The sequence below is a fragment of the Castor canadensis genome, chromosome 1, assembly GCF_047511655.1.
Source record: "Castor canadensis chromosome 1, mCasCan1.hap1v2, whole genome shotgun sequence".
Lineage (NCBI taxonomy): Eukaryota > Metazoa > Chordata > Mammalia > Rodentia > Castoridae > Castor > Castor canadensis.
The window spans coordinates 15,916,501-16,060,679 of record NC_133386.1 but is presented as its reverse complement, the minus strand read 5'-3'; the positions used below and the strand labels follow the sequence as shown (position 1 = coordinate 16,060,679).

The 144,179-nt window shown below is 42.4% G+C and overlaps 1 protein-coding gene and 1 non-coding gene across 4 annotated transcripts; one reads left to right on the top strand and one right to left on the bottom strand.

Annotated features, from left to right (window-relative positions):
- The first annotated feature begins 37,579 nt into the window (after positions 1–37,579).
- On the top strand, positions 37,580–138,274 carry Ppp1r14c (protein phosphatase 1 regulatory inhibitor subunit 14C). 3 transcript variants are annotated; one of them, XR_012447694.1, is made up of 5 exons: positions 37,580–37,976; positions 99,362–99,445; positions 102,389–102,421; positions 109,330–109,458; positions 136,690–138,274. XR_012447694.1 is itself a non-coding variant. In XM_020176002.2 (4 exons), the coding sequence occupies exons 1-4, from the start codon at positions 37,680–37,682 to the stop codon at positions 136,762–136,764; spliced, it is 489 nt and encodes a 162-aa protein (XP_020031591.1). In that variant the 5' UTR covers positions 37,581–37,679; the 3' UTR covers positions 136,765–138,273. The 3 variants fall into 3 exon arrangements, 2 of the variants coding, with proteins under 2 accessions (XP_073928443.1, XP_020031591.1); XM_020176002.2 differs by lacking the exon at positions 109,330–109,458 and having other exon boundaries at positions 37,581–37,976; positions 136,690–138,273; XM_074072342.1 differs by lacking the exons at positions 102,389–102,421; positions 109,330–109,458.
- On the bottom strand, positions 86,092–86,198 carry LOC141415992 (U6 spliceosomal RNA). Its single transcript, XR_012440935.1, has one exon. It is a non-coding gene; the product is annotated as a U6 spliceosomal RNA (small nuclear RNA).
- Positions 138,275–144,179: the final 5,905 nt, after the last annotated feature.

Here is a 144,179-nt window from a genome sequence, read left to right as displayed (position 1 = left end):
GCTGGTGGGAATGTAAACTAGTACAACCACTCTGGAAAAAAATTTGGAGGCTACTTAAAAAGCTAGACATCGATCTACCATTTGATCCAGCAATACCACTCTTGCGGATATACCCAAAAGACTGTGACACAGGTTACTCCAGAGGCACCTGCACACCCATGTTTATTGCGGCACTATTCACAATAGCCAAGTTATGGAAACAGCCAAGATGCCCCACCACTGACGAATGGATCAAGAAAATGTGGTATCTATACACAATGGAATTCTATGCAGCCATGAAGAAGAATGAAATGTTATCATTCGCTGGTAAATGGATGGAATTGGAGAACATCATTCTGAGTGAGGTTAGCCTGGCCCAAAAGACCAAAAATCGTATGTTCTCCCTCATATGCGGACGTTAGATCAAGGGCAAACACAACAAGGGGATTGGACTTTGAGCACATCATAAAAGCGAGAGCACACAAGGGAGGGGTGAGGATAGGTAAGACACCTAAAAAATTAGCTAGCATTTGTTGCCCTTAACGCAGAGAAACTAAAGCAGATACCTTAAAGCAACTGAGGCCAATAGGAGAAGGGGACCAGGAACTAGAGAAAAGGTGAGATCAAAAAGAATTAACCTAGAAGGTAACAAACACGTTCAGGAAATTAATGTGAGTCAACTCCCTGTATAGCTATCCTTATCTCAACCAGCAAAAACCCTTGTTCCTTCCTATTATGGCTTATACTCTCTCTTCAACAAAATTAGAAATAAGGGCAAAATAGTTTCTGCTGGGTATTGAGGGGGTGGAGGGGAGAGGGAGGGAGCAGAGTGGGTGGTAAGGGAGGGGGTGGGGGCAGGGGGGAGAAATGACCCAAGCGTTGTATGCACATATGAATAATAAAACAATAAAAATAAAATTAAAAAAAAAGGAGGCCTGATATGGATGGAATGGAAGAAAATGGTGTTGGAATGCAGTTCAGAGCTCAGATGTGGAGGCTTTTGAACTCCTTTATTTTAATGTCATGGGAAGACTGTTTTTTTTTTTTTTTCTTCATGGGAAGACTTTGGAAGCTGTTGGAGGTTGACAGATGGCTGGAAGAAGAGGTGTGCCAGCTGTGGGCAAGGCTCTGGAATGAAGGTGATTGCAAATACCCACTTACTCCTGCTTACCGAAAGTGACGAACTGTTACTTGTGCAGTTATCAGCAAACCAGCTACTGTAGTTTGATCTGGAATGCCCCACAAAGGAACGTGTGTTAAAGGCCTGTTCCTCACATGGTGCTATTTGGAGGTGGTGGAAACTTTAGGAGGTGGGGCCTAGTAGGATGTCATACCTTATTGGAGGGGGGGTGCACATTCAAAGGGGTTGTGGGACCTCTGTCTCTTCTGCTTTCTTCTTTTGCTTCCTGGATGCCATGACTTCCCTGTGTACTCTCTGCCATGATGGGCTGCCTTAACATGGGCCCCAAAGCAAGGAGTCAGTTGACCATGGACTGAAATCTCCAGACTGTGAGCCAAAATGAACCTTTCCTCTTTTTAAGTTTATTTGTCTTGAGTATTAATTACAGTAACAGAAACCTAACACACCAGCTGCCATTCATCTGCTTCTGGCTGTAGAGCAACTGTTTGTGGGGGTGGGGGAGAAGGTATGAAGGTCAAAGACATTCCCAAGCAACTCTGTGTGAAAATAAGTGAGGAGTCCTTTTGACTCTATTCACGGTTGTAATTTTCTATGAATGCTGCTGACCATGGCTCATGTGTTGCTTCCTTTTTTTGAGACACAAGGTGATCTGGAATCCCCTGAGGGCTGGGGTTGCAGACATTCACCATCATCATGTCCCACTTTTGTTACCTTATTACTTGGAAGCTGAACAGCTTGTTTTTTGGGGGAGCTCATACACATGCTGTATGGAATTGCCTGCTGCCCACATTCTTCCAACATGCAAAAGTAGCCTCTGTTCTTGGGGTGGCACCTTTGCCTTCTGAATCATACTGACCTTCTACACCGTGAAATCCTAAAAAAGACAAGTGATTTTGAGAAATTTCGTGAAAAGATACAATCCCAGATCATCCTGACAAATCATCCATGTTCCTGTTTTTTTCCTAAGGTGAATAATCCTGTAGTTACCATAAAAGGTAGTCTAGAAATTGAATTCTTGTATGCCTTAGTGGCATTTCAGCCCATGATCATCCTATACTCATTGAAAGGGGACAGACAGGCAACATTGTATTTAAATCAGTGGTCAAAATATGGCAAAGTCTAGGTCGCTGCCAGATGGCACCAGTTGAACCCCCCATCAGCAGTCAGTTCCCACTGCTCTTACTCTGTTATCTAGAATTCTTCATAGAAATTCCCAGAAGTCTGATGGCCTCTGGCATATATGCATCATAGGGGAAAACCCCACAACTCATTTTCCTTTGATAATGCTCCAGCTATGTAGACTTTGCCTTGTAAGGGCCCCTCCCTCCTTTGCCTCTTATCTCATTCTTCTTCCTGGTTATTTACTCATGAGTAAATAACCTCCTCTCATGAGAAGGAAAGCCTCCAGCAGGGAGGGAAGGACTTTGTCTGTCTAGTTCACTGCTGTGCACTTGCCTGGAACAGTGATGAAGCTACAATTTCCTTCCTTCCATTTGTTGGGTTCGTTCTCTGCATGCCTTTCCATGGAGTCTGACCTCCAGCCCCCTTAGTCTTCATCTTATGGTAAGCATTTAATAGTACAGAAACTAGAAGTAGGACCTGTTTAAGTAGGTGTTCTTTACAATTTGTGGTTGTAGGCAAAAGCACTTTACTTTTCACTGATGACTTTTGACATTGTTTTATGTTAAAGAACGAAATAAGTTTCATACTGAAATATTTTCCATCTCATTTTCTGATTCAATATAATTCTCGATTAAATACACTTCTCAGTGATATAGGGACTGGAAGGCAGGTACCCGATGACATTACTCTTTAGGAAAAGGCCACCAGGACCACACTTGTACTTGAACAGATCGGGTTGGATTTTTTTATATACTGTAGCAAGGGAGAACATACGCCATGTCTCAGCTAGATGGTGTGAGAAAGGACTTATAGGATTCGAGCTTGTGTCCAGGACTTTCAGGAAGGTGGGGGAGACCAGCTTTGTTTTGCATTAGATGCTGTCAGAAAATGGGCAAATTATGTGAGTGATATCTTGGTAATCTTATCTAGAAAGTAAAAAGGACAGATGGGATGAGGGCTATATTTATAAAGAAGCAGTAGCCGCTCACATTAGCCACGATGGGGGAATGTTGATCATTTTGCGTAAGCAATTTTTTTTTAATGGTACTGTGGTTTGATCTCAAGGTCTTAGGCTTTCTAGGCAGACACTATACCACTTGAGCCACACACCTAGCCTTTTTTTGCTGTAGTTATTTTTGTAGATAGGGCCTCACAATTTTTTGCCTAGGCTGTCCTTGAAAGGTGATTGTCCCTATCTCTGCCTCCTGAGTAGCTAGGATTACAGACATGTGCCACCATGCCTGGCCTAGTGCTCTCACTTTTATCTGTGTTCAGGAATGATTATGAAGTAATCTTATTATGTCCTGGTCCACAGTGATCACAGAATGGCTATGTGGTGTTGAGACTGTTAAGCTCAGCAGAACATCAGGGTTGAACTGTGAATGCCTGGCTAGTGCATGGCTGTGAAGAGCTTTCTCTTCCTCACCAGCCTGGAATTGGGTATGCCATAGGAGGTAGGTAAATGATATTTGAACTTCAAGTTGGAAAGGTCTGTTTCAAAATACTTGGTCCTGAAGTATAGGTTGAATTGCTAGCTAGCACAAATCATTTTGTTATGAAGGTGAAGTTTACATGTAAAACCTTTATTTGCCCTGCCTACATGGAAGTAGAGAATAACCTGTCTCTAATTTTGCACAGACAAACAGGTCTAAGTTTATTTAAATGTTGATAGCAGCTTTCACTCCTTAAGTTCCTCTTCCTCCCCACCCCATCAGCATCTGTGTGGTACATCACAAGGCATTTCCTTTCCTGGGATTGGAATAGCACAGGTGTGACAAGATAGCAGTTATGACAAGGTAGCAGTTACGACCACAGGTTGAAGGGCAGGGACTCAACAAACAGGTCTGGGATGGGACACAGTTGTGTACACTTAAGAAAAATCGTTTTCTGTTAAGACTTAATAGAGGAAGCAGAAACATTACTGTTGAAACACACAGACTTTGAAGTCTGATGGCCTGGGTTTGAATCACCCCTAGCTTCCTGCTTACTTGTGTATGGTCTTGGGCCAGTTATCTAATCTCTCTGAGCCTCAGTTATGGCAAATGTAGAAGAGGGACAGATATCTTCTCCATAAGTTTTTTGAGGGGGAATAAACCAAGTGTGACAAGTGTGCTTGCATGTACCATGTGGTATGTGTGACATCCTTGTTGATTATTAGAGACAGCTACCACCCATTAGGAATTCCTCTAAGTAGGGAGAATGAAGGGGACATCCCAGTGAGAATCTTCCTGGAAATCTTTCTAGGGAAGTGGGTAGTGGGTGACTGGTGTGGAAGAATTACTGGCTTTGAATTTAGGAGAGAAGACTGCTAGTCCTGACTTGGTCATTAATCCGTTTTATAACTTTAAGTGTGTCTTTTAAACTTTTTGAGTATAAAAGCTTAGTTTGTTTGTGTATAGAATCATTGTAATGGTGTCTAACTCTGAAGTACCAGAGTTACTTTAAAACAATTTTTTTCATGGTGCTGAGATTTGAACTCGGGGGCTCACACTTGCTAGGCAAGTGTTCTATCATTTGAGCCATGACCCAGTGCAGCATCAGAGTTATTTTGAGAATGAACTGATAGCAAGTAATAACCCACAAATATTTATGTGATGGAACCATATGCAAAGACTTCTTGCAAAGATACACAGCATTAAAACTGTAAAACTCAGTCAAAGAAGCTTAAGAGTAGATCATAGGTTCACTCGTAAAAAACTGCCTTTACAGTGGATATCTACAGAGAATATTCTTTTTATTTCTTTTTTTGAGCTATAACATGAAAAGTACAATTTTTATTTATGTTTGTAACATAAATAAATGTAACCAGCACACAGAGCAAAATCAGTGTTTCCAAGGAAGAAATTAAATTGTTTGTTTGCAGATGACATGATCTTATATATAGACTATAAAAATGTCACCAAAAAAACTGTTAGAACTCAGTCAGTAAAGTTGCAGTATATAAAATCAACACAAAAAACAGTAGTGTTTCTATACACTAACAACAAAGTATCCAAAAAGAAATTGAGAAAACAATCCCATTTAAAATGGTACTAGCTTGTGGAGTGGCTCAAATGGTAGAGTGACTACCTCACAAATGCAGTGCCCTAAGTTCAAAACCCCAGTACTGCCAAAAAACAAACAAACAAACTAAAAACACTTAGAAATAAATATAACCAAGTAAGTGAAAGATCTATCCACTTAAAACTATAAAACATTGGTGAAAGCAACTGAAGAAGATACACATAAATGCAAAGATATTCTGTGTACTTTGGAACAATTAGAAGAATTGACATTGTTAAAATGTCCATAGTATCAAAAGCAATCCCTGCTAAGGTTTCAAAGTATTTTTTACAAAATAGAAAAAATTCCTAAAATTCACATGGAATGCCAAAAGATCCCAAGCAGTCAAAACAATCTTGAGCAAAAATAATAAGGCTAGAGTTATCATACTACATAGTCTCAAAATCTGCTACAAAGCTCTAGTAATCAAAACAGCATGGTACTGACATAAAACAGACATACAGACAAAGGGAACAAAATAGAGAACCTAGAAATCATACATTTAAGATCAACTTATATTCAACACACAATGGAGAAAGAATTATTATGGTTTGGATATGAAGTGTGCCCCTAAAAGCTTGATCCCCAGCTGGTAGCACTATGGAGATGTGATTGAATCAGGAGAATAGTAACTTCATCAATGGATTAACCCACTCATGAGTTTGTAGTTGAATTGGTTACTAGGAAAGAGGGCCTAGTTGGAAGAAGTAGGTCACTGGGGGCATGACTTTGGATGGTATACCTTGTTCTTGGCCCCTTCCTCTTTGTCTCTCTCTGCTTCCTGGCTGCCATGATGTGTGCACCCTCCACTGGAACTCACTCCCCTAATCACGATATTGTGTCTGTCCCCAGGTCCAAAACAGGCCAAGATCAGACAGCTCATCTTGGAATGAAACATCTGAAACCATGAGCCAAAATAAACTTTTCCTCCTTGAAGTTCTTTTTCCCAGGTATTTTGTTACAGTGATGTAAGGTTGACTAACACAATGGCATTGGGAAAATTGGATACCCACATACAGAAGGACAAAATTGGATCCTTACCTCACACTGTGTACAAAATTCACTCAAAATAGATTATAAAGAGCTAAATGTAAGGCCTAAAACTCTAAAAGTACTAAAAGAAAACATAGGGAAGAATCTTCTTGATGTTAGTCTTAACAAAGAGTTTTTGGATATGACCCCAAAAGCCCAAGTAATAAAAATGAAATAGACAAATGGGATTTTATCAAACTAAAATGCTTCTCCCAGCAAAGGAGACAATCAACAAAATGAAGAGACAGCCTAAGGAATGGGAGAAAATATGTGCAAGCCACATAACTGATAAAGGCTTAATCTCCAAAATATACAAGGAACTCAATTCAATAGGAAGAAACCCATTAAACAAGGAGAAGAGCACCTAAACAGACCTTTTGCAAAATAAGACACATAAACAGTCAACAGGCATATGAATGACTGCTCAATATCACTAATCTGGGAAATGCATATCAAAACCACAACAAGATATCATCACACATGTGTTAGTTATATTAGAAAGATGAAAGGTAACAAGCGGTGACAAGGATGTGGTAAAAGGGAACTCTTGTACACTGTTAGTGGAAACGCAAATTAGCAAAGAGTCTGGGGGTTCCTCAAAGGATTAAAAGTCAAATTTTACATGGTCCAGCAATTCTGCTACTGGGTAGATATCCAAGGGAAATTAGGTCAGTATATGGAAAAGCTATTTGACTCCCATGTTCATTGTGGCATTGTTCACAATAGCCAAGATATGGAATTAAACTACATGCCTATCATCAGATGAATGGACAAAGAAAATGTGTGTGTGTGTGTGCGTGAGTGTGTGCAAGAAAATTCTGTCACTAGCAGCATGGTTAATTCTGGAAACATTATGCTAAGTGGAATAAACCAAGCACAAAAAGACAAATGTTGTTTGATCTCTCTTACACATGGAATCTAAAAAGGTTGACCTCAAAGAAGTCAAAAGTAGAATAGTGACTAATCAGAGATGGAGGGAGGGAGGGTATGGGGAGATGTGGGTTAAAAGGCCCAAAATTTCAGTCAGACAGGGAGACTAAGACCTGTAAAGCATGGTGATTGTAATTAATAATAAGATACTTGAAATTGCTAAGGCAGATGATCTACCAATGTTCTCACCATCAAAAATGAGAAGCAAGTGATGGTATGGAGATTTCAGTTCACATAACTCAATCATTTCACAACACATTCATACTTCAAAACATTCCATTGTACACTATAAATATAACACTTTTTCATTGTTAATGAAACTTTAACAAAGTTGAAAATAAACAAATTTAAAAAAACAGTTCCCTAGCATCCAGAATGCTTAATTCTGCCCATTTACAACCAACCAACAACCCTTCCCTTCAGAGGTAACCACTATTCTGACTTCTCTCACCATTGCTTTTATTTTTCCTGGTATTTACTTTCATATAAGTAGAATCATATTGTACAATGTTATTCATGTTTAGCTTTTCATCATCGTTGTGAGGGTTGTCCTTGTTTTTGTATCACAAGTTTGCTCTTTTTAAAAATGAGAGTAGTATTTCTTTGAGTGACCCCGTTCTCTGTACTAACCATTTTCCTGCAGGTGGACATTTAGGCTGTTTCTGGTTGTCAAGTGTTATAAGAAAGCTGCCATAAAACTTTCTCATCTTAAACATTGGTTTCTATTATAAAATTTCAGATGTGTTTCATAGAAAACACTTGACCTTGACAAATAATATGAAACATCAAACATATAAGCTAAAGCCTCCAAATTTAAAGATAACAATAAACTTAAATAGCATTATTCTGATAAGAAAATTATAATATTTTAAAGCAAATCCCCATATTGGTGGCTTGTACCGGTAATCCTAGCTACTTGGGAGGCTGAGATCAGAAACAAAACAGCTCATAAGATCCCCATCTCAACAGGCATGCACCTGTCATCCAATTACAGGGGAAGTATAAAATAGGAGGACTGTGGCCCAGGCCAGTCTGAAAAAAAAAATCAAGACCCCCATCTCCAAAGTAACCAGATAGAAAAGGGCTATAGATTACCTGCCTAGCAAGTGCAACCCTGAGTTCAAATTCCACTTAACTATATTTATTTTAAAGTAAGCCTCTGGCATTATTTTTACCTTTGGCACACATGCAGAAGAACCTACATCAATGTTTTTGTTTTTTCATACTGCAAATTGGGAACTGTCGCTATGTTCTAATTTAAATTTTTTTTAAGAAATAGAAAATAAGAGGAAAGAATCAATCTTTTTGGACATGTTAAGAATAAATATGATTTCTTACAACTTCTTTTTCATTGACACAAACATATGTTTTCTAGTTGCATGTATAAACGGAAAATTACTCAAAATTTTACCTGAGATAGAAGCCTTAATGCGTTGTAATTCACAATCTCTTTCTGGGAAAAAATTAGCATTCCTGTGAAAACATTGAAGCAATTTTCTGGTACACTTATTTTAATGGGATTAAGACTTGCTCAAGGAAGCTGGTTCCCTACCCACTCAGTTGACTGTAAGCTGAGTATCAGTCAAGTATCTGATAACCTTTAATGAAATAGTCTTCTTCTACTGTCACTTAGATTTGTATCAGCCATCTTCTTTTTTTGTGAAATGGGCCCATCACAAATAAATCTTTGAAATGATGTGCTGCAAGTTTTTGCTTTGCATTAAATTTATAAAAGTAACTTTGAAAAGTGTTCATGATTATTTTCATAAAAAGTTCTTTTAAATACAGTGTAGAGTGTATTTCTTCCTGTATATCAAAGTTTTTAACAAGTCTAAAAGCCACCGATTTAAGGGAAAAGGACAGTGATGGGCTGACCCTACCTCTTTGCAGCTGTTAGAAGCAGCCTGGGCTATACAAACTGACTTTTACAATGAGTTAGTACATATATGATATCTGCAAAGGGATGTCATCTTCCTTCCTTTTCATATACAGTTGAATAATTCAAAGCAAGTTGACTGTTTTGGGTCTTAACTTGCTCATCTCCATTGTGTCTTGACCTAGATTCTGCAGAGAGCAGAGGCTGAGCACAAAGCAATTCGCGAGGATCTGTGTGCTGAGTGTGATCTCAGGGAGAGAAGGAAGGCGCTATGTCAAGTTGCCTGCAGCAGTAGTCAAAACTTGGGGCTCACCTGAGGAACCATATGAAATGCATTTCAGGACTTTCCATCAGGGGATGTAAGGGGAAAGGACTGTCTACCAGCTTCTGTCCCCACAGACCATGGCTGTGTTGTAGAAGGTGTTAACTTCTCCATTTTCCAGGTTGGGCATGCATGGGTCCAAAGTAGGTGGTATCATCTGACAGGCGCTGGTTTGGGTGGTAAGAGGCTTGAGGTATAGGTCTGACACTGCCCAGGTGACACTAACCAGAGCTTTCCCAGAGCTGGTGCCACCATGGGGGAAGCTGAGGCTTTGAGGCCCCAAAGAGGTTTGTAAGAGATGTCTAATACAGACGGTGGTGAAAGAACACCACACAGTTTTTTTCTTGGACTATATTAGTTTTAGCCTTGGGTTTTGTTTTCTCAGCAGTGATTCAGTAAGATCTTCTTAATATATCTGCTCAAAACTTGACAAGAGAAGATAGGATTCAGTGTGTGAAGAATTACCAACAGAACTGTCTTCTGGATGTTATCCAGAATGGATGAATAGAACTTGGCAAATCACGTCTTCCCTGGCTTCAGTCACTGTATAGTTCCTGGCTCTAAACTTTTAGCTCAGACTTACTCCATTTGCTTTATTGTCTTTAAGAATAAGTTTCCTGTGGGGCACAGTGGCACACACTGTGCAAGCAATCCCAGTTCTAAGGAAGTTAAGGTAGGAGGATTAGCCAGTTCAAGGCCAGTCTGGGCTACAGAAAGAATTCGGGGCAAACCTGGGCTATATAGTGAGACCCTTACTCAAAAAACTATAAGCAAACAAACAAACAAAATAAAGAAGAGATTCCAATTTAACCAAAATGTTCTGCTCTTGCCCTCCCAGTCTTACATATGGAACCCCCAGGCTAGAAAATTGAGTAGAGTCATTGTGATTCTTCCTCTCTTCTTCACCTGCCTCCTCAAAACCAATCAGATGTGAAATTCTGTCAGTTCCACCACCTTGTTATCTTCAAGTCTGTCTTCTTGTTCACTGTAGTAGCTTAGTTCAGGCCCTCATCTCCTCTTGCCTGGGTTGTGGCTACAAATGGCCTCCTAACCAGCTCTTTGCCTTTAGTCTTGTCTTCTGCCACGGCTCTGGGAAGCCTTCCCTGACTGTCCAGAAAGTAGGGGATGATGTGAGAACTCTCATGGTCTGGGGATTCTCAACCAAGAAGATAAAGAAGTCATCTAGGTGGCACCTGAGGTTTTTATAACAGTTACCAAGTATTGGCTGTGTTTGTTGTCTTCCTAGAAGGTGGGCTCTTGGACACTGTGTACTAGTCTCAGTTCCCCATAAGCAAATGTTTATGACATGCTGCAGCTGTGAGTGTTTTTATGTATTTGGTGGTTGTTGGGGGAGCCGGTGGTGATATTATCTCTATAACAGAGAACACCTCCACAAATACCACAGGCAAATTCCAAGATGACAGGAATGTTTGACAGGCTTTCTGGATCTTAGCCTGGTCTTGATTTTCTGTCTTGCTTATTGGTTAAGGGAAAAAAGATGATTTTGGCCAAACTCTCTTGGAAGGGGAGGGAAGGGAAAATTTAATTGGGTGACTGGTGGAAAGTACAGTAGACTCTCTTACCTGCCAGGGATATGTTTCAGGGCCCACAGTGAATACCTGAAACCAGAGATAGTACTGAACCCTATATTTACTGTTTTTCCTATACACCTGGCAGTGCTGCCACAGGGTACCAGAGTTAATGTATTCTCCCTTGTTTTATGCCCTGGAGCGTTTATCAGGTCACTACCCTTGCACTTTGGGGCTGTTATTAAGTAAAATAAGGGTTACTTGAACACAGTCACTATGATAATGAAATAGTCAATCTGATGACTGAAATGGCTACTAAGTGACTAACAGGCAGGTAATGTACACAGTGTGGATACACTGGGCAAAGCGATGATTCTTGTTATGGGACAGCTGTTTTGCACCGCTCAGAACAGCATACAATTTAAAACATGCATTATTTATTTCTAGAATAGTTTTGAACCATAGTTGGCTGCAGGTAACTGAAACCTTGGAAAGTAAAGCCATAAGTAAAAGGAAGGCTATAGTGTTTGAAGACTTGAGAGCTACTGACTCCAATTGCCTGTTATTACTACCCTAAATGTAGTAATAAGGGTTTTCCTAGGCAAACTATGTCCCTCCTTGTGACGGGCATTGTGAGAGATACAAAACATGTCAGATTACTTCCAAAATGGGGGAGGCAAATTATAAACATGGACCACTGACGCAAGGTTAGGAAGCCAAGCACTGAGCTAGATGGGGCAGAACAAGAGGCTCTCAGGGAGGGTTTTATGCAGTTTTGGGAACCTGTTGTGGAAAAAACCAACAGGGAGCCCAACTTCACTCTGTATTGTAGAGCTGATACAATGTGTCTAACATATTATTATATTAACATATTAATATTAACATATTGAAGTACAATGGTACTTCAGGAAATATTTTACCTGATTGGAGTTTCACTGAGAATTCAAGAGGTACCTTTTCTTATAATTCCAGATATGGCTATTTTTCTGGATGCTAAGACATGTGAACAAACAATAAATCTGGGTTTTGCTTCCTTTCATGACTGAATTTTAACTTGTTCTTCCAAATGCTGACAGCATATAAACTGAGCATGGCAAATAGTGGTGAGTCTCATCCAGGGTTCATGGACGCTATAAGAAAATAATCATGGACAGGCTGCCTCCTGCCAGTGTTTACTGGATGATACTGAGATTAATTTTATTTTAATTAGTGCTAGCACTGTTGCCTTAATGTCTGTAATGAGTGCCAGGCTAAATCTATTACTTATTTCACAGCTGTGAATGGATTTTATTCTTGTTAACATTTGTATCTTTCACATGCCAGACTGTCTTTCCATAGAGGAATTTTTCCTTTTTGCTTCCTGTTAGGAAATTTAACTTGTTGGTTCTGTCAAAAACTGAATAAAATTAACACTCAGGATCACTGTTGCCTAGGTTGGAAGGACTCATTTGATTTAGGACAAAACTTTGCAGCATTTAACAATCATGATTTGTTTTGAAGATGAATTACGGATGCTCCTTCAGTTAGGTCAAGCTCAACACATCTGTGATAGATTGAATGGGTCTGGCCTCCTCATTCATCTGCTGAAGCTTTAGCCCCTAGTGCCTAAGAATGTGACTGTGTATGTTAATGAGTGACTTAGTTCAAATGAGGCCGTTAGGGTGGACCCTAACCCCAGCTGACTGATCTCTTTAGAAGAAGAGGAAGTTTGGACACACAGAGACAGCAGGTAATGAACACAGTGCATTGTACACAATGTCTGTGCATAAATGTTAAATGCAATTAATTAAAAGGAAAGTTTCCTCAAATACTTATCTTCTTAACAGAAGATAAGAATGTCACCCCATCTCACTTCAGCCACCATGGCTTAGAATTCCCAGTCCTCCTGTGTGAAAGTGACTTTGTTAATATCAGAACACTGTTTTTCTGCCTCCTTTTATTTGCTCTCACTTCTCTGAAGTTGATGCTATCATTCCTCATCTGTGTCATGTTAGCAAATTGCTCCTTTGGTCTTTATATTAGAGCTGAATTTCACTGAATTTCAATTAACTCTTAGCTTTGATTTATTGATTAAGAACAGTCTTTTATCCTGGTAGTACTTTCAAGCATGAGGTAATATATGGTCCAGTGAGTTGAAAGAAAGAGAAAGACATAGTTTCTGCCTCTTTTTTTCCTCTACAGTCTCATCTTTGAGCGTATCCTGAAGCTTTGTTGACGGGGGTGGGCAGAAAGCAAAAGGAAGGTAGAGTTCAGTCCCTTCTGTTGTATTTCTGGTGCAAACACAGGATGAAGGATTTGAAGCTTGAACAAGATTGGACTTTCTGAGGATTTCAGTTGGTCACCCATCCTAAAATTGTATTGTGTTAATTATGTTCCTGCATAATTATGTGCGGTTTTCATGGTATTGCAGTCATTCTCCAAGATCTGTCCCCTCCCACACTAAACAGGGGAACCAGCGCTGTGTAAATATCAGGGCATTGCAGAAGTGATGGAGTGTGACTTATTCCAAGCTAGATGATAAAACACATTGTGGCTCCCAGTTTGCTCTATTGGATCACTTGTTCATAGGAAAGGCAGCCCCTGAGTGGGTTGTGAGGACCTGAAGCAACCTAGATAGAGATAGAGAAGGAAGTTGATTAGTATGTGTGACAGACAAGAGCCAGCACCACCTTGGCATCCATGTAAGTGAACCATCCTGGATGCACACCCTCCAGCCCCAGTGAAGCCTTCTGTTTGTCATGGCTCTAACTGACTTGTGTTGGTTCCCTGGTACTCACTGTACTCCTAGAGACCAGGACCCAAGTCAGCACAGCCAAACTGCTTCCAGATTCCTGACCTACAGAACCCATGTGAGATGAGAAATGTTTATATTTGTTTGAAACCATTAGGTTTTGGAGTAATTTGATGTGTGGCAATAAGAAACTGACATGTGGCACATGAAGTCTGCTTTTATTGATTCTTTGTAAATCCATAGTTTGGTGTTTCGGTTCTACTGGTATTTTTGGCAATATGGAGAGTAGGCTTCTTTATGGTGGAAGCAGAAGTCAAAGATATAAAATGGAACTTACCATGACTTGGTCACAAGCCCAGAACAGAGTGCCTTGGTTTTCTGCTTCAGTTGGAACCCACCTGCTACATCTGAAGCCCCCTTTTTTTTATTTTACAAAGTGGGTTTCATTATGAAATTTTCATACATGTATACAATGTACTTCAATCATATTTATACCCCATCTTGTCCTTGTCCCCTTCCCACTGGTCTTCCAGCTCAGTAGTCTCCCTTGTGTGTCCATGTCTTCCTGTTTGTTTGTTTTCAGGTCTAGATTCCACATACGAGAGGAAACGTGAAATTTGTGTTCCTGAGCCAGGTATATCACTTAAAATGATCATCTCTGGTTCCATTCATTTTCCTGCAAATGATGAAATTTCCTTCTTTATTTCTAGCCTTCTTTTCCTCCCTCGTCTCAGCTCCCTTCAGGACATCAGCACCCCTCATGTAGGTACACTAGAAGGATCACCAGATCTCAGAGGTGCCCACCCGTGTCCAGCTTCTCACGCTTACCCTCATGTACTAACATCTACCTCTGCACTGCTTACGCCTACCTCAGAGCAGTCATGGGAAGCCATGACTTTGAAGAACTTGGTGAGGTATTTTTTTTCATCAGTCCCAGCAGAAGAAACTGGTATAAAATCCTAGAAAAGAGGCCAACTCTTCTTCTAGGACTTTGAGGCATCAGAACCTGGTGATTGAAAGCCAGGGCTGAAGCTGTGAGGTCTTCATGACACGGTGGGAGAGAATGTGGGACATCTGTCTTGCGACAGCTCAAGCTAGCTCCAGACACAGATGATGGACCTGAGAGAGGTCTCCTTGGCGTCTGTGCCTGGAATGTGCAGGTGAGTCACTAAAGCTACCTGGCACCAGATGGGGCCTCAGGTGGTGACACAGCAGAGTATCTCTGACGAGTAGCTGGTGACAGTCACAATTAGAGTTAAGTTGTTGGGCTGCTTCCTTCCAGCCTTGAAAAAGGTGGCCATGCATGCCCAACAACTGTCTGAGATGCCAACTTTTTCTCCTTCAGACTCCCTTCCCTCTCCCCTCCTCTCCACTCTGTACCTTTACAAACTGGCACAATTAAACATAATTAGTAAAATTACTCTTTACAACTCTTGAGTAGTGCATTTAGAGCTACCTTAGTTAATTTGTAGAAATTTGCATTGCTTCATAGGCAAAGAGTATGGAAAATATCATGTAAAAACCTCTGTAAATATTCTTTTACTTTAAAAAGTTTTTTTAAAAAAACAAAATAAAACAAATATATCAAGTGTACACTTTTTTTCTATAAAATGTTTAAGAATACAAGGAAATATCTTTAAGGAAAATATTTGCCACGGATCCATATCATTCAGAGACAATGAAAGGTAAATTCTGGATGAGTATTGCGCTCAGTATTCAAAACCAAATTGGGTTATTTAGGAAAAAAACTACTTCATCTACCTAGATTAAATTACAAGATACCAGGGTTGCCGAGTTTTCACTAGGCTCCATATTACACAGATAGATTTTTAAAAGGATATTTTCAATAATTCAAGTTATAATGATACACACACCAGTCATTTTACACCCTAGATCATTTAGAGTTTACTGACACATATTCATTTGAAGAGGTTAAACTTGGAACACTGACCATCGCAATGGCCTTATGTGGTCTGAAGAAATCCTGGTAACTTATCTGGGACCTGAGGTCAAAGAAATGATAAGAGAAGTTAAGCTCTTTTTAGCCTTCTCCAAAGCTCAGGTGCTCTGAGGCTCACAGTCAACATCGGGCCTGCCTGGGCATGGATGGCTCTGCCCTGATGTCTTACTTCACAAGGTCTTGGGTAGGTAGCATGCCACCTGGGGCCTGGGGGCAGGGTCAGCTCTTTGTTCCTCCACCTCTGCCCTTTCCAGAAGCTGTCAGGGCTGGTCGGCTCAGATTGGCTCCAGGTAACAGTGCCATTCTAGAAAGGAATGGTGTCCAACTGCCTGTTCTTATTCATGGTGTCAATCAGGCGCTTTAGAAGGTGGCCCCTCACCCTACCCCACCCACAACCCAACAAGAGCTATTGTGTTAAGAAACTGCTGAGAGCATTTCCTGGGAACGTGGAATTCACCAAACAGAAACCTACAATGAGAGGTATGAGCAAATTCTACAAGTGTTTGCTCCTCTCAGGAGTTCATGGGCGGCCAACCTGCAAACTCTGTTGGGTCTACCAAGGCAAGAGACTGCCTGGTACTGCATGCCCTGGAGAGCAGTGGGGGCTGCCCAGCTGTTGGCTCCCAATCACATTTTAAGTAACTCTCTGCTCCACTGGGAATGTACTCTTTTTTCCTGTTAATCTGTCTTATGTCTGTTCCAGCTGGAAACCCTCAGAGGTAGAGGAAAATTTTCCCTCCTCCACAAAAGGAGGCTGGTGGGAATGGTGCTTGCAGACGGAGTAGGTACTGCAGAGGGAACTTCGTTGTCTGCTTTCTGTTATTATTATAAAATGCCTGAAACTAAGTACTTACAAAGAAAAGAGGGTTATTTTGGCTCACAGTTCTGGTCAAAGGGACCACACACAAGAAGGTGGTGGCCTTCTTGCTGGCATAGTTTCAAGGTGACACAGGGCATCATTTGGTAAGAGATGGGGAGTACATGAGTATATGTCTTCTGGTCTCTCTCCCTTTTCTTGTTAAGCTACCATGATTCAATCATGAGGGGCTCCCTCCGCCTTATCTACTTTTCTCTTGACCTTATCTGCTCATAAACATCTCCCAAAGACTCCATAGTCAGATTAATTTTCTGCCCTCTTAATGTTTCACCCTGGGACTTAAATTCAGCACACCAAGCCATGGGGGACACCCTCAACCGTAACAGAACTCTTTAGAGGAGACAAAGTGGGCACACCGCCTTCACAACAACCCGGACTCTCAGGCATCTTTTGTGTTGCTGGCAGTTCTCTTTTTAAGCTTTTGCTTAGTGTCAACATTTTAAAATTAGGAGATTTCACATCAAAACCTGGATTTGTCCCGGAAACCTGAAATGCAGTTCCTGCATAGCACCCTGTGCCGCCTGCGTGAAGGCTGGAGAAGGCACTGCTGGGGAAATGAGGAGTCACCGGGCTGATGGTAACTGGTGCCCTGCACAAGTTTGGAGGAAGCCACAGCCAGAATTCTCTGCTCAGAACTTTCGTGTCTGGACTCAAAAGCAAGTGACCAACTCACACTTCAATAAACATGGTTTCACAATGAAGCTGTGTTGACACTTGAACCACTCAGACTGTACAGCTCAGGAAGTTCCTCAGAGGTCAAGGACAAATGAGTGCTGGAGTGGGGAGCTGGGGGCCAGCCTCAAGGGCTGAATCTCCTGAAGGAAAGGAGACTCAGGCTTGGTTTAATGTTGCCTTGATGCTGGCTGGAGATCAATGATCATTTTCTAAGGGCCTCCCTTACACAGTGTAGCAAAGCATACCCCCTGCCTCCTCGAGGAGGTAGTTTTGAGATTGGATCTTTGAAGAGACTTAAAATGTTGATAGATGCCCTAAGCAGAGAATGATCCCATGAAATACTGGGCTCTGCAGTAGAATAAGGGAACTCACCGAAGGGCTGCCAGTGCTCCCAGAAGGGGGCGGGAAGAACTTAACCCACTCCTTGTTAAGCAATCAGGAAGTTATTATTGCCCCACAGAGTGAAGCTAGCGCATCTCTTCTCTTCTGTAAGAGTCTTTGCAGGTGTGGGATGGGCAGATCACAGCCAGTTAGGACCACACATGGAATAGCACTGGTGAGAGGCTGCAGGTCCCAGCCAATTTTCTGGATGCCTCTGGAGACAAGTCTGCTAGGGTTACTTCTTTCCTTCCAAATGCTACACTAGATATATCTGGCTACCACACCAGGAACTCAGATGTTTTGAGGACTGAACCAAAAACGTGTAATATTCTGCAAGAGGGTCATGTTGGAGTCTTTGACTAAATTTTCTCCTTCATATGTGGTCTTTATAGTAACTAAACTAAAAAAAATGAATTTCTTACAAATACTTTTCAATTGATAAATAAAAGCTATATATTTTGCATATATTTATGATTTACATATATTGTAAATATTTACGGTTTAGATTTGCCACATGACGTTTTAAATATGTATCCATTGTAGAAGGGCTAGATCACGCTAATGAACCCATGAGTTATTTCACATATTTACCATTTTTTTTATGGTGAAAGAAAAAAAAAAATCTAGCCAGGCACTGATGGCTCATATCCTAGCTACTTGGGAGGCTGAGATTGGGAGGGTCATGGTTTGAGGCCAATCTGAGAAGATAGTTTGGGAGATTCCATCTCCAAAATAACCAGAGCAAAATGAAGTGGGGGTGTGGCTCAAGCCATCAGCACCTGCTTTGCAAGCGTGAAGCTCTGAATTCAAACCCCAGTCCCTTCTCCCAAAAATCTATTCTGTCAAGTATACTATATATTAACTATAGCCACACAGATATCTTGAAATCATTCCTTCTATCTAACTGATGTCTAGACCTTTGACCAACATCTCCCCAAAGTCTCCCCTACCCAGGCCTGGTAATCACAATTCTACTGTCAGCTTCTACGCATTCAGTTTTTTCAAATTCCTTACATAGGTGAAATCAGGAAGCATTTGTCTATCTGTGCCTGTCTTATTTCGCTTAACAAAAAAGCTCTAGTTCCATCCATGTTGTCACAAATGACATGATTTCCTTCCTTTTAAAGACTGAATACTATTCCATTGGGAACATATCCTACATTTTCATTATGTATTCATGTCTGGATGGACATTTAGGTTGATTTTTTTAGTCCTGATGATTGTGAATGAAGCTGCAATGATCACAGGAGTACAGGTGTCTCTCTGACATATAAATTTCCTTTCCTTTGGATTTATACTTAGAGTGGGATTGCTGGTTCATTTGATAATTCCATTTTAATTAATTATTATTATTTTTTTGCATTACTGGGGTTTGAACTTAGGGCTTTGTGCTTGCTAGGCAGGTGCTCTACTACTTGAGCCACACCTGCAGCCCTTTTTGCTCTGGTTGTTTTTGAGACAGGGTCTTGCTTTTTGCCCAGGCCAGCTGCAATCCCCTTGTTTTATACTTCCCACTGTCTTTGGGATAACAGGTGTACACCATCAGGACCACCTTTTTTCTGTTGGGATGGGATTTCACTAACCTTTTTGCCTAGGCTGGCCTTTAACCATGATCCTCCTGATCTCAGTCTCCCAAGTAGCTAGAATTACAGGTATAGGCTACTGTACCCAGTCATAATTTTTTGAGGAAACTTCACACTGTTTTCCATAATGACTATACTAATTTACATTTCCACAACAGTGTGCAGTGGTTCCCCTTTTTCTATGTCCTTGAAAAAACTTACCTTCTGTTTTTCTGATCATAGCTATTTTGAGAAACATCTACATAAGGTGCTTTCCCCATTACTCAGTGGGCTCCTGTTATTGAGCTCCTGATATAACTTAGTTACGAATCTCTCAGCCTCCCACATAGCCTGGGTTGGCCGAGCATACCACCACACCCAGCTGTTGCTTTGAAATGCAATCTCACGAACTTTTAGCACAGGCTGCCTTGAACTGTGTTCCTCCCTATTTCAGCCTCCCACATAGCTAGGATTACAGGTGTGAGCCACCAGTGCCTGCCTAGTATTTTTTGTTTTATATTGGCATATAATAATTGTACAAAATGATGGGTTCAGTAAGGACATTTTCATACATGTATATAATGTGTTTTGATCATATTTGCCCTCATTTTACTCTCTCTTTCCCCTCTCCCCTTGCCACTGGTACCCTTCTTCTTCCCAATATTCCCCGTTATATTTTTGAGTCTTTCTGGATTTTATTTTTGGTGGTACTGGGGTTTGAACTCATGATCTTGTGCTTGCTAGGCAATGGTTCTACTCCTTACACAGTCTATAGCCCATATGTCTTTTTTTAAAAAACTGTAGATTCCACATATGAGAGAAAAAACATGCAATATTTGTCTTTTGGGGTGTGGCTCATTTCAGTTAACATGAACATTTACAGTTCCATCTATTTTCCTGCAAATAACATAATTTAATCCTTCTCCATGGCTGAAAAATGCCATATGTATATATATATACACATATATATATACATATATATATATATATGTGTGTGTATATATATATACCACATTTTCTTTGTCCATTTATCTGGTAATGGGCATCTAGGCTGATTGCATAACTTGGCTATTGTAAACATATTTGGCTTCTATCACCATAGGGGTGCAGGTGTCTATTGTAGGCTGCCTTACATTCCTTCAAGTATATGCCCAAGACTGGTATAGCAAGACCATATGATAGTTCTGTTTTTGTTTTTTTTGAGAAACTTTCCATAGTGACTGGATTAATTTACATTCCCACCAACAGTGTATAAGGACTCCTTTTCCACTGCAAGCTCACCAGCATTTGAAATTCTGTTGTCTTGATGATAGCCATTCTAACGGGTGAAATGGACTCCCAGTATGGCATTGATTTGCATGTCCCCTGGTGGCTACAGATGTTGAATGTTTTTTTGTATTTATCAGCTATTTGTATTTCTTCTTTTGGGAACTGTGTGTTTGATTCATTTGCCCATCTATTGATTTAATTATTTATTCTTCTGGGATTTACTTTTTGAGTTTTCTATGTATTCTGTTTATTAATTCCCTGTCAGATGAATAGCAGGTAAAGATTTTCTCCCACTCTGTGGGCAGTTTCTTCTCTTTGTCAGTTGTTCCTTTGCTAGGCAGAAGCTTTTAAATTTGTGCAATCTCACTTCTCAGTTCTTGCTCTTATTTAATGAGCTACTGGAGTCCTATTCAGAAAGTCATTGCCTGTGCTGAGATCTGGAAGTGTTTCCCCTGTTTTCCTCTTTAGTTTTAAAGTTAAGGTCATTGATCCATTTTGAATCAATTTTTTTACAGGGTAGAATAGGGATCTGGTTTCCATCTTCTACATGTGGATATCCAGTTTTCTCAGCACCATTTGTTGGAGAGGTTGTCTTTTCTCCAATATAGGTTTTTGGCATCTTTGTTGACAATCTGATGGCTGTAGCTGTGTAGGTTTATTTCTGGGATCTCTTAACATGTCTCTTTTGGCAAGTATCATGCTGTTTTTGTTACTACAGCTCTGTAATATATAATTTAAAATCAGATATTGTGATACCTCCAGCACTACTCTTTTAGTTTGGGATTTCTTAGGCTATTTCGGGTCTTTTGTGCTTTCATATGAGCCTTCTGTTTCTAGTTTCTTTAGGGTTTTCACATGAAGGAATGTTGAATTTTGCCAAAGACCTTTTCTGTATTTATTGAGATGACCAAGTATTTTTTTCATCTTTAATTTTATTGATTTAGGTCTTCTCTCTTTCTTTGGATTCACTTGGCTAAGTGTTTGTGATTTGTTTTTATTTTTTCAAAGAACCAATTCTTTGTTCCATTAATCATTTGTATTATGGTTTTAGCCTCCATTTCATTAATTTTTGTCCTGATTTTATTTTTTCTTTCTATCTACTATTTTTTTGCTTTGGCTTATTCTGACTTTTTTTTTTTTAAGAGTTTGAGGTGCATCATTAAGTTATTTATTTGAGATCTCACTGATTTTTTTAAATGTAGATACTCATAAATTTTCCTCTTAGAATTGCCTTTGCTGTATCCCAAAGGTTCTGGTAAGCTGTGTTTTCATTTTCATTTTATTCTAGGAATTTTTAAATCCCCTCCCTGATTTCTTCAATGACCCATTGATTATTCAAGTGTATTGTTTAGTCCATGTGTTTGTATAGTTTCCCCTGCTACTAATTTCTGGTTTTATTCCATTATGATCTGAGAGGATATAAGAAGATACAGGGAATTAGGTTGGCACAGTGACTCATTCCTATAATTCTAACTACTTGGGTAGATTTTAGGAGTATTGTGGTTTGAGGCCAGACCTGGCAACAGGTTAGCAAGGCCACATCTCAATCAATAAGCTGAGCACAGTGGTGTACATTTGTGATCCTAACTGTGTTGGAGGTTTTAGGTAGGGTGCTAGAGGTCTGAGGCCACTCCAGGCAAAAGCATGAGAACCTACTTGAAAATAAGTAAAGCAAAAAAGGGCCAGGGGAATGACTCAAGTGGTAGAGGACCTGCCTAGCAAGTGTGAGGCCCTCATTCAAAACCCAGTACCACCAAAATAATTATTTAAATTTTCTTGTATTTGTTAAGTTTTGCTTTGTGGCCTAGAAGGTGATCTGTTTTGTAGAAAGTTCCACGGGCTGCTGAGATGTGTATTTTGAAGCCGTTTGATGGAAAAGTCTGTAGATGTCTGTTTAATCCATTTGATTGTGGTGCAGTATTACTCTTCAGTTTCTTTGTTGGTTATTTATTTGTTTTTTTGGTCCGGATGGTCTATATGTTGATGAGAATGGGGTATCGAAGTTGCACACTATTATTGCATCTGGACCTCTCTGTCCTGTTTATGAAATTGTGTGAACCAACATTTGGTGCATACATTTTTTTACTCATTATATCTTCCTGATGGATTGTTCCCAAGTACATCTGCTGACTGGACTGGTCCATGTCACTGAGTCCTGTCCAATAAAGTGTGAGCAAAAGGGGCGTGTTCCACCTCCTGCCATCCTATGAAAAGCTCACCCATGCATTGTGAAGACTTGATTTCAACACCTAGGACTACCTTGAGAGTCACTTGACTTTTAACTTGAAGAATAGAAGTTAGCAGAGCTTTCATGGAGGAGGGCTGTTCGTCTGTCCAGAACTAATATGGAAGCACAGAATGAATGTTGTAGTGGTGGAGCCATCATGTATTTTGGGTGTCTGCCATAGCAGTTAGCTTGCTCTAATGAACACACACTGTGTTACTGGTACAGCAGCAGGTGCGTAAGCTGAGCGTGAGGCTCCCCGACCAGATGGAGACGCGTGCACCATAAAACTCAGGTATGGTCTGCTGATACTGCTATTTATTTCGCAGAGAAATAAGTGTATTGATTCAAGTTTTTCTGCATAATTTTAAGATATTACTTAATGCTGATGAGGGTCAGCTAACTAGCTACAGCCTGAGGAGTATCCTGGGGGCAGTTTAAAGAACCCGTAAATAAACATGATGCATATGTTATCCTAGCACATCAGGTAAATGGGCCCCAATTAGCAAAACTCCCTAGATCCCATTCTTATTTCTTGTCTACACAGAAAATTTACTAAAAGCTCCTGGAGATTTGGCAAAAGAAAGTCCTAACTCAGGGCCTTCACCTTGAGCCACTCCACCAGCCCTATTTTTATGAAGGGTTTTTTAAGATAGGGTCTCACAAACCATGTGCCTAGGCTGGTTTCAAACTGCGATCCTCCTGATCTCTGCTTCCTGAGTAGCTAGAATTACAGGCATGAGCCACCAGTGCCTGGCAAGTCATCAGTTTTGATCCTGAAAACAGAACCATCCTGGCTATCCTCTTGCTTGTCTGTTTAACACTTCTTTCCAATCCTGGCCATTCTAACCACACCCAGTGGAAGTGGGACATCTGAAATGGTAGCTAGTGTAGCAAACACCTCCACTTTTAAACAAGCTCAATTTATTGCTGCACCCGCTTTTCCCCTGAGGAAGACAAGTCTGAACTCTGTGTTCCTCCTGACCACAGCACGTTCACACCTTGTTCATGGTGTGAATCTGAAGGGTTGCCTGTATTGCCTGACTCTAGGGAAAGAGAATTGGGTGAGGAGGACTTGCTGAGTCTGAAAATCAGATCCCTGAAGGGGGCTGTGAGGATCGGGATCCTGGGATTGGAAGAATGTGAGTAGGTCATGACCAGGAGGAACCTTGTCTGGAGAGGCTCGCAGTCACTTCCTTGTCTCAGTGTCATGGCTAGACATGGTGGTGGCACACAGTGGGTACCTTATAAGCATTTGTTGGAAGAACTAGCTAAGGAGAAGGCTATATGGCACAGGGGGCTACAGTGGCCGACCCTGCTCTTACCAGCGTGTGATTTGGGCAGGTGACTTACCATCTCCATGCCTCCCTTATCTCTCTGCAAGGCGATGGATTATTGCCAGGATGAAACAAAGCCCTGTGACCGTCGGTGGTGTTCAGCAGGGTTATGTGAGGTCACCACTGTTATTACAGACATAGTATTATATTCCCCTTGAATATTGACTTTCACAATATTTCTCTTAATAAATAGTAGAAAAACCTTATGAGATAGTTGCAGCTTATCAAGATGATATTTTTGGGTCCAAATAGCATTTGGTATTTAAATATCTTTCTTTTCAAAATTAGCATTTGTAGTCATGAATTTATTCAGTAGAACTACTGCTTGCCAAATACCATGCTGGGTTCTAGGGATACCAAGCTAATACAATAAATCAAACACATTCTCTGGTTTTCTTCTGAGATTTTACAATCTAAACTCTATTAGTCGAAAACATTTCTAGCCTCACAAAATTTCTGAGATGACTTTGACTTTGTATTTTAAATCTTTAAATATTTTAAAGCTGGTCCTTCTTTCCCTTCCCCCCCCCCAACAGAACTCTTCTCTAACATTCTTTGGCCTACTCATCTGGTCCTGGATTAATTAAAAAATCAAGTGATATTCAGTGCATTTGTCTAAGAATTAGTTATTCTACTCTTTTGTAAGATTAACTTTTAGATAATTGGCATTTGAAAAAGATTACTCCTCATTCCACGTGTGCTATTTTGGGTCTATTTCCTTCTTTCCCCATAAAGTGCAATGCCGGAAACAATTTGACATGGCAAGATAGCTGGCACTTGTGGGAATCATCTACTGAGAACATGGGCCTTGGGAGAAATCTCCAGTGAGGCTGGCACTCTCTCTTCTGGGTCCATAGCAGACAGCACAAATGCCCGATGGAACGATTCCTTGCTGAGCTTGAACACAGCCCCAGGGCTCTTCCCCACACGGAAACTAAGTGGCCCTGTGAAGCAATGTGAGTTGTCACTGGAGATGCAGCTTATTTTCCGCTCCAACTTGGTAGTAGGTCACAGTTAGTAGCCAGATTCACGTTTACCTGAGAAGGTTCTGAGTTAGTTCCTGGGGCTGGAGTAATGTGATTCCACAAATGGAGTGATTTAAAACAACAAAAGTTCATTCTCTTACCATTCTAGAGACCAGAAGCTCAAAATCACGGTCCCCATGAAGACTCTGGGCAGGGACTGTTCCTTGTCTTTCCAGGTTCTGGTGATTCCCAGCAGGCCTCAGCATTCCTTGGCTTGTAGACATATTACTTCAATCTCTGCCTTTGTCATCACTTGGTGTTCTCCATGTCATTTCATTTTGTCTTCCTCTGTGTGTGTCTGACTCTGTGTCTCTCCTCTTCTTATACCAACACCCATCATGTTGGATTAAGGACTTCCCCATCCTAACAAACGACACCTGTGGTAATCCTGTTTCCAAGTGAAGTCAAGCTCTGAAGTTCAGGAAGGTCATGGATGTGCATGTGTGTGTGGTGTCAGCACAGGGGTCTATTCAACCCAGGACAGGCTCTTTGACTTTGTCATTGTCACACAGTGATGTATTCCAGGCTGGCAGTGGGGAGGAGAGCGCATGGGGGGAGGTGCTGCAGGTGAGATTTGCAAGAAATTGTTGGAAAGGACAGCAGTGGGGGACATGGGCCCTGGGCATGAGGCATGAGTAGCCTGGGAGCTAGGAAGAGGAACACAGTTCCTCACCTCACAGTTTGGCTCCTGCTCAGGAACCAACTTGCATCTGTATTCCAGGATGGGCAACTGCAGTGGCCCAGCTTCACCTCCCCATATGTGGTGTCTGTCTTGTTCCTTGCCTTGCCTCACTGATTTTAAAACACAAAGCAGAGGATGCAGCACCACATGTAAGTGAGGTTCTCACCCTGTTCCCCTGCGCTGCCATTTCTTTGCTTACTAGAGTCCCCACTTACTAGAATTTTTATTTTCTGAAGTGATGACTCTATAACTGTTCTGGTACCACGATGTGTACAGTGGCTGTTTGGGAAGTACCTTGAGGCTTGTCTTCATTCGGTATGCTCTACTGCATTTCTGGGGTTTTCCTTCTAAAGCCTCTTTCCAAGTTCATAAAAGCTCAACAGCCAAAGGGCAGCTGTGGAATGTTATCGAATTTTCTCTTTCCATGGATTGGACAGTCAGGGCAGAGGAGGTTAATGCTATTTTTTTTAAAAAACTTATTCTCTAGCTTATTGCTTTGCTGTCTACACTGCGTAAACTTTGCATACTTTGGTTCATTTTCTAAGCTGTACCATGACACAACATGTTATAATTTGGTCTGTTTTTCAAGCGGATGTATGGACACACTGGAGCAGATTTTTCTGTTACTTTAACATGAAAACTAAAAAGATACCATTGTTTACTTTTTCAACATGTTATGATTTCCAGGATCAACATAATTCTCTGGACAAGTTTCTACCAAACCATGCTCTTCAGGTTTGCTTGTTTTTTTAATTTAAGCAACTGGCTTTCTGGGTAATAGGTTTACTTATTTATATAATTATAGGACTATATCTAAATGCCTTATAATTCTACAATTGAGGTGTTTTTGTCTGTCCATAAAGATTCACTCTTCATTTCTCAAAATTTGGCAATAGCTTTACCATTTTCAAATTGTACAATGGGATTTACATGGTAAGTGAATAGTTCATTTTTATAGATGTGGACGGACATATTTGGTAAAACATTTATGGGGGAGATGATGATGATGTTGATTGAGGTTTTGTGGAGCAAAGACAAGGAAGAGAGAGTAGTTAGGAGAGGCAAAGAGTGAAGCCAGGCCAAGAAAGAGAGCAATGTTTGGGGAATACAGTTTTCACCCATAAAATTGTCTCCAAATAATCTGGGACACTGGCCTTTAACACCAGATGCATGGTGGAGTCACCAGGAATGCTTAAACATTCCCAGCCTCCAGAGACTTTGACTTAATGGTCTGGGTGGGCTCAGCACCATATTTGCATCCCATTAGTCAGATGCCAAGGATAAGTGCCAAATGATTTTACAGGATCTCTCTTCTGAAAGCAGAGAAGAGGAAAGGAAAAACTCCTTATCTTAATAAAAACAAAACAAAACAAAACATGTTATACTCCAAATTTGGAACTTGAATAATAGTCTTTGTGGGGGGTGAGTGAGTGTTCCTCTGAGGCTGACTGCCCCTCCTCCACCCCACTCTCTCATGAGGACCCTACGCTCCACCAAGCCACGCTGGAGTGGGTGGGAGGAGATGCTACATGGTCATAATACAGTCCAGCCCTAAAGACCCTGCCCCAGAACTGAGAGGGGCTGGAACATTAGAGTTTACATCACTAGACCAGCACATTAAAAAAAAAAATAATAAGATTCCTATTTGGTTATCTGCAAAACTTCAGGGGGAGGCAGTGCGTCACTTTGCTTCTAGTAATTTGGGTTCCTTGTCTTTCCACTGAACATAATAGTTAAGTTTGCAGGTAGATTATCATCATGGTTTGAATGTATCCCCCAAAGTTCATGTGCTGGAAAGTTGGTCCCCAGTGAAGAGAGTAGGGACATTTGGGAAGTGACAGGGACATAGGGCTCTGTGCTCCTGAACGGATTAACACATTGACACATACAGCATTATTGAAGCGAGCTCTTTTCCTCTGTGATGCTCTCTGCCATGTCATGATCAGCACGAGGACCCCACCAGATGCCGAGCAGATGCTGTTGCCATACTCTTGAGCTTCCCGCCTCCAGAACATGGTCCAAGTAAACTTCTATTCTTTATAAATTACCCAGGCTGAGGTATGTTGTCATAGCAATGGAGAATAGGCTACGACATTTGTCTTGCAAGATTGTGGAAAATTATAACATTTATAATAACATGCATGAAACATAACAAGAGTCATTGATGGGTAGCTTTTAGTATTATTAGACTCAGATGCTGTAATCCCAGTTCATCTGCTTATAGACAAGACTAGCCCACTCTGGATATTGATCCGTCTCCCTGAGGTACATGTGCACAAGCACAGTGAGGTCTGAAAATCTCCCCAGGGTCTAATCACACAGCCATGGTAAAACGTCTCTCCCCACCTAGAGAAGCAGAATTTTCAGAGTTCCAGTTTCTAAAGGGACTTCTCAGTTCTCTAGATGCTTGACACTGGGAATATCAGGCCCTTCGCAGACACCTAGCACCTAGCCCTCTGGGGTGGACCCCATCATGGCATTCAGTAGCACACAATGATCCCAACAGTCCTAAAAGACCCATATAGAACAAAGATGCTGACTTCCAAAGCAAGGGCTCTTGTATCACCTTCCACAGGGGGAAAATGTGAAGATCAGAAGGTTTATATCTTTCCGGGTCAGGGTCACTCGGATCAGCCCTATTTTTCTGAAACTATTCCCAGGAGAGGAAATTAAAACTAGTGCCTCATTCTCTCTAGCTGAAGGGCAATGCCTAATTATTATTGTTATTATTATAGTTATTAAAGTTTATAAGCCATTCATAATTACAAAACGAGACCTTTAACCTGGTGCTTTTCAGGGCATATTTCTTGCAGTGGTGCTGGTTGGTGAACTGTTTGCTATTGGCCCATGGCGAGATAGGTTCAGACATGGAGAGCAGATGTTTAGAAAGCTTTTGAGGAATTTGATAATGTCATGAGAACAGTGGCACGCACTGGTGTCACAGAGCAGGCTCCAGACCAGTTTGAGTGTTGTCAGACACACTGAGTCATGGTGACAGTGCTACATGTTAGTTGTGCATTGTAGGATTTCATGTTGTTCTGTAATGAACCTGGGAAAAACGAAGTGAGGTCACAGTGGTCTTCGGTGGTGGCCTCCAGAGTTATCCCTATTTTTGCAGATGTGAAACCACTACTGGGGTTTCACAACCAGGTAAGATTAAAATTGGAATTACAACTTGATTTTACACCTGTTTTTTCAGTCACTCTCTCAGAACCACATGGCTTGATTGACAGTTACTAGAAAACTGAGGTCAATGGTGGAGGAAAAGGTGATTAAGGATTCTATGTATGGATAGACCTTAGGAAAACTTGGTGATAGTCATTGCCTTGCTCATTATGACAACATAATAAAAACCCACAGGAGTCATTCTAGAGGGAGATGTGTCACTTCCTATGATTTGAAATCACCACTTCCTGACAGGGCCTATTGTGGGGAGAGAGGAGAAAGACCTGTTTTTTTTTTTTTTCAATATTTGTACTGGCGAATCAAGAAAAATAATGTGTGCATCAGGAAGTGGAGACAGGCTCACTCCTTCACCAGGTTGGGGCACCTGCCATATGCAAAGCCACTCTTGGTCCTGAGAGTACACACAACTAGCTGCATCCTTGTCTTCAGGAGTTTGCTGTTTAGTGGGAAGGACAGATGGCCCAACTCGCCCTTTCTGAGCATTGCTGTTTGTCTCACATGGTTCTGGAAAGTAGCCCTACTGACATGAACATCAAAGTCCCTGTCCTAATGGATTTACATTCTTGTGGGACAATGAGGCAATGAACAAATACATATGTCATTTCCAGGTAAACTCTGCAGGAGAAAGAGGAAGATAAAGAATGTAGGAAGAAGCCTTCTTCAGGGGGTGACACCTGTGCAGAGACTGGGTCACCCAAAGTCTTCATGGGTGATGTTATAGAGACAGGATGGTGGCCAGGAGCAAATGTGAGAGCAATACCTTGCTAAGACTAGGGGAGACAGGAAGAGCTTTGTAGGCAGGTGGAACCTGAGCTGGTCCTGAAGGGAGGAGGGGCTCCTCCACCAGGGCAGACTGGGGGAGGAAGAAGGGGTTGTAGGCACAGGCCAAAGTAAACTGTGTTTCCTTTTTGTTTAGTAGGGTATTGACTGAGTGAGGGGCATATGTATGAAGGTAGGGAGTGTTTGAACAACAACTGGAGCAAAAAGCAAGAGTCAGCTCCAAATGAACCTGGTGTGCAAGGCCAAGTTCTTTTGGACTGTAGCCTGAAGAAATGAGAAATACAGAGGGCATTCGAAGAAAAGGATTCTAGCCAGCTTGACACAATCACATTTGCATTTATTGCTCCCTCTTGGGAGTGATGGCAATAATGGGAGAGAGGCCACGAGTACTGAAAAGCCAGAAATATTAGAGAGCAAAGGAGAAGTCCAGGTGAAAGAAACAAATGTGATATCCAGACAAAGCATGGAAACATTCAGATTTGCTTATTGATTGGGCATAGTGTGTAAGAGAGAAGTGGATATTCTCAAGTGGCCAGGTTGGATAATGAAATGAATGGTGCTAAACAGTTCTGGCAAAAGGAATGCAGGAAGTGAAGCAGGTCAGCCTGTGAAGATGGGTGTCTCAGTCAGTTTGTCCTGCTATAATAGAACAGCGGACACCGGTAACTTATGAAGTGCAAGAGTTTTTTTTTTTTTCTCACGAATCTAAGTTTTTTTCTTACAAGACTAAGTCTAAGACCAAGGTGCTGGTATTTAGTATCTGATGAGGGCTTTCTTATTGCATCCTCAACTGGCAGAAGGGATGCAAGGGCAAAAGGGGGAGACCAGCTCCCACATACCTCTTTTATAAGGCCACTAATCCATTCATAAGGACATCACCCTTATGACTCAGTCACCTCCTAAAGTCCTCACCTCTCAATACTATCACATTGGTAATTAAATTTCAACATGTGAATCTGGGGGAACACACTCAGACCACAGCAATGGTGACATCAGTTTGAGTTGCTTTAAGACATCCAGGTGGAGGTACCAACTGAGTAAGCCATTGGAGATACATGTCAATGGGAGGGGACAATAATTGAATTTGCTATGTAGGATCCCAGTGACTGACTCCCATCCCTGTGACTGTGGCTATTGTCCCCCTGGGACATTATTGGGAGGTCCATCCCATTACATTGATGGTCTCTTCACAGGTAGCCTGGATGCTTTTCCCCAGTAACTCACTTGACACTTACAGCAACCAGTGAGACAAGCACTGACGATGGTGCACAGAGAGGGAAATAACTTGCCAAGGTCACCCAGTGCCTAAGTGGCATTGGCCTGATTTGATCCAGGCAGTTGGGATCCAGGTTCATGTTGCGGACATCTATATATACTTGTTTTCAACCTGAGGGCACCACCCATCACTACCTTCTGATCTTTACCCCCCGGGCACTCCTGCCATTTCCTGTGAGAGGCTGGAGGTCCAGCCAAGGTGCAATTTCATGTCCAGAATATTCTTCCTCTTTGGTTCATTTGTGCCTGTATAGGCGGATTGTATGCATTGCCTGTATCAGTCACTTGGGGTCAAGATCACCGGAATGCTTAATAACTTAATGGTGGAAAAGAATGCTGGAGGGATCCATACCAGCCTAGAGTATGCCATTAAGGTAAAGAGAAGCTGGGATTGGCCCTCGGAGACACACTTCTGGCTGACAGCAGCACTAGGCACACTAGGCTTTTGCACTGGTGGTTTGCAATCCTTCAGTGGATTAGGAAATCAGTTCAATAGATTGTGGTCAGCATTCTTTAAATAGGAATAGGAAGAATTTCTAATTTTAATAGACTAGGGAGTGTCAAAGTGGATCATGTGTAGTACAGGTAAGTGTATATGTGTGTAGATATTTGAGTTATGACATAAAATGTATTTCTTATTGTGGTTTGTGACTTAAAAATATTTGAAAACACTGGGCTCACCATCCACATCCAAAAAGTATTACCTGTACTGTTTATTTCTCTAATCAATTGATATAAGTATGTATTCATGTACTGTTTATTTCTCTAATCAATTGATATAAGTATGTATTCATATACTTTACATATGTTTGCGTAGAACATTGACACCAATTGTGGTGTGCTGTAGAGCTGAAGCTTGGACCTGAGACCAGCTTGAGTCTTGGTTTGGGGCATCTGTGGCAGACAGGTGGTAGTTAAAGCTGCAGGAAGCTGCAGCACAGGCACAATGACAACCTTGCACAAAGACCACTTGACCTTACACAGAAATACTTCTGCAAGGACACCTGCCCTGTCTCTCCCTGCCCAACCTGAAACGTACACCACCCTTGCCATTCATTCTTGTAACCAAGAATTATTGTTGCAAAACAACTAATGCAACTCTCCTTGTCTTTCCTTCAAAGTTTCCCTTTGCCTCAACATCCTTTTTATTTTTTGTGGTACTACAATTTCAACTCAGGGCCTCATGCTTGGTAGGCAAATGCTGTATCCACATGGGCCATGCCTCTAGTCCTTTTGCTTTTAGTTATTTGGTATGGACTCACACTAACCTTGCCTGTGCTGTCCTTGGTCCTTGATCCTCCTACCTCCATCTCCTGTCTAGCTGGGATTACAGGCATGTGCTGGCAACCCCAGCTCAATCTCTTTGAGCATGCCCACATCTGTTTCCATTAACTACCTTCCTACTCTTCAACAGACTCATTATCTGTGGAGAACCTTTCTATTTGTTGTATAGGTTGATATAAGTAGCAAATGCCCATGAATGAGCAAGGAAAGGGTCATGAGTAGAATCAAAAACCACTTACCTACCTTTAAGGCAGGGATGTAAGAAGACATCCCTGGACAGAAACCACTGGAATGCAACAGACAGACTCAGAGGGTGTTGGAATAGGGAGTCAAGAGAGGAGAGAGTTTATAGAGCATGGAGAGAGGTTAAGATTGTCCAGTGTAGCAGGAGGTCACGTTACATAAGTGTTGAAATGTTAGCATGGACTTGGGCAGTGTGGAGTTGGCTGGTGACCTTGGCAAGGACACCTGCAGCCAGGGAGTGGCAGCTGGACTGTGGAGGGCTGAGAGGAGAACACACAGAGACGTGGGGAAGGGACGACCCTTTGACTCTTCTCTTCGAAAATGCTAGGTAGTGAAAGGAGGGAGGACAAGAGGCCCTTAGCTAAAAGGGACAGCTGGCTCCTCTAGAAACAAACTTGAACTTTGTTTCACAGAAAGGGGCAAAATAGCCCACAGTTAGGGTTACTGGAGAGGGCAGGGATATTTGAATTTTGTTAAAGGGGATGCAAGAAAGCTATGGGTTTCCCCCTACCTTTCATCATGTCTCAGCAATCACAGGAATTTTTGTTAATTGCTGAGGTAAAACTTTAGAAGAAAGTTTCGGGAAGATGACTGCTGTTATGTATGGAAGTAAGTTGCTAAATTCATTTTGGAATTATGACCCCAAATTATAGAGTCGAAGCTCTAGAATTAGAGGACCAAAAAGGGGGACAAACAGTAGGCAAGAGAAAAACTACACTGATACACTGTGAACAACATTGCCCTACTTGATTATTCTATAGAGGACAAAGAAATAAGGGTGCATATTCTGAAAACCAAGAGTGCTGTGCATAACTGACAGAACCCCACAGGACTGATTCAGTTTCTTCTATGTTTATGATGAAAACCAGACTTAAAACTACTTTTTATTTGTCTTTTTGTTATCAAACCTCTGAGGGAATTTGGATGTAGGCATCTTATCACTGGCATTGTTATTATCCAAGATAAGATTGTTACAGTTCAGGTTTTGGCCATGGGCTTTAATTATAACCTTCTCAAGATAGATTACCAGCTATTGCATAATTATTGTGACATCTAATCTTTAAGGAATAAGAACATTTGCACCTGAGTATAAACATTTGCATGCATGTAATTGTTTTCCCTGGGGGTCTGGAGAAGGTCCTGCAATTCCTGATTAAATCATCTTATCTAACAGCCTTTGGATATGAAGATCTTATTCAGAGATCAAAGACCTATATACTTCCAAAAAACAAAAACAATTGAAAAGCCTTCCCCCAAATGAAGTAACAAGGAAAAAAAAGCCCAAGTTAAGAAAACACAAATTTAGGAAGAAAAGGGATTGACAAATGGTACTTTTTAAGGCTGGTTTTACAGAAAGGAGGTTGCCTGAGATAAAAGCTTATCCCCTTGGAGGAGGTAAATCTAACTAAGATATATTGTAAGCACATATGTAAATATCACAATGTATCCCCCTGTACAATAATTATTTGCTAATAAAATAAAAAAAACCCCTCATCTCTTGCACTCTAGAAAATTCCTAGAGTACTCAATTCACTAAAAACTATTCCTTGTTTTTTTATTAATCAAAGATTTAAAAAAGATTATCCTTCAATATATACACATATGTCTTGAGGAAATATTGTTAGTTTTGTTGAATTTACTATTATGGGATGGAGCCTCACACATACCAGGCAAGTGCTCTTACACTGAGCTGCATCATAGCCCTGCTGAATTTAAATAGACACCTAAGGAAGTGTCTCTAGCCTGGGAATAATTCTTTTATTACCAAATACTTTGTGTTTGATTTTGGAAATTTGCAAGAGCAGTGTTTCTACTGTCTGTTGAGATTCAAACATTTGAGCATCTTCCTTCCTTCCTTCCTTCCTTCCTTCCTTCCTTCCTTCCTTCCTTCCTTCCTTCTTCTCCTCCCTCCCTCCCCCCTCCCTTTCTTTTTTCAGAGAAGTTCTCCTAGGTTGGCCTCAAATGTGATCCTCATGATGACAGGCATGTGCTGACATGTTGACCCAAAAGAGAAATATTTAATGCCAGCTCACCTTCTTGTAGGTCAAAGTGAGTCACTGGACACCTGAGGGTCAACGTGCACAGGGAAAGAGACTGACTATTCACCAACTATTTTGTCTGTAAGTTCAGATGCCTAAAACCTGGGTTCTTTAGAATCCGTCATTTAAAAAAATTTTTATTTTATTCATATGTGCATACAATGTTTGGGTCATTTCTCCCCCTTCCCCCACCCCCTCACCCCTTCTCTCTCCCCCCCACCTCCCCGATACCCGGCAGAAACTATTTTGCCCTTATGTCTAATTTTGTTGAAGTGAGAGTATAAGCAATAATAGGAAGGACCAAGGGTTTTTGCTAGTTGAGATAAGGATAGCTATACAGGGAGTTGACTCACATTAATGATCAAACCTTTTCTCTAGTTCCTGGTCCCCTTCTCCTATTGGCCTCAGTTGCTTTAAAGTATCTGATTTAGTTTCTCTGCATTGAGGGCAACAAATACTATCTAGCTTTTTAGGTGTCTTACCTATCCTCACCCCTCCCTTGTGTGCTCTCACTTTATCTTGTGATCAAAGTCCAATCTCCTTGTTGTGTTTGCCCTTGATCTAATGTCCACATATGAGGGAGAACATACGATATTTGGTCTTTTGGGCCAGGCTAACCTCATTCAGAGTCAGTAATGTTCTCCAGTTCCATCCATTTACCAGTGAATGATAACATTTTGTTCTTCTTCATGGCTGCATAAAATTCCATTGTGTATAAATACCACATTTTCTTGATCCATTCGTCAGTGGTGGGGCATCTTGGCTGTTTCCATAACTTGGCAATTGTGAATAGCGCTGCAATAAACATGGGTGTGCAGGTGTCACATAGAATCCATCATTTTTGAAGTTGTAAGTAAGCAAAAACTAGTTTTAAGCACAAAGAAAAAGGCATCCTAGCAGTGAGAAAAAAATTGACATAAGAATTCCTCGGAAAGAACTTTATGAATTTTCATAATTTCTTTGAAGCTATTCTCGAATGACTGGCTTCATTGTCCAAAGCCTCAGAGAGGAGTTGGAATTCCCCACTGTTTGCCATGAGGCTGGATCATGGGTACAGTTTTCACAATAATTGGTATTGCAGGGTCTCAGTGCCAGGCCAGGGCAGAGATTTTCTATACTTTCTCCTTACTAACTAAATTTGAGATGTTTTGCTTTCATTTAAATTCTCCTGGTTAGTGCATTTGGTTAACACTGGTGCTGGCCAACTTAGCAAAGTGCCAGATGTCTGGAGAGAGACTAGCTTGTTCTGTGTGTGTGGGGACACTGTTGTTGACTGCTATGCCCCTTCCACTTCCTCCTTCATTTTGTGTAGGCGCTCACCCTCTTGGCTATGGGTTCAGGGTTTAAGATGACCTACTCTACAAGGCAGAAGGGCTCAGGTGAAGTAGACAAGGGTTATCAGTCTCTAGAAACCAGTCATGGTCATTTGTCTTCCTTGATCATGGCTAGGTTTGCAGGAAAAATCACCTTCTAAAACAAAGGCAGGCTCTTCTTTGGGGCAGAGAGCTGATCTTTTAGCCTTGACCTTCTTCTAATTATGATAGGAGTCCAAGGCCAATGCCAGTTATCCTGTTTCACACAGACCTGTCTTACATCCTTGCTTTCCCTCCTCAAGGCCTGACCTGTCCTCATGGTGGTGGCAGGCATGGAACACTGGGAAATTCCTACTCAGGCTCTTCTGGGAAAACCCCAAACTGAAGGAACAAAGGAGACCAGAAACCTGGGTAGAAAAGACTAGATGATGGCAGAAGCCCAGCCAGCTGTTACGCCTTTGTTCTCCATGTCTTTACAGCCCTCTGTCAGAATCCCACAGGGACTCCTCTCCACAGAAAGGGTGCAGAGGAAATTGACTTGGTTGTCTATTTTACCTCTGAGAAGCTTCTCTGAGCAGTTGCAGGTAACATTTAACAGCTTTTTATTGAAAGTCTGTTCACAAAAGCTACAGACTTGTATTTGAACAGCTTTGTGGTTTCTTTAAGAAGCGGGGACAAAAATGTGTTGTTACGTGCAGCAAAAATATGCTAGTGTCTCTCTGTAATTTCACACGCACACACATGCAGTTTTCTGTTCATAACTTCCCTCCCATGGCTCTGCCCTAAACGTTATAATAAGCTCATTCATTCGAATTCTACTTTGTTGCATGATGTTTTTCAAGTCGAGTCAATGCAGCTCCTTTCCTGGGTAAAAAGAGATTGTTTAGAAATGGCATTGCAAGGCAAACTGGCTGAGCAGGGAATGCAAAACCAGAGTTGTTAGACCCAGCAAATCCTACCTGACTCTTAAAGAAACGCTGACCGTCCAGATGTGCCTAGCCCTACAGCCCCAGCGCCGATGAAGCTTTGGCCCTGTAGACACACGGATACCTTAATGCCCTGGCTAAGATTAAACAGACTCTTGGTAAGAAAAGAAAAACCGGTCTGGAAATAATTCCTCAGGCGCGGCGACTGCCTGATTGCACAAACGTCGCCTCATCAATGTTCCTCACAATCCTAGAGAGGAAGTGGCATCGTTTGGTCGGGCCATGGCGTGAATAGGAATGTGTTTGGAGCCGCGGGGTGGGGCCGGGAGGGGGGACACTCCCAGCGATCGCAGGAGACATAGGGGAGAGGAACCTCTGAGAGGAACCTTCGGCGCGGTCCCTTTCCACAACCCTGTTGCAGTGGTCCCCTGCTGGGACAGCGCAGGACGGAGACCGCGGGAGATTTCGTGCGCTCCGGGATTGCTGGACAAGCGCAATTCCCCGTCTCCAAGGCCAAATACTATGACACTCGCGCAGAGCACTGTCCTCTATCACCCAGACCCACGCCAGTCCCCTACGCTGTCTACACCCAGCCGATCGCTGGTGTCTAAGCGCACAAATTCTCCGCCTCCCCGGGCGACTCCCACGCCCGGGGCGCTCTCTCCCGCTGGCGCCAGATCCGGCTTTCTCCGGCGGGACAGAGAGGGTCCTGGGCGGCGTCTTTAAGGCTGCGGTCCCCGCCTTCCCTCCCCGCCTTCCCTCCCCGCCTTCCCTCCTCCCTCCGCGCTCCCAGAGGAGCCGGCGGCCGGGCGCGCGCGGCGCGCGGAGCAGGTGCCCGAGCCCCTCGCATGCGGCTGCGGGGCCCGCGGTGGTAGCGGCGCCGGGCGCTCCGCCCGCCCCTCCTCCCGGCTGCACTTGGGCTCCGGCGCGTGGGGACATGTCGGTGGTGACCGGCGGCAACGAGGCGGCCGGCGGGACCGGAGGCGGCGGCACGCGGGTTTTCTTCCAGAGCTCCCGTGGCGGCGCCGGCGGCAGCCCGGGCTCCTCCCGGGAGGACTCGGCGCCGGTGGCCACGGCGGCCACAGCCGGGCAGGTTCAGCAGCAGCAGCAACAACAGCAGCGGCGTCACCAGCAAGGAAAGGTGACAGTGAAGTATGATCGCAAGGAGCTTCGCAAGCGGCTGATGCTGGAGGAGTGGATCGTAGAGCAGCTGGGGCAGTTGTACGGCTGCGAGGTACCTGGGCGCATGGCCGGGAGGGTCAGGACCCCCCCCCCCCAGTCCCTCTGTGCCCTCAAGGGAATTCTCTCTCCGTGGCTCCGGGTCCCCGGTGCTCACTGCCCTGGCTCCCGGGGACCGAGCGCCAGGAGCGAGACGCGGCGCGATCTGTCTCCCAGGGGTGCCCTCGGGCGCCCAGGCGCAGGGTCCTGATGCCGCTGCCTGGGTGCAGCTGCCGGGTGACTCGAGAGCTGCGGGTCTCTTGATGGCAGGGGGTGGAAGGAGGGTTGGGTCCTGCGAAGCGCATTGCTTTCCTCTGAGCTCCAGGGGCTTCTCTGCTCCAGTTGTAGCTACACCCAGTGGGACTTGGAGGGAGTCGCCCCAGCTGTGCCCAAGCAGCGGTGGGGAAATGAGAGCAGACGGAGCAGCACTCACGGCCAGGATCCGGCAGCCCCGATTTTAAAAAATGTTTTATTTGTTTATTTATTTATTTATTTATTTATTGTGAAGGGGAGCAGGGAAGGGACCTGAAGCTGCTTAGCAGAGGAGAGGTTCTGGGAATCTCTGAACCTCATGGTTCCTGAAATTCTACATCAAAACCATAAGGTGATCGCTTTCCCTTTTCTAGCCATTCCCGCCCTCTCCCTTATAATTCATGTCTCTATAATTCGTCCTTGTATTCCCAAAGCCGCACACGTTGGGCTTTGTTGATGCAGCTTTCTTTCTGGCTCTCCAAGATCAATGAAATCCCATGGATGGGGCGCAGAATGACACCCTTGGGCCAGCAAGGAAGGGTGCCTTGGCGGGTAGATATACTGGATGTCGTGGGATCTGCCAGCGCCCAGCTCCCCTGACCACGCTGTGTGGAGTAAGGTTTTACTCGTATGATTGACATGGATACATCTGATATAGGGAGAAATATTTAAAATAAGCTGTAACATACATATCGTAAGAAAACGATGGACGCCAAAGAACTCCCAGGAGAGTCTTTCACAATAGTGATTCTGAATGAAGTATTGGGCTCTCCTAAGGGAGGGGAGTTTGGAAAGTGTGGGAAGATGAAGATTAATTATTAAGGCTATAGATTCTTGTAAGTTAAAGCCAGACTCGTGTCAGTGAAACTGTCAGCAGAAATGAAAGCCGGATGAACTCACTGGCTTTCCCATTGATTTGGGGATTCTGTAGGTCACACATTTTATGGCCTATTGTGAACGCATTTTTTTCTTTAACATTCTTATTGTGCAAGGAAACAGCATTCTCACTGCTGACTACGATGACTGATTATGATATAATGAAACTTGACTGTATAACTAATGAGCTTGTAAAAAATATAGTTTCTCCACTCCAGCTCTTACAAAAATCAATTTAATTGCATGAATAAAAACTGGCAAAAAATAGGAAGTGCTCCTGAGATTTTTTTTTTTAAATATGAAGTTGGTGAAACTCTTTAAAAAACATTGTATTTCATTTAGATGGAATTCCTGTTGGGTGAATGGATGTGTTCAGTCTTGCTTCGTAGAATCCAATTAATTTTCATTTATTTCCTACTGGCCTTTATAATTCCATTTTAGGTTTGGAGAAAATTTTAGTTAATAGAAAAATTATTGTTGGAACAAACAATGCTTCATTCGATGTAGCTTGGGAAAGTAGTAAGAGTTCTATTTGTTTTGCAGGCTGACCAATTATACATTTTAAAAATTGTTCAGAGTAATTGGGGGGGGGAAATGGAACTTTGAATGTTCACTATTGAACATGTAGGCTAGGTATACATTTTAAAGGGTAAATAAGACTTTGAATCTTTTCCTTACACTTTTTCTTCTGGGGTTTTAGACTTTCCACCCATAGCAAAAAGCTTGCTGTTTGAAAGAGAGGCTGGTGTGGTGAAATAACTCAAAATGCTCTCTACACAATACAATGTGCAAGTATTTCTTTTCAGTTTGTTGGTCCAGTCACTGTAGGCTGAAGAAAGAGAAATTGTGGAGAAGATAGCTGGCAGTTTGTGACTAGTGTACTGATGGTATATGTCTGCTTAATAATAAAGGAGCGGGTGGATGAGGAAGAGCCCAGTGAAGGACTCTGTTTTGGCTTTAGTTTCTCTCCTCCTTGTTCATTGCTTCAAGCATTTCAACCTTTGGTTTGTGAATTGAGAAGGACCTCCCTTAGCTAATAGCTCTGCATCTCATGAATACAAACCTTAGGAAGTGTTCTTTTTACATTTAAAATTGGTGATATTTTTCAAATGCCAATGACACAGAAAGCCAATATGGGAGACTTCAAAGTCCATACAGAATGAAGGCCTGAGTTATCTGCTGCGCTGGAGTAGAGGGAGAATATGTATTTAATTTCAGAAGAACTTGGGCTAGACAGGTCAGCAGTTAGATGACATGTCCTTTTCAGAATAGAAAATAATTTTGGCTTAATGTGAGATATAAGTTATTTAAAGTTAGAATGGAATGGGAAAGAAGAAAGGCACAGAACTGGTTGTGCTTTTGCTTAGAAGCTTCCAGTGGCCAATCAGTTCTGTGTGGAGTATGATGTAACAGACAACATTTGGGGGCACTTATGTGCCAGGTGCTGTTCTAGGCACTTTGTATGCACTGGTTCATTTGGTCTTCACAGCAAACCTATGAGATGAGGGTACTTTTATTATGATGAGTGTACTTTTATTATGATGAAGGTATTCTTATTGTCCTTGTTTTACAAATGAGAAAAGGGATTCAGGGAAGGCTAAGAGGTTTCCCAAGGTCACACAGCTGGGCAGTAGGGTGGGAGTGGGGATATGTACCCGGGCCGTGTGACTTGAGGCTCCCAGGTAACTATTAAGCTTGCCTGTAGCTTTGCAGGGAACACACATAGCATGTGTTTCAATGCTTAAAACTCAATGAAACCAGCTACAGGCATGCGTATAAATTTGTTCCATCCACCTACCTTGACAATGGCATCTTCGTGATGATCTGGAAAGCTGAGTTTGAATTTTGAGTTCTCGATTTCCCAGAGCTCTGAGCTGGAATGCATTTGGGAGACTCTGCCCTGGCCCACCCCTTGTGTGGTTCTACCTAGTGAAGGGCACTGCGTTCACATTTTTTGCCACCTTTGAACATCCTCTGGCTCACACTGGATCTGGAAAGAGCCTCTTCATGTCCTGGAAGCTATTTGGTAATTGATGAGGGAATTCTGGTGGCCAAGAGCATTGCCTAAAACCAGTTGGAGGGACACTTCTTCTAGATAGGTTGATCTACTTGGTTCTAGAAAGACTTCAGGGAGATGTGGCAAGGCAGGAGTGGTGCCCAGGGCTGTGGGCCCTCTTACCCAGCCAAGGGGGGCACTGTCAAATACCATATCGTATATAGCTTTTTGGATGCATAGGTAAATGTTTTCATTAAGTTCTAAAATGATTAGTTACATGTTTGTAGTTCTTGTTCAGTTCATCTTTTGGGAAAGCTTGTACAGATGGTTAAATTTTTAGCTAGGAATTTGGACATGATAGAACTGTTAGGTTAACTCTACATCCATATTAAGGATTTCTGCTTGAAGACATTTTCATATTTCTTCCAAACCCTGACTTTTTTTTTAATTATTTTATTAGTCATATGTGCATACAAGGCTTGGGTCATTTCTCCTCCCTGCTCCCACCCCCTCCCTTTCCACCCACTCCGCTCCCTCCCTCTCCCCTCCACCCCCCTCAATACCCGGCAGAAACTATTTTGCCCTTATCTCTAATTTTGTTGAAGAGAGAGTATAAGCAATAATAGGAAGGAACAAGGGTTTTTGCTGGTTGAGATAAGGATAGCTATACAGGGAGTTGACTCACATTAATTTCCTGTGCGTGGGTGTTACCTTCTAGGTTAATTCTTTTTGATCTCACCTTTTCTCTAGTTCCTGGTCCCCTTCTCCTATTGGCCTCAGTTGCTTTTAAGGTATCTGCTTTAGTTTCTCTGCGTTAAGGGCAACAAATGCTAGCTAATTTTTTAGGTGTCTTATCTATCCTCACCCCTCCCTTGTGTGCTAAAGCTTTTATCATGTGCTCAAATCCGATCCCCTTGTTGTGTTTGCCCTTGATCTAATGTCCACATATGAGGGAGAACATACGATTTTTGGTCTTTGGGGCCAGGCTAACCTCACTCAGCATGATGTTCTCCAATTCCATCCATTTACCAGTGAATGATAACATTTCGTTCTTCTTCATGGCTGCATAAAATTCCATTGTGTATAGATACCACATTTTCTTAATCCATTCGTCAGTGGTGGGGCATCTTGGCTGTTTCCATAACTTGGCTATTGTGAATAGTGCCGCAATAAACATGGGTGTGCAGGTGTCTCTGGAGTAACCTGAGTCACATTCTTTTCGGTATATCCCCAGGAATGGGATTGCTGGATCAAATGGTAGATCAATGTTTAGCTTTTTAAGTAGCCTCCAGATTTTTTTCCAGAGTAGTTGTACTAGTTTGCATTCCCACCAGCAGTGTAAGAGGGTTCCTTTTTCCCGCATCCTCGCCAACACCTGTTGTTGGTGGTGTTGCTGATGATGGCTATTCTAACAGGGGTGAGGTGGAATCTTAGCGTGGTTTTAATTTGCATTTCCTTTATTGCTAGAGATGGTGAGCATTTCTTCATGTGTTTTTTGGCCATTAGAATTTCTTCTTTTGAGAAAGTTCTGTTTAGTTCACTTGCCCATTTCTTTATTGGTTCATTAGTTTTGGGAGAATTTAGTTTTTTAAGTTCCCTATATATTATGATTATCAGTCCTTTGATGTGTAGCTGGCAAATATTTTCTCCCACTCTGTGGGTGTTCTCTTCAGTTTAGAGACCATTTCTTTTGATGAACAGAAGCTTTTTAGTTTTATGAGGTCCCATTTATCTATGCTATCTCTTAGTTGCTGTGCTGCTGGGGTTTCATTGAGAAAGTTCTTACCTATACCTACTAACTCCAGAGTATTTCCTATTCTTTCCTGTATCAACTTTAGAGTTTGTGGTCTGATATTAAGATCCTTGATCCATTTTGAGTTAATCTTGGTATAGGGTGATATACATGGATCTAGTTTCAGTTTTTTGCAGACTGCTAACCAGTTTTCCCAGCAGTTTTTGTTAAGAGGCTGCTTTTTCTCCATCGTATATTTTTAGCTACTTTGTCAAAGACAAGTTGGTTATAGTTGTGTGGCTTCATATCTGGGTCCTCTACTCTGTTCCACTGGTCTTCATGTCTCAACCCTGACTGTTTTTAAGAGCATTTGAAATCTGACATAATGTCTACTTTGACAAGTATTGCCAAGATGGCTTACTGGATACATGATGTCATTTTTTTTTTCATTCTTGCCCAGCATCAAGATAACATCTATACTTCCAGTTTTGCAGTTTAGTTTGCTTTGGAAATAAAAGATGTTTCTAAGCTCAAATTATTGAAATGTCAGTAGTAGCCTAGCCATGAACAGTCTTGTGTGCCAAGGGCAAGTGCTATGCTATCCTGACCCCATTTGGAGTCTTCCTTTTGCTTTGCGTGTCTGCCAGGTGTGGTGGTACACACCCATAATCCCAGCAACTTGGGAGACAGAGGGAAGAGAAGGGAGGAGGACTGTGGTACAAGACCCAGGCAAAAGTGTGAGACTCATACCCGAAAAACAACTACAAAGCAAAAAAGAGCTAGCATGGTTCAAGTGGTAGAGCACCAGGGCTCTGAACTCAATTCCCAGTTTTCTGGTTTACTGTACATCATACAGTTTCAGTATTCCCTTATTCTTCATCATTTCCATCCCATAAAAGTGACCCCAAAAGAAATGCCCATTAGATTGCTGTCTGATACACATATAGACACATGGATGTTTAGATACAGAGATTCACAAGGTACTACTGAATGTTACATGCATGCTAAATAAAAAACATTTCATCTACAATATGACTTAATTATTGTCTAAATGCAACTTTCTATTCTATTCTATTTTCCAAAAATGCTGGTTGCGATGCTCTAAATTGATTTCATAAAACATCAATGTGCTGTGACCTGCAATTAGAAAAATACTGCTTCAACAAGAGAAAAACCTAAACACAGGTAAAAGAATTAGCTAACACAGATGGATACTTTCTATGTCTAGGCAAAGTTCATGTAATCCTAAAAACAACCTCTGACACCACCATTTTGTGGACGTGGAAACTGAGGCACAGAATGGTCACAGAGTTGCCTCAGGGCCCTCAGCTGGGATGTGGCAGAGCAGGACTGTGGCCCAGAAGTCAGTCACGGGGACAGGGTGCTCAGTCCCCTAATTTGCTGCTTCTGCGATACTGTTTTTGTCACGTTTTTTTCATGGTCATACATGGATCTGAGTCTTTATTTGTTGGATTGGTTGACTGGTCTATGATTTTTCCTCTGCCAGTACCATACCACTTTTTAAAAACTAAAAATCTTCTTATTTATAATTTTTAACACATATTAATTGTACAAGTGAATGGGTTTCACATGACCTTTTCATACATGTATAGATCATGTCTTATTGCCTGGCATAATCTACAGCGCACGCCACAGTCAGTGGGCTTGTTTGTGCCCGGATGGGCCTCTCATTTTAAGTTCAGGTCCTTGTTTTGTATGTAGTTTCCTGCTGTGTAGCATCAAATCCCCCTGCTCTACTGCTCCATGAATATCTCTGCCGGATGGCAAGGCTGCTGTGTGGAACAAATCTGTTCAGGTATTTAGGAACAGGCTTTTCCTGTCCATAAACTCACTTTACAGAGTACCAAAGAATAAATTAAACGTGTTTAAAAAATTCATGAATAAGCCAGGAATGGTGTCCCTGCCTGTAATTCTAGCTACTTGGGAGGGAAGAGGTAGGAGGATCAAAGTCTGAGACTGGCCTGAGCAAAAGGGTGAGACCCTATCTAAAAAACTAAGAAGCAAAAGACTGGAACATGGCTCAAGTGGTAGAGTACTTGGTGTAAGGCTCTGAGTTCAATCCCTCGTACCACTAAAAAATAATAAGTAAATACATAAATAAAAACCCATGGATAAAGGATTTCTAAATTGCTGAAGTAAGAAAACAAAATAAACTAAAACCAAAAAACCAACTGTACTTACTTCCCATGGAGCACTGGTTAAGGAAATGTGTGGGGCCGTGGCTAAGAGCATGTGCTGCACTCACAGTGGCCCCTCATTCAGCAGGTGTTCAGATCCCTTAACCTCATGGAGCCTCCCTTTCTCTGTATTTGTAGGGGATCATTCTTGCAAGAAGGACTGGATGTTAAAGCAACAAGGATCATAGTTGGTGTGTGGTCAGTGGTGCTGTTGGGGCCAAAACTAGCACTAACTAACTGTTGGTTATTCTCTGTGAGATGGAGAAAGGAGACTGGGGGAAAGGATCAAGGTATTCGTATTTGATGGGCGTTTGACTTCCTTCTGTGTGTGGCAAGTGTTGTCATGTGGGGAACACTGTAGTTAGAGGTGTTACTGTGTGTGTGAACTTGAACATGAGCAGATATTCTCTAAATAATTATTCCCCCTTTCCTAGAGCCTCCCTCATCCTGAATGTTGCAGTGGATTTAACAATTTGAAGGCAGGAACCATCCTCATTTTCATGTGTCCCTAGACACAATTGTCCAACCTTTAAGGATTTGTTTGAATGAATGAAAAAGCATTAATCTTCAGAAGATGTTTTGAAACTCATCAATGTTTTTAGTATCTAAACTAGTTGTTTTGTACCTATAACCCACGTCATACTTCTGTGTTTTTACAGTTTTATTTCAGCATTGTTGAAAAATATACTAACTTTCATCTCAGGAATGCAATGGTGGTAGTCGCAGGCAATTGGCTTGTGAGTTTAAATCAAGACAATGCGTTTAGAAACTCAACCTTCACTCAGTCTCCTGATCTCTCCCTCTTCCTTTGCTCTTAGGTGCCGCTGATACCCTACTTTGGTCTGCCAAGCACATCTCTGATGCATGGTTGCTTCTGGTGTCTTCCATCTTCCTCCTAGGTGGCATACAGCCTTGCCTGGCTCCCCTAGTTCTCTTCCAAGAAGTCTTCTCTTTTGAGATGGTGGGAGGAACAAGGTCTGAATTGTTTTCTTTTCCAGGTGGTCTCTGCTTTGTTTGTATGATTTTATTTTGTAGTTTATTCTCTTACCTCTTGATTCCTGCACGTAGCTATAACAAACTTTCCATCTTTTCAAGGCACTTTTCTTTATTACCCTTCCTCTCAGCTTGTGTCCTCTTTCATGGCGTCCCAGCAGCCTCCCCCTGGTACTTACTTCTATTGACTATGCTACTCCTTCTTGGCTGTATTGCCAACCTCCCTTTCCATCTGCACTTTGAATTCAGCGTATGTATATATGAGTTGAAATCTTTCTTTTCTGCTAAAAGCAACTACCACCATCATTCACTAACACAAAAAAATGCTTCCCTTTCTCTATCTTGCCTCCCTGTCTGTCTCCTTTCCCTTCCTATCTATTTTTCCAGATTCTTTCTTCCCTAGGACACACACACACACACACACACACACACACACACACGCGCGCGCACACACACACTCTTTATTCACCATAATCTGTTGCTTGCCTAAGGACCCTCTTGTTTCTCAAGCCAGTGCCTTTGTTTGGGTCTGTCTTTGACCTCCACAGATTAGGCAGCTCACCAATTCCTTCTGCAGCCCTGGTCCCTTGGTTTCTGTGGGGGGCCTGTTTCCTGGTTCTCATCCTCCTGCTTGCACTACACTTCCAGCTCCAGCCTTCCTTCTGGGTTTTTGTCTGTTACCTGTTCAATGTTGACATTCCCCAAGGTCTTGGGCCCCTGATCACCTGTTTTCTCTGATTCTTTTACTTCCACATGCTCTTTTTCAGTAGTGTGAATATATTCCTGTGCCTTCTGTTGATGCCCATCTGTTCACAACTTTTTTTTTTTTTGGGTGGTACTGGGGTTTGAACTTAGGGCCTCATGCTTTCTAGGTAGGCATTCTACCACTTGATCCACTCTGCCAGCCCTGCTGACAACTTCTAATTCTGTAATTTTAGCCCCGATTTTTTTTCTTTTGTTGACTTTTTGAGACTGTGTAGCCCAGGCTGGCCTTGGACTCTGGATCCTCCTGCCTTCTATCTGAGTTTCTTACCTTGTTTTGCAAACCTGCTCTTCCTTACTTCCCTCCGTGTGTGGCAAGGGCTGCCATTTGCACTTGTTCCAGGAAAATATTACGTGTAGTATCCTTATTTCCTGCCTCTCCCTTGCATGTCACACCCAATAGTCGTGAAGTCTTGATGCTTGGGCCTGAGAGCTCTGGAATCTGGTTTCTTGACTTCTCCCAGACACTGCTTTTGTCCAGCGTCTTGTAACTTCTCACCTGTATGACGGTAATGGCTAGTCCTGCTAGTACTGTTTGTATTGCTCATGCCCTCCTACTTCTGCTGTAACAGCTGCTTCTGCCACCAATTCAGCTCTTAGGTGAGGGTGACTGCTGCATTTCATTCATGCCATCAGTCCTCACAATAAATCTACAAAGTGGATGAAATTATCTTCATTTTATAGAGGAAGAAACTGAGATTAGGGAAGTTGCTGCTTGTCCTTGTGCAAGGTCACAGTGATTCCAAAGTCACTTAGCCACACTGCTTTCATTGTTTCTTGTTTTCCATTGCTCCATATTCTTACACGTATAGAAAGCACCTCAACCATATTCCCTCTCCTTTACCCTCCCCTCCTGCTTGTACCCTCCCCTTAACATGATCTGTTTTACCTTCCTGTTTTCAGTTGTTTAACTGTCTGTTCATTGTTCAGTGGGGTTTTGCCTTGGTATTTTACCTATGAATATATCATGCTTTAATCAGTCTAATCCCTTCTATTGCTCTTCCTCTCCCTTTCCCTACCCTGTGTTGCTCACCCGTTTTCATTGTGTTTTGCTGCATCCTTGCCTACACAGATGTGATGTGTTTTAGTATTTTATTCTCTGTACCTCTTTTCTTCTCTTCCTCTTCCCTTAGTCTTCTCTAACAGAATCACTTTTAAACATGTTCTATATATGTACATATATGTATAATATGATAATACTTGTATTTGTATTTATCTTTCACATATGAGAGAAAATATGCAACCTTTAATTTTTGAACTTGGCTCACTTCACTTAACATTTTGTTCTCCAGTTCCATCCATTTACCTACAAATTAAAAAAATTCATTTTTCTTTATGCTTGAGTAAAATTCCATTATATTTTTATATAAAATTTTCTTAATCCATTCATCTGGGCTCTCTCTATAGCTTGACTATTGTAATACTGCAGTAAACATGGGTGTGCAAGTGTCTTTATTGTATTCTGGCTTATAGTCCTTTATATACATGCACAGGAGTGGTATTGCTGGATTACATGGAAGTTCTTGTTTTAGGTTTTTGCAGTACTGGGGTACAAACTCAGAGCCTACGCCCTGAGCCACTCCACCAGTCCTTTTTATGACCATTTTTTCCTGAGATAGGGTCTCTTATGTGTCTGGGCTGGCTTTGGACCTTGATCCTCCTGATCTCTGCCTCCTGAGTAGCTAGGATTACAGGCATGAGCCACTGGTGCCTGGCTGTTTTTATTTCTTTGAGGAGCCTCCATACTGCTTTCCATAGTGGTTGTACTAATTGACACTAACAATGTATGAGGGTTCCTTTTTCTCAGCATCCTTGCCAGCATTTGTTGTTCTTTGTGTTCTTTGATGACAGCCATTCTCACAGAAGTGAGGTGGAATCTTAACTTTTTTCTTTTTGTTTTATGGTACGGGGGTTTGAACTCAGGAGCTCACACTTGCTAGGCAGTAACTCTACCACTTGAGCCACTCTGCCAGCCCCTTAATGTGATATGGATTTGCATTTCCTTTGTGGCCCAGGACTGAGCATTTCTTCATGTGTTTCTTGGCTGTTTGGACTTCTTCCTTTGAAAAAGTTCTGTTTGGTTTATTTCCCCATTTCTTTAGTGGGTCATTGATTCTTCTGAAGTTTAGTTTTTGAGCTTCCTGTAAAGTCTGGTTTTTAATCCCTTGTCAGATGGATAGCTGGCAAAGATTTTTTCCCATTCTGTGGACTGCCTCTTCAGTCTGGTGGTAATTTCCTTTGCTGTGCAGAAGCTTTTTAGTTTCATGCAGTCCCTCTTGCCAATCCTTTCTCTTAGTTGTTGAGCCATTGGAATTCTATTTAGGAAGTTGTTGCCTGTATGTTCTCATGCATTCCCTACTCTTTCCTTTACTAGTTTCACAGTTTCAGGCCTCTGTTAAGATTTTTGGTCCACTTTGAATTGATATTGGCCAGGGCATCCATTGTTTCTGACATCCACATGTATTAAGTTCTTACTGTTTGCCCCTCTTTTAAGAGCTCTCATTTAATACTCACAGCAGCTCCACAAAGTAGATGAAGAAACTGGGATATGGAGACTTGAGCTACAGGTCCTAGTCAGATGGCACATGCCCTGGTTCTGGTTCCTCTAGCCTCACCTCCCGCTTCCCCTTGTCACAGTGCTTTAGGAAAGCCTCGTCCACTTGTCACTGCCTGGGTGTTTCCTACAGTCCAAACAGGATCTTCTTTCCCTGGGCCTTGAGAACTGAGCATGAGCAACTTAGTAAGCTACCTGGGCTCAGAGGCCTGCCTCCCTGTCACCATGCCCCATCCCCTGTCTGCTTCCTCAGTTTTCAGCTGAGGCCCCAATGCAGGTCAGCAGGGACCCCTTGGCCAGAGGCGCTGTCCTACCTCCTACCTCCTTGCCTCCCTGCCTTTCACCTGGCTTCCAGGCTGGCACTGGGGGTGGGGGCGTGTCCTCCAGGAAACCCCTCCCCATCCCCAGCAGGCTGGCTGACAGGCTGGCCTTTCTAAGCAGCTTTTCTGTAGTCCTGTCTCCTGCCCTCACTGCACCTTCACGAGGGCAGAATTTTTGCCTTTTTGCAGCCCCAGTGGTTCTCACTCTGCTGGCTGTTCTTGGATGATCTATATATGAGCTATAGAGTGACTGTGTACCTCCAAAATTCATAGGTTAAACCCCTAACTCCAAGGTGATGGTATTTGGGAGGTGGGACTTTTGGGAGGTGACTAATATTAGATGAAGGCATGAGAGCACAGCCCCCATGATGGTCTTAGTGGCCCTATAAAGGGAGGAAGGAACTAGAGCTCTGACTCCCTGCCACAGGAGTACACAGCAAGAAGGTGGCCATGTGCAGCCCACAAGAGGGCTCTCACCAGGAACTTGACATGCTGGCACCCTGATCTTGGACTTCTAGTTCCTAGTACTGTGAGAAACATGTGTTTGTTGTTTAATCCTAGTCTGTGAAATTTGTCATATCAGCCTGAGCAGACCACAACAGTTACATACCTGACGATGGTAGAGTGAATAAGGCAGAAACTGAGCCTTTAGGGTACTGGTAGCATCTTTGGGCTTAGTGTTGTGATTCCAGAAATTAGCTGCCTTAATGTAATAATCTAGGTCAGCCTGCATTGAAACCTGCTTGTTCATTGTCAGCTTGAAGTTATAGTTCTTTTATATGGTTAAGCATTATAACGAGCCAGTCCTTTGAACTTGAGAGCTGAAGGGAAGTTGTCATGAAATAAGGCTCAGGTGCTAGGTGATGAGACTTCATAGGGGGAAATCCCAGGTTATTGCCATTCTTGTCTGTAATTTGAAGCTTTCAGCATGTACGAGGATGCTGTTTGATGGAAAGCCATCATTCATTTCTTTGGGAGTGGATATGCTTCTTGAGCTAGGAAGCAGTGAGTGCTTTTCCATCTGCAGATAAAATTCCAAGTGACAGGCTCACACAAGTCTTAATAGAACAAGGAATGAAAGCCCAGATTCCTGCCTCTGCTTATTAAAAGTTCAGACCAATAAATTCTCACCAGGTTTTTTAGTCAGCACTGGCATTTTGGAAATCTGTTCTACCAAGGAAAAACTTAGAAAAAAAAAAAAAAAGAAAGGAAAGAAAAGACCAGAGTATAGTTTGGTCTCTAAAGCATCATTTTATGATTGAGGAAAAATGGTCAAAATAAGGCTTTTCCTTTTTGAAACACTCCTTAGGGGAAAATGTGGGATGAACTGAGGTAGGCAGGGATAGTCATTCATTTATTCCCTCATTTTTCATTCAGTAGATACTTATATAGGGAGGGCAAAAGGGAATAAGAAGGCACCATCCGTTTAAACTATGTAAGGGCAAAAGTAGAAAAAGAAGAAGAAGAGAGGAATCCATGTGGTTGAAAGCTCTTTGAGGGCAGGGACTGTGTCATACAGTTTAAGTTGTATTAGTGTGTTTGTTAATATGTTTGTTTAGAGCAAAGTGGCTGTATACTTCTTCCTTTATTCAAAGCTTATATTCAGGGGAGGACATGACAAATTCATTGATGTTATAATGAAAATGACTAGAACCAGTTTAATTATCTTTCATTGTAGTAGGAAAGATTCATTTTTAGGTCTCTTACTAATATTCTTTAACAGCTGAACTTCAGGAATGAATAAACCAGAGCAGCGTGTTATGTAGGCTATCGGAAATTGGTTGGTACTAAATTATGCCAGCTCTTTTCCTTATGATGCAGTGGGAAGGGCTATGGCCTGCTGAACCCTGGTCTTGCCTGGATGCTGTTTAACAGCTTGGTGACCTTGGCAAGTCATTTTCACCATACAGTTTCAGGTTTTCTTTCCTCATGTGAAAAAACTGAGGGAGGCCTGGGACTTTGCAGTTCTAATCTTTAGAGTTTTATGATAAAGCTGGCCTTGTCTTAGAAAAAGGGGATTTAATTAAAGGAAGAATGATACTGAAAGCAGAAGAAATGGAAGTGTCTGGGAGCTGGAGGTGTGACTCAAATGGTGGAGCACCTGCCTTGCAAGTACAAACCCCAGTCCCTCAAAAAAATAGAGAAGCATCTTTTCCTTTCAAGGCACACCCAAGACAAGAATTAGGACTGGAGGTGTGGCTCAAGTGGTAGAGTGCCTACTTTGCAAGCACTCTTACTGAAAAACAAAAACAAAGATAAGAATTGGACAAGTTCTTCCAGGCACTGGTGGCTCATGCCTATAATCCTAGCTCCTTAGGAGGCTGAGATCTGGAGGATTGTGGTTCAAAGCCAGCCCAGGCAAATGGTTCAAGAGACCCCCATCTCCAAAACAACCAGAGTAAAATGGACTGGCAGCATGACAGAAGGAGGAGAGTGCCTGCTTTGCAAGCCTTATGCTCTGAGACCAAACCCCAATCCTACCAAAAAAGAAAAAAAAAAAATTAGCCAAGTTCACCAAAGGGCCATCTGACTGACAGGGCTAACATTCCAGCTAGAGGGGAATGAAGTTGTCCTTTCTTGGGTGTGATGTCCCATGTGATGGGACTCCAATAGGGACAAGGAACGTAAGGATCAGATTGGGAACTCTTTTTAAGAGTCATCTTTTCCCCTCTGAAACCTTTCCTCTACTATTGGCATTCAAGTTACATTTGAAATCTGACACAGATACTTAGAGCCATCCCACCTCCCCTGCCCTGCCCCCCCCCCTTTTTTTTTTGCATGGAATTGGGTTAACCTTTAAGGAAAGTTGGCATATTTGACTTAAAAACTTCAGGCAGCTGACTTAGAATACTGGCTGCTGAGGGCCTTCCCTGTTCTTGTTGTTTGTCCTTTATCTTGGCAGCTCTTAATGAGCTAATAGTAGAGCTCATTTCCACTGGAGGGAAGTTTGACGTGAGCATTGGAGGGAGAAAATCACAGCTGCTTTAAGGAATATAATTTCAAAAGGTGAAATGTACAAATTAGCCTGGCTAAGAGCATGAATAAATGCATATTAAACAAATAAATTTGCACTGGGGAATTTATTCCTGGAATGTCACTTTATAGTTAGTTTTAGAACTAACATTAAAAAAAAGAAATTAAGATTTTTTTTTCCAATGGGCAGTAGAAAGTAGAAGTGATTACGCTTTACAATATTTATTTTGTATGATGATAGAATCACAGCACTATCAGATAATCTCATTCAACCCTACAGAAGCCTCGTGATATAATTAGCCACCCATTTTATGATGAGAAGACTGAAACTCATGGGGCTTCATAATAGGCCTAAGCTACACTGCCTGGGGAAAGAGGCAGAAGCTGGGGAAGCCTGGTTCCTGGGAGCTGTGGACATCTATTGACCTCATCTTCACGCTCCTGATCTTGCTCTTGTTCCAGCGTGTTTGACTCGTCCACCAGGCAAGGCTTTCCTGCATACTAACTTGATACATTTTCCAAAGTGATTCTTCTTAGTTGAACCCTTGATAGGATGAGCTATTTCAGCCATTTCTTTAGAAAAATTCAAATCCAATAGCTCTTAAATATGCACCACAGAGAGTGTACCTATTTCTTTGATTGCCAGGTATGTGAGAGCAGTTGTAATGGGTCCTTATGTCAATCACTCCCCTTTTCCCCCCATCCATCCACTCAGATGCAATTGGCTCCAAGCTCAGCCTCTTTTGGGGTTGAACAGTAGAAGCTCACTTTTCTTTCTTTCAGTGCTGGGAATCAAACTTACCTTGACATGCCAAGCATGTGCCCTACCTCTGAGCTACATCCCAGCACCCTGGAAAGTCACTTTAAATAACCCATCAGGTACCAAGTATGTCTTTTATACTTTGTATTCCAAAGTAGCAGATAGTACCTTTGACGTGACAGAAGAAATGCTTTTTTCTAAATAATATGTGAAAATACCCAAACAACTTGTTTTGCTTATGTAGTATTTTTGCTCAAGTCCTCAGCCTCTGAGGCAATGATGTGTTAATGTCTTTCTCTTATGTTTTATGTCAGTAAAGCTGCTGACATAGCCACTTCATTCATTTCTTAATTTTAATGGAATCAAATCTGTTTTAAGCCAAGGAGGTAGTGGGGGAGCTGGTGGAGTCCACTGCTCAAGTACTAGACTGCCTACCTTGAAAGTGCAAGGCCCTGAGTTCAACCCCCAGTACTGCCAAAAACATAAATAAATATAATTGAAAAAATAAACTGTTACTTTAAGCCAAGGAGGTAAGGTGTTGAGTTTTCAGCTTGGCAAAGATGACTTTAATTGTTATGAGCTAATACTCTACAGTTCTAATTAGTCAACTGGTTTTTCTCATATTTGCAATGGGGTGTGGCAGTTCTTGACAGTCAGAAGAAAATGAATCATTGATTTGGTGCTAAAGCATGATTCTACTTGCTGTAATGAAAACACTCTACAAATATTACAATTCAAAAAGCAACATGTACTGTCTGTGATAGACATGGGCCCTTTGTTAAACGAAAACATTCCATTTTGTCACCAAACCCCCAGGAGGCTCAGCATTTAGGAATCTTAGGGCAGAAGCAGTTTATATGGGTTGATGTTTAGCTAATGACAATTTGTCTAAATTTAGATAAAAAGGCTATATCATCCAATATAACCTGAGTCTCTGGATATATGTCAAGGCTCAGAAACATGAGTTAACTCATCACTCTAAAGACAAACGAAATGAGGAACTAGTTTATCACTGACATCTCACTGTAAAGGAGGGCAAAGCCTGAGATTTAGATGGTATGTAAAACATTCAGAGTGGTGGAATTGCAACTCTCTTGCCAGCCATTATACTGAGGCTTTGACCCACCTCCAGCTGGACTCCAGGGGCCCAAGGCAGCATGGTGTGCCCAGGAGGCGTGGGGCAGGCTGGGCATGGACCTCATCCTTCCTCTCCAGGAGATCTTCCTCCCTCTGGCTCCACTTCACAAAATAACAGCTGCAGAGTTTCTGCATTTGGTTTTTTACTGGTGATGGGAAACTGTATCCCACTTTAGAGATCACTATCACAGACAATATTGTCACAGTTCTTTGTGCCCTGTGAGAGGGAGTGGCTTTCTTAAGCCTGACCTGCTCACCTCCTTGGTGGGCTTGGTTCCCTGAGAAAAATGAAGTGCCTGCCCTGCCCCCATCCATTTTTATTCCCAGAGTGGTTTTCAGCTGCCATCCTTGGCTGAATTTAATTCCCCCTTTAAATGATATAGCTCTGCCAGGGATATTTTGAGGATTAATAATATAAAAAACCATCCCAAGAGAAACCCAGGATATTTATGAATGCTCCCTTCACTGCGTTTACTGTCTTTTTGCCACAACTAACTCTGCCTTGTTTTATATATACTCACATTAAAGGTGTATTTGACTAAAAAAGGGGCAGAGGTTTATAAGGCTTTTATTTTGAAATTTTTGGGTCACACACCAGGTTTTAGGAATGCAGAATAATCAGTACCTCAGAATGAAAAATCTGTCTTTGCTTCAAGGGAATTATTTTGAGATTAGGTGAGGGTGTATGGTTGATGGACTTCACATACCTATATGAAACAGAACTAGAAAACCTCTTGCAATTGCTTTAAGTGTGGTGGGGAGGGGACTGAGGGGAGAGACGGTGGGGGAAATGAAAATAATGTACGATACAAGTCTAATTGGAATTGTCACTATGAACCCCCCCATAATGAATATACCCTAATAAAAATTAATAAAAAAAAGAATGACTTTCCTGAAACATGAACCGTGTCACATTTGAGTTAAGTAATAACAGATAACTTGCATTCTGGATAAGAACTTTTTTCATAGGGGATCTTTTATGTATGTCCAGAAAAGATACTAGGCCAATACCCAATAAATATTAGTAGTGTTTTTAGTGCCATTATGGATAATTTTAATTTTATTTATCTGTTTTGTGCAATAAATGTATATCTGTTTTATGAGAAGAACCCTGAAGTTATGTTTAAAAAGGGATCCCACTCTTTGTAGTCATGGGTAAGAAAAGATGTGTGTAAGTCTTTTCTGTTACTGCAGCAGAGTACCAAAGACTGGGTGATCTGTAAACAATAGTTTATCTGGCTTATAGTTCTGGAGGCCGAGGAGTCCAAGAGCGTGGTGCTGTCACCGTGGAAAGGCAAATGAGTGTGCATAGGATAGAAGGCTGAGGATTGGGTCAAACACAGGCTCCTTAAAAAAAATTATTATTGTTGTGCTGGGTGGGGGTACATTGGAGTATTTACAAAGGTTCTTACAATGTATCAAATACATCATACCCCGCCGCCTTTTTTTTTGAAGTCAGAAACCTACTCTTGGGATAACTAACCCACTCCTGCAGTACTGGCATTGATCCATTCATGACAGCAGAGCCTTCATGACCTAATCACCTCTGTAAGGTCCTGCTTCGTAATACTGCTACAATGGCAGTTAAACTTGAGCTTGATTCAAATTACAGCAGGGCACAAGTCCTCTCCTGACACCAGGCTTTACTGTGTGGAGAGCAGCTCCACAGTATTGTGCTGTCTCCTCTTTTTTGAGGAAGGCAAACATTAAACATTTTTAATTGTAAATAACTAAGGAAAACATAAGGCAGTATGTTTTGTTCACATCAGGTACTTAACATTTTCAGAATAAGTGGTCATAACATTTTTGGAAATTAGGATGTCTTCTTTTTTGGGGTGAAAAGATAGTCTCCAGTGACGATGGTGTCACCATCTGCAGGAGGGAAGGAAAGTTACAAGGAAAAGCATATTGTCCTTGACTTTCATGTGGGAGTCCAGACAACCCTTCCTCCACCTGCTCAGGGCTCTCTTCTCCTGGATCTGAGGAGGTCAGCCCATTTCCTTATGTTTATTGGCCCTTTGAGTATTCTCTTCGTGAAGTGTCCATTTACAAATGGGAAATATCTCCAAACTCTAGGAGGAAAAAAAGGAACAAAACAACTGGGTTTGAGTTATCTACATTATGTATCCTGGAGTGATCTTTATACATCCTGGGTATGAGTCCTTTGTCAGAAATACGTGTTGCAAGTATTTTCTTCGACTTTGTAAGTTGCCTTTTTCACTCTTAATTGTGTTTTGATGAACAGTTCTTCACCTTAATGTTTTTCAGTTAGTCTGTTTTTTCCCATTATAGCTGGTTCACTCATTTTGCATCCTCTTTAATAAACCCTCTGCTCCAAGGTCATGAAGATTTTCTCCCATGTTGTCTCTTCAATGCCTTATTATTTACCTTCTGTTTTTAGATCTGTAATCCACCTGAACTTGGCTTTGTATATGGTGCAGTGCATGGTTCAGATTCTTTCTTACACTTGGATGCTCAATGGATTTACCATCATTTACTGAAAAGGCCATCCTCTTCCATTGCTCTGTGGCCACACATCAGAGATGTAATGAGTAAGATGGTATGCAACAATATGAATTTGGTGGGAGGAGAGTAAATGTTTGCGGGCCCCTCTCCCACTAATTAATATGTTGACTTTCTCACTCCCAGTTTGAGTGTGTTAGGAAGAACCTTTGGGACCTTCCAGCCTCCAGAGCTGTGAGAGATAAATTTCTGTCATTTAAGCCACCTGCTCTAAGGTATTCTGTTATAGCAGCCAAACTGAATAAGACAGGAGGCCTTGTATGTGTGCACCTGATGGATTCTACTGGATGGAATTTAATGTTGGGTGGGGCTTTTCTGTTTTTCTCACTACACTCCAACTCTGTGGAATACTGACACATGCTCCGTCAGTGGTCAAAAGATACCAGCCTGTAGATAGATGGGTCTGAAATTGCCTTTAGTGTACAAGTCTTTTGTCAGAAGGACTAGAAAAAATACTCAGATATTTTAGAGAAGAATTTACTAGACTGGTTATGTTTCTTCAATAGGCTCAAATATGGTTTTAGACCAGTCCTGTTGACCAAAGTCCTAGTGAAGGCCAGTTGACCTCTGACCAGTCAAAGTGCTGTGGCTATTCAACCGTCCAGCCAGTTATCTGATCAATATTTCTTATGGGCCTACTATGTGCCAGAATAATAGGATTCTTTCCAGAGTTTCTATTTTTAATTTTAGAACCTTTGCTGTTTCTTTACAAGTTAAATACCCAGTACAGGGAAAGTGGTAATTAGGGGAATTTTTCTATTATTTCTGGGATAGTTTTTATTATTGTTGTTATTATAGTTATTTAAATTGTGTGTGACAGGGTAAACAGGCTACAAGCCCAAGAATTAGAGCCTTTATGCTGCTATCAGACTATTCTAAGACAAAGAAACCCTACAAAAGAAAAAAGTTGTTTTTTTCTTTTAAAGCACAGTATTTCATACAATGAATTCAGTGAGCAGTTAAAAACTCTTCTCATTTTCAAAATTGAGTGCCAGACCAAAGCCCCAGTTCAGGGAAGCTGAGAATTGGCATTTTCAGGAGGTCAGTGTGGACTTGGGATGTGCCAGTCAAAGTCATTATGTCACATTGCATTGTCAGTGGGTCACACGCTGTGTGCAGCTGCTGCTCCTAGAAATTGCCTGTCCACTGGGGGTCAAAAAAGCCTTGGAGGCTGATCCTGTGACTGACATCTTGCTCAGGTACCCCAAGTCCTGGACTCATGACCAGGACCTCTCTGCTCTTTCCTCCTTCAACAGAGGTGAATGAGGAGTGGCAGGAAGTGGGCAGGTGCCCTAACTGGGGCACTGGCTATTAGAAGGTTGGGTTGCCTCCATCAGCACCTCCTGCTCATCTCTGTCTGGGGCTGATTGCCAGTTTCACCTGCTCCGAAGCTGTTTGTGGACACTGGAAAAAGCAGCCATGGAGCTGGGGCTGCTTCAGGAGAAGGAAATAGATTGGTAAGAAATGGGATCTGGTGCTGCTGACTATGGCTTACACAGTAGGACTTTGATTCTCTTTCATATTTATTTGATGTGTCCATTTTTCTTTAAATTTTTTAGTTTGTTTCCATGAAATATTTTGTATGGTGAGTGAAACCTCCCCCTCCCAGAAGATACTAATTCTGTAACTGCAGTCCAAAACTGTTTTGGAACATGGTGAGAACCTAAGTGAAAGCAGGAGTACCTCTGAGAACCCAATGAGGTCTTGGAGTTGTGTGAGTTCTTTATTGAGAGAGCCTTAGGTGGCCATATGGAGCTGTTTATTCTTACTTTACACACCTTCCTTTATCTTAACAAGTTTGGTTTTCTGGCTTAGCTCACTGTGATTTGGAGGCAGTAAGGGAGACTGCTAGTATTGTAAATAGCTGGAGAACATCTGGAAGTGACACCCGACAGCCTGATAGCAAGGGAGGAGCCAGAAGCTACAAAAAGCTCAGAAGACCAAAGCCATTTTATATGAGGCACAACCCACTCCACATGTGGCAGTAGCCTGGAGGGTGTCACTGTGATTCAGTGCAGTGGGATATTTGATCATGGGGGACCTGAGTCATTAAGAAAGTACTGAATTATATTGCAGAAGGCAGGCACATGAGCAGAACACTTAGAGTCTCAGAAAGATTGAAAGTGTTGGTTAGGTAAATTAATGTGCTTATATGGAATCATTGTTTTCCTCTGGATAGTAAATAAGTCAAGTAATTTTCCCTTTTTCCCTCCTTGTTCTGTCCTCCTCTTGCTGTCTTTCCTTCTCTTGTCCCACTCCCCTTGCTGCCCCCCTACTGCTCTCTTCTGCTTATTAGTCCCACTCCATCCCTGCTCCTCTACCTCCTTAACAAAATACAGTTTCCCGTCTTTCCTTGTCTTTGCAGTTCACGTATATCCAGTGGTTTGCTGGTAGATGTTTAACAATGGGTTCTCAGTAAGAAAAGGCCTCAGGGTTATAGTATGCATGGTTCATAGCATGCACGGTTTTCCTCCGGGTGAGGATTTCTCCACAGTCTATTTCAGGCTATCACTGCATAGCCCAGTGTGGTCCAGGGAACAGTATTTCCTGCACACAGATACAGACGACTGAAATAACCCCAGCAGCATAGATCAGAGTAAAATGTAATGAAGCAATTAGAAAGTGATGACTTTTGAGTGTTTAACAATTTTGTTTTTAATAAAATTGATTCATCTATAATGCTTATATAATTTAAAAAATTTTAAATATACTTTATTATCTCAGTATATTTAAAATATCATCACTTGGTCTAATGAAAAACATGGAATTTTTCCTATGCAGCTTCTAAATAATAGCCCGGGTCTGTTGTCTTGAAACTTTCCTCCTTTCCTGGACTTATTTAAATGTAGGCAGAAGAGGAAAGAAACAAAAACAAAGAAGGCCAAGAGCTCACTTTGGCATCTTTGGACTATTGAACAAATGCCAATATACAGCTGTCTTGGCTTCTTTCTATATGGCAAGGAAAAGACGTATTTGCTTCTATAACTGCTGTTAGGAAACTGTTATTTTCAACACACACTAAACCTAATCTCTGATTGACAGAAACTTGCCTAAAGTGAGGGCCCTGGAAAAGTGAGTCTGAGTGGGTGAGACCGAAAGTGAAAAGACCTGAGTGTGGCAAGAAATGGAGAGTGGCACATGACAGACTTCCTCAAATCTTAATGCCAGCAGATTTTATTTACTAGACTGCAATTTGGGCAGCATTCAGTAGACGTGACTCGACTCTGCTTCCTGAGGAGTTAGTTGGGGACTAACCTAGAGCTGGACTGTCTATCCCCAACAGGCCTGGAGAGCTTTGGGGCAGGGTGCCCCAGCATAGGGCTTTTGCACGCACTATTTCTGTCTCCTAGCCGTGGGTGATATGGAAGTAGAGTGAGGTACAGAACGAAAAGAAACAAAACCCTCGAATCTCCCTCCCTCCCTGCCTTCACTTATTTCAGTGAAATGAGCTGGGGGAGGAGGGTAGAAAGACAGAGTCAGAGATCATGCCATGCTAATGAATGTTTTTCATGGTAAGGAATTTGAAGTTTGTTCCTGAGTACAATAGCTTTTATGCTTTATACTGATATGATCTTATTATTGCCTTATTGCTATAAACGTTCACTTTTATCTAGTGTAATTTTTCAAAGTACATTGCATTTTTTAAAATTTGTTTTTTGGAGTGGTTTTGAGTATACAGCAGAATTGAGGGGGTGTGCACTTCCTATCTTCCCATGTACTTCCTGCTTGCATGCATGCCCAGCCTCCCCACTGTCAACACCCCACCAGAGCAGTGCATTTGCTGCAATAGAGGAGTCATTATCCCCCAAAGAGCATAGTTTCTGTTAGGGTTCACCCTTGGTGTGGTGCATTCTGTGGTTTTAGACAAACATATCCAGTATTTTATAGTATCATACAGAATGGTTTCACTGCCCTAAAAATCCTCCTTATTGCGTTTAACAGTTGGATTATAAAGTTTCTAAAAATTTAACAGTTGTCCTTCATGAACTAGTATGGCACAGCACTGGCACACGATTGCACACCTAACACCTTATAGCCAAGGGATGCATGCAATTTTATTCAAGCCTAACAGAAATCCAGATCTGTAAGAGAATCTCAGGAACTCATAACTCAGAGACCCTCGCCATGACCTCTTCTGACTTCACGCCTGACACGTGGATTTCATTGGCATTCTGGTAAGAGGATCTTCCAGGGCTGCTCCTGCTCAGATTTCTCATGCCCCAACACAGAATCCATGACTGACATACACATTTGAAAGTTAGGGGACCTTCCTCAGGTGCAAAACAGGACCGCAACTTAAATCGCTTCCGCTTTCTTCTTTCTAATTTTATTCCTCAGAAAACAACCTGGTTCCTAATTTTGTAATCTAGCCCAAGACATTTTTCATTTAAGTAGGGATTAATCTAAAAAGTACAAATTCAGGCCATTAAGTGCAAATGTTTATTGTGTGATAGGTGTTCAGGTTCTCTCTGTCTCTGTTTCTCTCTTTTATGGATGAAGAATTTATTTTGCTTATTTACCAATCATCTATAAAGGACATGTATTATATAGGTTATAGGTAACTTATATATATTTATATGGCATGTATGTGTGTATGTGTGTAGGTAACATATATGTAGTGCTTTCACATTCAGGACCAACGGTTCAAGTTTACCATATGAAGGAAATTCTTGATTCCCTCAGGTCAATGAGACCTAGCATCTCTAAACCCCCGTTGTTGGTTCTTCCATGACAAGATGAAGCTCTTGTGTAGAGCTGTGTGTGTGTGTGAACCCTCTAGACTACATGGTCTGCTCTTTGAGTCCCCATGGTAGTGCAGAGGACACAGCAAGGCAGAGCTGAGTCCACCACAGTTCTGCTCACAGGTGTGTGATTATTCTTCATTTGAACTATTGACAGCAGACGTTATGGATATTTTTTCCTTCTTTATGAAACCTTGGCTTATTATGGACCTAAAGATAGAAGCTTCTTTGCCTGAAGACAAAGTTCTTTGGAAATATTACCTGACACCTCTCCTGGGAGGTAGTTGCGGTAACAGGAAAAGAGTGTGAGTGGTATGCAGTATGGGGGCAGGGAGTCAGCTTGTGACAGAGAATGTGAGCCTGGAAACCTGAGATGACAGTCAGCCACACCGTGTCCCTAAGAGGCCAGATTTATCCATATTGGTCACATGTCTGCATACAGGCTTCAGGCCATATCACAGTCAAGGTTTGGGCATCTCCTTAGCCTGTCCATCTGCCACATTGCTTTGTAAGTCACTTAGTCAACTCATCACCTCATCTCTGAGCAGTGCTTTGCCTAGCTTCCTTCTTCATCCATCCTGTGATGACTCACAGAAGACCTGCAGGATTTTGTCTTTGTTTTTTGTAATAACTTTAGATTTACAAAGATATTATAGTCTTCCCACACACCTTTCTAATGTTAACATTTCATGTTACCTTAGCAAAACTAAGAAAACAACAATGATCCACCACGACTGTGCCACAGCCCTTGTTCAGACGTCTTTGTTAGTGTGTCCACTGATGTCCTTTTTTTTTTTCTCCAGGACCACCTTGCATCAGTGGGATTTGCTTTTAACTCTTCTCATTGTCTAGCCACACATCCAATCATCTAGTCCAGTCCCTTGTACCCATCCCTTTGCCTGGACCCAGTCCCTCACCACTCACAGACTCTGGTGCATTGGTTCTGGACTTTCACCTCCCACCTTGTTGCCAGCCACCTAGAGCCACAGGTGACCCACCTCAAAATGGTTCTTCCTGGGTGGCTCAAATCCTTCCCTGAATGAAATCTGAACTCCTACGGACTCCCAACTCCCAACATTGATTCGAGCCCCTTTCCAGCTCCAACCTTGTGCAGACAGATGAGTCTCGTTAACACTGCTCAGTTCCTTCTCCTTATGGTGCATTCCTGACATGGTTTTTCTTCATCAGTTTCAGACTGGTACCTGTGAGGAACAATAACTAGGGAATGGAGGAACAGAGAAGTTTAAATAATGGCCTCATAGTCACTTAGCCAGTAAGTAGACTAAGCGCTGAGGTTTTTCTTACTGCAGGCCTTAGGTTCATCTCAAGTTCAAGGTAGCTCCTGAAGTTCACTCACATCATTCCCAGTCTTTCCCTTTCTCTCAGAATCCCGCTCATCCTCCAAAGCCAGCTCACGTCTCATCTCCATGATGTCTTTCATTTTAGGCTGAAATTAATTTGCTAACTCAGCCCTTCTCTGTTTCTCCTATTGTTATTGAACAATATATATATTGTAGTATACAGTGCAATACTTTGTTATACTTATATATTGTGAAATAATTAAATCAAGGTAACTAACATTCCTATTACTGTATATACCTTTTTTTTTGTGTGTGAGATCAGTTAACTATCTTACTCAGTATCTGCTAGAATTATAAATCAATTATAAAGAAATGCCAGAACATCCTTCAATTGACACTTGCCATATGCTCCTATGGTGTGGTTTCTTCCATCACTGTACCTGATCTTGTCAATTTGACCGTAAGCTTCTGGAAAGTAGGGACTTTGTTTACCAGTATAGTTGGTCTTCCCAAAAGCCTGGCAAATATTCAGTGTTCAATGAATATTTTTTTCAATAAGTATGAGTCCCCTGAGAGATCATTTGATAATAGTAATGAGAATGTTTCTCTTTTGTCTCATTCTAATTGAAATATACTATCATTGTTTTCCATGCTGCAAAGACCTTTCATCTTTGTTGACCAAGTAATAAAACTTAAAACACCCATAACAATAGTAACTCAAAAATGTTTATTATATGCTGAGTTCTACTCTATTCCAAAAGGCTACTTTGACTCACTTCACCTACCTGTGAGGTGGGTGCTACAGAAGTCTCCTCTTATCAGCTTCACCTTCCACAGTTTCAGTTACCTTCAGTCAACTTTGGTCCCAAATATTACCTGGACAATTCAGAAATAAATACCTTTTGAGTTTTAAATTGTGTGACATTCTGAGTAGTGTGATGAAATCTTATAATGCCCACCTGGGAGGTGAGTCATCCCTTTGACCAGCGTATCCACACTGTATATGCTACCTGCCTACTTGCCACTGGGCCATCTTATTAGTCACTTAGTAGCTGTCTCAGTTATCAGATTGACTATGACAGTATTACAGTACTTGTTTTCAAATAACCCTTATTTTACTTAATAATGGCCCCCAAAGCCAAAAGGCAGTAATGTAAAAGAGACCCACTGGCATAAAACATGGAAGGAGAGGTTAATTTTGTCCAGTGGCAAAATTACAGGGCACGTAGGGAAAGACATTGTATACAAAGTTCAATTCTATCTGTGGTTTTAGATCCACTGGGGCCCTGGAACTAACCCCAGGGATTATGGGAGTCTGCTGTATTGCTAGTCCCATTTTAAGGGTGGAAAGCAAGCAGGGAGAGGTTCAGAAACTTGCTGAGAGCCACAGGGGAGGTGGTGCACCCACAAGACTTTTCCTTGTGTTCGGGGTCTTCAGGATCTGCTTTAATGGGATCTTTATCAACAGAAGTCATGGATGGACCCAGAATGTGACTCACTTGTTTTGTAAAGTCACAGTGGTCACTCACTAAGAACACAGAACTTTGATATGTTAAACATGTTTTGGACAAAGTGAGTTTTTTAATACTGTGAATCTCTATAAATATTTAACTCCTTGTTCTTTGTACTCCTTGCTGGCTAGTACTTTCCTTTGTAAAATGTTACTTCAATAGTTAAAAACACTAGAAAAAGTGAGCTCCTGAGTGTAAATCTGGCATATCTTTCTGAGTGCAAGAAAGTTCCTTTGACATTTCTCCAGTGGTGGTTTGGTCAGTCCAGGTGTGAAGGGGAGGGAGTTACCAGGACTCTTGCGTCCTGCATTTTCCCTGCTCAAATGTGCAGTAAGTAATGTTACAGCATCTTACCACATTACCGGGTAACGTGGCTTTTCACTGCACTAGCCTTAGAGCTGGTGTTTTTCTTAGAAGACTTGGTTAAAATAAAAGCCAGATATCATACCCTGGCCTGTTTTGGAAAATGCAGTTTGAATACCAGGCGTAGCATACCTGTGTTGTTTCAAAGCACCGTTCTGTTGGCTAGTCTTATTTCTACTGCGAGGCCAGAGAGATAATCTCTGTGGTGACAGGAGCCTCAAACCTCCACCTGAAAGTTACTCTACTAATGAAGAATTCAGAAGTCCTCCTAGGGTATTTAGACCACTAGCCTGACATGGTTTTGTGTTCTTTTCCCTTTCTTGTGGGGTTATCCCTTGGTAATTACAGCATTTATGATTGAGGTGGGCAGAAGGGACCCCATTCTCACCATGAGGTGAGAGAGTGTGGGGGAAGGGTTGACCTTGGCAGCCAACCCTTCTGACTTGTCTGGGAAGCCCTGCCTTGGCAGGGTGTACCCTCCCTTCCTACAGGGTACCCAGGGCCTTCTGGAGTTCTCAGGCTCGAAATTGCTTCTAAAAATGAAGCTGGGGCAGGATGCCATGGTACAATTTGTGTCTGACTTTTCTTGGCAGCCACCTCTTGTCTTGTTGCCTGCTCAAGGCAGCAGTGTCTTTTGGATTAAACTGAATTTTCCCCTCAATTGATGGTCTTAGTGCCAAAGGGGCACAGAGAAGCAATATCATTTCTATCTGTGCTGTTGTATTTAAAATACCAAGCAAGTTCAGGACTCAATGCCAGACCGTCCCTCATTTATTTGAGGGAATTGTTTTTAGTCCAATTCGTGGTCTGTGTCTTTCTACTGATATTTTGGGGGATTGGTGGATTGGTGTCTCTGGACCAGTGGCGTTTCAGCATCATCTTCAGGTAATCTGCAGGTTGGATCACAGCAGTGAGATTTTTCTTGAAGCTCTTCTCAGGAGTGAGGCCCATGTAAGGCCAGGGCCCTGCTCTTGCCACAGGTGTCTGGGTTTGGCAGAGGACATGAAGGAGTGGCTTGAAACAGAAGAATCCTGTTCATTTGTGTGGGAACACTGGGGCAAAGAGGGGTTTTGTAAGGATGGGGTCACTCAGAAAGAACACTAGAGCAGCCAATTTCGGTGTGGCTCGTTCATCCTTATTCTGTGTGCTGACTCCTGTCTCTCTACCTTCTGGCTTCCTGTGTTCCTGACTCCATGTCCTGTTTGTACCTCCTTTTACTAGAAATCGCTAATATCCATGCTTCCTGGCCTGCAAATCTGACCCTTGGTCTCAAAGGATGTCCTGCTGGGAAGCTGTGTTGTAGGAGTTCTTGACATTAAACTGCCCTCCAAGCATGAGTGAACTAGACTTCACACTCAGCAGAAAAGGCCAGGCCTTCCCCCCACTGCATGTCTGTCTGAAAGGAGAGACGTGCACAATGATTCCAGAAGAACGAAGACACCCTGTTTCTCTGCCTGCTGCAGCCATTTGTGTTAAAGGGTCTGGAAGAAGAGAGAAACATGAAGTGATCACTTGTGGCCCATATGTGGGCTTACTTTGGGGAGTAAGCATTAGGGCCAGGTTTATATTGGGAAGGAAACTATCTTGGTAGATAAGTAGGAATTCTTGCCAGTGTGCCGAGGGCTGGGACCTGTCTGTCGACAGTAAAGGGAGCAAACAAAGGGTCATGGAAGGCCCATGTGTGGAGTCCTAGGACTGGTCTTCGGGGTGTGGAGCTTCTGGGAGAGGCCAGTGATGTCTCTGTTGGCCACACCTTCCTGTTTCCCTTTCCACCTTTTTCCTCTCCTCAGTAAGGTTGAGCGTAGACAATCTGTGGGGTGCAAATACATAAGCAGCTCTGCATCCCGTTTCCTCTCTCTCCTGCTGCCCCCAAATTCCTATAATCCTGTGCTCTTCGTAGAGACCTGGCACCCGTGAGGGCCTGGATTCAGCTCAGCACGGATGGCAGGGAGAGTAGACTGGGTGAGGGGAGCTATTTTAACTTGGCCAATTGGACCTGCATCCAAACCCCTGGTGCTGAATCTGCCCAGTGGCTCTCCCAACCAGTAGGCTAGGGACAGACTCATCACCCAGGGCCCGTGTTCAGGTGAGGAAGATGGACTTCCTTTTGTTTTATCTGTTTCTCTTCATTAATGTACCCTTAGCCCAGTTGTGATAGAAATATGGTCCAGTTGCTGGTTAGTGCTTTCCTTTGCTCATGAATGTGCTTTTCCCAGACAGCTGTGTGTGTGGCCACAGTCCCCTAGAAGGCTATGTGTGTGCCCCTTGGTACTGAGAGCAGCCCTCACCCCCCCACACAGCCACCATGAGGCCAGTCAGAGGCTCACTCCTACCATCCATGTCCTCCTAAAAATCTGCACCCTGTGATCACTTGTTGGGCACCATGTTGGCAGGGTTCACTGTCCCCTTTCTCTGGCCCTCCTGGGAGCTGCAGCGGGAGGCCTGGACTGGAGGGTCTAGCCACTCTGTCTCACATAGGAGGCTGGAGGAAACCCGAGTACAAGCCACAAAGCCAGTCGGGGAGGTGGGGACACTGGAAGTTGTCTCTGTGGGCTGAGAGAAAGACCAACTGGGGACTCTCAGAAGACCCCAGGTGCCATTGGAGAGGAAGGAGTCACTGCAGGTGGAGACTGGTTATTTTGCTGCTCTGCAGGACCAGCCATTGAAGTTCAATGTCAGCTAAGTCAATCAATTGATTTACACACCTAGGAGAAGAGTCTCAGCCAGAGATGCTGTTACCTGCAGCCTCAGCTCTGTAATGGGGCTGCCTCAGCTGCTGCTTCTGCTTTCATTTTAGGGAATCCTTAAGGAAAAATTACACATGCCTTTCAAAATGACTGTGGGATACAAAGTACTGTACCTGAAATACTGAAGATGGTCATTAGGCCATTGGTTATTTGTGACTAGGAATGGCAATAACGGTGTATGGCAAAAGAGAGAATTGGTTTGTCTCAAATATTAACCTGGCAGGGTTGAGGAGACACAGGAACATCTAGGCGTACTCTGGTGTGTAAATTTTCTGGTCTCAAGGTGATCCACAGAAAAGAGATCTGTGTAGCTCTTGGGGGACCTGCTCGGTACACGAGTGCTGGAGGTAAAGTGCCCTCTGTAGGGAAGCCAGACAGCTGCCTGTTAGCTTTGGAGACTCCTGTCACTAGGGTGGACTTTCCTAAGATACCTTGTAGCCCACTGCCTCCTGGGAGGGAGGAGGCCTGGGGTGTCTGCCAGTCCTAAGAGGAACACTGGGTGGGGAGGTGTGGGGCAGGCACAGGGAGGACAGAACCTGTCTGTCTCTGTGGAGCCTCTGTCCTCACTGTGAAGGCCGTGCTGGCCCATGTTCAGAGAGGCTAGATAAGTGTCCAATCCCCAGACCTGGCCAGTGGGGTGGGGGAGGGGTCTTCTGAAACAGAAAACAATTGTGTGGATTTGCCTTTTATTAGAACCCTAATCCCCAACATCAAACTTCATGTTAAATCTCTATCATTGGTGTAAAGCATTGGTAAAAAAAGATTGATAATACCCATGATGACTCTCTTGTATATGTGAGATTAAACAGCTATAAAAAAGCTAGGGAATAATATCCATACATGCAGTAAGTAGAAAGACAGGTCCCTACTCTGCCAAATACTGCTGTGCAACCTTGGGCAAGTTATTCAGCCTCTCTGTTCTTTGGTTTCTTCATCTGTAAAGTATGTATGGGTTAGGGTCAGCAAAAGGGATGTTGTGAGGATTAACTGAGGTGATCCAGGTAATAAAGCATTTAGCATACCATCTGTTAGCTAGGGAGCAGTCAATGAGTAGTGGCTGTTATTACATTTGAGACAGAATAGTATAGATTGGTACTAGTCTTGGATCCACTTCTGGCTGTGTAACTGAGAAAATAACCAAAGCTCCCTCTCCAAGCCTCAGTGTTTTCATCTGTAAAATGGAGACATTAGTTCCTCCTCTATGAAGGAGTTGTTAGGAGAGCTGCACACACAGCATTTGGGAAAATGCTTGATTGCAGCACAGGCACTTTGACCATGAAGACATGAACATTTACATTTCACCAGGCACTGCGTGAGGACATACACACATGCAGACAACTCTCACAAGCTCCTCGGATGGCCGTCTGTCCTTTTCTCAGATGTAAACATTGTCACATGTCTTGAGGACCTGCCAGTGGTCATGCCAGTGGGTGACACAGTAGAATCTGTCTCTTCTCTGTGAGCTCCTTGAGAATGTGTGGCGATAAGAGTGACAGCAGGAGGAGGCTGCAGCAGTTTAGGACTGTCACCCAGCTGTGTGGGGAGAGGGGGGTGGGGAGAGTGTGAAATGAAGGAAGTTGGGCTGCTGAGCTGTTGCTTGGAGTGTGTGTTCTCAGTGCTGAGTGATAATCCTGGCCCATATCTGCGGGCCTCAGAGGGACTCTGGATGAAATGAGAGGCCATTGGTCCATGGTTCATCTGCCCTGTCACTAGACGACTCAGTGTCTGTATTCATAAAGGCAGGATGTCCCTGTGGAGGTTTGTCTGTCTAGGTGGGAAGATGGTAGAGGGGCAATAACTCTCTTAGGATCCCAGGGGTACACTTGTGTTTAGTAATTGGTGATAAACTTTTTTAAAAGTGAAATTGTGCAGTGCTGGCTTTGGAGGTTCAGTCTTCACCCCTCCTTACGCAAGTCTATGCATCGCCAAATGCTGACTGTGCCTGGCAGGACCCGCCTTCTGCCAGGTCTGTAGCTGACAAGGATGGCTTGGCCTGGCATCCTCTGGAAGTTATTTTCACAGAGAAGGGGCCCTGGTGGGCATTTTCTCTCCCTTTCTGCTCTTAGATTCAGGTTGTCTTTAATGGTGACCTTTTATTTATCTATTTAGTTTTGGCAGTGCCAGGAATGGAACCCAGGGCCTCACACATGCTAGACACAAGTGCTCTACCACTGGGCTACACCCCAGCCCAAGACATTTTAACAACATGCAGAACATATAAAAATGTTGTCTGGAGTGTTTGATTAACTCTTAGCTCTCAGCATTCTTTTCTGTTCCTGTAGCCTTTCACTTTTACTGTAATTCTTGTTTGCTAGGTAATCCACTTCTCCAACTCAAGAATGGTTCCCTGTATATGACAGGTTTCCCCCCTTATGCCTCAGTTAGGAGACATATCTCGTGAGTTCACCCTTGCTGCTTCCACATGTAGAAGATGCTTTGCCCTGTTCTTTGATCGTTCTTGCTGGAGAGCTAAGCCATTTGGCTTGCTTTCAGCCTGTGTGAGTCATCTTTCTGACAAACGGCCCACTTTTTAGGTGTCTTTGCTAAGATCTTTCATTAAATGTGACTTGATTTATTTATGATTTGGGGCTGTGGCGGATTTTCCTTTTTGTTGCTAATTTGACTTGAAATAGAATTGCCTTCTGCAGGAAATGGCTTGCAGTATGTTTATTTGCTTCTTCCTCTTCCACAGCAGTTGTTAGTAGAAGTGGGAAATAGGACTCAGGGGTGGAATAAGAATTAGTGTCTTAAAAAAATGCTGAGTGTCAAATTGGCTATATAGCTAGCTATGTTAGCATAAAAGATATTAAAGAAATTTAAGAATTAACCTTATCATTTGACTCAATCCAGACATTCCCACCAAACTGGTGTGTGCGTGTGTGTGTGTGTGTGTGTGTGTGTGTCTGTGTGTGTGTAGATGTTCGGGTCAGCAGCAGAGCAGCATTCATTAGTTGGCATCATGTCTGAGGGCACAGACTATATCTGGGCCTACTTGATTCAAATCTGGCTCACATTTCCAGGCTGTGAACCCTGGAAAAGTTATTCAACCTCTCTGCCTTCATCTGCTTAGGTTGCTAGTACAAAATGCCATTGATGGACAGCTTAAACAGCATTCATTTATCCTTACAGTTCTGCAGATGGAAAGTTCAAGACCAACCTGCAGGTATGTTGGGTGTCTCATGAGGCCCTGCTTCCTGGTCTCCAGGGACCATAATCCCTCAGTGTCCTCACATGGTGGAGAGAGATGGCTCCGTCTGGTCTCTTCTTATGAGGGCGATAATGCCACTCAGGAGGGCTCCACCTCCCGACCTAATTACATCCCAAAGACCCATTCCTGTTGTGATCACCTTGGGTCGTGGGGCTTCAAGACATGAATTTGAGAACAAAAACCTTCAGTCCATCACACTTGCTGTTGCTTAACTGTCAAGTGGAGATAAAGGTGTGGACCCATTTTAGAGGTTGTTATGATGTTAATGAAATAATGTATATAAGGTACATACAGTCATACCTCTTTCCCCATAAGCACAATGTATTATAGGAACCCTTGAGTACACTTAAAGGACAATATTCCGCTGGTTTGCAGATTATCTCATGATTACTGTGGTACACTGGATATCTCACACTGGATTTTTTTTTTTTAATGAGTTATCTTGGACTATTAGCAAGCAATTCTGCCTTATGCTAGTCATAAATTTTCCTTGAATTTCCTGTAGTACAGTCAGCCCTGAAATTATAAAAAGGAAATGAGTTGGTGGAAATAGGTTTATAAATTCAACTTTATCTTCTTACCTCTACAGAAAAGACATACAAAAAAAAATGTATTTTTGCTTAGGGATTCAGGAAATTCAGCATTCAGAAAAACGCTGAGTGTGGCTCACCAAATGGGAACATTCTGAAAACAAGTAAGTGGAGCCTAGAAGTTCAGTAATTTCCATGGGTTTATTTTAAACACCTAAGGAAGACAGTGGAGACTGCTAGGATGCAGTGCTTGCTTTTTAATGGGTTACACATTTTCCAGGTTTTGACTTGTTCTTTTGATGGCCAGGTGAAAGAGTCTTTTGAAGAAGGATTAGTTAGTTATAAAAACCTTGAGCTAAACAGGGCAGGTCAAGTGTCAGTTTCCTCCCTGACATAAATGGACCCAGGTGTTAATATATGGACTCCCTGGTGAATCATTTGCAGGTATAGTCAGATAGCCAAGTGCACCTGCTGAATGGGCATTGCAGCTGGTGTGTGACATGGAATTTCGAGGGTTCAGCATTTGACTGATGACAGCTTTGAGCTGAGGTGGCTCTCACATGGAGTGTGGGGGCCATCTCCATCACCACCATTGCCTCCTGCTCTTGGGTAAGCCTAATGCCCCATCTCTTAAGTCTCTTACCTCCCTGCATTGCCCCCTGAGGCTCATACTTCTGCCATGAGGACCCTGGGGTACACTCAAACCACTTCCAAACCACAGCAAGGGCTTTCTCCAGTAGCCTTTTAGTTCCAGAATGTCATTAACCAGACCTGATTTCTGTGACAGTGTCTCACCTACCTGATTATCAGGCTGCTGGGTTGCTTGGTGAGTTAAGTTACAGACAACTCTCACAAGCTCCTCGGATGGCCGTCTGTCCTTTTCTCAGATGTAAACATTGTCACATGTCTTGAGGACCTGACAGTGGTCATGCCGGTGGGTGACACAGTAGAATCTGTATTTCTGTATTCTTTTCTTATTCATAAAATGGCAGTGCTGTTGTCTGTCTTCTAGGGTGGTTGAGGATGAAGGGGTTTAAGATCTGAGTCATGTGTCATGAATGTCCTGCGTATACACAGAGCTGTTCCAGCTGAGGACTCTGGCATCTGTGCTTGACGCTTTGCCCTTACCAGCTATCTCACTGATTTCCTGACTTGCTTATCTTGTCATGGGGACCCTCCTCATCCCAACCACAGAAGTTTCCGGCAACTGTTCACTATTAAATCTCTTAGGCTGGTTGACAAATAATATGTATCCATAAGTGGTTGTCAATCGGAAGGTGCTGGAGTTCCCTACCCAGCTCTCCTGCTGGTGTTGGGCTCAGGGCTGTGGGGTGCATGCAAAGCTGTGGCTATGTAATAGTTCTGCAGTCTCCTTGTCTGTAGGAGGAACCTAGTGATCATTTGGAAGTAACAACAGTGACACGTGACTCAGTGGATAAGTCAGGAGAGACTTGAGTATGTTACAGTGAGGAGTCACCCAAAATTTCAGTGGTTTAAAACAACCAAGTTGTGTTTCTCATTCGTGCTATGTAGCTAATGTTGCGTCCTGTGAGGTTCTGCCTTCATTGCTCCAGGGACCCATCCAGGCCATCTAGATACATTCATCCATGGTTTCAACTTAAATGGCAAGCAGAAAGGCAGTTTCTAAAGAACAATGAATTTATTTGGGAATGGGCAGAGATTTGCTGATCTGGGACAAGTGTGTTATGATGGATCAGAGGCATATCTCGGGAGGCTGATTACCATGGAAACTAAGGGGTTTTGAAGGTACAATGAGGAAGGGTGTATACGTTGTTTTGAAACAATTATCCTGGGCTTTGAGTCACAGTGACTTCAATCCAGAGTTGAATAGACAGTTACTGGGCAGGCATTCTTGTAGAGGTGGCCTTTGTGCAAGGTTGTGGTTTAGTGGATCATGCATCAGGATCTTCCCTTCAAGGCTTCTTGACTCCATTTTATTAGGGTTTTGCATAAGCAACTCCATTGTTATTCTGACAAATTTCACAATGGTTAGAGCAAGGGTCATGCTGAGTACCCATCAGCTCCTGAAGTGTCCACCAGGAAGTGCACACATCATTTGTGCCTTGTAGTTCATTGGTCAAAACAAGCCACACAACTTCACCTAACTTCAGAGGAGCACAAAAGCAGGGAAGGAAGCCACCAGAATATCTGTGTGTAGCCCTAATGGCTACTGAGACCAGGGAGGGATTTTGTTGGTAGAGGAAATGCTGCCTCATTGTTAATAGAACTCCTCAAAAGGATTGTTCTCACCATATCTTCACCCTCATTTTAAGTAATTATTTTATTTAGTCAGGGAGAAAAGACAATACCAAGAACCTTAACAAATGGACTTTGCTTTTTGAGGAGGTCCCAAAGCCCTCAGGAACAACTTTCCTGGCCATTTTGAAGGATATAAGGCTACTGTCTATCTGAGGAGCAAATGTCAGGTGTAGTCAAAGCAGGACTTCAAAAGGAAGTGTTTTACACAAAAAGCCTCTGAGTTAATTATTTTATTGGACTTTGACTGAGCTCCACTGCATGAGGTAAAGGTAGGGGGAGTTGGTGGCATCAGATTATGAGAACCTGTGTAGCAAGTAAGGAAGTCAGAATTTTAAGTTCAAGTGAGAAGCCACTGATGCAAGGGACTGAGGTGTCAGGCTTGAGTTTCTTTTTAAAGTCGTACTTGTTCATCGTTTTTATTCTTTACATGCTTTCTTCTTGGTATGATTTATAGTTGTACAACTAATTGCTATCAGTGATATTTGTGTTGAGCCTAAAGGTATGTTTTACACTGAATGAATGTTTCTCCTTTAAAGTTGATTCTTTTCAATTTTTTACTTACACAGAAAATTCAGCAATATAAAAAAGCAAAGTGGGATATTATATGCTAGCATAGCTTTAGTCACTCTCCAGAAAGGTCTGTTTATTATCAGGATTTCTTACTTCATTAGGTAGTGACTACAATTCGTTGTTTTGTCAAAATTTAACTTTGTGTTTGTGTACTATGCACTGGGGATTTCTAATTTAGAACAGTTTAATCTACTGCTGGTTTTGTTGGCTTTGTGGTGAGATAATCTATTTACTTTAATTTTTTTTTCCTTTTGGAAAAGTTTAATTAAATTGTTGTACAAATATTTACACTACATTCTAAAGCCTTAAATTTTGTCCCTAAAGCAGGTGGATTTCAATTTTAAAAGGACCCTGCTGGAGAACGGACTGGAACAGGCACTTCTGAGTCAGAATAGTCAGGAACCTTGCAGGAGACTGGAAAGAGGCTGTGAGGCCTGGACAGGCCTGGGCTGCAGTGATGGAGAGGGACAGGGGCTCAAGAGAGGTCATTTGCTCAGGGTCCACTGGAGGGCAGGTCCATTTGAGAAATGAGAAAGAAAATCAGGTTGCTTGATGTGAGAACAGAACAAAGGGAGTTACCTGCTTATGGGATATTTTAATCAGCCTTTGTTCACTCACTAAATTCCCTTTCTTGTAAGTTCTCTTTTTCTGTACATCACTGAAGTCAGTCCTTGAGGAATTAACTGTACAGTCCCTTTTCTTCATAGTGCCAGACAGTGACACATGTAAAACCTAATCCTACTCCACTCATTCTTTATTCTTTCTGTTGACCCAGTGCCACCTCTGAAAGAAGTCACAATGCAATAGAGCAGATCCCAGTGTTCTTTGGTAACTCAATTTATATTCTGATCCCATTTTTTTTTATGGCCTATTACTGCATTTGAAGGGGGCTGTTGTCTCTTGATTGAATGAGGAAGACATCATGGCTGGTCCTGAGTTTGGAAAACATTCTGGTATGGTAGATGGCTGGAGGAGTACTGCATCTCCTGAACAGTATGTTACCAAAACATCCTCCATGTTGAGGGATTTCTGGTGATGGCTACATTCACTTCACTAGTGATTATTTCAGCTCTGTTTTCAGAAGAAACATTTTCTGACCACATATTCTAGGGTTGTCCCCAGTTGGAATCTTTGAAGCCTTTCTTCAGACAGATGCAGAATGCTTTGTAATCCAGCATACCTCTGGATGAGGTTTGGAAACTGTAGATACCTTGATATCAGCTTCCATGGTTACAAGTCCTCACCGTGGTTAGATCTAGACAGAAATTGGCAGCCACCAGCCCTGCTTCCTGGTGTTCCCAGTCACAGAGATCTGTTCTGGATTGCACTCCCTGCCCCAACACAGAGTACTTCCAGGAACCAAGAACCTATAGGAAGGCAGGACAGGCACTGCTGAGCAAGGCCTTTTAGGCTCCTAGCCTGGCCCTGATTTCTTGTTGCAGATAAAAAAAACCCCAAATGATGGTTTTGGTCAGCCCTTCCCTCCACCAGCTGTCTGACACAGGGCAAATCCTGTCACTTAAGTTTTCCTCATGTGTAACCGTAGTGTCCACTACTGTACTAGAGTTAATATAAGGAGTAATTAAGCTTGTGATTGTAAAAATTATTAGCACAGTGCTTGGTACAGAGGTACTGGTAAATATTAGCTATTATTATTTTGAAAATAAGGGAGTGTCTTATTCAGTGTTGTACTTTGTGACAAGAACTAACACAGTGCTCTGAATAATAGTTTGTTTTCATACATTTCTTAGAGAAAATAAACAAATAGACTAAGCCATTGATTTATGGCTCAGGAATTTGTCTTGTATCATTCATCAATTAATGTGATAGTCTCTATGGCTTTCCTGATGTTTAGAGGTGCAAATCAGTCCTTGCAGAGCAGTTTTCTGGGCAGAGGCCAGTGACCCTGAAAAACTGCCTAATGAAACACAGCATGAGCTCTAAACCAGACATCAGCTGGATCTGCTGAAGAGCTTGAAATCAAGACTCATCTTTTCTCTGGCTCGCCTTGTCTATGGCTCACTTCCTCAGTCTTGAGAGTGGCTGCTGTGGAGAATCGCTTGCTCCAAGACAAGCGCAGTGCTGGGGAAAGGATGTGTTTAATCCTTGAAGTGGCAGTGAGCAGGTCCTGCTGCTACGTAGTCCCACTTAATGGCTGAGGAAACTGAGGCGCAGACAGCTAGCTATTAGTAGGCCTGGGACTGCAATTCTGGTCTGCTTGGCCCTACATTCTGTGTTCCTAATTAATACTATTACTTAATTACTATTCCTGCTTGATGTTGCATTTGCAGATGTTCCTCTGAGAGCAGGTATGGAATTGTCAACAGTGAGGGTCATGTGTGCTCCACTAACAATGTGTGTGCTTCAACTTGTGCCATTACTGACACGTGCTCTGGAGCAACTGTTTGTGGGAAAACCAGGGCTGGCCCAATTCCCTTTTGACTGTGTTCTGGTTTGTCAATCTCTCAAAAGATTTATCCATCCATCCATTCATTCACTTTTCTGTTGAGTCTGGATTCACTTGAAGTTCATGATGACTGACTACTCTATGGTTGGGCCCTAATTGTGGACTGGCAGAGATATCACATTTGCCTGATTCGTTCATCCTCCCATTTTCCTGGACGATGAAGTCTCACCGTCCCCTCTCCTCCAATCTCCAGCCCCTCTTCTACAGCTCACCTCAGCAGATGGCCTTGATTCCTGTTTCAATGAGAGAACTTAAGCCATCTGAGGAAGTTTGTACAAGATCCCACGTGGCCCTGTAGCATCTGGTCATATGCACACTGTTTCTTGAAACTTCTTACGTGCTTGCTTTGGAGCACAACCCTCTTACCTCAGATTAACTGTCCACATCCCAAGCTTGGGCCCTCACTTAGGCACTAGCCCAGGGATAGTGCTCTGGGAATTTCCTTTTTTTTTTTTCCTTTGAAATCATTCTCTCTCTGTTGGCTCATTCCCAGCAGAAATTTGACATCCTATTACTTCTTCATTCTTAGAAAGGATCTAAAATATTTTCTTAACCCTACTTCATAGTTAGCCCTTCTTTTCCTTTTCTTCAAAACAAAAACAAAAACAAAAAAAAACCAAACAACCCAAAAACTCCTTGAAAAAGTTTCTGTAGTTTTGAAATCCAAACTCACCCCCAACTCCCTTTTCTCTCTTGAACTGACTCTGGGTTTTGCTCCAATACCACACCAGGGCTGTCCTTGTTAGGGAACCGGTGTCTTCCATGTTGCTCAAACTAACAGCCCATCTTCCATCTGGACCTCACAAGCAGGGTTCCCAAGACATGCTCGTCATCTGGCTGCGGGTGCCAGATCTTCCCAGTCCTTCTCTGACTTCCCAGAGCTTTCCAGTTTCCACTTGATCTTTCTACATTGGGGTTCTTACTTAGTCACATGACTTACAATGACAATAATACATTGGTAAGTCCCAAACTTATATCTATTACCCAGACCCCTTCACCAAACTTTATTCTTATGTATCCACTGTTTAACATCTCCATGTTAGCAAAAAAGCAAAACGTCTTCATGTTCAAGGTCAAGTTCCTCATATTTATCCCAGTCCCTCCCCTAGCCACTCTTCCTGTCCATTTTGCTTATTGCAAGAATGGACCGCCATCTTGACGGTTGTTCAGGGCAGACTCTTGGAGCCAACCCTGACCACTCTCTACTTTGCATTCTCCATTCAATCTATTAGCAAGTCCCATCAACTCTACCTTTCAAATATACAGTCAGACCCCTTGAGCCCTCTAGTTCTTTTGTTTGACTCATTTTTGTAGCTTCTACCTGCTTTCCCTGCTTCCTTTCTTGCCCACATCCGTTTACTCTATTCTCAATGCAGTGCTGGAATGATCCTATTGATGTAAGTCTCATTATATATGCCTTCATACTAATCTATGTGGCCTGTGCTATGTGCTCTGACCTCCTACACTTCCCACCCCATCACCTCTCTGATCGTCCACTCTTTCTCCTTCACTCCTTCTGCTCCCTCACATCCTTGAGCATACCATGTGTTTCTTCCTCACTGCTTTGCAGCTTGCTGTTCCCTCTCTCTGGAAGGTTCTTCCCTAGATTTCTCTGTGGTTCCCTCCCTAAACTCCTTTAGGACTTTACTCTCTAATCAGCCTCCAGCAAACCTTCCATGATTAACTGTTTTTTGAAATTGCACCCCCTACACTTCCTGTCTCCTTTGGCTGCTGTCTTTTTCCTGACGGCACTTACCTCTATAAGGTAGTTTGTTTACCTAAGTGCTGGGAGGGTGGAGATTCTGTGTGTGTTGTTTTCACTCTATCTCCAGCACCTAGAACAAGGCCTGGAGTCATTCAGCAACTGTCTATGGAATGAATGTATCCATCAAATGTTTATTTATTGTTCACCATGCACAAAGAACAGTGCTGGGGATTGGGAAGGACACAAAAACAAATCAGATACATGTGTATATCTCCCTCAGAACTCACAATAGTGTGAAAGCAAAGACAAATGCTTGATCCCTGCTCTCCAGAATCATTATTTAAGTGTCATAGACTCTGCTTTGTTTATTTGAACTGTTTGGTGGTAGGTGTTTGCTCTTTTAATCATCTCAGTGAGTAAAGAAGGAGGCCTGATTGTTTGAGCACTTTGCAAGTTGCATACAGTTATTGGCATAGAATGAAAGAGTGGAACTTTCAAAGAGAGACCTTGCCCTGTTGGCTATTCCTGAAGGAAATGGTTTCAGATCCCAGAGCTGGGGTTTGACATACAGATGGGGAGGGAAGAGGGCTCTGGGTGTGGATGACCACACAGAGAGGGCCAGGTACATGGAGACTGGAGTCTTCAGACTCAGTGTGAGGGATGAAGCCTTGGTTTTGATTGTTTCCAGATCTTCTGTTCTTGAAGTACAGTGTCTCCTTAGAAGGGTACTGCTGTTCACCCTCCCCAGGGCTTCATGAGGATGGGGCATAGAAAATCCGTGATGGGGGTTTGAGTACATGGATTTAGGCTGGGTCATTTTGTCTTTTCCAGCCCATTTTGTGGACTCACTTTGGAGTTATTTCATGGACTCCATGTCCTAGTCCAGATTATTCTTATTCTACTTGAGTATGCTAGAGGGTGACAACAAAGTTGTATATGTGTATGGCCTCCTACGGGGAGACAGATTGACCCTGGCGTGTTCTGAGGGATCCATTTTCTTTTTTCAGTTTTCATCTTAAGCTGTTGTTTAGCTGCAAAGCAAGAAGCATTTCTAGAGGCTGCCCCTGGCAGATACAGTCATACTGTGACTCATGAAGAGGGAGAGATTAGAGATTACCAAGGCCAGGATTTCCCAAAGCTGTGATTGTGAGAACCATGCCAGGCTCATTTAATCAGCATCTTCAGAGATTAAGCCTAAGAACCAGTATTTTAAAAGGAAGAGAAGGAGGACAAGAAGGAAATAGTGTCTCAGAATATGGGAAAATCTCAGCAATCTTGCTGTTCCAGATAGTGGGTTGGCTGTATCAGTGGTCCCCAAATGCCACACTACTCAGAAAAATGAAAAAACAAGAAGAAAATAGAGTTCATTTACTTTACTGGAATTGGAGTGTGTAGCCATCTCCATCAAAGTCTGCATTTTCAAAAGGATTTCCGGGACAAGAGGTGGGAAGTGAAAAGATGAAATTGACTTGCATATTGCAGATATGAGGGAGGACGGAGGATGATAGGCAGATGTGCACATCTGGAGGGGCAGGCATGCCTCCAGCCTTAGCTGGATCCCTCACATCTGGAATGCCCATGTAAGGCAGACCATTCTGATTTTGGACAACTGTTCCTGATGACAGCTCATTCCCCATTCATCTGATTCTCTGGAGCCAACTATCCTGAGCCTCCTTCCTCTGGCTCTTGGCATTTCTTTAGAAGGTTTATTGCAAGCCTAGTGTGGGTATGGTTTTCCCTGATCTCCTTTGTCTCAAATCCATTTTCCATTTATATTACTTTCCCCTTAGCCCCAAAATGGTAACTCAACTAATTCAAAATCCTCATGAAGGTTTGGATACAATTTGAGTTAAAAACTGCCTTTGTATAGCAAGCTCCCATTTGTTTTATTTCTGGAGAATGTGTGCAAAATGATACCATAAGTAGAATTTTAAGTGGTGTGTGTAATTTGGTGAAGGGGACCAATTATGCTCTTCCATAATTTTCATGTCAATTATAAAATGTTCTTTTCCAATAATTAAAGAACTCTTTGATTATTTACCAGGCATTAATTTACTATTCTAGGATGTTTTTAAAAATGCTTCTTTAAATGATGAAACTGTTTCATTTAACCAGCCTGGCCTCCTGCTACTCTCACCTCATCTTACCTTTAGCACAGGCAGTTCTGCCCATTGTTAACCAGGTACAATGTTTTGCTGGGCTGCTGTAAAATGTAAGAGGCACTTGTAATTTGTTACATTGATTACATTTGGACTGGTTGGCAGATAGACTTTGTTACTTTTTAGCATCTCAGAGAATGTAGAGGAAAGTACTTGTTGAAAGTAAACGTGGTGCAGTTACTGACATTTAAAGGTGAGATTGAGCTACCTTATAAACGTAAAGATTGATTCAGAAGGCTCTATCTGCGACAAATCAATAAATGAGGGCAAGAGTAATAAAAATAATGCACATCCACTTTCTTTTTGTATTTTCTAAACTTACATACTGACAGAAGCTGCTAGGTATAGCCTTTTGTGATATAACCCGAATGTTCATCTTGTCTCCAATTCTGGGTCAATTTAAAAAAGAAGTACTCAAGTGATGCTGTGAGTTACTCTTATCATTAACTTGATCATTCTAGAAAATGTGATGAATGGTGGTTTTAGGTCTAAATGCTTATTTGGGAGAGAGTTTCAGTTTATTCCATCATTACAAAAACTGCACTGTTATGAGGGTTGGGTTCTAGGCTGTGTATGGGGACCTTGGAAATAAATGACACAGACCCTGTCTTCAAGGAGCTGAGATTGCTGGTGGAGATGACTGATGCACATCTTGATGTTTTGTTTTTATTATGATAAAATTCACATCATGTAAGCTAGACAATTTTAGCCATTTTTAAGCATTGAATTCAATGGCAGTAAGCCCATCACATGGTTGTGCAGCCATCACCATCATCCATCTCCAGAACTTTCCATCTTCCCAAACTGGAACACTGGGCCCATTCATGATAATTTTAACATGAGAGTGGCCCTAGCACCAGGAAACTTCTGGTGTTGATGCATGTCAGGTCATGGTCATGGGCAGTAGCCAGCCTAAATGGCCTTTGTTGTGTCTCCTGATGTGCACAGGACAGCCAGGATCAAAGACCCAAGACTCTTTATCCTGGCCTCTGACTGGGCTGAAGACATGTCTCAGTGAGTGAAGAACTCAGACACTCCTCTTCTGTGAAATAGGGACTAAGAGCTATGGTCCTCGTTGACCTGTCCTCTTTCGGAATAGGAGCCCTGACCTTTAGAGGGAATTATCTTTTGTTGTGCCCACCCAACTACTAGGCTGTCTGCAACAGCATAGAAGCTGGCAAGGATTTATGGATCCTGGGAGCAACCTGGCAACCATAAATCTTGAGCCCTGCTTGCCTTTATAACAACTGAGCAAGCTTGCTAGTGCAAAGGGCCACTGGGACTTACAGTAAATCATTCAGTCAGCCCCTCCAAGCGGATAATTATGGAGGGCCCACTAGGCGGGCGATGTGGTATTTCCCCCTTCTTTCAGGCAATATTTAACAGTAGTAGGAAGTAAGGCATCAGACTCTTGAATCTTATTTTTTCCTCCCTTCTTAACCTGCAAGGTTATTTCAAGTTTGTCATAATCCAAAGTTTTCCCTTTACAGGAGAAAATAAATAAAGCTTTGGGGTTAAATGGTAAAGATTTTTTTTTTAACCATTTAACACCTCTTTCTGAAAATAAAAACATAGATCAGTGTAGAGAATTTGCCCCCTTAGTTTTGTCACCTTTTTTCCTTTGTAAAAGAAAAAAAATCAATTCGTTTGTTAAAATTTAAGTATGGCATCCCTTTTAATCTGCCATTCTGGTGTTTAATTGAAGTGTCTGTTCTAGTGGTGAAAGGAGCAGATGTAGGGGAGATAACACTTCTGACTTGTTCGTTGGAACTTGCTTTTGAAATTATTGGAATGTGGTTGCTTGTGTGTTGCTTGCCTGGAGTCTAGGCTACAAAGCTGTCGTTGTGAGGGTGAGACTCAGCATGCCGACAGCATTTGTGGAAGAAAGATAGGACTTTCCCACAGATCAGAAGCGCCCGAGTGCTCCCCTTCCACCCTTCACCGACTAAGCCTTGCTTTGCCTCTTCATCTCCTTTAAGTGTGATGTTGGGGATCCCAGTGGTCTGGGTCTCAGTGGAAGGCACATGACCAGGCTAATTTTCTAGAGGGCACTTGTCTTGCTTGGAGAGTCAGTAAGTATTTGAATTGAATTGAATGTTCACTGCTTGCCTGGGATCTGTGAGGATCTGGGGATGGGGAGCAGGTGGCCTAAAGCTAACGGGCAGCTTCAGAGATTGGCAAATTGCTGATTTCTAGACTGTCATGGGATGTCTGGTTTGGGCATCGGGGTCATTGAAGCATGGTAGAGAAAAGATGGTCCTGTTTCCAATGTGGTAGCAATCTGGTGTGACATCTGTCCCCTGCCTGGCACAGTCTATGGAGGAGGTGGACCTGGCTTTGTGTGCCCCTGATCTGACTGGGTGATTGTTAGGAAACCTCCCTCCCCAGGGAGAGGACAGTGTCCTGCTGAGGGAGGTGTGATTAGCTGAGCCTCTTTCCAGAATAGCCTCTTCCCAACACGTCACTAATCTCACCTCATCCTGGGGTGAGGACACATGTGATTCTGAAAGCTGGGAAAATGGCTTCTGGACTCATTTTCCAAATGGAGCTGCCAGCCAGGGCTGAGCAACACTCAGGGGGCCTCAGCAATGCCCTCTGTTCTCAGAGGGTCTCAGGAGAAGCCAAGCCGAGCAGTGGCAGAGCCACTCAACCCTTATGACCTCCACGCAGCCCTGGCAGCCCTCCTGCTACTGGGCTTTGCTTCCACGCCAAGGGGCAGGGTGTCCCCATGGAGCAGCCATCTGCCTCTCTTGTCATTACTTGCTTACAGTTTGTTTTGCTTCCTGCTGTAAACTGTAGGTGTGGGTCTCATGGCTTGCTGAGTTTTTTTTGACAGTACTTGGGATTGAACCCAGGGCCTTGTACATGCTAGGCAAGTGCTCTCTACCACTTGAATCATCCTTTTGTTTGTATTTTGTTTTTGAGACAGGGTCTTGATAACTTTACCTGGGCTGGCCTTGAACTCTCTATCCTTATGCTTGGGAAAGAGATTTTTCCAGGTGGTTAATAAAGAATGAAAAAAGAAACCCTGGCTCACAACTTTTATCTTGGACCTGAGATATTTCGCCCTTTTGATTTTTGTACCACATTTAATCCCCAAGTACACTTTAAGTCATCTTGAAGTACAGCTTAAATTTTCAGCAGCATGGTTGAAAGCAGTTGACATATTTATTTGAGTACTTTTATAGGAGATCAAAAAAATTTTACAACAGGACGTAAAATTAAAATCAAATTAAGTTTCCAAAGTCTGAGATAGTAAATGAACTCTATTTTAGCGCCAGAGACTGGCAGTCATCACAGCTACACTCACAGTGCTAGGCCTTCATTACTTGCTCCTATGGGATAGTTGTCTTCTTCTCTTCTTGCAGTATTTATTTATTTACTGGAAATACTGGGATTTGAACTCATAACTTTGCACTTGCTAGGCAAGTGCCCTACCATGTGGGCCATGTCTGCAGCCTTCTCCTTGCAATTTTAATTACACCCTATGCTAACCAAGTCTACAGATAAGGCAAGCCCTTCCAGCTCCAGGTCCCAGTCTGGGAACAATCCTTTTTCCACTGCTGAGTGGAGGCCATGGGATGGGTACACTGTGTCTGGTCTCTTGACCCAGCCCCTGGCTCCCCTCCCTTTGGGACACTGCTCTCAGGAGCAGAGGTGACCTCCTCTGTGACACACTTGGAGAATAGCAATATTTAAAGCAGATGTCTCCATCATGCTGGTCACAGGAGAGAGCCAGGCCTTCACTGAGTTCACATCTTCTCCAGAGATGGCCAGCTATGCCCAAGTGTGCCTTCTTCCCCATGTTTTCAATGATGTCTCGAGTCTGTCCATGCCTGTCTTACAAGGGCTGTGGACACTTGAATGTCTCAGTACTATTGTCATCTTCATAAGTCCCCATGGAGCTTCCTGGGCTCCTGATGACTGCAAGTAGCTTGGCCATGGTGTGTGGGGTACCAAACACCACAGCAAGGGCTCAGAGGGCTCCCAGGCTGCCAACCCACACTACTGAAAGGGTCTGCCATTCTCTCTCGCTGCCTCCTAGTTCCCTGAAATCCAAGGGGAGAAACCTTTTCTCCATAGTACTGCATTTGGAAAGGGTGTAGCGTGGTTTGGAGTCAGAATGTCCAGGTGTGAACCTAAGCCATCAGTCCTTTTGGACATGATGCTAAGCCCTTCCATCTGTGAATGGAGTTTATGGTAATGCCCACTGCAGGGAACTGCTTGTCCTTTAATTCAAAAAGTGGTTACCAGGTCTGGCTGTGTGCCTGGCTCTGTTGAAGCACTGCCCTGTGCACTTACAGGTTAGGGAGAGACCAACAGATGGACTATTGTAAGTGCACAGCACGTGCAGCAAAGGAGAGGCATGTGGTGTCATGAGCCAGGTTTCAAGGGGTTGAGCTTGTTGCCAGGATGTCTAAGGACACTTTGCCTTGGAAATGATAGTGAATGTGATGTAAAGCAAACAGTATACCACTCATGCACCCAGCATGTCCAAAGGCCCTGTGGAGGCCTAGGTGAGGAGTGTGACAAGGGATGGTAAAAAGTAGGGTATTGAATGGAGAGGAGTGCAGAAGCCAGTATGCAAAGCATTGCTGACAGTGCTGAGGCTTTTAGTCTTAAGAGCAGTGGGAGGCCACTCAAAGGTTCTAAGCAAGGGAATGACAGATTTCTCATTTTCTTCTTATTTTTTTTTGTTTGTTTTGAGATAGGATCTCACTATGTAGCCCAGGCTCCCCTTGAACTCTTGATCGTCCTGCCCCAGTCTCCTGAGTGTTAAGATTACAGGCATGCATTACAGCCTCAGCTCTGATTTGTGTTCTTTAAGTCACCCCTAGTGGCTACAGAATGGAGACTGGGTTGGAGGAGCAATGAGAATGGAAGTGTGGAAGCCAGTTAGGAGTGTCCTGTGGTGGCTTCGTTGGAGGTGACACTTTAGCCTTGGATGTGGGGGAGAGGAGGGCTCAGGTAGACATGTCATGCCCAGTCACATCACCTGCACAGATAGGTCATGACACATGGTCACGGCCAGTAGTTACCAAGTTCTGCTCACCTCCCACAACTCTGGATAGATGGCTTCTTTGGAGCCTGGCCCCACTCTTAAGACTGAAATTTGATCAAGGCAGTTGGGCCCAGTGGCCAGGGCCCTAGCCCCTGCCCCTGGAATGGCCCCAGTACCAAGTGTGAGCTCCTATCTTCTTCCCTCCCATGTGGTGTGAGGAAGGTAATGAGAGGATCGGTTTCATATCTCCATGAACAGGAGGCTTGGTCTCCTGTGTTCCCGTGAGCCTTTAAAAATGTTAATAGACTTTATTACAGTGCTTCAAGTTCACAGAAATATTGAGCAGAAAGTACAGAGAATTCCCCATCTACTCCCCCCCCCCCCAGTTTCCCCTTTTATTAACACCTTGCATTAGTGTGGGACACATGTCACCACTGAGGAGCCTGTTTGATACATTATATATATATATTTTAAATATGGAACGCTTCACGAATTTGCGTGTCATCCTTGTGCAGGGGCCACGCTAATCTTCTCTGTATCATTCCAATTTTAGTACATGTGCTGGGGAAGGGAGCACCTGTTTGATGCATATTAACTAAAGTCCAAGCTGACATCTGGGCTCACTCTTCTCTTTCTTTTGATGGGGGAGGAGGGCAGATGGTACTGGGGTTTGAACTCAGGGCTTCACACTTGCTAGGCAGGCACTCTACCACTTGGCCCCACCTCCAGCCTTGCTTACTCTGGTTACTTTTGAGATAGGGTCTCACTTTATGATCCTGGACTATGATCCTTCTAGTTTGTTTCCCACTGTAGCTGGGATGACAGGTGTGTGCCACCAAGCCTAGCTTTTTTCCACTGGAATGGGGTCTCGTGTGTGTGTGTGTGTGTGTGTGTGTGTGTGTGTGTGTGTGCGCACATTCTCTAACTGGGATTTGACAAAGGTATGGTGACAAGTATCCATCCTTACAACATTATCCAGAAAAAAGTACCCTGTGCCCTGCCTATTCATCCCGTACCCCTCTCCACTCCCCCTCCTCCTCCCAGCCCGTGGCGAACAGGCATTGATCTCTCTCCTACCTGCACAGCTCTGCCCTTTCCAGAATAGCCTCTAGTTGGAGTCACACAGTATGGCAAGGCTTTTGCAGACTGGCTTCTTTCATGTAGTAATACACACTGACAGTTCCTTCTCCATGTCTTTTTGGGACTTGATAGCTCCTTTCATCACTAATTGTCTAAACTGGAACGTGCAGGGTGCCTGCTTATGCCCAGCCTCTGGATGAGATTCACAGTTTCTGGTCAGTGTCCTCCAGTGGCTTCTCCCCCATAATCTTTGCAGTCTCATGTTCTGTGTACCTGCCAATGGTGAACACATTGGGCCATAGCTAGTTTAGGAGCCTTCCCAAGATAGCAGGTGGAAGGTATCTCGATTTTGTGTTCTTTTTTAGGAAACCCAATGTCACGGTGGCCTCTCATTGCCATGGAGTGGTTCCATCATGAGCAGTATGGATGCAGGTTTGATAGGCAGGGACCATCATCTCGGTGGGTCATAATGGCCCTCTGCCCACTGCCTTTGTGCCACCATGGTTCGTGTTTCCAGCCTAAGAGAACTCTGCATGGCCTCCTAACAATTCCACTAAAAAGCTGGTCATAGATCACTTTCTTTCAGGCCTGATCTCTAAGTTACTGGGAAGCAGGAGGGAACCGAGTGTGACTTTTCAGGGACAGACTATACTGCTGCTGCCTCTTCTCCTTGGGTGACACTAGCCTGTTGTTTCAGAACATTCCTTACTTTTTTCCCAAGGTCCTCATGCATTGCCTGTGGCCCAGTTCCAATGTAAGTGGGTTGATGGATTTCCTTGGCAAGGATCTCAAGCTGTCAGCCCTTTCTGAATGATCAGGAGGGGCTGTCTTTTGGGAGTTTGTTTCCTCATGTTGGTACCCACCAACTGTCTCAGGACATGTGGGTGTCTCGAGGGGAGGTGCTGTAAATTAGCACAGAGGTCATGAAGATGGTGGTCTCTGTCCCTTGTATCCAGAAACTTTGTGTTTTTATGTCCTTATTTAAGGTGTAGCTAGAAGATGGGGTCCTTGCCATTGTTACAAACTGTCTTAGCTACCACAGAGGACCTGTTTCCCAGTTTTCTTGTCAGTTTACTATCAGTGATGACCAGCTGTGTGTGTTCAGTGTTCCTAGGCAGAGCCAAGTGCTGTTGTTCCAGAAAGCTCTGCACCTGAGGATTTTTGCTTACCTTTTCTTTTCTTTTTTTTCTGTTAATCCTATGTTTCTGAGCAAGTTGCCAGTGTGCTAGGTGTTCACTTGCAATTTTCAGGCATCAGTGGTGAAAGATTCTACATCAAACATTATTTAGTTTTTTAAAGAATTGACTGATCACATTTGCCCAGTCATTTACTGCCTACCAAGGTTGTTTTGCTGAGTTGGGATTGTCCTCTGGGTCTGGGGATGATCATGGCCACTCTTCCTCCAGCCTGAGAACCAGACAGGAGGCCCGTTTGACAGGCCTGGGAAATAAGGGGAAGGAGGAAGAGCCACCTCACACCAAGAGTGACCTCACTCTTGGTCATCTCCCAAGACCGAAGGTGGCAGATGTGAATTTAAAGCTGGACCTGTCTGTCCATACTCCACGATCTGGACTTGCCTCCACCTAGCCCACACGTCTCACTTGTGCTGACAGCTGGGCCCTGGGGCAGATGTGGGAAGACTGCGGATCCTCTGAGTCCCATGCTAGGCTTTGTTCTCTCAGACACCCTGGCATCCTCATGTGCCATTGGAAAGCAAGGGTGGGAGGTATCTCACCATTTCTGCCTGACTCTGTGTCTTTGAATACTTTTTAAAAATTTAACCATGACTGGAGAGCCTTAATTATTTCTCCGGAGATATTTCTGGGCTCCAGTGAATTGTTAAAGGTAGCGAGGGATTTGGGGGTGAGGGAGGTAGGCCCTGCCATGCTGGTGGTGCCCATGAAGCTGAAGGGCCAGCACTCCCTACCTGTGGGGGCAAAGAGAAGCCTAGGTGCTGAGAGGGCTTCAGGCCTCAGAGAGCCCCTCTTCAGCTTTTTGTTGCTCTGCTGCTGTCCCCTTATAGTGCCACCTCAGCTTAGTCAGCATTCAGAAGCCTCACCTAACTTTGGGACCCAGTACCCCTTTGGCTGGTGCCCTACTTAGCATCTGGTCTGAGGCCCAAGGACTTAGGCCCATCCCACAGTCAGCTGCTCAGGTTTAGTTGATGTCGACACCTGACATCTTGCACAATCTTTAGCCTCTGCCAACTCTATTGCCTGGAGGAGCTGCAGGGGAACACCTCCACTCACTCTGAAGTTTGGAGTAGTGGTGACCTACATAAGCACTCCATTGCAAGAGCAGAAGGTATGTCATGCCACTGCCCTGTCTAAGCCAGTGTCATCCCTAATCAGCTCATTTCAGTGGCCACTTAGGTGGCCTCTGCTTATGTCCTTACCTCCTCACAGCCCATTCTTCAATAGCCAGGGTGAAACAGATTCTGCTACCTCTCTGCTCAGACCCCTGGTGGCTATTCTCAGTCAGGGTACATGTCAGAGACTTCACAGGACAACTGGGTCTTCACAGCCTTGGCCTTCCCTCTCCCTCCATTGTCCCCACAGCCCCCGGGCTCCCAGCAGCTCCTCAGATACAGGTTGACACCAGTTCTTCTCCCAGAGAGTAACATGGTCCCTTCCTCCCCTTCTCTGGGACTCTTATTTGGACATCTCTGTCATTGAACACCACCCTATTCACATGCCCACCCTCTCCCCGTATGAGTTTTCTTTGAATAATTAATCCATATGCCACACTGTATATTGTACAATGTGAGAATCCCTAATCTGAAATTCAAAACACTCCCAATTCGAAAACTTTTTAAGTGTTATGTTGGCACTTAGTTTAGTGAGAATATTTGCCTGGCAAGTATAAGGCTCTTGGTTCAATCCCCAGCATTGAAAAATAACTTTTTTGGAACATTCTGGATATTGTATTTCCCGAGTAGGGATGCCCAACCAGTAAAGCCTATGCTTGTATTTCAAAATCTGAAATCTGTACCCATGTGGTCCCATGCATTTCAGATAAGGGATACTCAACCTGTACTCACCTGTGTATTGTCTGACCTTATTAGGGTTTAATCCTCTCAAGAGCAAGCATTTTTGTCAGTGGTTCACTGCTTTTCCCTGGTGGGTAATAAATGCTTAGTAAATAAATGCTGAATAGATTTTCCTGGAATACTCTCATCCTGTGTACCTTGCTCTAGAATAATCTATCATGACCAGTAATGTGAATCTTCCTGTCCACCGGCCACGTTGTTTCGTATTGTTATGTGAGGATAGCAGTGAGAACTGGGCCACCGTGACACTTGGGTGTAGCACACATCACTGTAATCATGCTGGAAGTGCTAAAATGAAGCCTGTGAACTATCAGAAAATTAAAACATATTCTGGGCTGTTTGTAAAGTGATGCTGCTCTTGCTCTCCTGTATCCTAAGCTGTTTACAGGAGCAGGAGACAAGGGAGGTGTTCTGTGCCATGATGGATGCTGCATGCAGGTGACCATTCCCCGATATGCTGCATTGTCACCTGTGTGTGCATTGATTACCCCAGAAATGAACCTTAGCTGTGAGGTATGTCAGACAAAGGTAGGCCAAGACCTGCTGTCCTGAAGAGCAAGCACAGTGATTCCTGTAAATACAGGTGAAACATCCCTTTACATCCCCAAAGTCAAGTTCAGTCAGACTGTGATATTTTTAATGGAGGAGTTGGGGGATTTTGCTGGTTGGCTCTAAACTCTAAACAAGCTTTAGCTCTTGGAGGTATTTAATTTTTTTCCTTTTTGGCAGTACTGGGGTTTGAACTCAAGGCCTACACCTTGAGCCACTCCACCAGCCCTTTTTTGTGAAGGGTTTTTTTTTTCTAGATAGGGTCTGACAAACTATTTGTCAAGGCTGCTTCAAACAGCAATCCTCCTGGTCTCTGCCTCTTGAGTAGCTAGGATTACAGGAGTGAGCCACTGGTGCTTGGCACTTTGGTTATTTTTAAGGTAGGGACTGCCCCAGCTGGCCTGGAACTGCAAACCTTCTGCCTCCTATGTAGCTAGGATTATAAGCCTCCATGCCTAGCTGGTATTTAATTTTTAAAACCACTGTGCATTAGGGAAATATTGGAAATGTGACATCAAATCACAGTGTCAGACACTGGTTTACCCATGTTAGTTCCAGTTAAGGCCCAGGCTGAGGCCATCCTGCCCTGACTCTGCTGGGTGACTGGGCTGCCTGTGCCCATGGGGTCCCTGTACCACATCAGCTAGACTCCTGGACACTGCCCTTGCCCAGTAGCTAGTTTTCTGTGCCTCGATCTGCTTGTTTCCATTCCGTGTCACCAGCAGTCCCAGCTTCATCTTGGTTTTATTATATGCCCTGGTAATTAGTTTACTTTTTGTTTTGCTGGAGTACTCTTCCCAAAATTAAGATGTGAGATAAAACGTCTTTGGGTTTTTGTCCCACTTCCGGTTGACAGTGTGACCAAGGTTGGCCCTTTCTCCTGAGGTTCTGGGATCATTGCTTGCTTGATCACTAGTGTGGTATTGGAACCTTTCAAAGGCACAAGGAAGCTAGGTGAGGACATCCCCATGAAGGATTAGTGTTGGGCTGGCAGAGTGGAGTGGGTTTCAGAGGAGTGGATCCCTTCCAGAGAAAGCAGGTTGTCATAAGGGTGAGCCTGACCCCCCGCTGGCCCTTTTGCTTCCTGTCCCATAATGTGACCCTTTGACTGATAACTAGAATATATAGGGAACTTAAAAAACTAAATTCTCCCAAAACTAATGAACCAATAAAGAATTGGGCAAGTGAACTAAACAGAACTTTCTCAAAAGAAGAAATTCAAATGGCCAAAAACACATGAAAAAATGCTCACCATCTCTAGCAATAAAGGAAATGCAAATTAAAACCACACTAAGATTCCACCTCACCCCTGTTAGAATAGCCATCATCAGCAACACCACGAACAACAGGTGTTGGCGAGGATGTGGGGAAAAAGGAACCCTCTTACACTGTTGGTGGGAATGTAGACTAGTACAACCACTCTGGAAAAAAATTTGGAGGCTACTTAAAAAGCTAGACATCGATCTACCATTTGATCCAGCAATACCACTCTTGGGGATGTACCCAAAAAACTGTGACACAGGTTACTCCAGAAGCACCTGCACACCCATGTTTATTGCGGCACTATTCACAATAGCCAAGTTATGGAAACAGCCAGATGCCCCACTACTGATGAATGGATTAAGAAAATGTGGTATTTATACACAATGGAATTTTATGCAGCCATGAAGAAGAACGAAATGTTATCATTTGCTGGTAAATGGATGGAATTGGAGAACATCATTCTGAGTGAGGTTAGCCTGGCCCAAAAGACCAAAAATCATATGTTCTCCCTCATATGTGGACATTAGATCAAGAGCAAACACAACAAGGGGATTGGACTATGAGCACATGATAAAAGCGAGAGCACACAAGGGAGGGGTGAGGATAGGTAAGACACCTAAAAAACTAGCTAGCATTTGTTGCCCTTAACGCAGAGAAACTAAAGCAGATACCTTAAAGCAACTGAGGCCAATAGGAAAAGGGGACCAGGAACTAGAGAAAAGGTTAGATAAAAAAGAATTAACCTAGAAGGCAACACCCACGCACAGGAAATCAATGTGAGTCAATGCCCTGTATAGCTATCCTTATCTCAACCAGCAAAAACCCTTGTTCCTTCCTATTATTGCTTATACTCTCTCTTCAACAAAATTAGAAATAAGGGCAAAATAGTTTCTGCTGGGTATTGAGGGGGGAGAAGGAGGGGGTGGAGTGGGTGGTAAGGGAGGGGGTGGGGGCAGGGGGGAGAAATGAACCAAGCCTTGTATGCGCATATGAATAATAAAAGAAAAAAAAATAATGCGACCCTTTGGCATGTGCTCCCCCACCATGCACTACCACTGCCATGAGCCCTCACCAGAGCATGCTAACACCATGCTCTTTGACCTCCAGGACAGTAAGCTAAATAAACCTCTTTTCAAGCTGGGCATGGTGGTGTATACCTGTAATCCCAGCAGCTACTTAGGAGGCAGAGACAGGAGAATCACAGTCCAAGTCCAGCCTGTCTGAAAAACAAACTAAAAGCAAACGGCTGGGGTTTGGCTCAAGTAATAGGCAAGCACTGGGCCCCAGTACTGCAAAATAAAAACCAACCGAACAAAACTCTTTTCTTGACAAATTACCCAGCCTCTGACATCTTGTTATACCAACACAAAACAGATTAAGACCTCGCTTCTGGTTTTGTGTGCTCCGTGTGACTGTTGGGAAGCCTGCTGGCCTTGATTCTCTAACCTTCTGTGTGCCACCTGTTTTCCTTTGGAAGCTTCCAAGGTCTTCCCTTCTTCCCTGATGTTCTGATATTTTTCTGTGAAGTGCCATAGGAAGGTTGGGCCCCTTTTCAAATAGAAATAATTCCTTGCAGATTCCAGGGTTGACTTAAATGTTTAATATTATAATACTATTTAAATATGTATCACTTAAAACCAGGGATGAACTCCTCCTTATGCTTAGGTCTTTTCCAATTGTAAAATCACATCAGAATTGCAAATTATCATAAAGGAAAACCCATGTGACTCAAATGCACCATTAGCTTACCGTGAAGACTGGCCTCACACCTTCTGTAGCAAGAGGAAAGTACAGATCTCGTGTCCTCCGAGTGGTAGCTTCCAACTTCCCGTGGTGTGAATGAGTTGGATGTGTTACATTTATATATATGTGGACTCTGTTCTCTGGCCTTTTGCTCATTAGTCCATGACACTAATATAATTGTTTGATGCCCATGAGCAAAACGCAGTGTGGGTCTCGCACACGTGGCATGGGAGGGCCCTCCAAAGCCTCCCGAGGATGTGCTTGTTTATGGGAATTTGGGGGGATTGCCATTAGAGTGAAAACACGAGGTGTAAATCTTTTCGTAATAGTCACATAATCCCACGGATTCAGTTCTTATTTTACACCTCCTACACTAGCTTCCCCCTGCAGGCTTAGAGAAAGGTGGGCTGTCAGACACCTGGCTGCTTTTCAAGAATGTTTGGACAGCCCATAATAGCTGGTGTTTACCATTCCCCAGGCCCCCTTCTCCCACTGCTCCATCTCTGTCAGCCACCACAGTTTGCATGGTAGCTTAATCCCATGATGGGTGCTTTCCTGTCCCTATTTTAGGATGGAGGCTGCTGAGACCTGTTGTTAAGCTGTGTCTCCTGTATGCTATTATTGTGTGTGAATGTGTGTGAGTGTGCATGGTGGTGTGTGTGCAGATGTGAGTATTTTCAAGGTCCCAGTGTCCCTGTTAGTGCCATCTTTCTTTAAAGTCTCTCAGACTCGTTATTTAGGTCTGCTCTTCTCTTCTCTCTCATCCAACATTCATTCAGTTCACCTCCCGTTTCCCCTGTCTTCCCTCCCACCTATCACTGCTCTAAACTCTTCTTTTGGGTCTGGCTCCTACTTCATTCCAGCCCCGTTGCCTCACACCTGGATGAGCCTAGTCTGTCCCCGAGCCTCCCCACTCCCTGTCCCCTGGGGCCTGCGACTGGGCCAGCTCTTCCCTCTGTCCTTCCATTTCTTGCTCAGCAGCCTTCGGTGGTCTCAGATGCTGCAGGACGGGGTGACTGGCAGCCTGTGGGCTGGTGGACTTGGTTTGTCCTCCCTAAGCTTCCGTGGGATTGTTAGTGAATTTGAGATTTTTTTTTTTTTACATAAAGGATCTCTCGTTTGGGCTTTTCATGAAAACCTGGAAAATCTGGCAGCCCTGAGCGACATATTCCTAAAAGGTGACAGAAGGTGGGAGTAGAGTGTTCCCGCTGCCTTTCCTTGGCCGTGTTCCTCAGCATGCGGTTCCCTGCTGCCCCTTATAGCATCTCCACCTGCCCTGCTTTTGTCACCTATCTGGCCTCCACCACACTAGCATGTGCAGCCCAGAGCTGTGGACCTTTCTATATCCTGTACTCAGAGTGCACCTTGTATTTTTGCGGCCTCTTGTGTGTGCACTCCCTCTCCCTCTAAATCTGCCCAAGTCCTGTCCTTCCACAAGGCCAGCTTAGCTCTTCTCTCCTTGTGACACCTCCCCATCTGACCAGATGGAAATTTTCTCTTTCTCTGAGTCACTCTGGGTTGTCTCTGGTTTATTGGAGCTGTGGTCAGACTGTCTGTTAGGGCTGGGCCTATCAGTGCCTGAGATATAGTAGGTTTTCAACAGAGGTACAACTAGGATGATGCAGAGACGTTTATGGGCCTTGTTCTGCAGGTTTCATGAGGAGCACCCCTGACTAAGGACTGTGCTCCCTAGTGACTGTTCCCAGAGACTCTTATGAGCGTTGTTTCACTTCTTGTCACCAGAACCACTGTTGCGGACGCATCTTTAGCGTGAGGCAAATATCCAAATGCAGCTGAGTTCTAGTACACTATGGGGGGCTGTGGGTTCCATCATCTCCCTACACGTGCTTTGATTTGTTACCAAGGTCAGTAATATTGCTCTAAGATCAGTGGATAGAACGCAGGGCTAAAGGGATGCCTTTAAAATTGCCAGCAGTTGGAATCACCATTCAGTGTTCCTTCCAAGCATGGTGAACTTGACTCCTAAGCCTCTCGTGAGGGGTAACAGTGAATTCATTTTGGTAGAAAGGGCTGATGCCTAAAACTGTTGTCCATTGCTCAGTGAGGGAATCTTAGTTTGTCTCAGCATTAACCCTGGGAAAACCAAGCCCAGGGTTTCCTAGCCACCCACTCTTGCGTAGTGGGAGTAAACCTGAGATATCCCACATTTCCTCTGAAAGGGGCCAGACAGTGAGTGGACTCTGGGGAAGTGCTGTGTGATGGGACCTTCTGTGATGACAAAATGTTCTAAATCGGTGTTTTCTAGTACAGTTGCCATGTGACTTGTGTCTCGTGCACACTTGAAATGTGGCTGGTGCAAATGAGGGAGTGAATTCTTCACTACCTTGCATTGCTCCGGATTTAAATTTAAATGCCACCCGTGGTTACCATAGTGGGCAGCACTGCATTCTAGGGTTGAAGAAAGGGATCAAATGAAGTCCTGTGGAGAGCCATGTGCACTCCTAATGGGAGGACACCTGGCTGAAGATGCCTCCTGCCTGGGACTCATCACAGTTACACAAGTCAAAACTCGTGTGACCAAGCTTGGCCTAACACCAAAACTATTTCGTTGGTGTTTTTGAGGAGCCCCACTGCCCTGTTGTTCTGAGGAGGGCATTAGTGACCTACTGTTTTTTTATTTCTTTTAACAATAGCTGACTCCAAGCTCCCCTTAGCTGTGATTCCTTGAAAAGGTTCTAAATCCTGCTTCTTTGCTTGATTTCATTAAATCATGACATAAACACATGCTCTGTGTTCACAGAGTATCAACACTGAACCCAAAGGACTATTTGGGGGAGGGGAGTAGAAGAAAGAAAGCTGTTACACAGCTCAAAATGTGTGGGTTTATTTATTTTGCTTGGCTTTAATTGCTGTGACCTGCGGAGCTGTTCCGGCCTAGCAGGGTAGCTAGCTGTTCTGTGACGTGGATATACAGAATTGGTTTAGAGCTGCATTTTCCAGAACACATATGCAGTATGTGCTCTGGGGCCCACTCACCATGGCCTCAACCACTCATTGGCCTGGGCATGCCCATGGGTGACCTGTCTTTGCCAGACCTCCCGCAGCCCTCTGTGCTGCTGGGTATGCTCGTCCTTTGTTCTGTAACCCACTGAGTTCCTCTGTTGGTGTTTGCTTCCCACTGCTCCCTTCACTGTGGAAAGTCTGACAGGAAGCTATGCTATTTTCTCTCAAGCTATAGCTGTACCTGTGGCTATCTGTTTGGGGCCTGTTGTGGTTTAAATATGAAATGTCACCCCATAGGATCATGTATTGAAAGATTGGTTCCCAGCTGGTGGCACTATTTTGGGAGGTGGTGGAAACTTGAGTAGCTGGGCTGGTTGGAGGAAAAGGTTCCCGGAGACTTGGTTCCCAGTCCCTTCCTAGCTCTCTCTGCTTCCAGTTCTTCATGGGGTGAGCAGCCTCCTCTCCACATGCTCCCACCACCATGGTATTCTGCCTAGATTAAACAGAGCTGAGGACTGTGAACTGAAATCTCTGAAACCATGAGCCAAAATAAATCTTTTCTTCCTCTTAAGTTGTTTAGATATTCTGTCCCAGTGATGAAAAGTCTGACCAATGCAGAGCCCCAGTAGTGCCCTTTCTCTTCTGGAAGTGTTCCTTCCAGCCATGACTTCAAATATACACAAAATTATCTGTTTGGACACAAAAACATTTGGGAGAGAGAACAGCAGCATGGCAGCCAGGTGGTTGGCACTCATGGAGAGAAGCATCCATGTTCTGTGTGGGCTTCTCAGTGTTTTAGCGACCAAGCATAGCCTTGGGGTCCTCCCAGCATCCTCTCCCCTGAAGTAGACACATTGGTGCCCACCTCCCTGCCTGGCCCTTCCCTGAAGGAGGTTACCATCAGCCAGATGCAAGTGTGGGGTGAACAGATCCCAAGGAAGCAGGGAAAAGCCACAGAAGCCAGCAATGTGCAGTCAGAGGCCAGAGATGCCTACATTCACGGCTCATGCAGATGAAGTTCAAAGTTCATAGGGCAAGGTGGGTACCCACAGCTCTTCTCATGGCCAGCAATATACTCACCTGGTACAACTTTCCTGACTCCGGGGAAGCCAGGTGATTATGTTTGAATTTTATCCCTGTAATTACAGGGGTAAAAGCAAGAAGCTGTCACCCCAGTTCTGAGGTCATTGGAATTTTCTGAAATACACTTTGTTCTTAAATCTCTTATCTTTTTTTTAGATTTTTTGACCATAATAAGATCAAGGATGTTACAATTGCCCTCTACTTAAAGTTTTGTTTTCATGGGTTGCGTATCTTATAATATTACAGAAATAATAACAATCAGTGCTCAAGAAGTCTTAGCTGTGTTCCACGTACTATCCTGAGAACTGGATAGCAATTAAACAATTTAATCCACACATCAGTCTTATGAAGTAGCTGGCATTTACCATACCATTTTTATAGGTGAGGAAACTGATGCCAGAGAGGTTAAAAACCTTGCCCAGAGTCACACAGCAAGTTAGTGGCAGAGCTGGCCTTGGTGCAGCTGCCTGTCTCCTCTATCAGGTCACCTTGCAGCGATACTCTTATCAAAACATTGACATCTCCTACTTCTAGGTCACCAGCTTAGGTTGATAGTTAAATGACTATTAAATGCAAATATGCAAATATAAAACCTTTCTTCCATCAGTTGGCACCTTGCAGGTGAGACCTAAAATATTCACACTGATAAATACTGGTTTTGAAGTGGGTTATCCCACTTAACACTTGGGTGAAACAGAAATTCTCTACAGGAAGCAGGAGTAAGTCAGCAGGGGTTCAAGAGGAGGTTGTTTCTGGGATTTTCTGTCTGTTGAGGGCCTGTCTCAGGAGGTAATGATCTTATGGGGAGGGTTACATATTCCTCTCTTTCCCCAATATGCTTGGGTCCTCACTTTTGTGTTGGAACCAGATATACAAAGATTGAGCATTACTCGATAAATACATTTTTTACTAGAAAGGAAGTATTTGGGAAGTCAAGGTGAGGTTGCTTACATAACAGGGTTGCTGAGCCCAGGTGGCCATCCTAGAGTCCCAGCTGGCATGCAGCTTTCTCTCAGCCTCATGGCTGGGAGGAGTTGTGCTGCAGATAGTGAGGTGAGACGCAGCTCGCAGGAACAGGATGCTGTTCCAACAGGTACAGAGGGATGGGGGGATCTGAGGTCTATTTTGTGTTGGAAGTTCAAGTTCCAAAAGAGTGAGGTCTTTCACCTTTCTTGCCCTCTCTTTTGGGCTGGATGTCTTTGGTTGTTCAACTCACACTGTCTGGAACAGTCTTAGGGCTTTTCTCACCTACTCAGAGGTGGTTTGACCTGGTGACTTGGTCATTGCATCCAGAGCTTTCTTTTCATAATCCTCTCTCTGCTCTGCTTACCCTGGAGTCAGCCTCCTCCTGGCCTCAGCCTCTCTTCATAGCCGCAGGAGGCTGCAGCAATTCCCAGGGCTTTGAACTTCCTCAGCCTGGCTCAGGTCAGAGACAGTGAGGTGGTACTCTGATTGGTAAAGCATCTTCCCCTCAGGTCTCAGTTGAATTACACATCATCTCTGAATCAGTATGGGCTGAGTAATGCTGGTAACCAAAACCCATGATGGAATCAAGTTTCCACAGACTCCTGAATAAAGGCTGGACTAGTCACCAAGAGAGGGGTAGAAGTTGGGTGGGAAACTGTGACTCTCACTGCCCTTGCTGTAATCTGCCAGGCCCCCATCATTTATTCATTGCCATGATTTTCTGCTAGAGAGTAGAACACTGTCACTTCTGAATTCATACTTTTCACTGCTTGTGACTCTAAAATCTCCCTTGCTCCCTCCTCCCTTTCCTTTTCCCCTCCCTCCTCCTTTCTGTTCTTTTTCTTTCCCTCTCCCTAACTCTCTTTTCTTTTCTTCCCTTCTTCCATTCCCCTCCTGCCTTTCCTCTTCTCCAGTCTCTCCTTCCCCCTCTTACCCATAATCCCTTCTTGATTGACAATCTAGTCTTTTATTTAACTCAACTAAACTGGTTCGGCAGAATTTAGTTTCTCCCTAAATTAAATGCCTCCATATTTGCCTCCTAGGAAGAAGAAATGCCAGATGTAGAAATTGACATTGATGACCTTCTTGATGCAGACAGTGAGGAAGAAAGAGCTTTAAAATTACAGGTAAGCAGCTTTTAACATCTGCAAGTTCCAGGCAAGGACGTTTGAATCCATGTGGGTCACAAAGGTTGACATGAACTGATTCCCATGGTGGTATTGGAACTGGGACTTGGGCTGTGGCATTTTGCAGAAACGAAAGCAATGGGGTGCTGTCTTCACCCCCATGTACCACGTCTGCGATGATAAAGCAGCTCTTAACTGTAGTTCTCCAAGCACTTTATGGGGTGACTTTCCCCAGCCTCATTTTCTTGAGAGGGAGAGCTGGTTCTGCTTCCAAAGGTTGTCCTCCAGGGAAGGAGGTAGGCTGTAGGTGTATGGGATGAGAAGAACTGCTCTAGAGCTGGGAATATCCAAGCCCAGGTCTCTGGTCTCCTAGCTGTAGATTGTATCATTCATGAAATTCACTTCTAGATTAGATTGCTTACAACGTATCTCTCATTAGTACAATACCTTTTAATAGAGGCTCACCTGATAGCATTCTAGTATAGCAATGGAGGTAGAGATATCTAACATTCCTCAGCAGCAAACAATAAAATACTTAACGGTCTTTCCCATAGGAGGCAGTCTGTCACTTTTATTTTTAATTATACATGCATATAATGTACTTTGATCAAAATTTCCCCTTCTATTACTCTTTCTTATTCCCTCTCCCCTCTTTTTAAAACAATTTTTCTTTTTTTTGGACAGGGTGGGGACCAGTACTGGGGTTTGAACTCAGGACCTGGCCCTTTCCAGGGGGGGCATTCTATCACTTGTACCACATCCCAGCCCTTTTTTGCTGTAGGTTTTTTTTTTCTTTTTTTTTTTTTAATAGGGTCTTGCATTTATGAGCTGAACTTGCCTGGACCTTGATCTTCCTGTTTACATTTGCTGCTTAGCTGGGATGACAGCTTTTTGCTGTCCCCCATGCCTAGCTTTTTGGGGTCTTCCTAACTTTTTGTCTGGGCTGGCCTTGAAATGTGATCTTCCTGATCTCTGCCTCCTGAGTAGCTAAGATTACAGGTCTGAGCCACCTTCCCTGGCCTTAAATATTTTTAGTATGCTTCATTTTTCTGTTTTCATAAATGTGTATAAAGTACTTTGATCACAGTCATCACCCCCTTCTCCCTCTATTCACCCTCCCTCATTTTCTAAAATGAATTAACCTTTGACCTGCCGTTATTTTTAATGTCCACTGATAATTATGTTAGTGGCAGTGGGTATCACCAATGGCAAATGGTCACCAGAGCACATCAAAGGCATACTTTAATGCATTGATGTGTTTAATGTGTTAATAATTACTAGTGTCCCTGGAGTGGTGAGTAACCTCAGTTATGATGACTGTTTCTTGTGGAAATATCAATAGTATCCTAATTACAAAAATTAAAAAGATAAAGCAGACATCAGTCGTATAGAAAGTATAATGACATAAGAAAGCTTTCTTGAAGTGGAGAACTTGGAAGGGGCTTTTTGAGCTGTCATCAGGTCACCCCCCCCCCCCACCCGCCTTGGTTGCCAGGTGAATGAAGACACTGAAACCTGAGGAGATGAAGTCTGTGGCTGAATCATGGCCAGAGCTCTCTCTCCATGTCACTGTGACTGTCACCATCTTACACAGGCAGTATCAACCTTAAGTATATCCAGTTTAATATTAACCAAGTAGATAGCCCAAGGGGGAAGGTGTGTGTGTGCACATGCATGTGTGCAGAAAGAGGAGTAAAAAAGGTCACGGACTGGCCGGGTATATTTGAAACCATTTGGATCTCTCTGGGTTACATTCGGTTAGCGTAGGAAAACCGGAGTGGGAGGATTTGGTTCTTGTTGTGGGAAAACTGGATTTTCAGCTTATGAACTCAGTCCTCCTCTCTCCAGAGCTCATACCCAGATGGCCACATGCCTGTCCTTTAAGGCAAGTTCTTCTCCTCAGTGAGGCATCTGGAATCTGGCCAAGGCCTGTGTTTTGTTTCCAATGCTATGAAAAACAAATCTTTTGCTATCCAAAAAATTTCCATGTAAGTCAGGTGCCTGTGGCTCACTCCTGTAATCCTAGCTATTTGGGAGGCTACGATTGGGAGGCCTGCAGTTTGAGACTAGATGGGCAAAAAGTTCAAGGGACCCCATCTCAACCAAAAGCTGGGGACAGCAGCATGTGCCTGTCACACCGACTATGGTGGGAGGCTGAGGCTGAGAGGATCAAGGTTCCAGGCCAGTCCAGGCAAAAAAAGTTTGCGAGACCCATCTTAACAGAAAAAAGCTGGGTGTGGTGGCTATCATCCAAAAATGATAGGTGGATCATGGTCCAGGCCAGCCTGGGCAAAAAGCAAAACCCCATCTCCAAAACAACCGAGGAAGAAGAGCTGGAGGTGTGGCTCAAGTGGTACAGCACTTAAGCTGAGTTCAAACCCCAGTACTGACAAAAACAAAAACAATGAAAAGGCCTGTTCATGTAGTGCGTGTGCACGCACGTGTGTGTGCTCTGAAGAGCAAAGCGCTCGGCATGCTAGTGGAATTGTGTACCTTTAGATAACTGGCTGGCACTGAAAGAAAGTGTGATTGCATGTCCATGTGAAGCCTTGACATATCATTGCAAAAATAACAGTAAAACAATGAAATGACTTTTAAGTGCATTTTAAAAATGGTATGAAATTTATTAAAATTTAGGATTCATTAATAGTAAAAGGGTGTTTCATGTGAAAATTCCATATAGTCATCCAGTGTATTTCAAGCAAGTTTACCCCTTTTATCTTCCCTTAACCCCGTTCCTCCTCCTTCCCTCTTAAATCCATGTTTTGTGAGTGTCTTTATGCCATCTCTGTGCATATATAAGTAACCTGCTTTGATTCTCTTCACCCCCTACCCTCCCCATTCTCAAGTCCCTTTTATACCCAGGTTCTATTATTGTAGTTATTTTTAATTGACATGGAATTCTAAAATAATAAAACTGACTTTCTGTGTGTTTAATTCTAGGAAGCTCTCGTAGATTGCTACAAACCAACAGAGGTAAACAAATAACTTTTCCTAAATGCTATGTTTGAATTTTTTTTATTAAATCAATTTGTCGAGTTTGAAAGCTAAACCCACTAAGTGAGTACTAATTAGTGATTATTATCCATGAGTGCATATGTTTGCATAGTCCTAACTTCATTATTTCCGAGCTTAAACACATTTAGTTCAGGAAGACCTAAAATGAACAGAACAGTTGTGTTTCTTGGTTTAGATAAAGGCTACACTTCAAAGAAAACTGTGACAGTCGTGGAGTCATTGTGGTGAAAGGCTTAGGGTTATATAGCTGAAGAATGCATACCATTAGGTTATAGTTATGCATTTCTAAAAAGTTTAAAACCAATTTTATCTTTCAAAAACTACTTTTATTGGGAGGAAAAATGTTCTCTCTTTTTTTTTTGGATATTTAAAACACTAGTTTAAAAAAAAAACCAATGGCTATTAATCTGATTATACCAAAGCATTGAATGTAGACTCAATCACCAAAATCAGAGATTAAGGTTTTAATCAGATTTGGAATTATTAACAAAAGAAAGTACTTTCAGTTTGTTCTTGTGATAAAGCTGAGAGATGAGAAGATCCATCAATGTTTTGGAATCTATTTATAACATCCAAGCAACAGTGGTGTCACTTCTCAGTTTTGAAGTGAGAAATTACGAGCGGGGAAGATAGCCTGCTTTTAAGGGTGTGTAAGATCTTGATGACTGGGAAGTTTCATGGCTTTGTGGTTTTGAGGATAGATAGTTTTTTAGCTATATTCTTAGAAACTCCAGTTTCTATTACATCTTACAGCCAAAGAGGTTTAAAACTTTAATTTTAGCTATTAAAGCATGTCTCTCTGTGTGTATATATATATACACACACACACATACATATATTAGTGAGTGTAATGCATATTCATACTTTTGAAAACCAAAACAATGTTATAGGGCTCGTAAAGAAAAAGTAGTAATGCCTTCCCCATCTCTCAGCCCCCTCTCCCTATAAGTATATAGTTTCTATTTATATATTTTTTATATGTAACACTTTTGACTGTTTTCCTGCAATTTACCCTTGTATTCCTACATAATGCATTTGCTACTTTGTTTTCATTTTTTGACTTCAGGGGAAAGACGATAGATTTCTTACTTCCACACAATTCCTTCTCAACCTCCAAAAGTTATGTAACAGTATTTTGTTAAATCAGTAGTTGAAGTTTATAATATTGTGATTTAAGCAAATATTTTTCACTACTGAGTACAGTGAACTGTGACCATGGCTTTCTTACATAGTCTTTTTCTTCCTTGGAGTTGATAAAAGCCTTGTCTTTTATTTTGTCTGGTACCTATTGCTATTTTTTGACCCTCCAGTGTTTTTGTAAACCATGTATACACACACATCCATCCTCCTGCCCCAAGACTTTCTTCCTTGAGCTCCTGTACAATAATCTGGAGAAGTTTTTCTCTCGGTCTGCTGAGCAGCTACTCTCCTGAAGCTGTTGTTCTGTTTAATCTTTGCTTTCTAAAATCTCAGACTTCCACATTTTTGTTGGAGTACATCATGTAGTAACTTTTTCAGAATGGATGTATATGGGAAAAATTTTTGGAGCCTTGTATATGTGACAGTATATTTCAATCAGTTGTTTGGATGGTACAGAATTCTAAGATAAGTCATTATTAATACTCAATTTTAAACACATTATGAGTGAGCTGTGTTGTGGAGGTGGAGGAGCTGCTACTGGGGGAACCAGGTTGTCAGGTACAGAAATGCCATTTACTTACTTCCTTTTTCTCAGTTCTCCTTCTAGGAGGAGTTCATGTCTTGGTGATTTGGGTGAGAAGATTTGGACTTTCAGGTTTCTTTTCTGATTGGCTCCAGAAACAGCTCAGTGGGCAGTCCATTTTCTCACTGGAATGAGCCCTGTTCTCCCTTCCCCTCTACTTTTTGCAGTGTCTAGGGAACAGAATATTTACGGTGGTCCTAGGCCCTACGGGCAATGAAGGTGGTGTCTCTTGCCTCTGGAGCAAAAGTCTCCCATCTGGTTTCTGTGTGGAGGCTAAGGAGGTAAAAGGATATACTAGGTGAGTTCCAGAAGAAGAAAGCAGGATATTGAGCAGGAGTTTCCCAGAGAGCATGTCTTCTTTTTTAAACTGTGGTTTCTAGGAATGGAAGTGCAGAGCACTGAGCAATTTCATTATCTCTGAAAGGATCATTTGAGAGGGCGAGCACTGTCACCTGCACTGTCACCTTTGTGTGTGCTCAAGGGATACAGATTTTCTTGGCTCCTGCATTGAGATAAGAGTGATAGCGTCTGTTTTTCCAGAGGTCTGGAGTTCACGTTGCACAGACACACATTATCTTATTTGATCCTTTTGATGACCACTTGAAATAAAGAGGGTTTGGGTAACTTGCCCACCATGTCAGATGTCAGCAAGCAGCAAGCCGAGAAGGAAGCTGGGACTCCTGAGAGGCTGACTCTTGATCTTGTGTTCTGTCTTTCTATCCTGCCAATCTTTGCCTCAGCCAGAATCAGAATATTAAAGGATTTTGTCCTATCTCAACCAAATAGCTAATAATTAATGGTGCTCTTCTTAAACTAGTCATCTCTAGAGGTGCTGTAATTGATCAAAATTATTTTACATACAATTATTATGCCTCTTTGAATTTAGAAATGCAAGGAAGGCGTCTTTGCAGACTTGGATATGTTTGTTGATAGCTTCTCATTGCAGACATGCGGGGGAGGGTGGTAAAAGGAAGAGATTCAGGCCAGCGCCAGCACTGTGTAACTTCCTTTCTTTCTTTTTTTTCTTTTTTCAGTACTGGAGCTTGAGCTCAGGGCCTTCACCTTGAGCCAGTCTGCCAGCCCTTTTTTATGATGGGTATTTTCAAGATAGGGCCATGTGAGCTATTTGCCCAGGCTGGCTTTGAGCCTCGTTCCTCCTGATCTCTGCCTCCTGAGTAGCTAGGTGTGAGCCACCTGTGCCCAGCTAGTGTGTGACTTTCTAAACTTTGCTGAGTTTCTGTTTTTCCTGTATAGAATGGAGGTAATTATAACTTCTTCCCTGGCTGCAGGGATCATTTTAGTGATAATTTTAGTGATAACAACAATAAAAATAATAGTGAAATAACAACTAGGCAGTTAATATACTGGGCACTGATCTAATCACATCTAATGTATTAATTCAGTTGATTGTTTTTTTCATGAAAAAAAATCTAAACATTTATTAAAGCATCCATAACAACATTTCTTTACAGCAGTTTTAGGTTGACAGTGCAATTGACCAGAGGTACAGAGATTTCCTGTTCACACTCCTCCCGCCCTCAGCTTTTCCAGTATCAACATGAGGCCATTCATTACTGTTGATGAGCCTGTGGTGACAGTTGTAACCACTCAAAGTCTGTGTTTACATTAGGATTTATACTTGTACAGCCTATGGGTTTTGACAAACACATAATGGCATATATCATTCTAGTATACAGAGCAGTTTCTGAATATTAACAATTCTGTGTTCTACCTGCCCAATCCTCCATTCCCTCTCCTCCCTGACAACCACTGAACTTTTTACTGTTTCCACATGTTTACCTTTTTCATATTATCACATACTTGGAATTGTCCAGGATGTAACCTTTTCAGGCTGGCTTCCTTTCCTTAGTAATAGGCATTTAACTTCACTCCACATCTTTTCATTTCTTGATAGCTCATTTCTTTTTCGAGCTAAGTAATTGTCTACACGTACCACAATTTATCTACTCATCTACTGAAGGACATCTTGGTTGTTCCCAAGCCTTGGCAATTATTAATAAAGCTGTTTTCAACATTCTTGTGCAGGTTTTTTTTTTTTTACACAATAAGTTTTCATGTCCTTTTGGGTATGGTTGCTATATTGTATGGGTGGAGTACGTTTAGTTTTGTAAGGCACCACCAAACTCTTCCAAGATAGCTGCACCATTTTTCATTGTCATCAGCAGTGAGAGTTCTTGCTGGTCTGTATCTCAGCAGCATTTGGTTGTCAGTGGTCTGGACTTTGGAGTGGCATCTCATTGTTTTAATTTGCATTTCCTCCATGACATGTAATCTGTAGCATCGATTTAAATGCTCATTTGCTATCTGTACATCTTCTTAGGTAAGAGTGTATGCTAAAGTTTCTGGCTAATTTTTTAACCAGGCTATTCATTTTCTTATTGCTGAGAAATTCTTTGTAGCTGGAGGTGTAGCTCATTGGTAAAACACTTGTCTAGCTTGTCCAGGGCCCTGAGTTCAATCTCCAGGAAAGAGAAAAGAAGAGGAACAAAGGAAAAGAAAATAAATATTATTTTGGGTAATAGTTTTATATGGCATAGTTTCTTCTGGTCTGTGGCATCTTTTTTTATTCTCTTGACAGTGTGTTTCACCGGGAAGAAAATTTTGTTTTAAGGAAGTCCAGCTTGTCAGTTCTTTCTTTTGCGGATCTTGCCTTGGGTGCTATTTCTAAAACTCAGGGCCAAACAGTAAGTCATCTAGATTTTCTTCTATGATATCTTTTAAGAGTTTTATAGTTTTACACTTAGGTGTAGGTATGATCTATTAATTTTTAAGGAGAATATAAAGTCTGTGTCTAGATTTAATTTTATTTTATTTTGCATGTGAATATCCAGTTGTTCCAGCACCATTTGTTGAAAAACTATTCTTGTTTCACTGTGCTGACTCTGACCCTTTGTCAAAGATCCGTTGATTATGTGGGTCTCTTTCTGTGCTGACTTTTCTGTTTCATAGATCAATTTGTCTTTCATCAGCATCACACTACTGTGATTACTTTAGCCTGCTGTATAGCATGTCTTAAAGTTAGATACTGTCAGTTCCCTGACCTTGTTCTTTTTCGATATTGTGGTGGCTGTTCTGAATCCAGTACCTTTCCTTATACACTTTAGAAACAGCTTGTCAATATCCACAAAATAACTTCCTGGGATTTTGATTGAGATTGTATTGAATCTGTAGGTCATGTTTGGAAGAACAGAGATCTGACAATACACACACACACACACACACATATGTGTGTGTGTGTGTGTGTGGTACTGGGGCTTGAACTCAGGGCCAACAACTTCAGCCACTCTACCAGCACCCCCCCCCCTTTTTTTTTGTGAAGAGTTTTTTGAGATAGGGTCTTATTTGCCTGGGCTGGCTTCGAACTGCAATCCTCTTGATCTCTCTCCTGAATAGCTAGGATTATAGACATGAGCCACCGGTGCCTGACAAGATCTGAAAAGATTGTGTCTTCCTTCCATGAACATGAAATATCTCTCCATCTGTTTCTAGTGAGATAGCCTCAGGCTTCAAGATTCTTTCCTAGCCCTGTCCAGTCTGCTATCGAGTTCTTCAAAGGCACTCTTCATTTCTGTTACAGTGCTTTTGAGCTCTCTTTTTTTGCTTTTGAGCTGTTTGTCATTTTCTTACAGTGTCCATCTCTGCTTGCATTGTTCATCTGTTTTTTCATGTTATCCACTTTATTCATCAGAGCCCTTAACATGGTAACATGGTTGTTTTAAGTTCTCAACCTGATAATTCTAACATTCCTGCTATATCCTAGTCTGGTTGTGATGATTGGTCTGTCTCTTTAAACTGTAATTTTTGCCTTTTTTTTTTTTGGTGACACTAGGGTTTGAACTCAGGGCTTCACTCTTACCTCAAGCAGGTGCTCTACTGCTTAAGTCACACCTCCAGTCCGCTTTGGAAATAGGATTTCCTGAACTATTTGCCCGGGCTGGTCTCAAACCACTATCTTCCTGATATCAGCCTCCCAAGTATCTAGGATTATAGGTGTGAGCCACTGGCATTTATTTCTCTTTTTCTCTCTCAGAAGCACTGAGTTTTGAACTCAGGGCTTTGCACTTGCTGCACAGGCACTCTATTGTTTGAACCACACCTCCAGCCCTTTTTGCTCTTGTTATTTTGGAGGTAGGGTATCGCTTTGTGCCAGGCTAACCTGGACCAGTTGTTACTGGGATGATAGGTGCATGCTACCACATCCAGCTTTTTTCCATTGAGATGGAATTTCACAAACATTTTTGCCTAGGTTGGCCTAGAACCACAGTCTTCCTGATCTCAGCCTCCTGTGTAGCTTGGGATGACAGGAGTACCACCATGCTCAGCTATTGCTTGAGAAGCATTCTTGCAAACTCTTTGCTCAGGCCAGCCTCCAACTGTTATGTTCCTGTTCTCAGCCTCCCAAGTAGGTAGGACTACAGACTTGGCCACCAGCATCCAGCTCACATAATTTCTCTTCATAGTTGGGTGCTGTAAAAGAAACTCTCTCAGTAAGTCCTTCAATATAAATATAAGGCATGGGGCCTATGACTAGGTCCCAGTCTCTTAGTGAGCCCATGTCCCTGGACTGTGAACTTCCAAGGTGCTTCTCAGTCTCCCCCACCCTCTCTGTGCTGCCTTTAGGTGAGAAAGATGACCAGTGCTGGCTGGAGTTGGGTATTGCCCTTCCCTTGAGTCAGTTAGGTTTGTGATGAAATCCTCAGTGTGCTAGGCTCTGGCTAGCTTTTCCTGAGAGCATTCCTGGTTAAGAACAGAGTGCTCTGGTATATCCACGTTTCTTTTTCTCCTCCTCTTTCTGGAAGTGTAGGGGAGTTTTCCTCTGATGTGCAATGTGAGGGCCTCTTAGAGCTAAACTCACAAAATGTGCCATACCCATCCCCCAATGGTCCCCTCAAAGTTGTGATCTCTCAGACTTAGCCACTCTGAGACTCAGTTTGTCAGTTATAGTGTAGGCTTCCAGCCTCTGGTTTCCACCGAGTTGCTGCTGAGGTTTCTGCCCAGTGACTTGTGATTCTCTAAATATAGTCTCTGGGTCTCTCCACTTTGGGGCACTCGTTTGTCCTGTGACCTCAATTCTCTTTTGTATCTAAAAAGAGTTGTTAAGGTTTTTTTTTTTTTTTTTTAGTTTCTTCAGCTTTTTACTTGTTGATAGGATGGAGTGGAAGCATCCAAGCTTCTTATACATCTGGCTGGAAACGGGAGGGCTTATTGAATCTTCCCAAGAAGGCTATGAGATTGACACTATTGTTATCAGGTAAGGAATTAGAGGCATAGGCGTGTTGCCTAAAGTCACACACTTAATAAGTAGGGGAAGTCAGGGCATGTATGAAAGCACATAACATAATGCCTGGCACATAGTAGGTCCTTTTCATGCCTGTTGAGTCTGATTCTATATAAGGCAGTGCTAAATATGTAAAATGCCCTAGTTTGCCAATAACAATATTCTTGAATTTTTAATTTTAGAGAGTGGACTTTTAAAGAAACTGCTGATTTCTCAGAAATGATATTGCTTTGGCTGTGTCACCTCCTGTAGCATGCTTTGGGTCTGTGGTTTCCTCCTCTGGGGTCACAAGGTAATAGAGAAAGGACTTCTGTTTCCCATTTTGGTTTCTATGTAAACTGTGTACTCGTGATATATAACTATTTCCCGACTTGGACACCTCAAAGTTCATCAGATTGAATGTGGTAACTGTGGTCACCACACTTTAAGGTATTAGTAATATATCATTAAGAATGGTACCTTATTTTTTTTCTCTTTGAGTAACTGCAATTGGTTGTAATTGGTTTAAAAACAGAGCTGAATTATGCAAGGGTAAAAAAAAAAGATTGTTTCTATACAATGCAAGAGGAAAAGGAATGATTTTGTTTTGGAGATTACCTGGGTTTGAATAATCAGTAGTGAAAGCCTAGGGGAGGTGGTACAAATCAGCAGTGGGAGTTTGGGAACCTGCTGCCAGACCAGATGGAGGTTCTTCTCCTATGTCTTCCTCTTTCCTCCATGGTTTTCAAATCTTGGAATCACATAGGAGTGCCTGCATTGTACTGGGATGATGGACAGAAAATGCATTTAGAATGAGTTGGAGGGCATCTGCCTCCCCATCTCTTAGGGGAGTTGTCAGGCTAATCAATGCGCTTTTAAGTAAGAGCTCTGTTTATAGCTGAAGGTTCCTGTGCCCTTGTTCTCTGATGTACATCCGGTTCTTCTTTCAGTGCATTGATTTCATTTTCCGAATCAGAGCTTGTGGTATAACTTGTCTTTTTAACAATCAAAGTCTGTGAGTTGCTATCCATTGTGGGTTCACCAGGGTGACTCAGGCTGAGAGTAGGTGGTGACAAGCATTTCCAGTTCCAATAATCTGCCAGGTCATGGAAAGGTCACAGCCATGCCATGGTACAGATGACCCTGGTTTATAAATAGAAATCGCCAGTGTTTTCTCAAAGACAGGCCTGCTGTTCTTCTCCATAGGTTGGCAGTAAAAGGCAGACTGCTTCTTTTGCTCTAGCATCATGGTGACTATCACTTTTCTTTTATTTATTTATTTATTTATTCATATGTGCATACAATGTTTGAGTCATTTCTCCCCCCTTCCCCCCACCCCCTCCCTTAACTACCACTCCCTCTCCTCCCCACCCCCTCGCTTCCAGACAGAAACTATTTTGCCCTTATCTCTAATTTTGTTGAAGAGAGAGTATAAGCAATAATAGGAAGGAACAAGGGTTTTTGCTGGTTGAGATAAGGATAGCTATACAGGGTATTGACTCACATTGATTTCCTGTGCGTGGGTGTTACCTTCTAGGTTAATTCTTTTTTTTTTTTTTTTTCATTTTTCTTTTATTATTCATATGTGCATACAAGGCTTGGTTTATTTCTCCCCCCTGCCCCCACCCCCTCCCTTACCACCCACTCCACCCCCTTCCGCTCCCCCCCTCAATACCCAGCAGAAACTATTTTGCCCTTATCTCTAATTTTGTTGTAGAGAGAGTATAAGCAATAATAGGAAGGAACAAGGGGTTTTGCTGGTTGAGATAAGGATAGCTATACAGGGCATTGACTCACATTGATTTCCTGTGCGTGGGTGTTACCTTCTAGGTTAATTCTTTTTAATCTAACCTTTTCTCTAGTTCCTGGTCTCCTTTTCCTATTGGCCTCAGTTGCTTTAAGGTATCTGCTTTAGTTTCTCTGCATTAAGGGCAACAAATGCTAGCTAGTTTTTTAGGTGTCTTACCTATCCTCACCCCTCCCTTGTGTGCTCTCGCTTTTATCATGTGCTCATAGTCCAATCCCCTTGTTGTGTTTGCCCTTGATCTAATGTCCACATATGAGGGAGAACATACGATTTTTGGTCTTTTGAGCCAGGCTAACCTCACTCAGAATGATGTTCTCCAATTCCATCCATTTACCAGCGAATGATAACATTTCGTTCTTCTTCATGGCTGCATAAAATTCCATTGTGTATAGATACCACATTTTCTTAATCCATTCGTCAGTGCTGGGGCATCTTGGCTGTTTCCATAACTTGGCTATTGTGAATAGTGCCACAATAAACATGGATGTGCAGGTGCCTCTGGAGTAACAGTCTTTTGGGTATATCCCCAAGAGTGGTATTGCTGGATCAAATGGTAGATCGATGTCCAGCTTTTTAAGTAGCCTCCAAATTTTTTTCCAGAGTGGTTGTACTAGTCTACATTCCCACCAACAGTGTAAGAGGGTTCCTTTTTCCCCGCATCCTCGCCAACACCTGTTGTTGGTGGTGTTGCTGATGATGGCTATTCTAACAGGGGTGAGGTGGAATCTTAGTGTGGTTTTAATTTGCATTTCCTTTATTGCTAGAGATGGTGAGCATTTTTTCATGTGTTTTCTGGCCATTTGAATTTCTTCTTTTGAGAAAGTTCTGTTTAGTTCACCTTCCCATTTCTTTATTGGTTCATTAGTTTTGGGAGAATTTAGTTTTTTAAGTTCCCTGTATATTCTGGTTATCAGTCCTTTGTCTGATGTATAGTTGGCAAATATTTTCTCCCACTCTGTGGGTGTTCTCTTCAGTTTAGAGACCATTTCTTTTGATGAACAGAAGCTTTTTAGTTTTATGAGGTCCCATTTATCTATGCTATCTCTTAGTTGCTGTGCTGCTGGGGTTTCATTGAGAAAGTTCTTCCCTATACCTACTAACTCCAGAGTATTTCCTACTCTTTCTTGTATCAACTTAAGAGTTTGGGGTCTGATATTAAGATCCTTGATCCATTTTGAGTTAATCTTGGTATAGGGTGATATACATGGATCTAGTTTCAGTTTTTTGCAGACTGCTAACCAGTTTTCCCAGCAGTTTTTGTTGAAGAGGCTGCTATTTCTCCATCGTATATTTTTAGCTCCTTTGTCAAAGATAAGTTGCTCATAGTTGTGTGGCTTCATATCTGGATCCTCTATTCTGTTCCACTGGTCTTCATGTCTGTTTTTGTGCCAGTACCATGCTGTTTTTATTATTATTGCTTTGTAATATAGTTTGAAGTCAGGTATTGTGATACCTCCTGCATTGTTCTTTTGACTGAGTATTGCCTTGGCTATTCGTGGCCTCTTGTGTTTCCATATAAATTTAACAGTAGATTTTTCAATCTCTTTGATGAATGTCATTGGAATTTTGATGGGAATTGCATTAAACATGTAGATTACTTTTGGGAGTATCGACATTTTTACTATGTTGATTCTACCAATCCATGAGCATGGGAGATCTCTCCACTTTCTATAGTCTTCCTCAATCTCTTTCTTCAGAAGTGTATAGTTTTCCTTGTAGAGGTCTTTCACATCTTTTGTTAGGTTTACACCTAGGTATTTGATTTTTTTTGAGGCTATTGTAAATGGAATTGTTTTCATACATTCTTTTTCCGTTTGCTCATTGTTAGTGTATAGAAATGCTAATGATTTTTCTATGTTGATTTTATATCCTGCTACCTTGCTATAGCTATTGATGATGTCTAGAAGCTTCTGAGTAGAGTTTTTTGGGTCTTTAAGGTATAGGATCATGTCGTCTGCAAATAGGGATATTTTGACAGTTTCTTTACCTATTTGTATTCCTTTTATTCCTTCTTCTTGCCTAATTGCTCTGGCTAGGAATTCCAGTACTATGTTGAATAGGAGTGGAGATAGTGGGCATCCTTGTCTGGTTCCTGATTTTAGAGGGAATGGTTTTAATTTTTCTCCGTTAAGTATAATGCTGGCTGTAGGTTTGTCATATATAGCTTTTATAATGTTGAGGAACTTTCCTTCTATTCCTAGTTTTCTTAGAGCTTTTATCATGAAATGATGTTGGATCTTATCAAAGGCTTTTTCTGCATCTATTGAGATGATCAAGTGGTTTTTGTCTTTGCTTCTGTTAATGTGGTTTATTACGTTTATTGATTTTCGTATGTTGAACCACCCCTGCATCCCTGGGATGAAGCCTACCTGGTCGTGGTGAATAATCTTTTTGATGTGTTGCTGAATTCGATTTGCCATTATTTTGTTGAGGATTTTTGCATCAATGTTCATTAAGGAGATTGGCCTATAGTTCTCCTTTTTGGAGGTGTCTTTGCCTGGTTTTGGGATAAGTGTAATAGTGGCTTCATAAAATGTGTTTGGCAGTTTTCCTTCCCTTTCTATTTCATGGAACAGTTTAAGGAGGGTTGGTATCAGTTCTTCTTTAAAGGTCTGATAGAATTCAGCAGAGAATCCATCAGGTCCTGGACTTTTCTTTTTGGGGAGACTCTTGATTGCTGCTTCAATTTCATTTTGTGTTATAGGTCTATTCAGGTGATTAATTTCCTCTTGGTTCAGTTTTGGATGATCATATGTATCTAGAAATCTGTCCATTTCTTTAAGATTTTCAAATTTATTTGAATATAGGTTCTCAAAGTATTCTCTGATGATTTCCTGGACTTCCATGGTGTTTGTTGTTATCTCCCCTTTTGCATTCCTGATTCTACTAATTTGGGTTTTTTCTCTCCTCATTTTAGTCAGGTTTGCCAGGGGTCTATCGATCTTGTTTATTTTTTCAAAGAACCAACTTTTTGTTTCATTAATTCTTTGTATGGTTTTTTTGGTTTCTATTTCGTTGATTTCAGCTCTTATTTTTATTATTTCTCTCCTTCTATTTGTTTTGGGATTTGCTTGTTCTTGTTTTTCTAGGAGTTTGAGATGTATCATTAGGTCATTGATTTGGGATCTTTCAATCTTTTTAATATATGCACTCATGGCTATAAACTTTCCTCTCAAGACTGCCTTAGCTGTGTCCCATAGGTTCCGGTAGGTTGTGTTTTCATTTTCATTGACTTCTAGGAACTTTTTAATTTCCTCTTTTATTGCATCGATGATCCATTCTTCATTAAGTAATGAGTTATTTAGTTTCCAGCTGTTTGCATGTTTTTTGTCTTTACTTTTGTTGTTGAGTTCTACTTTTACTGCATTGTGGTCAGATAGTATGCATGGTATTATTTCTATTTTCTTATATTTGCTGAGGCTTGCTTTGTGCCCTAGGATATGATCTATTTTGGAGAAGGTTCCATGGGCTGCTGAGAAGAATGTATATTGTGTAGAGGTTGGATGAAATGTTCTGTAGACATCTACTAGGTCCACTTGATCTATTGCATATTTTAGATCTTGGATTTCTTTGTTGAGTTTTTGTTTGGATGACCTATCTATTGATGATAATGGAGTGTTAAAGTCTCCCACAACCACTGTGTTGGCGTTTATATATGCTTTTAGGTCTTTCAGGGTATGTTTGATGAAATTGGGTGCGTTGACATTGGGTGCGTACAGATTGATGATTATTATTTCCTTTTGGTCTATTTCCCCTTTTATTAGTATGGAATGTCCTTCTTTATCTCGTTTGATCAATGTAGGTTTGAAGTCTACTTTGTCAGAGATAAGTATTGCTACTCCTGCTTGTTTTCGTGGGCCATTGGCTTGGTAAATCTTCTTCCAGCCTTTCATCCTAAGCATATGCTTATTTCTGTCGGTGAGATGAGTCTCTTGTAAGCAACAAATTGTTGGATCTTCTTTTTTAATCCATTTTGTCAAACGGTGTCTTTTGATGGGTGAATTAAGTCCATTAACATTAAGTGTTAGTACTGATAGGTATGTGGTGATTCCTGCCATTTAGTTATCTTAGTTGTTTGAAGGTTTGATTGTGTGTACCTAACTTGATGTTACTCTCTTCTGTCTTGCTTTTTCTTATCCTGTGGTTTGGTGCTGCCTGCCTTTTCATGGTTAAGTTGGGTGTCACTTTCTGTGTGCAGGATCCCTTGCAGAATCTTTTGTAATGGTGGCTTTGTGGTCACATATTGTTTTAGTTTCTGCTTATCATGGAAGACTTTTATTGCTCCATCTATTTTGAATGATAGCTTTGCTGGGTAGAGTATCCTGGGGTTGAAGTTATTTTCATTCAGTGCCCGGAAGATCTCACCCCACGCTCTTCTTGCTTTTAATGTTTCTGTTGAGAAGTCTGCTGTGATTTTGATGGGTTTACCTTTGTATGTTACTTGTTTTTTCTCTCTTGCAGCCTTCAATATTCTTTCCTTAGTTTCTGAACTTGTTGTTTTAATGATGATATGTCGTGGAGTAGTTCTATTTTGATCTGGTCTGTTTGGTGTCCTGGAGGCCTCTTGCATTTGTATGGGAATATCTTTCTCTAGATTTGGGAAATTTTCCGTTATTATTTTGTTGAATATATTACGCATTCCCTTCGCTTGCACCTCTTCTCCTTCTTCGATGCCCATGATTCTCAAGTTTGGTCTTTTGATGGAGTCGGTGAGTTCTTGCATTTTCTTTTCACAGGTCTTGAGTTGTTTAATTAGTAGTTCTTCAGTTTTTCCTTTAATTACCATTTCATCTTCAAGTTCTGAGATTCTGTCTTCTGTTTGTTCTATTCTGCTGGATTGGCCTTCCGTTTTGTTTTGCAGTTCTGTTTCGTTCTTTTTTCTGAGGTTTTCCATATCCTGGCTGTTTTCTTCTTTATTGTTGTCTATTTTTGTCCTGAGTTCATTTATCCATTTATTCATTGTGTTCTCTCTTTCATTTTGGTGTTTATACAGTGCTTCTATGGTTTCCTTTATTTCTTCTTTTGCTTTTTCAAATTCTCTATTTTTATTGTCTTGGAATTTCTTGAGTGTCTCCTGTACATTTTGGTTGACCCTATCCAGTATCATCTCTATAAAATTCTCATTGAGTACTTGTAGTATGTCTTCTTTTAAATTATTCTTGTAGGCTTCATTGGGTCCTTTGGCATAGTTTATCTTCATTTTGTTGGAGTCTGGCTCTGAGTTTCTGTTCTCTTCATTCCCCTCTGGTTCCTGTACTAATTTTTTGCTGTGGGGAAACTGGTTTCCTTGTTTTTTCTGTCTTCCTGTCATTGTCCTTGGTGTTGTTACTGTCCCTGTACTGTGTGTAATTAAGTATTTTCTAGCTTGTAATAATAACAATGGTAATATTGAGAATGGAAGAGTGAGCTGAGATGGAAAGCAAGAAGTTAAAGAAAAGGGGAAAACAAATATACAGACAAGAGGGAGAAAGCAGAACAAGGTATCAGACAAGAGAGTTTCAAAGGTATAAACAGGGAGTGTTAGTGTACTAATCGACAGTAAGCTGAACAGACAATAGAGTGACAGAGAGAGGATTGAAAATCAAAGATAAAAAAAATAAAAAATAAGTATATGAAAGTAATATCTATTTATAAAAATGAATTAAAATAAAATGGAAAATAGAAAATTAAAAAAAACAAAAAAAACCAAAAAACCAAAAAACTTCCAAGTTTATATGCAATGCAATTTCAGTCTTAATAATTTGGATGTCCGTCTCAATCTCCAGTCCTGGAGTTGGTGCCTCAGATGTTGTTCTGTAGTTGTCTCATCAAAGGGGATGCATAAAGTAGAACAAAACTACATTCACACACACACAGAAGAAAAAAAAAAGCCCCACCAAGTGTCCCCAGTTCAAATGCAATACAGTTTCAGTAAGTTTTTCGGCTTGCAGGTGTAATTCGGTTGTTCTCTCATCAAAGGTAGGGAGAAAAAGAAAAAAAAAGCGTCTGGAGGCAGTTCTGAGAGTGGTATCTGCAACTGTGGCTTGCCTGCCTGCTGCTCTCAGCCTGTAGCTGGCGGCGTTATTTATGCAGATCTCTGGGGTGAGCTTAGCACTCACCTGGTCCCACAGGCTTTGTTTGCTCAGAGTTCTCCTGTGCGGCGGCCTCTGCTACAGGCTTTTCCCTTTCCAAGCACTGGGAAAGGCGACACTGCCCCGCGTTGTCAGGCCTGCGTGTTTATTTACAGTTCACGTGGGAAGTGGGTCTTCCCTCCTCTCACAAGCATCCCCGCTCCTGGTTGCTGGCGCGCCCCGCTCCCGCCAGAGCCTCTCCGGCCCGCCCGGCTCGTTTCTTTACAGTCCCGGGAAGGAGTCCCTTCCCCCAATCTTCAGCGCTCAGGGCGCCCCACCCTCTTTCCAGCGTGTCTTAACTGTTCTTATTGCTTAGTACTCAGTTTCTCTTTTTTCCCGGGTGGAGGTCAGTCTGTCCAGGGGGCTATGCTGCTCTGGCCCAGGCTTGTCTGTGGGGGAACCGCGGTACCGCGAAGCTCACCTGGTCCGCGTCTTCCCAAGCCGTATGGGCGCCGGCCCCTGGCGGCCCGGGGGCCTCCTCGGTTCTCCGTTTAACGTGAAGTGGAGATTCTCTGTGCCGGCTGGAGAAGTGGAGGAGTCAAAGTTATGCCTTTTCTCGGTGATTATGCCTGCAAAGTGTGTCACCAGTGTCTCTCCAAGATTTCACTATAGGAGGCTCGCTTTCTGCTTCCTCCCTCTAGCCACCATCTTGGAATTCCTCTGGTTAATTCTTTTTGATCTAACCTTTTCTCTAGTTCCAGGTCCCCTTTTCCTATTGGCCTCAGTTGCTTTTAAGGTATCTGCTTTAGTTTCTCTGTGTTAGGAACATCAAATGCTATCTAGTTTTTTTGGTGTCTTACCTATCCTCACCCCTCCCTTGTGTGCTCTCGCTTTATCAAGTGATCAAAGTCCAATCCCCTTGTTGTGTTTGCCCTTGATCTAATGTCCGAATATGAGGGAGAACATACGATTTTTGGTTTTTTTGGCCAGGCTAACCTCACTCAGAATGATGTTCTCCAGCTCCATCCATTTACCTGTGAATGATAACATTTCGTTCTTCTTCATGGCTGCATAATATTCCATTGTGTATAAATACCACATTTTCTTAATCCATTCGTCAGTAGTGGGGCATCTTGGCTGTTTCCATAACTTGGCTATTGTGAATAGTGCCACAATAAACATGGGTGTACAGGTGCCTCTGGAGTAACCTGTGTCACAGTCTTTTGGGTATATCCCCAAGAGTGGTATTGCTGGATCAAATGATAGATCAATGTTTAGCTTTTTAAGTAGCCTCCAAATTTTTTTCCAGAGTGGTTGTACTAGTCTACATTCCCACCAACAGTGTAAGAGGGTTCCTTTTTTCCCGCATCCTCGCCAACACCTGTTGTTGGTGGTGTTGCTGATGATGGCTATTCTAACAGGGGTGAGGTGGAATCTTAGTGTGGTTTTAATTTGAATTTCCTTTATTGCTAGAGATGGTGAGCATTTTTCACGTGTTTTTTGGCCATTAGAATTTCTTCTTTTGAGAAAGTTCTGTGTAGTTCACTTGCCCATTTCTTTATTGGTTCATTAATTTTGGGAGAATTTAGTTTTTTGAGTTCCCTATATATTCTGGTTATCAGTCCTTTGTCTGATGTGTAGCTGTCAAATATTTTCTCCCACTCTGTGGGTGTTCTCTTCAGTTTAGAGACCATTTCTTTTGATGAACAGAAGCTTTTTAGCTTTATGAGGTCCCATTTATCTATGCTATCTCTTAGTTGCTGTGCTGCTGGGGTTTCATGGAGAAAGTTCTTGCCTATACCTATTAGTTCCAAAGTATTTCCTACTCTTTCCTATACCAACTTTAGAGTTTGTGGTCTGATATTAAGATCCCTGATCTATTTTGAGTTAATATTGGTATAGTGTGATAAACATGGATCTAGTTTCAGTTTTTTGCAGACTGCTAACCAGTTTTCCCAGCAGTTTTTGTTGAAGAGGCTGCTATTTCTCCATCATATATTTTTAGCACCTTTGTCAAAGATAAGTTGGTTATATTTGTGTGGCTTCATATCTGGGTTCTCTATTCTGTTCCACTGGTCTTCATGTCTGTTTTTGTGCCAGTACCATGCTGTTTTTATTGTTATTGCTTTGTAATATAGTTTGAAGTCAGGTGTCGTGATACCTCCTGCATTGTTCTTTTGACTGAGTATTGCCTTGGCTATTCGTGGTCTCTTGTGTTTCCATATAAATTTAATGGTAGATTTTTCAATCTCTTTAATGAATGTCATTGGAATTTTGATGGGAATTGCATTAAACATGTAGATTACTTTTGGGAGTATAGACATTTTTACTATGTTGATTCTACCAATCCATGAGCATGGGAGATCTCCCCACTTTCTATAGTCTTCCTCAATCTCTTTCTTCAGAAGTGTATAGTTTTCCTTGTAGAGGTTGTTCACATCTTTTGTTAGGTTTACACCTAGGTATTTGATTTTGTTTGAGGCTATTGTAAATGGAATTGTTTTCATATATTCTTTCTCAGTTTGTTCATTATTAGTGTATAGAAATGCTAATGATTTTTCTGTGTTGATTTTATATCCTGCTACCTTGGTATAGCTATTGATGGTGTCTTTAAGGTATAGGATCATGTCGTCTGCAAATAGGGATATTTTGACAGTTTCTTTACCTATTTGTATTCCTTTTATTCCTTCTTCTTGCCTAATTGCTCTGGCTAGGAATTCCAGTACTGTGTTGAATAGGAGTGGAGATAGTGGGCATCCTTGTCTGGTTCCTGATTTTAGAGGGAATGGTTTCAGTTTTTCTCCGTTAAGTATAATGCTGGCTGTAGGTTTGTCATATATAGCTTTTATAATGTTGAGGTATTTTCCTTCTATTCCTAGTTTTCTTAGAGCTTTTATCATGAAATGGTGTTGGATCTTATCAAAGGCTTTTTCTGCATCTATTGAGATGATCAAGTGGTTTTTGTCTTTGCTTCTGTTAATGTGGTTTATTATGTTTATTGATTTTCTTATGTTGAACCACCCCTGCATTCCTGGGATGAAGCCTACTTAATTGTGGTGAATGATCTTTTTGATATGTTGTTGAATTCAGTTTGCCATTATTTTATTGAGGATTTTTGCATCAATATTCATTAAGGAGAATGGCCTATAGTTCTCCTTTTTGGAGGTGTCTTTGCCTGGTTTTGGGATAAGTGTAATACTGGCTTCATAAAATGTGTTTGGCAGTTTTCCTTCCCTTTCTATTTCATGGAACAGTTTAAGGAGGGTTGGTATCAGTTCTTCTTTAAAGGTCTGATAGAATTCAGCAGAGAATCCATCAGGTCCTGAACTTTTCTTTTTGGGGAGACTCTTGATTGCTGCTTCAATTTCATTTTTTGTTATAGATCTGACTATCACTTTTCTGATGGACTTTGCTGGTAGTCATTGTTAGCTCATCCTGTTTAATCGGTTTCCTGTACATGTAGCATCCTAGCCTAACTTTTAAAAGTATACTACACATTCATGGTAGTATCAGAATCCTTCATTGAGATGATTGGGGCAGAGAGCACCTCTGACATGGTATTTATAACACAAAAATGGTGTGCGGGACTGGGGGAGACACAGCTCGGTGCTCTGCCACATCCCCTTTATTTGCTTGACAACTATTTGTGGATCTATGGACTGAGAATGTCTACATCTGTTTTTAAAGCAATCTCTTAGAAAGCCACAGGTCACTTTAGTGAGAATTTAAATGCTTATCAAATACTAAGATAGGAATAAAAGAAATGCCAAGCTATCAGTTTATCCAGGGCTCTCTAAGTTACCACAATGTAGCGTTATGGGATCTGCTTTTGCTAGAAGGGGCAGTCATGTTGCTCAGCTAAACGACATTCTACAGGCAGGGACTATCAGACCTTTTTCTCTCATATCAGACCCTTTTCCTCTAGGCCCTCTGGGGCTTCTTCCAAAAAGATGAGGAATGGAGTTAAATGATAGATTAATGAGTTGAAAAGACACATTTTAAAATGTGTCACTCTTCAAAAAAAAAAATCCCCAGGTAATTTTTTGCATATCTCTGGTTAAAAAAATACTGCTAAAAAGTGTCACTATAAATGTGAGTATGAAAAAAGAGCCGTCATCTCCAGAACAATGTTTCTGAATAGAGAGAATTGGACACTTCCAAAGGAAGATCAGAGTCAGATGAAAACTACATTCTAGTGGCTGGAGCCATTGGCTGTGAAATCCCTACAATGCTTTAGTGTAAATTGGGCAGGTAAGTATTAAAGGATTGGGTTTTAGTAGCAAGATACATGTGTCACTGTATCTGGTAGACAAAAGGATCTTGGGCACCATCTGCCAATTGCTTACACACTTTCTGCCCAAGATCAAAGAGTCAGTATGTGGGGAGCTGGCATTTGGACCCATATTTAAGTATAAATTCTACTCCTCTACTCCTCCTTGCCTTTCTTTGAATTCTTATAAGGTGAACCCAAGCTCCACTTTGGAACACTTATAAGGCACATTAAGGTTATCTCCATTGCGAAACATAAATCCAGAAATGTTCAGTAAGCTTTCCCCAGACATGTAGTCATGGAGCAAAAATCTGCATTCATTTCCTGGTCTTTATTCAGCACTCGGCAAAGTTAGGGCATACTTCACAAGACTGGCCTCATTTCTCACACCAATTGCAAGTTGGGGAGCTCCAAACCACTGTCAGGTTTGATAGTTCACTAGACCACCCACAAAACTCATTGAGATCTGTGATACTCACAGTTCTGATTCATCACAGTGAAGGCTACAGATTAAAATCAACCAAGGGAAGAGAAGCATGGAGTCTGAGTCCTAGAAATTTCCAAATATGTCTCCTCCTGGTGGGATGACAGAATTAATTTTCTCTGCAATGATGTGTGACAGTATGTACAGAGTAACACCTAGAGAGAAGCTCACCTGAGCCTAGGTGTCAAGAGTTTGTCTTGGGGCTCACATCTGTTGACATGGTTGACTGCCCATGTGACTGACTTTTAGTCTTCAGCTGATACCCCCAATACAAAGCTCCCACTGTAAATCAGCTTGCTATATAATCTTTACCCAAGCCTCCATGGTAAATTAAAGGACATTTTCAGGTAGACACACTAAGCTTTGGAGCTCATCAGGGGCTGAGGGCAGAGCACTGACCTCTTCTTTAACAAGGTTAAATTCTTTACACATGCTCTTAGACACAGGATGACCAGAGAATATCAATACTGGTAATGATAGCAATAATGGCAACATAAGGAAAGGGAAGATGTCATAATAGGGAAATCCATGTATGTCTTGCTTTTGGCTGTCCCCCAATAATGAATGCTGTTACTTTTATTAAAGACATGGTGGAAAAAGCACAGACTTTATTTATTTGTTTGTTTGTTTATACGCTGGGGATGGGACTCAGGGTCTTGTGAGGCAAGTGCTCTACCATTAAGCCATATATATCCTCATCCTCAAAGCACAGACTTCAAAGGGAGCTGAACTTGGCTGACATCTTTTAATTATTAACTGTGAGTTTATGGCATTTTCTTATTCATTAAATCCAAAATGATCGACCCTATATTAAAAATAGCTCCTAGGGCTAAAGGCTCAAGTGGTAGAGTACTTGCATAGCAAGCATGAGGCCGTAAGTTCAAACCCTCGTACCACATAAACAAATGAATCACCCATTTCTAGAAGACTGGGTAAAAAATTATTCAAAAATAAAAATAAAAACACCTCCACCTTTTCTTCCTGCTTAGACTCATCTGGACAGGAGGAAGAATATGGTCTGAGAAACCTGTTAGTAAGTGAGGAAAGAGTTAAACACTCTTAAGGTTGAAAATGGTGAGAGCACGTAGCCTTCTGTGCTGTGTACAAATAAAAGTTGGAATTTGGGTGAAAAAATAAATTAGTCTAAGAGCAGTGGACTGAATCTTTAAAACAGATTAATGGAACTGCTCTCACAGCAGAACTAATTAATCTTTAAAAGCAGATAGTCAAGAAAATAAATGGACAACATAGTGTCAGTGATTTTAAGTTAAAGGGGAAATAAAAGCCAGAATGCAGTTAAGGTCTTCTGGAATTTATGTTGGCAGAAATCATTACGACAGCAGCGGCCACAAACCTTTACCTGTAACAGGTTCAAAAGCTTCTTTCCAGATAATGAAAAATGAGATCAATTCTGTTGTGCCCTGTCAGCAAATGGACCTCTCTAAGGAAAACCAGTCCTCCCACAGCCCACCAGACAGAGGGGACAGTAGCTATTTCAGTAGCGAGGCAAGATGACTGGTGCTTGCTGGGGGAGAGGTGGCTGATAAGTGTCAGTGAATGTGAAGAGCACATCTCAGGGTCCCCTGAGTGATGACACAACTAGGAGTCGGGTTTGTCTGGTACTTCACTGCCTCCAATTTGGCCCCCTGGGTGACCCATATGGCCAGTGTAATTTTTCAGTGTTTAATTACTGAACACCTTTTTGCAACAGTTTTTCAGGCGTTAGCATCACCTTTTCCAAAAAGGCGCATCCTTTTCCCTTATCTAACTTTCGACGGATCTGGAGGTTCTCTCCCTTCACCCTGTTCACCCGATTCCCACCCTGACTGATGATTGTTGGTTTCTTTGGAAGAAGAACTTGCACTTGAAGGAGTAGGTGGTACATGCCTGAAATCCCAGGACTCAGGAGGCTGAGGCTAGACGATGGAAAGTTCAAGGCTAGCCTGTGCTGCGTAATACAACTCTGTCTCAAAACAAAACAAAATAAAACAAAAACAACCTTGCACTTGAGCTGAGTAGGCTTGCCGGAAGCTGTTGGTGAGCCTGGGAGCCAGGGGCAGATGGCTTCTATGAACATGCAGCTTTAGGGGAGTAACTGGTCAGAAAGAAAAAGAGGAGATGGTGCCTGATGAGTTATGTGACCGATGGTGATCACAGTCTTTGGAACTCTCACCTGCTGTTTCTCTTGGGCCCCCAACCCTTGTTCTCTGCCTCAGAAGTAGCTGGTGTTTTCTGGAAAAGCAGGCTGAGCATCCAGAGTTCTTCCAGGCACCCTTTCTTGGAGCTTCCCTGATGGACACAGTTACTGTGGTTGGTGATGCCATTCCCTGGTGATTTTAAACATTTCTTTTAAAAGTCCTCTTGTTGGGAAATACCTCTAATTAAAGGGGTACTGCCTGATATCTACTTATTTCTTCTTTGTGGCTCAAAATGCTTGAAAGAATGATGTAAGTGCAGCTTATGCACAAAGCAGTGATTTGCAACAACTCTGGTTCCTTCGTCTCCTACTTCCCAACGCACCATTTTGTTTGAAGCAGCACTCTGTCATCAATGAGTGTAGCAGAGCTCCCAGACACCTGGCTATGGTGGTAATTACAAAATATGTGTCCATCTGCCCCCTCTGGCACGGGCTGCAATAGGCGTGGGCATGGGCAGTGGGGGTGGATGCTGAAAGCCACAGGGCACAGGAGCTCAGAGTAGAGTGTGGCACTGAGACGCATGGCCCTGTGACAGGGTCACATGGCAGGAACTCCGGAACAAGAAAGGACCTTCTATTTTCACAGCTGTTGCCAGATCCCCTCAACCACCGGCCTTGAGTTCGTTCTCAGAAGTCCATGAATTAGATGACTGCATGTTGCAGAGTCAATCTCTAAGCTCCTTGGAAGGGCTACTCTTCTTTCTATTGCTTCTTTACCAATCTCTCTCTCTTTCCCTCTTCCCTCCCTCTCTTTTCGATACTCTCTCCCTCTCTCAGGGACACCCTAGGCTCTACTCTTGCCTAACTCTCCTGGCCTTGTTAGTTTCCCAGAACTTAAGGAAGTAGAGTAGGCCCTTGGTATCCTCAAATCTATTGTTCCGAGGAGGTGCTCTGCGCATGCTCAGAATGCAGGGTTTCGTGCTGTCCTGCGGATGCCTGATTCATTTTTCCTGTAACACTGCCCAACCCCCGCTAAAGACAAGGCAGCCTTTCAACAAACCTGAAATTTTTACTTTATCGCTTCATTTAAACATGTTACATGCTCTTTTTGACTTGAGAGGATGATCATAACTTTTACCTTGCTTTTGGGGCACTATTTGCTTTTTGGGAGACAGATTTTTCACAAAATTAAGGGCAGGGAAATACTTAGAGCAGATCGCACCGCTTAAACACCACTGATGACAACATGGGGCGACCAAAAATTTCTCCTCACTAACTGAGCTGTGGGATGTGCGTGGGAGTTTACATTTTTTTGTTTTTGATTTTTTTTTTAATATAAATGCATTTCAAAGTAAAATTAAATTTGGATTATCCATTATTTTAGGTTATCAACACCACCATTCCATTAAACCCAGAATATAGAAAAATGATGAGAACAGTATTTCACCAGTTCTCATATCCAGATGATTCTATATTACAGAATACAATAGGGAAAAGACATATCAAAATTAGGAAGACCCATCAGCTCCTATTTACATTGTGGGCATTAAGTCAACCACAGACTGAAGTCATTAATTTTCTTTCTTTCTGATCACATTTTCCTACCTTTAACGAAAATTTTGTTAGACAACATAATTATACCATCTGCACAGTAATGATTTTCCAAAAAGAATAAAACTAAAACTAAAAAAAAAAAACAAACTCAACAAAGGCACCGAACTGCTGTAGCTCACTTTCTGAAGCAGCTTTAATAACACCAATTTTTTTCTTCTTTTCATAGTACCAGGGTTTGAACTGAGGGCTTTACATTGATGAAACAGGCCCTCTAATGCTTGAGCTATGCCTCTAATCCATTTTGCTCTGGTTATTTTGGAGACAGGTCTTGGGAACTATTTGCCTAGCCTGGCCTCAAACCATGATCCTCCTGATCTCAGGCTCCCAGGTAGCTCAGATTACAGGTGTGAGCTACTGGTACCAGCTGCCAATCATAGTAGAAAGTCACATCAAAGAATGAAACAAGGGCAGTGGTGTGGCTCAAGTAGTAGAGCTCCAGCCTAGAAAGTGAGAGGTCCTAAGTTCAAACCCCAGTACCTCCCAAAAGAAAAAGAAAAAAGAAACAGAATCCAATACAAAAAGATTGAACCCCAAAAGGCACACTCAAACTACTGACATGAGATGCTCAAAATGCATTCTCTTCATTTCCCTTCCTCCAATGGTTTGTTCAATATTCAATGACCTTTGCTATACACTGTTCAGAAGGTTAAAGTGAATATAGCTATCCATACAACAAAATGTAAATCTGGAAGATAGATTATGACTGCACAGAACTTGCACAGAGAGGACATAAAACCATCAGCCACAGGTCAAGATTCAATAATGCTATTACACCAACGGACTAGACTTTCAGGGAACCCATCTACCTTAACCTATTCTCAGACAGAGGCCAAAGCACACTTACCAGGGGCAATAAGAAACAGAAAACACTATTTCCAGAAAGGACTGGTTACAAATAGGAACAAACCTGGACTTTTTACTCACCATTTTAATACTGCTGCCAACTATAACAGATTAAAATGTGTACACATGGCAAAGTGAATAAAAGTCCCCAAATGCAACAGTTTTGGTAAAAGAACATCCATTTAAACACCACTGATGACAACATGGAGCGACCAAAAATTTCTCCTCACTGAGTTGTGGGATGTGCGTGGGAGTTCACATTTTTTGTTTTTGATTTAAAAAAAAAAATGACTATTTTTTTATGCATTTGGTCAAAATCATGTGTAATAAATCCTTGAGAGCTTTCATAGTTGCTGGGCCAATTGATATTTTGTGTAGGTTTTTCCCTCACTTAATGGGTATGGAAGATTCTAGTGCCACCCCAACATTTTCTTTACTCTCATGCCACAGTGGTTTGAGTTAGTTCTTCATTCATATAATTCTTTGCTCAACTCCTCATAATGCATCAAGTGTTGTACTAGGAAAACAAAGATGAATAAGACTCTTGAAGTAGGGGTGACAAGTAGGCACATAGATTATTTACTTTGTGTGCTTTTTAAGTGTGTAAATAATATTTTGCAAGCTTTCTTTTCAGCTTTCTTATGTTGCCAACATTAGCTGTCGTGCAACTCATTCTTTTTTTTTTTAAACTGTCCAGCATTCTTTTGTATCATTACACTGTAATACAGTTATCCATTCTTCTGTTGCACTCACTTGGCTGGGCTCTGTTCAGGTTTTCATGATTATGAATAGTGGTGCAATAAAATTGCTATTATTGGCCTATTGCCCCATGTACAAAAATTTCTCCAAGGAGTATACCAAGACATGGAATTGCTCTCAGTGTTTGCACCAGCTACCTGCTCACCAGCGGGGTGTAAGAATTCCGTTTTGACCTCATCATTACTACAACTGGAGTTGCTAAAGTTTTAAGATTTTGCTCATCTGATCATATCTTATTTTTTTTGATATCTCATTGTTTTAACATACTTTTCCTGATAGTAAGGTAGAACACCTTTTTTTATGTGTTTTGGCTGTTCATGTTTCTTTGAGAATTTCTACTTCATATTCAATGTCTACTTTTCTTTGGAGTTATTGGTGTTTTCCTTACTGAGTGCTAAGAGTACTTTATATATTCTGGGTGACAATCCTTTGACCTTACATGTTGCAAATTTAAGTTCCCAAATTATGGAGCATATTTTCACTTTTGATGTGTTTTATGTAGAGAAGTTTCTATGTTTTGAAGCCAAATTATATTTTATGGCTTGTGCTTTTTAAAAAGTCTTGTTTAAGAAAACTTTAGTGTCTTACATATAGTCTCCTTCTATTTCGTTCTAAGTTTTTGCTTCTACTTTTACACCCAAGTGTTCAAAACCCCCTTCAGTTTGTTTGTACATATGGTGTGAGGTAGGGATCAAATTTTACATTTTGCCATCTTATCCTAATATCATTCATTGAACAGTCAGCCCTTCCTTACTGCACTGATCTATAATGCATGTCTGTTGTATATCAGGTTTCCCTATAGTTAGGGCCTACTTCTGGCTGGCTATTGCTGGGAAGAAGTTATCAGCAGAACTGAAAGAAAAGATGCATACTCAGAAGACAGTTTCTAGAATGTAAAATACAGTCCTTAGCCTATCCTTTTCCCCACGCTTAAAAGTTAAAGAATTGTTGAGTTTGTCATATGCATTTCAAGTCAGTTTAGTTTTTAGTTAGACTAAAATTACCTAACTTGATTGCTTAATGAAAAAGATTTCTCATCTTGGACAGCATGGTGCAGAGAGGGATTATACCCTCCAGTCCAGGGCAGGATTCCTGGTTCTTTATGTCTTTACCTTAACATAGTGTTTGAATCCTGGTCTGACCTTTCAGCAGGTGCATGACCTCAGGAAAGCGTCTAAATCCTTCTAAGCCTGTTTTACAAGTCATTTGCAATGATTAAATCAGTTACTACATGAAATGCTTGGTGTGCTTGCCGCCTAGAAGGTACACAATGAGTAGAAGATGAATCTGAGTCCCAGACAGGTACTCAGTGCTATTGAGAGCATGGTACTATGCCCAGCAAAATGTACACCTTGAGAATGAAGAGCCTTCAGATGCATTAATGTATAAAAAAAGATGAATGCAGAGTATTTTCAGATACAAAAATAGTGGCTGGCACTGAGTGGTAGAGTTTGGTGTAGGAGCTCTAGAGTCATTTAGAAAAGTTATTTAGAAACACCTGTCTGTTTTTTAAAATTATCATATTATTATTGTACTTGGGGTACGATGTGACTTTTACAAAAGTTCTTATAATATATCATAGTTGAATTCACCCCCTCCATCCTTCTCCTTTATCCCCCTCTCCCATTCTTGGAATCACCTCCTTCACCCTTTCCTTATATCCTCCCCCCTCCCACTGCTACCGATCCTCAGACAGGACCTGTTTTACCTTCCTATTCTCCATTTTTGAAAAAAAACCTTCTGTCTATTGAAGACAGTCTTTCACTTGTTTTAAGGGAGGTAGTTTGATGGAGGGGGAGGGAGAAACTTTACCTGTTGTGCAACACATTGTGACTTTTAAAGGCTCAGAAAAGTCAGGAGGAGGGAAAGGAAGAGCTGAAGGTGGGAGATGGCAGTGGTGGTTGACCCTTCTCTCTCTCTCTCTCTCTGGTGTAGTGGGGTGGAAGTTGGTTGGGAAATGCTCCTGCAGGAATGTTTTTCAAGTCCATTTCAAACACTTCATGAGATGAAGAGCAAACACACTTGTTGGTGGCCCCTTGAGAGGGAACTTGCTTGGTCTAAGTGGCTCTATAGTGGCTGTTTTGGTAGCAGGATGTTGCTCAGACTGCAGGAGAGACCAAAGGCAGAATCTGATGAGGAAGGCACGAGGACCTGTGGCCCTCCATCAGGAAGCACTGAGAGAAGCTAGTGTGGGCTTTCTCAGCAATGGCAGCCTCTGCACCTGCTAGGAGAACCAACAGCTCGGCCAGGGTCACTGATGGTGCCTTTGAAAGAGACATACATGCTGATGCTTGTGCCCTGACCTGAGCAACGAGGTTGTCATCAGGGATCACATAAAACACTTTTCACCTGCCTTGTCAAACCTTCTCCATGGGAGTGTGGGTAGTGTAGTGTGTTCTCAATTTGAATTTGAGTAGACTGGCTTAGTATATTCTGTACTAAGAATACCTGAGGCTGGGTAATACATAAAGATAAGAAATTTATTTCTATCAGGATGGGAGATCTAAGAGCCTGGTATTAGCCTCTGCATCATTGCAGCTCAGAAGGGCAAGAGAGCACATGTGAGGGACAGAGGCAAGAGGGCCAAATGCCCTTTTATGACAACCTACTCTCAGGATACCTAATCCACTCTTGGGATAGCAACATTAATCCACTTATGAGATCAGAGCCTACATGGCCTAATCACCACGTATAGACGCTACTCTTAATACGGTTACAATAGCAATTAGATTTCAACATGAGTTTTGTAGGGGACATTCAAACCATAGTAGACTGCCAGTTCATATAGTGCCAATCCTGGTAATTGCATCAGTCAGGCTTTTTCTTGCTGTGACAAAATGCTTTATAAGCAACTTAAGGGAAGAAGGATTTATTTTGGCCCACGGTTGTAAAGGGTTCAATCCTGTCCTTGTGCAGACAACATGGCATCAGGAGCAGGTGGTAGAAAAGGTTCTCACCTCATGGTGGCAGAAAGCACAGAGAGAAAAGAAGGGGCAGGAACAAGATGCCCTAAAGGACCTGGTTCCTCCAGCTAGGTCCCAACTCCTAAAGTTTCCAGCATTTCGTACCAGCAGCTGGGGATCAAGCCTTCAACTCAGGAGTCTTTGGAGGGGCATTTCATATTCAAATCATGAACAGTGATTATGTTGACGATGATAATGGCAGTGACAAGTTTTTGCATTATACTTTCCAAATGCATTTTATATATTATTTAATCATTTGATCTTCACAGCAAACCCAAGGGTGGGTTTTGTTGCCCCGCTCCCACTTACAAGGCGCAGACTGCATCATTTATCTGTAAGTGGCGCACAAAGATTTGAACCCTGGCTGTTTAGAAGCAGAGCATTTGTCTTAACCATGTGACTACTGCTTCTTCCTGAGTGCAGATAGGGTGACTCCTTACTTGTAAGAACAAGCCCACTAAGATTTTTCTTTGGCATTTGTTTCAAGGGTCCTCCTGTGTCTGCAATCCAAGTGTTACCAGAAAACTGGTTCCCTGGCCTCAATTCCAATTCACAATTTACAAATAACGAGAGCAAGATTTTGAGGAAAAAGAAATAAGGTTTATTATTTGCCAGATGAAGAGGAAGACAGGGAGAATCAGCCTCTCAAAGCTCTGTCATCCCACTTCTGAGAGAAAATGTCCACCTTTTAAAGGGGAGCTCAGGGGCTCAGCTTGACTGTGTGACCAGATGTAGGTCCACCATGGCTGCTGGCCTTGATTCTCCAGGTGTCTGGCACCACTTCTGAAGCTGTTGTATGTTTTGGCTGGCAGGTTTGCTGCGCTGGTGGTCAGAGAGAGATAAGGGGAAGATTGCTGCTTGGCCTAGCTGGAGAGCAAACAGAGTTGATATTCCTTGCTGGATTCTCCAGCAATTAGACAAAAAGGGAAAGAACATTCAGTCAAAAGAGTAAACTGGCCAGCAGGCAAGCTGGCTATTCAAAAAGTTTCTTTTTTTGTTTTTCTTTTGAGAGCCTGGTTACATTTCCCCCACTGTCTATTTTTTCCTTCTATCTCTATGGAAAAGAGGTGTTGGAATGGAAAATCTTCTCAGTGCTTCCTGCCTTTAGTTAATTCCCAGGCCCAAGTAAGGAGTGGGTGCTCTCTAGCATAATCAGCTTTTAAGCCCCTATTCCACAGGGTCTTCTGTTTTTTTGCTTCTCGTGCCATCATGCATTTCACAGTCCTAGGGATACTGGGCCCCAGCCTCAGTAAAAGCAGTAAATGAGATGATTCATTCAGCTACAATTCAGTCCCCCATCCAGGGCTGGTCCAGCAGCCTACAGTGAACATTGTCCCTGGAGGCAGATCCTAGGGCACCCACCTGGGATCTCTTAGGTGTCATTTTGAACAGCATTTGGACAAAATCTGCTGAAGAGTCTAAAATATACTATTTACCTTCAAATATGGCCCAAATGTGTACTTGCCTTTAAAAAATTGTAGCAGTTCACTGAAATAGTGTTTCAATGATTAGGAGACTAGAATGGACAGATCTTAGAAACTGGTGGAAGACAGTTGGCTAGTAATGAATTTCTTTTTTTTTTTTTTTTGTCTTTTCTTTTTTGGTGCTGGGATTGAACCCAGGGCCTCACGCATGCTAGGCAAGCACTGTACCACTGAGCTACATCCCACCCCATAATGAGTTTCTCTTGAAGGAGGGACAGGGAAGGAAAGAAGGAAGGAGAGAGGAAGGAGAGGGGGAGGAGAGGGGAAGGAGAGGGAATCGGCAGTCTACCTTCTGTAGCCTTCGCATCCACAGTCTCTGCTCTCAGGGACCCTTAGAGCTATGGCCTCCTTTTTTCCTGTCATCCTCTGGGAGTGGCCAGGAGGAAGAGGCATGAATGGCTGGCATGTCCTTCTGCCTACAGGGTGCTGTGAGCACACTTGGCGCTGCCATCCATGCCTTATGAAATAGGCCTGTTTCTGTGTCTTCCTCCCCAGGTGCCCTGGGAGACCCTGAAAAATAGGACTCTATCCCATTCTGCTCTGCAGCTCAGCAGAGAGAAGAATCTGGCACAGTCTGCACTTAGGGTTGAATGGGGGCTCAGTACATATTTATCCAACTCAGGGGGCATCAAGAGGCCTAGATTAAACTATTTGCTTTGTGGCTTTGGGCAGGTGACTTGTAATAAAACAGAACATCTGTTTTTCTGAACTGTAGAACCTACTGCATCAGATTAAATATGGTAACATGGAAAAGGGTTGCACAGAGACCTCCATCAGTGTTAGTTCCCCTTCTCTTTCTTGTGTCAAGCATAACCCGAACCAAATCCAAGTATAGAACTCATACCCACCCATGAGTTCCTCATCTATCCTTACACATCTGTTTCCCCAGGGACTGGAAGGTCATAAAAGAGTCAAGTGCCCTTTTATGAGTATCACAGGTCATGCCCTTTGTGGTTAGGGAATTGCCTCAAACAGTTTTGCATTTCCCTCTGGAAATCCTGTGACTGAGAAGTGTGCATTCATACTTCTTGTTCAGAGTATGAACCAGCTATGAGGCCGGAAGCTGCATGAAGGCAGTGACCCGAGGTGGGCATCTGAGGTGGGGGGGCAGTCTTGTGGAACTTAGACTTTAACCTGAAGGATCTGACTTTTAACTCCTGTGTCAGACTGAATTGATTCTTAGGACACCCTGTCCGTGCCCACTGGAGAACTGCTCAGTGTGTGCAGAAACCCACCTTCTCCTCACATTTCTATGACCAGGAGTGTGCTGTGTTGAGTGTGTGAAGTAGGAACAGTTTTGTTTTTCCCAACATAGGCAAGTTTCTCTTTTCTTTTCTTTTTTGGTGGTACTGGGGATTGAATTTAGTACCTCGTACTTGCTAAGCAAGCCATCTACCACTTGAACCATGACCTCTTTTGTTTTTCAGCTAGGGTCTTGTGCTTTTCTCAGACTGTGTTCCTCCTACCTCTACTTCCACCTTCTGAGTAGCTGGGATTACAGGCATATGCCACCATTCCTGGTTTGTTTTTGAGATAGGATCTTGCTAAATTTTGTCCAGGCTGGCCTCAGAGATCCTCTTATCACCACCTCTGGAATAGTTGGGATTATAAGGGTATGACACCACAGCCAGCTCTACACAGGCAAATTTTTTTTTAAAAAGGTACAGCCTATCAAAACTTCTCTTCAGAAAACAAACAAAAAACTCTAGGACCAGATGACCTTGCTGGGAAATTTTACCGATAATCTAAGGAGGACTTCACACCAACTCTGCACAAACTTCCAGAAACTTGAAAGGGGAAGGAATTCTTTTCAGCACGTCTAGCATTGCCCACCTGCTCATCCTGGCCATTCTGTGCAAGGGACATACATTTCTTGGCTTGTTCCTCTTCAGAGCTCAACATGTAGACTGTTGCCTAAGTCCCCAGGTCTCCTCCAAGTCAGCCTCCTCCATTAATTCAGGTCTTAACTCAGAGGTGATTTCCTCAAAGGGAAACCCCTTCTCTTGACTAAATCAGTGTCCCCAATCCAAGGCTGAGTGATGTGTTTGGGAAGCAAATGAGGTGTGTTGTCACCGAACTATAGTGTTTTTGAGTAATAAGAACCAAGAGCCATCAAAGTCTTTGATTAGAGATCCTTGAATCTTTCTGGAGAATCATCTGTGAGCAACAGAATCCTTCTGTGTGAGTGGTGTTGCCAAGTTTCTGTATGGGGAATAAATATTGGTCTTGCTTTTTTTTTAAACTTCTCAGTTGAGCACCCAAATATGAGAATTTAACGAACAGTTTAGATATGCACATGTTATGCAAAACAGTGTATTAAGATATGGACATATAAGACCTGTTGATATAAAATTAAAATGAGAGTTTTTCATTAAGATTAATACGTCATAAGCACAAGACAATTGTATCATTTAAACCTGTTAATCTCTAAGATTCATATGTGTTATGCTCGGATTTTTTTGAGGGAAAGTTAAATTCTATTTAAATTACCAAATCACTTTTGTCTTGAAGAGAAAGGTCTGCGGTTTAGGGTGCATTATTCCTTATGTGATTTTAGTCCTTAATTTGTAAAAGGGTGTTATTTTAAAAAGTGAAGAAATGTTACCAGAGTTATTAACAAAATAAGTTACAGGATTTGTGATTCTGAGCTTGGATTTTTAAAAGAAGGAAATTTGTAGTCAGATACAGAAACTCTTTACAGTAGTCATCTGCATAACACATTCTAAAAACATTCTAAAATTGAAATCATGTGTGCTGATACTATGTATTGGTTAAATCACAGAGTACAGGAGACAATTGTAAATGCATCAAACTTTTCAAAATAAAAATTGAATATAAATAGGAAACTATGGTATTTTTCATACAAGAAAATTCTTGAAATTAGATAGATGTTCAGAAGTTGAAATAGGGCCTCCATTTTACTTCACTTGTATTCTATTGAATGTGTCTTCTGACCCAGTCCTGGGACAGCTCACCAGAGGAAATAATCCAAACTACAAAGACTTATACATAAAGGTTTTAGTTATGCTATTGTTTATAATTTTGAAAAGCCAGGAAGTGTCCAGGAATACAGTGATGGGGACTAAGCAGACTGTACACTGTCTGTACAATAAAGGGTATGTAATCATCAGCAGTAATTTTTAGGAAGTCTGTTTAATGTTGTGGGGAGAAGCTCCCAACATAATGCTAAGTGGAAAAAAAAAGTATGGAGTATGATGTTAATTAAGTAAAGATAATATCCTTACAAGAAAAATGTATTAATAGTCAATTCTTAGGAGTACACTGTTGCTGGTTTGTATTTTCCAAGTTGTTTTTTTTTTTTTTAAGAAAACGCATGTTTTACTTGTATAATAGCAAAAAGACTTAGAAAACAAATTGTGGTGGTGAACAAAATATTAAATATTTCAACTTCCTGTGTTGTAGTTCTGGAGAACAGTGCAGGACCCGCTGAGTCTGGGAGCTTCTAACTGAGCCTTGCCAGTGCTTCTAGGGACTGAGAGCTGGGTTTTGGAGCCTCTAGGGAGAGTAAGCTGTCTCAGTGATTTTGCTCTTAGCTTGTCCCCAGTGCGCTTAGTTCTGTCATTCACTAGCTGTGACTAGATTAGAAAGTCTGACACTATAGTTATCAGCTTTGCCTCTGAGAAATATAAAGCAGGAAGAGGAGGTAATAATTATGTAATAAATGTGATTTATTTATTCAAACCTTTTAAAATATGAAGCAGCAATGACAGATTCCTGATGGCACAGAGCAGGAACCACTGTAGGCTGTTTTTCAGTTCTTGGGTTCTGATCCATTTAATAGGTCACAAAATCATTTTAGTGGGTCTCTCCAGCATTCCTTTGAAAATGAAATTACAGTAGAGTAGAAAATGCCAGAATGCATTGCATAGTTAATATTCACTGTGTTAATTTTAGCTTTGTGTGTGGATACTGGATTATAATATAAAATGTGGTTTTGGCTTGGATTGGATTTTTTGTCTATGATTTGCAATTGGAAAAGTCCCAAGACTCCTCGTGTGATCTAGAGCTCTGGCTGTCAGTATGCTCTTGAGACCAGCAACACCACTGTGTCACGAATGCACATCGTCAGTCCCACGCCCTGTTTGTTGTTGTTCCTGTGTTTGAACTCAGGGCTTCACACTTGCAAAGCAGGTGCACTATCCCTTGAGCCACACCTCCAGTCCATGTTGCTCTGGTTATTTTGGAGATGGGGGTCTCACAAACTGTTTTCCTGGGCTGGCTTAAACAACAATCCTCCCAATCTCAGCCTCCCAAGTAGCTAGGATTACAGGTGTGAGCCACCAGTGTCCCTCCCATCAACACTCTTTCATAATTCTTGGTTGGACTGTGGTCAGAGGCATAGATGAACTCTGTGGGGTGCACTCAGCACTCTGAGGCTTAATAAATCCCCTGGTGAATCTGATGCACCCTCAACTTGGAGAACCACTGGTCTAGCCTTGCTATTCTAGCTGCCATCTGTGACCTAGTTGGAAGTGGAGAGTCTTAGACTTCATCTTGGCCCTCCTCAAGATCTCCAGGAGGTCTTGCACACAGCAAGGCTGAAGAGCACAGAAACCACACATACCCTCAGAGATCATGTAGGTAACATCATCGGGGAAGGCGGCCTGGCTTCCTCCCTAAAGTGAGTAAAGCAGGGAAGAAGAAATTTTCTGTGTTATACCAGTTGGGGTTAACACAGTCAACCAAATTCATCAACTAAGATTAACTGCAGTTGACAGCAATTACTTAAGGCAGATTTTTAAATATAGATTTTAGTAGGGTGACCTCATATTAACTTCTTTGATCTCTTTTAGGAATTTATCAAGGAGCTGCTCTCCCGGATAAGAGGCATGAGGAAACTGAGTCCTCCACAGAAGAAGAGTGTATGATTCTGGAACAGGGTAGAACTCTCTCAGAGACGAAGAAAGAGTCCTGGGATTTGGACTTCATGAAGACTTTTACTAAACGATAATTGTCCTTATGAATAACTTTTCTTTTTTTGGTGTGTGTAGGAGGGAATCTATTAGACATTTATTCAAGAGTGTTCCTTTTTGTTGTAATATTTTAATAGCAAAGATATCACGACTCTGACCACAGCCCAACCAAGGATTGTAAAAGCAGGTAGACATCCAAGGATGGGCCAGGCCAGGCAGTGTTTTCTGCAAGGATTCAGATGTTTAGGACCTTACTATACAGGGAAGATGGTTTTCTTACAACCAGTTTGGTAATACTTTTTTCTTAAGTTGTACATTTGACTCAGATGTCAAATTTCTTGTACTTGTATATATCTATCCACAGCTAAGTTAAAATGTAGATGTGAGTTTTATTTCACATTGATGGAATACACGTGTGTCATCCTGTAATGAGTGGTCACAGCAGGTGTTTTGGAGAGGCCATTAGTCTTCTTCATGGAAGTGCTGTTGACCATCAACATTCACTTTTGGCACCAAACTGAAAGGATCCAGTGCATCCGTTATTTTAATGAGCTACACTACAAAAAAGTTGAGTTGGGTCAAGGGCTTTGTTTATGGACTTTATATTATTTCATTGGTTGGGATGCTTTGCCAGGCCGTGGGCTTGTTACCCCATTTGTGGTCTCTTAAAGTTTGATGAACCCTTAATTTGAAGAACTAACCTGACTTCTAGAGAAATACCCATGCTATCTGGTGGTGTTTTGCAATGGAAAAGGGAAGCCCAGTGAGACAACTGACGCTGCTTTCAACCAAATACTGTGCATCATTCTCTCTGTGTGAAAGCAGATAAAAAGGAAAGTAGCAGATTGGACATCCTCCTCCTAAGAAGTGGTTTCTAGCCCCTGCTGTGCCTGGGTAGTGTTAGATCAGGAGCTGAGTGTTGAGCAAAGTGTAGAGATGAAAAGCCCTCATCTTCTCTCAAGACAGTTGATAGAGCAGCATTTTCTGGTTTGCAAGTGTGGTTGCAGTTCTGGCTTCTCTCAGTACTTCATGGTGGGAACTTGTGGGCCTTCTGGCTCTAAGTGTGACTGACCTTGATCTCCATGCTTGGACAGGCCTCAGCACCTAAACTGTCCCCTCAGTTATATACCAGCTCTTTGGAGAAGAATTAAAATTCACATGGAACGAGGGCAGGGTAAAAGTTGAGAGTAAAACTTTTATCTTTCTTCCAGGAGGCCCCTGATGCCTTTCTAGAAGTCCCGACTACTGTAAGATGTCTCCAGGTGGCCCTGTCTGAGGACAGGGACCAGGCATTTTCTCTCAAGGGTGCTTTGAACATGTTTTATTTTTTAAAAGAACTATGTTTGTGAATTTTATGTATACTGGCAAGCTTTTGAAAATGTATTTAATTTTGTAATGTTTATCAATGATTTATTTACAAGCTATTTACTCAAATAAATGGAGCTGCTTACAATCCTGTTTACCTGTATGCCTTGCAGGATACATTAAGGCGGTGATTTACTCTCTCGGGTTCTCAAGAGATGAGGGTACCTGGTACCCATATATCTAGCTTTTGATTTTCAAACTATTTGTCAGCATTTCATCCTGGCCCTCTCTTGGGGCATCTTCAGATCAGCAAATGAGTGGGTCCCATTCTTGAACTGAGAAAGAAACAAGATGATGAGGCATTGGTGGCTCACGCCTATAATCCTAACTACTTAGGAGGCAGAGATCAGGAAGATCATGGTTTGAGGCCAGCCCTGGGCAAACAGTTTGCGAGGCCTTATCTTGAAAACACCCATATCACGTGCACAAAAAAAGGGATGGTGGAGTGGCTCAAGCAGTAAGAATGCTTGCCTAGCAAGCGTGAGACCCTGAGTTCATACCCCAGTGCCACCAAAAGAAAAAAATAAAAAAAGAAACAAAATGAGCAATATGTGCTCAGCCCTGAGGGCTTCTACTCCAGTGCTCTCCTAGGCCATGCCCCATTCATGTCATTAAAACTCCCTGCTTCCAATATGAAAGAAATCTACAAGAAGATTTCAATGTCATAAAATATTCCACTTATTTTGGAATAGCTGTATAAGTCAGAAAAGTGCAGGATTGCTGGATTTCTACTATGCTTGACCAGCCCGAGTTATAGTCTTCAGATGAAGCAAGAAATGACTTACCACTGGGCATGGTGACCTATAATCCCATCTATTTGGGAGATTGAGTAGGAGGATCATGGTTCAAGGCCATCCTGGGAAAAAAAGTTAACAGGACCCTATCTCAGAGAACAATCTGGGTGTGGTGACTCAAGCCAATAATTCCAGCTGTGCAGGAGGCAGAGATAGGAGGACTGGGATCTAACAGCTGGTCTTATCTGAAAAATAAGGCAAGAAAAGGGGGATTGGGGTGTGACTCAAGTTGTAGAGCACTTGCCTCGGAAGTGGATGCCCTGAATTCAAACCTCAGTACTGCCACAAAAAAGAATTGACTTTCTCTCCAAAGGCCTCGGATTCCACATGCACACACCCTGGCTTGGATGGCATCACCTGGTCCCCTGAGTAGCTTGAAGTTTGGCTTCTTCCTTGACTCCTGTCCCTTTCCAACGTCCCCAGTCACCAAACTTGCCTTCTGCCAGTACGTCTCAAATCTGCCCCATGTTAAATTTGCTTTGATGGCTGCAGCCATGTTGAAACTGGCTTTTCTGTATCCAGTCTTGCCTGTCTCTGCTGCTTCTATCCAGTAGTCAGAATGTTCTGATCACCCTATGCTTAAAAACCTGCCCTCTGCATGCCTTCTGAGGAGCTGCTCCCTGCCTCTCCTGCTTCAAATTTTAGCCTGTATTAAGGTCCAGGCCCATGGAATTCTTGGGGTCTCTAGAATATTCCATGTATTTTCTCCTCTGGGGCTTTGTCACACCCTCTCCACCAGCAGGCTCTGTGCAGAGGGCTGGAGTGGATCCCTTCCTGTGCACGTTAACTTGCAGCTCTAGCATCTACCCCATCGTAGCACACATCCACAGTGGTATAGCTGCCTGCCTGCTGCTGGGTCTCTTTTGTTAGCCTCTGGGACCTTTGAGTTTGGGGACTAGGACTCAACACAGCATCCAGTCCTAAGCCTGGTCCATCAAAGAGATCAATATGTATTTGCCATCTGGAGGAATATGACAAAGATTCTTCAAGAAAACAGTTTTCTTCCCAGACAGGGTGATGGTTCTTAGGTTGGAATGTACATTTTAATCACCTGGAAATCTTTAAAGTAATTGAGTTGTTGATCTCAGTTCTGACAGAATCAATCGGATTCTCTAGGACCAGAGCAGGGATATTTTCTTTCTGGTTGCCTAGGTTTTACAGCACTAGCCCATGGCTCATTCTTGTGTCCTCTGATGCACGGTTGGAGCTCAGCTTCCATAAGTTATATAATTAGAACAGGTGACAACTAAGACATTATCAGACTCTCATCAATAGGAAAATGGCTCCCAACCCAACTTCTAGTTTAGAGCTCACCGGAACATTTGTGAAATACAAGATTAAACTTTATGGAGTGGCTTCACTTACAAGCATGGTAAAAGCAGTGTGGAAGTGCTTCTGCACCTTATTTCATTTAATCCTGACCTTACTCTCAGGAGGTAGGTTGTACACTGAGACGATAGCTCAAAAAGATTTAGCAGCCTGCCTGAGGTCACATGTTACAGATCTCAGATCCAGTCCTAAGCCTATTTGGCTCCAATAACCTCCATGACTTGTAACCTTTCCTCCCTCTTTGGGGAGCTTGCTTTCAGTCCCCTCTCAGGATGGAAACCCAGGAGCTGCATCTAAGTTAGGTCTGAGCTGTGGAGTCAGAATGGAGGTTTTGTGGACGAAGGAGTTCTTCCTCACTACTAAGAACAAGGGGCTCCCTGTTCCACTCCTGCAGTGCAGCCAGGCCCCAGGCTGCTGCCCCTCTGTTTTCAGGCTCTTTCCTTCTCCCCTGACAGAAAGTCGCTGGATTTGGGCTTAGCAGCTGGAGTTTCCATCGGTCTGTTTCCTGGGAGGGTGACAATGGAAGAATCAGCATCACAGAATGATGCTTTTTAATTTCTGGAACAGAGATATTGGACTTTTGTTCAGCACCCAAAGTCCCTATAAGAGGTTGTGTGCGGTGCAAAATCAGCTTAGAAACAAGAGATGAGTGCGTGGTTGTACCTGAATCTTTCTAAGAAGGCTCAGTGACCGGAACATGAATTCTTTTCAACATAAGAAAACAGGCCCCAAGGCTGTGGGAGATGTCTCCACCCCACTCTGTTTTTGCAACTGGGTCAGAGACTCTGGGGACTCCCTCTGTTCTTGGGAATCTTCCCTGGAATCCAGCCACTTTGGGGGTGCTGCCTTACCACCCTATCACCTTCCTCCTTTGATTCCTGTTTTTGGGCACTAGATTCAGGACCCTTTAGTGGCACTGCATGGCCTAAGAGGGCATAGAGGGAAGTGCTGGGGGTGGTGGGAACTCTTGTCTGTCTGAAAAAAAGTCAACAGCAGCAACAACGACAAAAAACCTTGTATTTAGGAGTTGGAACTTCCTGGAAGGCACTTTCAAGTTGAACACAGACAGAGGTATCAATGTTTTTCCCCATTGGCTTTTCTTTACTTGAATTCATTTTATCCTAAATGATCCTGGAGAGTTATTATTAAGAACCAGTTTTATTTCCTTTGGAGTTTGCAGAATAACTTTACTGTATGTTTATAATATGCCTATGAAAGACTTTTCAGTCTCCTAGGAGGAGACAGAGCTGTCCACACTCCATGGAGTTCCTCTCTCCCCCACTCAGAAAGAAACGCTAGAAGAGCTTGACTTAAAACCATTCTGATGCCCTGTGAGGGCGGATGTCCTCTCTTGTTGACTGGTGCATCTTGCCTGGGAATGAATCATTTTAAGAAGGGATTATTTTCTTTCTATTTTTTCTCTGTGCATTCCCATCCCAGCACACCAAGCAGACATCTCAGCAGGGCACCAATATCGAGACAGCTGCACACTATGTCCTAGAAACCTGCTTTTCTGGTCTTCCACTGAGTCATTTGGACAAATAAGGCCAGGTTTCTCTCTGGCACATGTTTCCTTCATGCTCAGACTCCTCAGTGAGGGATTCAATGAAACTGGCTGGGTGGCTTTCTCTGGGCCTACATGGTTCTGGTGGATTCTAGAAGTGGGTGGCCCTGGCAAACATGGGGGAAAAAGAAAGGTTCACCTTCGATAAAGTCATTAATGGAGATTCAATCATGTGTGTGTGTGTGTGTGTGTGTGTGTGTGTGTGTTTAATTCCATGCTACAGTTGTTAGGAGACCGCTTTACATTAGCTCCCTTATGTCTATGTGTGTCTCATGAGCAGAGATTGCCTTTTCAAGAACGTTGGTGTGTGTAGCAAACAGCATTGGAAGTTACAGGTGCCTCCCCCTTAGGGCAACGAGCAGGCATATTATTGCCCATTACAGATCCGGACTCCCTAAGTTCAGAGTTCAGTGTCCTGGATTGGAACCCACAGGTAAGGTGGCATCTGACCTGCTTGCAACACTTCATGGGAATTGAGACTTCCAAAAAACTGACACTAAAACGCAACACCAAAATATATTGCTACTCTGGCTACTGCTAGTGTGAGGAGTAACGAACTGCCCTTCCTCTTGACCCAGGAAGATTGGGTCTTCTGCCAGCACACATGTACCAAGGCAGGGTAACTTGTGGGCTTTTACTGGGGTAAAATATTAGCCCTGCACAAGTCTGGACAGTGGTCAGCCTTCTTGGTCTCTTTTAAAATGGCTTATAACTTTTCCTATTTTCTCTTCTTTCTTTTCTTTCCTTCTTCCTTCCCCCTTCCCTTCCCTTCCCTTCCCCCTTCCCTTCCCTTTTCTTCCCCCTTCCCTTCTCTTCCCCCTTCCCTTTTCTTCCCCCTTCCCTTCTCTTCCCCCTTTCCTTCTCTTCCTCCTTCCCTTCTCTTCCCCCTTCCCTTCTCTTCCCCCTTCCCTTTCCATCCTTTACCTTCTCCATTCCCCTTTCCCTTCTCCTTTCCCCTACCCCTTCCCTTCCCTCTTCCCTTCCCTTTTTTCCCTTTCCTTCCTTCCCCCTTCCCTTCCCTTTCTCTCCCTACCTTTCCCTTCCTCCTTCCCTCCCCCTTCCCTTCCCCCTTCCCCCTTTCCTTCCCTTCTCTTCACCTCCTGTCCCTTCCCACAGGGCCTTACTATGTAGTCCAGATTGGCCTCATGCTTGCAGTGCTCTTGCCTAGCCTCCCAAGTGCTACACAATTTAATTATTTCTATGTTGGGTCAGAAGTTTTCCTTTAAAGAGATCTTGTACCTAGAAATGGATGTTCCATGAGCAGAATTTACTTTAACAAAAGCCACCTCTCTGTCCCTCCTTGTTAGCAACACAAAATGAATGTTTGGCAGAAAATGGGCCAATGGAAAAGAGACAGTATCCCAAGAATTTATAGTAAATTGATTCCCTAGAATGAGGTAGAGAAGAAAGCAAATACTAGTTGTTGCCTTGAATCTTTCTTTTTAAAATAAAAAACTAAAAATAAATCTGTCATATAATCCAGCTATACCATTCCTGGCTATACATCCAAAGGAAATCAAATCAATCTACCGAAGAGATACCTGTACACTCATCACAACAGCTAAGATGTGGAATCGGCCTTGGTGTCCATCATCAGATGAATGGATAAAGGAAATATGGTGTATATAAACAATGGAATATTATTTAGCTATAAAGAAGAACAAAATCCTGTAATTTACAGCAAAATGGATGATAGTATATCAAATGAAATAAGCAAGAAAGACAAGTACCATTTGCTCCCTCTCATAGGTAAAAACTGAAAAAAGTTTGAAAGAATAGTGATCCCTAAGGATTGGGAAGGGTGGAAGAAAGAGTTGGATTTGATAAGTGCACACTGTATGCATGTATGGAAATATTACAGTGACACCCATTATATGTACAATTAATGCATATTAATAAAACATATCATAAATAATATGAATAGTATATCATCACTTGCTATTCTGAAGTACCCAAATAAGTTCTAGAAGCAGTTTTGTAAACTTACTTGCAGTGTCATGGTCCCCCCAGTGATTATTAGTACCAAAAATAGAAATTGAACTCCATTTGGTGCTACCAGATTGGTTCTTGACAGTTCACTGAGTGACGCATAAAGTGAAACTCAACACACCCTCTGTCACAGGTTGCTTGAGGGTAAATGATTTATTATTTGGTTTTATTGTTAGCTGCAGGAAATTATTCCTTTGGTGCTGATTAATTTTTTTTATATGAGCCTTACTGACTCAACATCTCTCATTGATAGAGGGACAAACAAAATTATGTGTCTTTTGAACAATATCTTAGTACTTCAGACAGAGCTTTGGCTTTTGTGGCTATAA

Excerpts from the sequence above, each read along its gene's own strand:
- Ppp1r14c (XM_020176002.2), top strand. The coding sequence starts at position 37,680 with ATGTCGGTGGTGACCGGCGGCAACGAGGCGGCCGGCGGGACCGGAGGC. Across the intron at positions 37,977-99,361 it reads GGCAGTTGTACGGCTGCGAG|GAAGAAGAAATGCCAGATGT; the intron begins GTACCTGGGCGC and ends TTTGCCTCCTAG. Across the intron at positions 102,422-136,689 it reads ATTGCTACAAACCAACAGAG|GAATTTATCAAGGAGCTGCT; the intron begins GTAAACAAATAA and ends GATCTCTTTTAG.